The sequence below is a fragment of the Callithrix jacchus genome, chromosome 1 (assembly GCF_049354715.1).
Source record: "Callithrix jacchus isolate 240 chromosome 1, calJac240_pri, whole genome shotgun sequence".
Taxonomy (NCBI): Eukaryota; Metazoa; Chordata; class Mammalia; order Primates; family Cebidae; genus Callithrix; species Callithrix jacchus.
The window spans coordinates 214,353,537-214,463,673 of NC_133502.1; the positions used below are offsets into that span (position 1 = coordinate 214,353,537).

The window sequence follows — 110,137 nt, forward strand, 5'->3', positions numbered from 1 at the left end:
ACCACGCCGGGCACTTCTGCCACCGTATCCGTCTCCGAGGCTCAGCAGCTCGCCCCAGCACGCGGCTTGTCAGTAGCAGGAGGGGACTCCAGTTCAGGCCATTCTGGCTCCACGGTCCGAGTTCTTCCCACCACTCTGCTCTGGCCAGAAATGTGCATCACTATTGCTAGAGCCATTTGCCAGGGAAACGGTGTCTCTGCCCTGCGTCAGGCTGGCCACGGTCACCTCCCACTCAGAAAGCAGCTCACAGACCCACCGAATCACGCACCAGCCAACAGGTGGGCCTGGCCTCTGTCCACCTCTGTCCACGACTGTGTAGTTTTTGGCTCTGAGGGCCCCTGAGTCCAGGGAAAACTATAGTCAGTCCCCAGGGGGTCCTGGCTAGATGACCTCCTACTGTGCCCCGTCTGTCACCAGCCACAGTTACACAGCAGCTGCCCTTTCTGCCTCCCACCTTCCCGGAGAAGGAGTGCTTCCTTTTTCTTTCCTCCATGCCCCCGTATTCAAATGGCAGCTCCCTCCACCGTGGTTGACAAGCGTAATTGTGGCTGATGATATAATACGAGTAATGATGGGGAAGCGGCATGAATCTCCAGAGGCCAAAGAGAAAACAAAACGGCGATGACAGTGGCTGCTGCGTTTACGGTATTTCTTTCCTGCGAGGCCTGCGGGCTACCCGCTGCTGGGGCGGGGGCTGAGGATCACGAGGAGTTGCTGGCAATAGGCCACATCCTGCCGTGGCACGAATGATCTCAGCTCCTGCCCTGGGATGGGGGTCTGCTTGCTCACCAAACTCAGCGGGCCAGTGCCGGCTGGGGCTGCTAGCCAGGCAGCCCTTGCACTCTGGGCGCCTCCTGGGAGAAGCCTGGAGCGCAATTCACTTCAATAGGAGGGGACAGATGAAAACCTGGACGCTGTGACAGGAGCCCCCCTACTGAGAAGAAGAAATTGCAGAAGTCGGCCTAAAAAAAATTAGCTGAGTGTGGCGGTGCCTGCCTTTAGTCCCAGCTACTCCAGGGGCTAAGGTGGGAGGATCGCTTGAGCCTGAGGGGTCGGAGGTTCCAGTGAGCTGAGATCATGCCACTCTGGGCAACAGAGCAAGATCCTGTCTCAAAAAAAAAGAAAAAGAAAGAAAAACAGTCCAGGTGTGGTGGCTCACGCCTATAATCCCAGAATTTGGGAGGCCAAGGCAAGGGCATCACCTGAGGTCAGGAGTTCAAGACCAGCCTGACCAGCATGGCAAAACTTCGTCTCTACTAAAAATACAAAAACTAGCTGGGCGCAGTGGCAGGCAGCTGTAATCCCAGCTACTCAGGAGGCTGAGGCAGGAGAATCACTTGAGCCCGGGAGGTGGAGCTTGCAGTGAGCCGAGATCATGCCACTGCACTCCAGCCTGGGCGACAGAGTGCGACTACATCTCAAAAAAAAAAAAAAAAGGAAGTCAAATAGGATATATTCACTTGGGTATTAAATTTAGATATGATGGTTAAAAAAAAGAAACAAAAAATAAATAAATTTAGACTTGAGCTTCCCAGCAGCCAAAGTAAAAAGGGATGCTTTGATTGTTAGGATTCTAAAAGCACAGGTTGGTTTTATTAAAGTTAGTCAAGTTAAATTGGATTCTGCTTTTAGAATTTGTTTCTCTTATGAAACCGATGCGAGTATTGTCTTTTTTTTTTTTTTTTTTTCTTGAGACAGAGTTTCGCTCTTGTTACCCAGGCTGGAGTGCAATGGCGCAATCTCGGCTCACCGCAACCTCCGCCTCCTGGGTTCAGGCAATTCTCCTGACTCAGCCTCCCGAGTAGCTGGGATTACAGGCACGCGCCATCGTGCCCAGCTAATTTTGTGTATTTTGAGTAGAGACGGGGTTTCACCATGTTGACCAGGATGGTCTCGATCTCTCAACCTCGTGATCCACTGGCCTCGGCCTCCCAAAGTGGTGGGATTACAGGCGTGAGCCACTGCGCCCGGTCGTGAGTATTGTCTTAAACACTGTGGTGCATTGAGAGAAAACCTAAGAAAACACAAACAATGAACATGAAACTCAGTTCAGCAAATGTGTAATAGACAAGGAAAGAAACTCACTTTTACTGGGGCCTGAAAGACCCCGAGCCATTCTTCACATGACCCTGCGGGTAGGTCTCGTAAGGGCTGCCCCTGTGTCTCATTCCTCATGGAATCGCTGGGCCTAGCTCTGCACCTGGGTGACAGGAGACATGCCAAAACTCTTTCATTTTTTAGAAGAAGGAGAGTGAGGTGACATTTACTGAGAACTCAGCCCCTTGGCTCACTGCAACCCCTGCCTTCCGGGGTCAAGCGATTCTCCTGCCTCAGCCTTCTGAGTAGCTGGGATTACAGACATGTGCCACCGTGCCTGGCTAATATTTGTATTTAGTAGGGAGTTCTCATTCTTTTGCAGTAAATGTCACCTCACCCTCTTTTCACCAGCCCCAGACACCACCACCAAGTTGAGACCATTATTACCATTTTGCAGAGGACAAATGTGAGCCTCAGAAACTCAGGGACTCCCGCAGAGTAGGACACAGCCAAGCTGTTTCTTACCCTCCAGCCTCCTACTCTTTCCACTACAAGCCTACCTTTGGTTTAAGGTGTCTGGGAAAGGAAGAGAAGAACTGGGACAGATATTTTCTGAGCTCCTCTTCCGGGCCAGGCACTGTGCCCACGTTTTAGACTCACCATCTTGCTTCATACTCCCAAAACTCCTGCAAGGTAGTAATTATTAGACCCATTTTTCAGATGAGAAAACTGATACAGATAAAAACAGCTCTTTGGGAGGATCTTGAAAGAGTTGGTGAAAAGTCCCACCGGGCATTGGGTTTGGTCCCACCGGGAGCAGGCAGGGAAACGGTGCCTTTTCCCAGGGAGTTAACACCAGAGCTGCTCTGCCCGGAACACTGGGAACGGCCTCCCCGGCGAAGCTGATTTAGTGTGTTCATGCCAAGCCCTTCCTAGGTCTTGTGTCTATGCCTGGTGGCTTGGCTATTGTGCTGTTGTTTTTATTTTATGCATATGGTTTTTTAAAAATTTATTTCATGCATCTAGGGATTTGCACATAATAAATTTTCAATAGAGATTCACCAGGTTGAACTGAATTCACCAAGTTTGCAAGGAGGAAAAATGGGTTCCACAGTCAAAGTGTATCCAGGTCTTAAGCCAAAGCTATCCTCTTCTTTCTGCTTATAGGTGAAAGAGCATAGGAGGCCGGAGGGTAACAAACAGCTTGGCCGTGTCCTACTCTGGGGGAGTCCCTCAGTTTCTGAGGCTCTCTTTTGTCCCCTGCCAAATGGTAGTAATGGTCTCGACCTGGCGGTGTTGTCTGGGGCTGGAGAAGGCCAGGTCGCTGCTATTTCTCTAATGGAGGTCACCCTCATCCAGTGGGAAGTGGCCTTTCTTTTCTTTCTTTCTTTTTTTTTGAGATGGAGTCTTGCTCTGTCACCCAGGCTGGAGTGCAGTGGCGCCATCTCTGCTCACTGCAACCTCTGTCTCCCGGGTTCAAGAGATTCTCCTGTCTCAGCCTCCCGAGTAACTGGCATTACAGGCATGTGCCACCGTGCTCGGCTAATTTTTGTATTTTTAGTAGAGACGAGGTTTCGCCATGTTGGCCAGGCTGGTCTCAAACTCAGAAACTCCGGTGGTCCATCCACCTTGGCCTCTCAAAGTGCTGGGATTACAGGCATGAGCCATAGCACCTGGCCAGAAATGTCCTTTCTTTCTCATGTATATTAGAAACAGACTGAGCTTCTACCCCTGAGCTCTGCGTCCTGTCTCCTTTCTCCCCTACCGCCCTCCCCGCAATGCCTCTCACTGAACACCCAAGATGTGGGCCTCACATCCAGCTGCAAAGATCACCCAAAGCTCTCAGGGCCCTGCTGAGCTGGCACTGGTCTCACTGTCGTATGACAAACAGGTAAGCTGGCAGGAAAGCCATAGGTGGACCTGGTCAGCTTTCTCGCGTTACCCTAAGTTAGTCATTGCTGCCAAGCGTTTGTGGCACAGAAAGAAAAAAATAAGCCCCGTCTGAACCCCGTGGAACTGAAGAAGACTGGAACGCGGAGAATGCCCAGTCCTAAATCCCGACCGCAATAATTATGATGGAATAGATTTCTTCTAGTTCATGCAAAACACTAACGCCGTCAACAGTAAGCCACCGTCAGCCCAGGCCAGAGCGGATTCCCCTCCACCTCAATGCCATTAGCATTCGGTCCCGGGATGCCAAAGGCTTCCTCTGCTGGGATCTGGGCTTGGGGGTTGAGGTGCTCAAGTTTGCAGGGTGATGCTTCTGGAAGGGTTTTATCAGTTTCTAATAGCAAAGGCTCAGAGGAAACCATTTCGGCTGGGGGAATCTCTGATCTGGAGAGAGAGTGGAGAAATAGCTTCTTGTACGCAAAGCCACTCTTCACACTGGGGCGGGCTCTGCTCCCTAGAGCAAGAATGAAGCACCTACTGTGTACACACAGGAAAGACGATTCAAGAGAGTGCTCTCTGAGGAATTCTTCCCGGGTCTGTCTGACTCAGCGTGGAAGAAATGCAGAAAAGGTGATTGCCTCTTAGGAATTGATCTGGAGCACTGTCTATGCTACAGACTAACTTGGATAATTCACCCCTAAATGGGCGGGAACTGGGACAAGGTGGCCAGGGGGTGGGACCCCAGGAGCTACAGTCTCATGTGACAATGAAATGTCAGGTTTAAAGTGGTTGGCTCATGTTGCTGTCACACTTGGCTCTGCTAACTGCATAGATTTCCCATGTAGGACGTTAGAACTTCACTGCTGCCCCACCAAGGACTTTAGGAGGGGCTTTCAATGGCCATTTCTGCTGTGACATTTCAGTAGCTTCTGGGTCCCACCCTCCAGGCAACCCCTTCTTCCTCAGCCTAGTTCTGTGACCTTGTGCCCCTGCCACTCCCCCATTCTCAGCTCCAAAAGGGGCACCACCTCTTCCCCCTCCTAGGGCCCCCTCCCCACCTCCCACTCCTATCTGTCCCACTTCTTAACATTCTTCCCAAAGCCAGCCGGGGGCCAGGGCTGACTTAGGCCCATGTAGGGCTGTGTGGGGGATGGAGGGAGGCTCCACACTTCCCTGTAGCTTTGGCTCCTGCACCGCGTGCTAAGGTGATCCCAGGATTACAGGCAAAGGCTTGTGAGCTGTCCATCAGCAGAGACCATGTGTTCATCCTCAAAATTTTCTGCAGAGAGCGAGAAGTAAGAGGGAGGGAGATGGAGGGTAACAGGTTGCGGGCATGAGTAGCTGTTTCACACACCCAGCCAACAACCCTGGGCCAGCCACTGCCCTCCATCCCTCAAGCACCCACGGATGTGCCTGCCCAGACCGTGGACAGCAGAGGGGGAAGGGGCCTTGGGAACCCTCCCTGGTGGAGGAGGCGGCAGTGGTCAAGAATGGTGGTGGGGTGTGTGTATGTGTGTTGGGAGTGGGGGGAACTTAAAAAGTCACGTCTGGCTTTGGGGACGATTCTCCTGGAACCCAGCACTCTGTCCAGCAGTGCCAGGGCCCAAGACAGCCCTTTGAGTGATGGCCTGGCTCCCTGACGGCCATGTACCCCCCAGGGTTGGGGCTGTGGTAGTTCCCAGCATCGTGACCAAGCCCAAGGCTCAGGGAACCAGCCAGACCACAGCACTTTGGACCCCTGAACCAGTGCACGGCTTTATGGTCCAAGGAGGGAGGTGTAGGGAAAAGGGAAGGGACACTTGCTTTCCAGGAATGTCATAGGAAACCAACAGGGGGAACGGCTGAAACCCCAGACAAAAGCCCTGACTCTTTCCAGCCTAGAGGCTAGGATCCATCCTCACTTCAGTCACCCTGGCAGAGCCTCAGCTCCAAGGAACAGCCTCCAACTTGACCCAGCAGAGCAAACAAGCAGCAAGGACCACCAGGCTCTGGGTATGGAGCTGCACCTGCAGGCGGATGTGCACCCAAAGTCCCGGTGTGTGCCGCTGGGCTCCGCCGCGCTGGGATCCGGCACAGGGGTGAGCCTGGTGCCCTTCCAGGAGAGTGGGAGTTGGATGCCTCCTCCACCAGCACCTTCTCTGGGTGAATTACCTGTGTGTGCACAATTAATTATGCAATTATCCAGTTTGGGTTGAGAAGAGCAACGATCAAACTGTGAAGATAGGCTGCGGGATAAGAGCATTTCCACAATGCAGAGTAGAAAACATTCCCTTCTCATTTCTTTTTTTCTTTTGTTTTTTTTGAGACAGTCTCGCCCTGTCACCCAGGCTGGAGTGCAGTGGTGTGGTCTTGGCTCATCGCAACCTCCACCTTCTGGGTTCAAGCAATTCTTCTGCCTCAGCTTCCTGAGTAGCTGGGACTACAGACATGCACCACCACGCCTGGTAATTTTTGTATTTTTAGTAGAGATGGGGTTTCACCATCTTGGCCAGGATGGTCTCCATCCTGCAAGACTGTCCCCACTTCAGATGCCAGTTGCATGGATCAGGTGCTCAGGTCACCCACACTTCCGTCTGACTCGGCTACACACCAGAGGTCCCCAGAACCCCCTCCTCAGGTTTGGTAATTGGCTAAAATGGCTCACAGAACTCGGGGAAACACTTCAGTTATGTGTATAGGTTTGTTGTAAAGGACATTATGGATGATACAGATGAACAGGCAGATGAAGAGGCACACAGGGCGAGCTCTGGGAGGGCCCCGGGCGCAGGAGCTTCTGTCCCCACGGAGCTGGGGAGCGCCAATGTCCCAGCATGCGATGTGTCCACCAGCCCAGAAGCTCTCTGTGTCCTGTAGTGGAAGGATTTGTACGGAGGCTTCATCACAGAGGTGTGCTGGATTATTAGCTCAATCTCCAGCCCCACCCTCCCTTTCCTGGAGGGTAGGGGTGGAGCGGAAAGCTCCAAGCTCCCAGTTGTGTCTGGGTGTTTCTGGTGCTCAGCCCCCAACCCCACTCGAGAGCTAGAGAGTCACCTCATTAGAACAAAAGACATCCCTATCACCCAGGAAATTCCAAGGGATTAGGAGCTCTGTGTCAGGAACTGGGAAAGAGACTAAATAGAAGCGTGTATTTTTTTTATTATGTCACGTAGCCACACTGTGAGGTTGGTGCGGGAGCCCTTGAAGGCAGCCCTTGAAGGATTTTACACCAAGAGGGTCTCCATCCCATCAGAGTTTTGGAAAAGTCATCTGGCAGCCTGCGGGAACACTGGATAGAGAAGGGAACTGATTCTCCAGAGGGAGGGCGTGAAGTGAGTGAATGAATGAGTGAATAAATGAACGAACAAGATGGGACAGAAGGAATGAGACAAGATGGTTTCAGATCGTATCGGGGGTATAACTAGATCAAGAAGGTAGGATCAACGGTGTTTTCCTCTAAAGAAGCAAATTTCCGGCTGGGCATGGTGGCTCACACCTATAATCCCAGCACTTTGGGAGGCCGAAGCGAGTGGATCATCTGAGGTCAGGAGTTCGAGACCAGCCTGACCAACATGGTGGTGCAGAAAAGGAGCGGAAAACAAGCTGGAGTTACAGCTATCTGCAGAGAGACTACATCCGGGAGGTCTGATGACTCAAAGTCATCGCTGCAGTCTGACTTCTACCACTGACACCCTTCCCATGCATAATTTAAAGGTGTAATTATACCATTGCTTAGTTAATGGACACCGATTGGTGCAGGAGCTGCCACAAACGGTTAGAAACGGATCACTTATCAGTGCGTGCCCAAGCCTCCTAATGCCTCATGATGTTTAATGATTAAATGGTGACACCTTGAACTTGCAGCAGACACCATGAATCACAGTGGAATTCTCCAAATGGAAATCAGCCACACCTCAGCTTCTGTGCTGCGTGCTGCCACTAAGGACACTCGATGCCACTGAAAAAGTCTCATAGAGGTGCCCTGCACCTCCCTTCTGGCAAGTCCCCGGGGAGCAGTGGCCACAGATGAGCTGCTGCTCTCTTAAAGACTGAGATCAGGCCAGGTACGTTGGCTCACACCTGGGAGGTGTGAGGTGGGTGGATCCTCTAAGGTCAGGAATTCGAGACCAACCTGGCCAACATGGCAAAACCCCGTCTCTACTAAAAAAATTAGCGGGGCGTGGTGGTACCCACCTGCAACCCCAGCTACTTGGGAGACTGAGCACTTTGGGAGGCCGAGGTGGGTGGATCCTCTAAGGTCAGGAATTCGAGACCAACCTGGCCAACATGGCAAAACCCCGTCTCTACTAAAAAAATTAGCGGGGCGTGGTGGTACCCACCGGCAACCCCAGCTACTTGGGAGACTGAGGCACGAGAACCTCTTGAACCCAGGAGGCAGAGGTTGCAGTGAGCTGAAATCGAGTCACTGCACTCCAGCCTGGATGGAAGAGCAAGACTCCAGAGCAAAATAAAACAAAACACAGATCAGGTGACTGGGCATGGCGGCTCACACATGTGAGGCTGAGGCGGGAGGATCACTGGAAGCCAGGAGTTTAGGACCAGCCTGGGAAACATAGCAAGACCCTGTCTCTACACAAAATATAGATAGATAGATGACAGATAGATAGATGATAGATAGATAGATGATAGATAGATGATAGATAGATAGATGATAGATAGATAGATGATAGATAGATGATAGATAAATAGATGATAGATAGATGATAGATAGATGACAGACAGATAGATGATAGATTATAGACAGGTAGATGATAGATGACAGATAGATGACAGATAAATAGATGATAGATAGATGACAGACAGATAGATGATAGATTATAGACAGATAGATGATAGATAGATGATAGATAGATGATAGATAAATGATAGATAGATGATAGATGATAGATAGGTAGATGATAGATAGATGATAGATACATGATAGACAGATGATAGATGATAGATAGATTATAGATAGATGACAGATAGATAAATAGATGATAGATAGATGATAGATGATTAGATAGATGATAGATGACAGACAGATAGATGATAGATTATAGACAGATAGATGATAGATAGATGATAGATGATTAGATAGATGATAGATTACAGACAGATAGATGATAGATGATAGATAGATAGATGATAGATGATAGATAGATGATAGTAGATAGATGATAGATAGATGATAGTAGATAGATGATAGATAGATGACAGATAGACAGATGATAGATAGAAAGATGATAGATAGATGATAGTAGATAGATGATAGATAGATAGATGATAGATAGAGGATAGTAGATAGATGATAGATAGATAGATGATAGATAGATGACAGATAGATGATAGTAGATAGATGATAGATAGATGATAGACAGATAGATGATAGTAGATAGATGATAGATAGATGATAGATAGATGATAGTAGATAGATGATAGATAGAGGATAGTAGATAGATGATAGATAGATGATAGATAGATGACAGATAGATGATAGTAGATAGATGATAGATAGATGATAGACAGATAGATGATAGTAGATAGATGATAGATAGATGATAGATAGATGATAGACAGATAGATGATAGTAGATAGATGATAGATGATAGATAGATGATAGATAGATGATAGTAGATAGATGATAGATAGATAGATGATAGATAGATAGATGATAGATAGATAGATAGATAGATGATAGTAGATAGATGATAGATAGATGATAGTAGATAGATGATAGATAGATGACAGATAGACAGATGATAGATAGATGATAGATAGATAGATGATAGTAGATAGATGATAGATAGATGACAGATAGATGATAGTAGATAGATGATAGATAGATGATAGTAGATAGATGATAGATAGATGATAGTAGATAGATGATAGACAGATAGATGATAGTAGATAGATGATAGACAGATAGATGATAGTAGATAGATGATAGATAGACAGATGATAGATAGATGATAGATGATAGTAGATAGATGATAGATAGATGATAAATAGATAGATGATAGATGATAGATAGACAGATGATAGATAGATAGATGATAGATGATAGATAGATAGATGATAGATAGATAGATGATAGTAGATAGATGATAGATAGATAGATGATAGATAGATAGATGATAGTAGATAGATGATAGATAGATGATAGATGATAGATAGATAGATGATAGTAGATAGATGATAGATAGATGACAGATAGACAGATGATAGATAGATAGATAGATGATAGATAGATGATAGATGATAGATAGATGATAGATAGAGAGCAGGCTAAAGTAATAATCACAGATCCACTATCCTGAGGGAGGAAAGACATTCACACAGAGAACCAGAGCAGGTGGCAGCCTAAGTTCTGGAGTGATGGGAAGGCAGGGTCATTTCAGGAGATGAGGTCAGCATCCTCTTAGGAGAAGATGGCCCTGAGCTGGGCGTGGCAGAGGGGCTGAGGAGGAAGTGTGTGTGTGTGTGTGTGTGTGTGTGCATGTCAGTGTGTGTGAGAGAATGTGTGTGTGTGTTGGGGATGGTTACCGAAGCCTTCCTGGCACACAGTAGTTCTTTCTTTTTTTGTTTTGTTTTTTTTTGAGACAGAGTTTCGCTCTTGTTACCCAGGCTGGAGTTCAATGGCGCGATCTTGGCTCACTGCAACCTCCGCCTCCCGGGTTCAAGCAATTCTCCTGCCTCAGCCTCCTGAGTAGCTGGGATTACAGGCGCGCGCCACCATGCCCAGCTAATTTTTGTATTTTTAGTAGAGACGGGGTTTCACCTTGTTGACCAGGATGGTCTTGATCCACCTGCCTCGGCCTCCCAAAGTGCTGGGATTATAGGCGTGAGCCACCGCGCCCGGCATAGTAGGTCTTTCTCCCACAACAAGTAATGTGATTATTGGGAGTAATGGTGACTGTCACTGTGCTTCTCACAGGCCATATTTCAAAAGCGCTATGGTGGCTCTGTTTCTTCTCTGAGACTTCAAAAGTCCTTCAAGAGTGAGTTCCGTGTCCAGGATGAAGATGGATGGCCTTTTGGTGCCCATCTCTTTGGCATGAATGTGGGGGAAATGTGAATGGAAATGAGGAACTGTCGCTGGCACTCAGACATCGTCCAGGTGGACAGAGGACAGCTAGGGTGGGGACAGCTATGCAAACTGTCTTGAACATGGAGCTGAGCTGGCTTGGGGTGATGGCCCAGCTGAAGTCCAGGCAGTGGCCTCAGCCAAGAAGACAAGCAACCGTGTCCTCCGGAAGCTGGTGGCCCTGAACAAACCAGGGAAGGGCGGCGCTGCTGAAGCCACGTCACACAGAAGCGCCTCCGATTATTCTTTCATACACTCGTCTGAGGTTCCACTGCTTGTCCACACGAGACTCTGATAAAATGTGGCGTCTTGCGGAATAGACTCTCCTGTGGGTGTGTTGTAATGACAGTGCTATATATTTTTTTTTTGAGACGGAGTTTCGCTTGTTACCCAGGCTGGAGTGCAATGGCGCGATCTCGGCTCACCGCAACCTCCGCCTCCTGGGTTCAGGCAATTCTCCTGCCTCAGCCTCCTGAGTAGCTGGGATTACAGGCACGTGCAACCGTGCCCAGCTAATTTTTTGTATATTTAGTAGAGACGGGGTTTCACCATGTTGACCAGGGTGGTCTCGATCTCTTGACCTCCTGATCCACCCGCCTTGGCCTCCCAAAATGCTGGGATTACAGGCGTGAGCCACCGCACCCGGCCTGACAGTGCTGTTTATGGGGGCCTCCTAGGCAGCAGCTCCTGCACTGTTTATGTAATCACCCCCTTTCACCTTACACTCACTCCTGGGAGGTACCTGTCCTCATTTTCATTTTGTTGTAGAGAAAACCAGGCTCTGAGACATGAAACAATGTGCCCAAGCCACACAGCCAGTAAGTGGCTGGATTTGAACGCAAGCCTACAAAACACACATGATTTGTATTTATTGTCTTGTCATACTGTCATTTCTTCAAAATGCAGCTTGATCTCATAAAACACCAGTGGCAGAACTAGGTGGAAGGTGCCCTGGTACTCACTGTAAAATTCTTCCAACTCTGCTGTATATTTGAACATTTTCATACTAAAGTATTAGGGAAAAAAACCCAACTTGATTTCCAGGTGTTTTTTCACCTAGACAAACTTGAAACATTTGGAAAAGCTGGCTTACCTCCTTGAGGTCTAGTTGGCTGGGTGGGCCCTGGCACCCCCCCCACACTCAATGCCCACCTACAGGTTAAAGCGGGTCCTGCTAGGACCCTGGGTGGCCCAGGCGCTTCTGGCACACGCCAGAGACTTCCTCTGCACACTAGAATAGATTTCCTTTAGGAATAAAAAACCAGGCAGCTTTCTGGTCGAATACCACCCTACGAGACCTTCTGGAACCTTCCCTCCAAGTTTCTTCCACCAGGTCAGCAAGGATTCAGCTTGGCGTCTGTGTGTGTTTGCTGTCTCCTGCTGCTAAGAAGGAATCACTGTGTGGGACAACTCAGAGGCACCTCCAGCTCCCATTAGCTGGGTCCCTTAGTGCTGCCGATGCCAGGCTCTGACAGTAATTACTTTGCAAGTATAATGAGATACTTCAGGTGCCCAACCCATAGTGTGATATGAAATATGAAGAGCTGGACTGGCGGGTGATTTACACAATTGTCTACCAAGTCTCTCCAGGATGATTAGGAAAAAGAAATGCTGGATTGAAGAGATGCCGAGCTTCCAGAGCGCATTCATGTGGCTGGATGGCCAGTGGTGACCATTGTCATCGTCACCGTCATCACTGCTTTTAACGGTTAATGAAAATAAGACCTCACACACGAAGGCAGCACTTTGCAATGCACAAAGCCCTCTTGCATTCATGCTCTCCGGCGCTCCCAAATGCCACCTGGGACTCGAAGCTCGGAGGATGGCAGTGACTCACCCTGCTAGTCCTGTAGAGTTCAAGCAGTTCTCTGCCTCAGCCTCACGAGGAGCTGGGATTACAGGCGCCCGTCAACACGCCAGGCTAACTTTTCTATTTTTAGTAGAGACGGGGTTTCACCATCCTGGCCAGGCTGGTCTTGAACTCCTGACCTCATGATCCACCTGCCATGGCCTCCCAAAGTGCTGGAATTACAGGTGTGAGCCACCGCACCCAGCCTGCCCTAAATTCTGTTAGGAGGATGGGAAACTCCTTTCCCAAAACAGCCTGCACCTCCGTCTTCCCACCCGACCCTAAGGAAGAAGGGTCCCAGAAACCTTTGCTGAGCCCAGAATGGCCTGGCTCTGGCAGATTTGCCCCCAAGACTGCAAGTGGGCAGCAGTGCCTCCCCCATGTGTCCCTTTCTGTTTCCTGCCCCTGGCCCTGAGGCTTCCTTCCATTCCTGCAGGCAGACCCTAGCCCTGCTTCCCTGCCAGGACCCTACTTCACTGATTCCCTGGCATGAAGAGCTGTGTGGATGTTCCCTGCACCTGTCTTGTCTCCGGATGTGGCTCCTTGGACCATCCGGCCCCATATCCGGCCTCTTCTTTCTCACCAGCTCCAGGGGCCAACGCTCCAGCAGACCTTGTACCTGGCTGGCCCAGACTTGGCTTTGATGGACCAGTGACCCAAATAAGTGACCTTGGAAAGGTCTTCCTAAGGTGGCAGAGACCGTGTTCTTGAGAGCTGGAGTGGTATTGGCTTGAGTGTGGGGCTGAGATCTCAGCCAGTGCTAGGGTCCAGGCTGCAGAATGAGGCATGGGATGAGAGAGCTTCTGAGCCACAAAGGGGGTCCATAGCTAAGAAGATGGCATCAACCTAGGGAAGGAGTTGGAGCAGAGGAACGTGTGGAAACAGAGCCTGGATGCTGAGTCCCTGGAGGCCCAAGTGGGCCCTGGGGCACCAGGAGCTCCTGGCCCCACCATTGATGCCAACCGGGGTAAATTCAGTCTGTCTACATCTATTGCTGACATAGAGTCTAGAGAGGGCTTAAATTCAGATAAACGGAATTTCAGTTCCCTCTTTGTCTCTCAAATGTGTGAATTGTGGGCTCTCTCTGAGCCCAGTTTGCCCATCTCAAGATTGTGTGTCATCATACCCACCTCACTGGGCCACCAGGAGGAATGAGTGAAGCACCACCTGTGACAGGCCTGGCCCAGGCCTGTGTCTAGCAGGGACTCATGGCTGCTAAGGGTCACTACCTCCCTCTAGGAATGTCTGCAGAGATTCACATGCCACAGGGGATGGTACTGGAAGCCAGAGACCTGCGGCGTGCCTAGCAGGACTAGACATGGCACATGCGACAAATCTGAGCCACGCTTCTCAGAGGGTGGGCATGGAATTGAAACCAATGCGTGTAGGAAGCTGTTTCAATACACAAGCTGGGCCCCACCCCAGAACCTGGAGGGGCAGGAGGAGCCTTGAGACATCCTTGGGCGGGGTGAGGCAGGGGGAAGCGGGGAAGGTTTCCCGTCCCTTAGGTGGAACTCCTGAGCTGGCAGAGAGCCCTCTTCTTGAATGACTCTCATGCTCAGACCATCAGGAGGATCACAAAGTAGTTTATTTTCCCACCTCTAAGAAAAGTTGGATGATGCAGAGTGTGGAGAAACCCAGCCATTCCCCTGGTGAACACACTGGAGCCCCACCAGGCCCTAACAGGCTGTGTCTTTACCAAGGGCTTTTCCTCTGTTTCAACAGAACTGCAATTTCCCTTCCAAGTGCTCCCCCAGGCACTCTGTCATGCCGCTTCTCGGGAGAATTTATCATCCAGCTCTGTGCATTCTACATCGGCCGTGTCCTTACATCATTGAAAATCTGACTGGCAAAAAAAAAAAAAAAAAAAGTACTAAAATGTCAAATTTCATACAATCAGGGCTGGCTGCCCCTTAAAAAATGTTTTTCTTTCCTTGGCCCTTAGCTAGGCCCAGACTAGAGGCAGAGAAAGGGAGTGACACTTAGCCTTTGCAATGGAAAATCAGTAAGGTTTTCAACCAAAGAGGGGTTGTTTAAAAACCTCATTTTTTCAACACCAAAAATACATCAGATGGACTTACTCATCTGGCTCAGCTTAATACATGTTGGCCTAATGCTACAAACAAATATATAATGTTAAGAAAGTCTGAAGGTATAAACAAGTACATAGGACAGTCGTTGGCAGCAATGATTTGGCCTGCAGGTGCACCCATGGCTGCGCTGCAGACCGGTCCTCAGAACCAGTATTCAGAGATGAAGATGTGGACGTTGACAACATTTCGGTGGGAGACCACGCCCCCGACCACGTAGTTCATCTCCAGCTTCAGGACTGCATGAAATGGGCCTATGATGGGCCTCACCTGGCGCACAACACCTGGGGAGAGAGCAGAGGTGTGCCGGAGGTTAGAAGGGACCGCAGCAGCGTAGAGATCAGGAAATGATTTCCCCGAAGGGTTTCGGAGCTAGAAAGGGCCTTAGACCTCATTGAGTCCCATCCTAAGCCAGATGCTGGAGTTCCCTGAATAACATCCCCTTCCAAGTGTTCCCCTCAGGCTCTGCTCCCACCTCCAGGGACTGGTGAAAGTAAACGTACGACTTGCTGTGACAGCCTTTCCATCACACACTGCTCAACCAGGAGGAAAGCTGTGGGTGTGGGCTTTGAAACTGGATGGCCCTGGGGTCAGTGCCAGCTTCTGAGCCCAGGTTTTCTGCTCCGCCGCCATCTATCTACCTGACAGGTTTTAAGGGAGCCTAGAAAAGGGGGTGGCATGGAGTGGATGCCTGATAGACATCTGTCTCCCTCCTTCCATCCCACTGCCCCCTGAGAAGAAATGAAGCAGGTGTATCCTCTTCTCCAGGACCTGTGAGGATTGCAGTGGGCCCTGGATCCTTCTCCAAGCAGAGCAGTCCCAGCTCCCCATAGGACATGCCCCTGGACCCCCTGCTGTGGATGCCTCTGTGGAGGGTGACACCTAAGCTCACTGTTCAGTGTTTGTGATAACAGGGAAGCAAGAGGTGGCCGCAGTGACAGGAGCAGAGCAGCACTGGGGGGCCCAGCACAGTCAACAGGAGCAGAGCAGCAGTGGAGGGCCCAGCACAGTCAAAAGGGGGATGGATGGTGGAGGGAGACTGACGTCCATTCTGGAAAACAGCAGAGGCTTGCAGGGAGCTCTGCCTATACCAGGGTAGGGACCAGGCAAAGACCGTGGTCAGAGGACAGGGCACAGACAAAGCTCAGGCACGCCAGGGTGGAAGAGGAGCATCCGGGCATTCTGCAGATTCCAAGGCAGCAGGGTTGGGGTAACGGAGTGGGTACCACAACTCTTCCCCACCCTGGGCCTGCCATCTCGATGTCTCCTGGCCAGGCCTGGCTGGCACTGCCTTCCCTCTGCAGGGCACCCAGAGGCTCAAAGAAACTCTTCCTGACTCTGGAGAGGGTGAGTATGGGACAGTCCTCACTGCACCGTGAAGAGACTGAGTCCCTTTCGAGACCTAAATTGCCCAGCAAGCAAGCAAGCGGCGCCATGCCCCTGCCTGTGCTCCTGCACCTGGTGAGCAAACGGTGCCACGTCTCCCTGTGCTCCTGTGCTACAAGATCCATTTGCCCAGCACAACATCTGCCAAGGCATTAGCTCCAGCTGTGCAGGACGGCCTTTCCACCAGAGCAGAGCGCTCAGCAGATCCCCTTCGCATGCACACACGTGCTCCTCAGCAGGTGCTGGGATGGTTCCCGGCTTACAGACATAACCAGCAGGATCCTGGTTTTAAAGGTGGTGGAAGGTCTAGGATGAAAGGGAGGCACCAGGCTCTGGTGAAGGGTGTGCATCGTCCAGCAGGGGCAGGAATGGAGGTGAGCAGGGCTGGGGAGTAGAACGGGTTTCTTGCAGGAGGCACCCCTCCTGCAGAGGAAGCTACACAAGCCAGGGCTGCTTCCCAGAGTCTGCGGCTGAACAGGCACAGGACTCCGGGTGCTGACATCGGTGAATGAACCGCCCAGGTCCCTTCTCCGTTCCACGCATTCTGAGAGTAGGATTCGCCTAAAGTGGCATGGAGGGTAGGGCTCGGGGTAACTACCTAACAGCTGGGTTCTCTGATCATACCACAGGTCAATTTCAGGTACCCTGTGGCATCACTGAAAGTGGACTTGTCAAGAGATGTGTACAGGCAGCTCCCTAGAGCTGGTGTGAGCCGGTGTGAGCTGGCTCTGAGACACCTGCTCGGATGCACTGTGAAGAGCAAACATGGAGCCGGCAGCTTCACAGCCACACATTGAGAAATGGCTACCGACTGCTACAAACAGCTGATTCCAGGCTGGATTCTGCAAACAGTTCCTCAGCATGCTTAGGAGACGTGCATGGGGACAGTCTATCTCCAGCTCTTGGTGTCCAGGACAGAGCAGAGGCTCAGTGGACAACGGAAGGGTCAGGAAGGCCTTCTGTGCGAGTGGCTGGTTCCTGGTCAGGAACACCAAGTCCATGCCTGGAAGGAGAATCTTGGCACAACGTCCCCCCTTTCGCTCCCTGGGCTTATGTTTCAAAAGTGAAAGGCCCAGCAGCTGGGGAGGAATTTCAGGCTGTTCCCTAAGCAAACATGGGCCTTAGCTCTGATGGAGAGATAAGCACAGGCTTCTGCAGGCTGTCAGCTACCTGGTGATGACATGGCAGCTTTGTCCTGTTTGAAAGCCCATGAACTTCTTCAGCTCCCAGCAAAAGACGTAGGCTTGTCACCACCCTGGGCTTGCCAGCAGGCCCTGATGACCGGGTCTCTCCTGCCCATCCCTCCCTGGGCTGGGTCTGCCCACCAGGGTCAGTGTGGGCTCACAGAGCTGAACCCAAACACACCCCCGTGAGCCCCTGTATGTCATATTTTTCTCTCCCAAGGCCTGAGGCCAACAATGGTGCTCCCCCTCCCCCCCGGCCATGGTGACCTGCCAACTTTACTGGTACTAGGCGCAGAGATGGTTCTTACCACCCTTCCTGGCATTCAGAGGTTTGGGGCTTGAAGGAGAAGGGCGAGAGGCTGGCTGAGCCTGTGAATCGCTGCAGGGAGGGATGGCAGGCACCTCCACAAGCTACAGTCAGGTCTGTTTTTCTTTCAGCCAGGCACAGCGGCTCAGGCTTGCAATCCCAGCACTTTTTAGGCAGGCAGATCATGAGCCCATGAGTTCGAAACCAGCCTGGGCAATGTAGCAAAACCCCGTCTCTACAAAAAATTAGCCAGGCATGGTGGTATCTGCTTGTAGTCTCAGCTACTCAGGAGGCTGAGGTGGGGGGACTGTTTGAGCCTGGGAAGGTCAAGGTTGCAGGGAGCCAAGATTGTACCACTGCACTCCAGACTGGGCAACAGAGCAAGACCCCGTCTCAGAGATCTATTTCTGTTATTATTATATTTCTGTATATTATATAGTTTCATATATGATATCTAACCATTACACATATAAAATATATATTATAAAACATACTAGTATATCATTTAAAATATATCTTATAGATAGTATATGTTACATTTATATATTTTAAATATTTTATATAAAGTGCATTTTATAAATTTACATATAATTTATATAATCCTTTATATAATTATATTTACATATGTATATATAATTATCTATATTTATATAAAATATGTTTATATTTCTAAAATTTATAAAATATAAACATAAAATATATACTAATCATATTATGTTGATATGTGCATATATTTATCTTAAATTTACTTACTTATTTTTTTGAGATGGAGTTTTGCTCTTGTTGCCCAGGCTGGAGTGCAATGGCGAGATCTCGGCTCACCGCAACCTCCGCCTCCTGGGTTCAGGCAATTCTCCTGCCTCAGCCTCCTGAGTAGCTGGGATTACAGGCACGCACCACCGTGCCCAGCTAATTTTTGTATTTTTAGTAGAGATGGGGTTTCACCATGTTGACCAGGATGGTTTCGATCTCTTGACCTCGTGATCCACCCGCCTCGGCCTCCCAAAGTGCTGGGATTACAGGCGTGAGCCACCGCGCCCGGCCTAGCATTCCAATATTTAAAGCCGTCTGACTTTCAGTCAAAGCGTGGCTGAATTCTTAGAAACAGACAGCAGGTGTTCAGTATTTCTCTTGAACTGATTAATGAGAAAGGAGCGCCCTGAATATATGGAGAATGTTTGTCCCTGAATACATGGCGTCAGGGCACCTCATGAAGTTTCATCTCTACAATGGCTGGGACTGGAGCTGCATGCTGTGGGCTGATGATTCTGATTGTGAACAGATGCACGGCCAGGCGATCAACAGGAAAGGAACCAAAGGACTGGGCTGGGGGCAGGGCGCTGCGAAGGGGCAGGGAGGCGCGAGGCTGAACCACCGATGGGGGTCAGGTTCAGGGCCTGGATTTTCTCAGGTTCTTTGCATTTAACAAGGTAGAAGCAAGAGGGACGCTGCGAGGGTCAAGCGGCAGGCTGCACGGCTGCACACAGCAGGCGCCGAGGAGTGTGCGCCCCGCCCGCCCTTCCAAAATCAGCTTCGCATCCCTCCCCTCTGACCTGAGGTCCACATGGCATCTTCCAGTCTGCACACAGCAGGTGCCGAGGAGTGTGCGCCCCGCCCGCCCTTCCAAAATCACCTTCGCATCCCTCCCCTCTGACCTGAGGTCCACATGGCATCTCCCAGTCTGCACACAGCAGGTGCCGAGGAGTGTGCGCCCCGCCCGCCCTTCCAAAATCAGCTTCTCATCCCTCCCCTCTGACCTGAGGTCCACATGGCATCTTCCAGTCTGCACACAGCAGGTGCCGAGGAGTGTGCACCCCGCCCGCTCTTCCAAAATCAGCTTCTCATCCCTCCCCTCTGACCTGAGGTCCACATGGCATCTTCCAGTCTGCACACAGCAGGCGCCTAGGAGTGTGCGCCCCGCCCACCCTTCCAAAATCAGCTTCTCATCCCTCCCCTCTGACCTGAGGTCCACATGGCATCTCCCAGTCTGCACACAACCCCCTCAACCCAGGACCCCTTTCCCAGGCCATGCCCTGTCGGCAGACCTGCCCACATGCCCCCAGCCTGGCCACATTTTCCTTGGCTCTGCTTTGGGGAACACGTTTCCTCCATCCCCAGGCTGGTTCAAGCATGACTTCCACCCCCTTGCCCTCACCTCGACTGAACCCAGGCCAGTGGCCAAGGAGGACTTCCTGAAAGAGGACCTAACAGTTCAGCTGGTCCTCAGTGCCTGGCACATAACAGGTGCCAAATAAATGCCTGCAGAACCGAGATTCTCATACCACTTTTCCTCGGAGCGTCCTACCCACCCATCAGCCCATCCATCTACTCACCCACCAGTCCATCCACTCACCCATCTGTGGATCCAACCATCCATCCATTCACCCACCCATCAACCCAACCATCCACTCACCCATCCATCTATCATCCATCCATCCACCCATCCACCCACCCACCCATGGATCCATCCATCCATCCATTAGAGGCTACCCACCCATGGATCCACCCATCCATTAGGGGCACTCTGCACAGGGGAGCTTTAAACAGGAAGCTTTAAATTGGATTTTGAGGAATACATAGGAGCCAAGGAAGCAGGAAGAGCATGTGCAAAGCCCCAAAATATGAAGATTCAGGCCAGTTTGGGGAACAGTGTCAATCTTGGGGAGACATGGGCAGATGAGGTTGAGTCATGCGCCAGCTGGTGGAGGACTGCCCCAGCACCTCACTTCGTCAGTCTCAGAGAACCAGGAAGCTGGGTCATCTCCTGGCATCCTCCCCACCGCCAATTCTACACCACTGTTCTTCCAACAACTTCCCTGTCACAGGGAAGGAGGAAGTAGCAGCAAGGAACACTCACTGCCCATATGCAGCATGGCAAACAGGACAGCCGCCACCAGGGGCCCAGTTCCATCCATCCATTTGATCCTATAGGCCCTGATTTGCCATCTCCCATGTGCCAGACACTGGGACCAGCTGGACTGGTTCACAGGCATCTTCACAGAAGTCTTCCCCGGGCCCCCTGTGTCACCTGGCACCTGGTCTCTTTCCACTGTGACACTGCATCTGCTCACTTCAGGAGACGCTCACAGTCGGGCTCCCTGTTCAGGGACCGCATCAGCTCAACTCTGCCCCACCGTCCCCAACCCAGGGCCTCACAGGCCCATGGCAGGCTTTCTGCCATGATGTAAGATGAAGACAGAAGGAGGAGGAAAGGGAGAGAAGGAAGGAGAATCAGTGCTTGAAGCCCCACAATCTAGGAACGAAGACAGCACATGCTCCTGAAGGAGAGGGGAGCCTCTGGAGGCTCGGAGTGAGAGCAGTCCATTCGGAAGGACCACCCCAGCCGCAAAAGGCAGGACCAAGAGGCACACTGCCATCACGCCTGGCTTGTCTGTCTTACCTGCTGGGGTGTTTACCTTCCCACCTTTCCAAAGCCCCCGAAAGAAAAAAAAGGCCACGGTGCTGCATTACTCTTCCAAATCCTCATCCTTGGCATTCAGCGTCAGGTCTCAGACGCTGCTGGTAACCCTCGGCATGCCTGTACCTCTTAGACATAATTAAGCACTTTTTTCCCCGTTGAAAAACGTAGGCTCCCTGGGGCGCTTCACATTCACGTCTCGGCTCTGCTTTGTAAGCTGCAGCTGATGTGCCAGGGACCCAGGATCCTGAACACAAAGCGCACGGTCCCGGGGGGAGACCTCGGCTGCCCCTTGGGCTCCGTGGGCCACATCCTCGGCCCTGTCTCGAAGCCATCTTTCAGCTCCTGCTATTTGACGTTGCGTGTGATGTCTCTCCATCGTTTGAAATGAGGACAGTCCGTGGCGGCGGGGGTCTCTCCGCCTGAGTCTCACGTCTCTGACTCTAGACAGTCTATAAAGAAACCTACAGTCACAGCCCTGAGTTCCTGTGTTGCTCTGCATTGACCAGCTGTGTGACCTCGCGCAAGTCGCCGTCCCTTCTGAAGGGCAGCCACCAACGCGAGGCTTGTGTTTCTAGCTGACAAAGTGTAACGGAGTGTACGGGGCTGTCAAAGAGCATTTTAGCAAACAAGATGATGAATCCAGAGACTGTACGATATCTCACACCCACGGAAATTGACCGTGTTTTAAAAGAGGGATCCGAAGGCCGGGCGCAGTGGCTCGCACCTGTAATCCCAGCAGTTTGGGAGGCTGAGGCAGGTGGATCCCTTGAGGTCAGGAGTTCGACACTATCCTGGCCAACATGGTGAAACCCCATCTCTACTAAAAAAATACAAAATCAGTCAGCTGTGGTGGCACACGCCTGTAGTCCCAGCTACTTGGGAGGCTGAGGCAGGAGAATCACTTGAACCCAGTAGGTGAAGGTTGCAGGGAGCTGAGATCACACCACTGCACTCCAGCCTAGGTGACACGAGTGAAACTCCATCTCAGAAAAAGAAACAAAACCCCAAAAACTCACAGCAATTTGAGTTAGAAAAAGCGCAGGTGGGACTTTGAAAGCAGCATGTCAACGTCATACACAGAATGAGAAGCTAAGAAGCTATCCCACTACCACGCAGGGCCAAGGCCAAGGCCCCTGTCTTTCTCGCCCACTCTTCTGTCCCTGGTCCTTGGAACATAGGAAGCCCTTGGTCCTACTCTGCCTGATGCATAGAAGGCACTCAGTAAATGCTTGTTGAATGAATAGATGAACTAGAGATGAAAGCATCAGGCACACTTTGTAAAGGCGAAATTCATCGCCCACAAATGAAAGTATTGGGAAAGAATGAACAAAGAGCCCAAGGTCAGGATTTCAGATGGCAACCGCCTGGAAGGGGCAGGGGCAACAAGTGACAGCCAGGTCTCCCTGCCTGGCCTTGGTGGCCACCACATTGGGGCCGGCCATGAGCAGCAAGGGAGGGAAGTGTGGGCCTGTGTGGACAAGGTGCCGGAATAGGGAGGCTGGGAGCTCAGAGGAGACCCAGGAAGCCTCGCCCGTCACATGCACTGCAGGCAGTTGAAAAGAAGCAAACGATCACCAGACCCCGGTAAATTCACCCCGAGAGGCGTCACGGTCCCTGCAGGCAAGGACAAGTGGCACAGACCGATGGCAAAGAGGGAACTTCTGGAACACGTGGGGCCAGGGGCAGTGGCTCATGCCTGTAATCCCAGCACTTTGGGAGGCTGAGGCCGGTGGGTCGCCTAAGGTCAGGAGTTTGAGACCAGCCTGGCCAACAGGATAAAACCCTGCCTCTACTAAAAATACAAAAATTAGCCGGGAATGGTGGTGGGCGCCTGTAATCCCAGCTATTTGGGAGGCTGAGGCAGGAGAATCACCTGAACCTGGGAGGCGGAGGTTGCAGTGAGCTGAGATGATGCCACTGCACCCAACCCGGGCGACCGAGGGAGACTCTGTCTGAAAAGAAATAAATAAATAACAGGCTGGGCGTGGTGGCTCACCTGTAATCCAAGCACTTTGGAGGCCAAGGCGGGTGGATCACCAGAGGTCGGGAGTTCAAGACCAGTCTGACCAACATGGTGAAACCCCGTCTCTACTAAAAATACAAAAATTAGCTGGGCATGGTGGCACATGCCTGTAGTCCCAGCTAGTCGGGAGGCTGAGGCAGGAGAATTGCCTGAACCCAGGAGGCGGAGGTTGTGGTGAGCCAAGATCGTGCCATTGCACTCCAGCCTGGGTAACAACAGCGAAACTGTCTCAAAAAAAGAAAAAGAAAAAAGAAAAAAATAACAAACACATGGAAGTGGTGTCAGAACTCACAAAGCCACCAACTCGCGTGTGCGTGGGCTAGAAACAGGCCATGCAGCAGCAGACATGGCTGGAGTCAGAGGGACCCCATGTACCCACTGCCGCCCATCAGTTCCCATCGCGGTTAGAGAGGAGGCATGGTCGCCCTCCTTTTCCTGGGGAGAAAAATGAGGCTCTGAGAGTAGCACCTTCCAGATCACGGAGCCAGCAGGGCCACAGGTTGTCGTCTGGCTGGGACTGATCTCAGAGCTCAGCTCGCCCCAGACTGTGTCATAAACACACAGCAACAGCAGCAGAGAGGAGTGACAGGGCAGTCACACCAGGAGCTAGTGGTGCAGGTGAAGGGACCGAGCGCCCAAAACCTGGTCTTCTCTGCTGGCCTGAGAAACGTCATACAAGCCGGGAAGCGAGGGGGACAGGTGTCTGAGCTACGTATTTAAAATGCCAAGTGTCAGTCCACATGTCAGCAGAACTCATCAGCTGTATTTCTTGATTGCTATAAATGTGCTCCTTCCGCAGCTCTCCCGTGAGCTAAATCAGACAGTTTGGAGGGGACAGCCGCAGGTAGCTGAACAAGAGTCCCAGAGTACACCTTTCCCCTTGGGGAGAAAAATGAAGGGAAGTGTCAGCTTTGGACTAAAGTTCTTCAGCCTTCACCGGTGATGTGGAGCTCGCGCACACGACGACCATCATCACAGAGCTCGTGCTCACGACCGTCTCTCCCCTCATTGCAGAAGCAGGCAGCGGGGCTCACGGAGGAGAGAATTCAGCTCTGTGTGGTTATGTGAGTTGCTGACAGTCACACAGCCAGCAAGCAACAAGCAGAACTGGACCCCACACCCTGGGCCACTGCCCCTTCCACCAAGCTCAGCAGCCTTGACAAAGGAAGACAAGGTCTGGGAGTGTTCCGGAAGGATCTGCTGTCTGATGCCCCTCCTTTCAGGAGAAATGAACAGGTGACTGCGATTGGACAGGTAAGAAATTAGGCTGGGTGTGGTGGCACACACCTGTAATCCCAGCACTCTGGGAGGCTGAGGTGGTTGGATCATGAGGGGAGGAGTTCAAGACCAGTCTGGCCAACATTGTGAAACCCGTCTCAACTAAAACTACAAAAAATTAGCCGGGTGTGGTGGTGGGCACCCGTAATCCCAGCTACTTGGGAGGTTGAGGCAGGAGAATCGCATGAACCTGGGAGGTAGAGGTTGCAGTGAGCCAAGATCGTGCCATTGCACTCTAGCCCAGGCGACAGTGCGAGACTCTGTCTCAAATAAATAAAAATAAATAAAAAGAAATCACTTCCCCTCCCTCTGTTCGTCTCCTGCACAGAGCTCAGCCTCCAGCCACCTACCTGCTGGGGTCCTCCTTGACCCCAAACCCAAGCTTGTCAGTCTACCCTAGTCTCTCCAGCCGCCCCTCCCAGAGGGGCAATTCAAATGCAAGCTCACCAAACACTGACCCACCGTCCTCCTCCTCCTCCTCTCTCTCTCTCTTTCTTTCTTAACGGAGTCTTGCTCTGTTACCAGGCTGGAGTGCAGTGGCACGACCTTGGCTCACTACTACCTCTGCCTCCCAAGTTCAAGCAATTCTCCTGCCTCAGCCTCCCGAGTAGCTGGGACTACAGGCGCACACCACCACGCCCAGCTAATTTTTGTATTTTTTTATCAGTGGAGGGAGGTTTCTCCATGTTGGTCAAGTTGGTCCCGAACTCCTGATCTCAGGTGATCCGCCCGCCTAGGCCTCCCAAAGTGCTGGAATTACAGGCGTGAACCGCTGTGCCTGGCCGATGTGTGCATTCTTAAGTCATGTCGCCCGAGCCTGGAATTTCCTGTGTGCCTCAGTTTCCTCATCTGGGAAATAGGAATGATGGTCTGCAGGGTTGCTATGAGGAAAAAGTAACATATATACATGCTCAGAAGAGTACCTGGCACAGCGCAAGGGCCACAGAGGGCTTGCTGTTCATTTCAGGACTGTGACAGCTGGGGTTCTAGCCTCGGCTACAGACAGGACGTTCCTAGCAGAGTCCTCCTGGAAACACCCGACACCCTCCCCTGTGCTGACCGGGTAATGGCAGGCGCGGAGGTTCCTTCACAGATTTAAGGACGGTCAGGAGAAGCCCCCGAAGATTCATATCATCATCATTCTGTTTTTCTCCCCTGATTTTGCACACTATGCCTCTACTGCTGTTTGGTTAAAACATTTAATTTTTTAAAACAAGCATAATTTATGAATGTGCCCGGTGATATTAAGAGCTTTGTAGAAGGTACAGCCCAGAGGCCTAAGAGGGTCACAAGTCATTCCTGAGGGAAGCTCTGGAGACTGAGGCTGTTCCCGGCTCCTTTTAACCCCTTGGTGACTCTGGAAATCAGCAGGTGTGTGGGATTCTGCAGCCAGTTAAGGGCACCTGCAGGGGCTGGGTTTGGGTGACCCCCTAATGGGTGCATCTGTTCTGTGTTCGTGTAAGAAACAAGGACAAACGGTGACAGTGGGTAGCCTTGCACGAATGGACCCCTGCAGGCTCTTCCGTCTAGCAAGTGTTTGGTGGAATTGAAAGTCAAGCAAAAAAAACTCCCAATACCACACTGCCGGTGCTTCCCTCTTTACGACACCCCTCCCGCTGGCACAAGCATTACTCTGCCCTTGTGCACAGCAGACTTTCTAGAAGGATTTCCCCAGGCATGGCCACTCCAGCGCTCTGCTATGCCCTCTGCCCGGAGCCTTCTTCCTCCAGATCTCTGTATATAGGTCACTTCCTCAGCTCCTGAGTCTTTGACACATCACCGACCACCAGATTTAAAGTTGTACTGCCATGCCGCGCCCCGCCTCCCCCTCCCCTCCCCGTTCTGCACAGCCCTCCCCCGCATCTCACTGTATATATGTTATGCTTGTTTCTCATCTGCTCCTACCTCTGGAATAAAAAGTGTATGAGGCAGGCATCCATGTCTGCCTTAGTCACTGCTGCATTCCTCAGAGCAGGGCCTGCCCCAGGGGAGGCACGCATTTCTCGCTGGGAGAATGAGTATGAGGAGAGTTGCAAACAGGGCTCGTGCTGGACCGCAGGAGCACAAAAGAAGGAGCTGCACACTCTGCATGTGGAATGAGTGGAGGGCATCCAAGAGGAGGTGACAGCTGACATGGGCTTTGAGGGATGAATAGGAGTTCACCAAGAGGAGGAGGAGGTGAAAGTCATGGCTACAGTCCAGGAGAGGAGAGAGGCCACGGAACGTTTGGGATCTGAGGCATGGGCTGGAGTGGCTGAAGCAAAGTGGAGGGAAGAGGAAGGAATGAGACGCAAGCAGCACAGCCCCGGAGGGCCAGTGAACAGATCCAGGCGCTTCCCTCCAGCCTGGAGCCCAGGCATCCCTGAGTGCTGGGCCCCCAAGGGCCAGCCCCACAACTGGCAGACAAGCACAAATTCCTGACCTCGTATACTTTTTATTCCAGAGGGTAGGAGCAGACGAGGCAGATGAGAAGCTCTGGGCTGAGGATGCCTCTATGGCCAGGAAGCAGGCATGGGTGTGAAAAACGGGGCACAGAACACAGCAGTCACAGCAACACAGGCTGTGGGCATGGGGAGCGGGTCCGTGCCTTCCGGCATCAGGAACCAGTGGCCAGGCACATTTCATCGTGACGCGCACGCGCACTGTTCCAGCTGGGCTCTGTGACATGCTCACGGACCTCACAGCCCAGTGACAACATCTGGGAGGCGGGGGATCCACAGGCCTGAGATGCAGTCCACATCCCTCACAGGAGTCCCCCGGAAGCTCATGAGAATGGCAGCACGTGAAGGTCCCAGAGTAGGGACCTCTGTCCCTGCACTGTCCCAAGGCCCTGTCCACATGGCCTGGCCCAGCCCTGCCTGCCGGCTCCCGGTGCTGTGGATGGCCTGATGTCTCCCACCAACGGGTATTGCTGGGACCCCACACTGCGTGGGCCCTCGAGCTGACCCCAGAGTGAAAGGGATACACTTGTTTCCCATGTGGCCCCATTCCAGGCCCTCCCCTACTCCTTCCAAAACACCTGCTTACCCCCACACCTTTCAACTGCTCAGCGTGCATCTGTGTCTTCTTGCCCCCTGTGATGCGTGGTCCCTGATGGCTCAGGCATGTGTCCACGGGCACCAGGCAGACACAGCAGGGTGGGAAGTTTCAGATGCCCGCCAGGTGCGAAGTCTTCCAGCCCAAACCCTGACGAGCACCACTGCCCGTGTGCAAGGCAGGCGTCTCAAGCCTGGCTTCCCTCCACCCTCCCTGAGGCCATGACAGTCTCATCCACGGTGACCCTGCAGATGTGGGGCTGTGTAATCTTCTGATCTCTTTTGGCTGAATCATCTCACCTGGGCTGCACCAAAAAGACCTGTAGAGAGGGGTGTAGCAGGCCCCCAGGGGTTCCGCGGGGCAACACGGCCCATCTCCCCACCACGCTGTCTGCTGCAGGGCAGCCACAGCAGGAGTGCTGGGCAGTCCGTATGCCACCGACCCTTCCGTGCCAGGTCCTGGGCTGGAAAACTGATCTGGGGTGTGGAGTGCGGCCCTCACGTGAACAGGGTGTCTCCTGGGGCTGAGGCCTTGAGCCCTGGATGAATGCTGCCCATGTCACTGCAGGTCCAGCCCTGGCTGTCTGGGGGCCACCCACAGCAGGGAGGTTTCCAGGACTGCTCCCCGGGGGCCCCCTATGTGTCCCATTCAGGGAGGCTCAAAAGCAGAGGCTGTACCCCATGAAATGCTATCAAGCCCTCTGAGGAATCTGGCCTGAGCCCAGGAGCTGCTGTAGGGAGAGCTACCAGCTTTGTGATGGGGGGTGGCTTCTGAGCATTTTGGTATCTGGGGAATCGGGGGTTGATAAGCTCAAGGCACTCCGGAGGGTAACAGCAGCTCTTGCAGAGGGGCTACGTGCAGTCACTCAGGGCACAGGGCCGGATGCCGCAGACCCAGCTCTGCCCCATGGGGTCACGACACAGGAAGCAGAAAAGGCGTATGTTCTCTTTCCATCTCCCAGTCTCTGAGAAACCGTCCCCTCCTGCCCTCCACCTCAAGGGACTCTTGATGACACCCCCAGCTCAAGATGGAGTCACGCCGCAGCTGATCCCAGCCCGGAGGAGGCAGGACCCAGCGCCCTGGGAAACAACTTGGCTGCCGGCCAGGGTGTGGCCCCAGGGGTGACAGGGCTGTGCCTCCCAGAGAAAAGAAAGAGCCTAATCCCTGGGATTTGCCGTGAAAGCCAGGACAGGGCAATCACTCATCGTCGGGCAGGGACGGCCGCGCTGTTGTTTTTAGGTGGAATTTCTGAATCTCATTTGTAATGTGTACTGATCATGGGCCAAACTCTCTACATGGGCTGCAGGACACGGTCAGCAGCGCACAGTTAACCCCTTAAGAGTAATAATTTTAACGAAGTGATCTGGGCCCTGTGGCTGGGACACTGCATGGTCTCAGGCCTTGACTGAGGCCTTGCCTGGCCATGGGGAGAGGTACAGCTGGGTAGATACCTTCATTCACAAGCCCCTGTACTGGCTGCGTACGGTTGAGCAGGTCGTGCACTGCAAATAGACCAAGCGGTGGGTGAATGGTGCTCCCTAGGTTTTGCAGTGCACAACACATTCAACTGTACATAGCAGCCCTGCCACAAACCACTCCTCTCTCCCTCTGAGACATGAACCACACCAACTCCTAAACCACAAGCACTTTCAGCTGTGCGAACTCTGGCAGGATGGGGAGCTTCTTAAAAGCAGGATGTGTAGTTTGGATGTAGATTTATTCTCCAGTACCCAGTGCAGGGCCTGGCAGTACCCCACGTGCCCTGGGGGGGCATCAGTATCCCAGGATGTTCTTGCTGAATGAATAAGATAACAAGGATGATAGGACATGGGAAGGCCAGCCTCCGCTGTGAGATCTGCCTGTCAAATAGGTCCCAGGTAGCTGGAGCCACTTTGGGCTGAACGGTCCTGGCCCTGTCCCATGATCCTTGCTCTGGCCCGTTGTTCCCTGAGGAGGCTCTGGGCTCCCACCAGCCCGCCAGTTCCAAGCTGCTTCCTCCCAGCGGTTCATGTGTCCTCCACACTAGACCGCTCTTACGTTAAAATAGGCACAAACCTCGTCCTGACAACCCTGCAGGGCAAATATTCCTGTGGCCATTTTGCTGAGAAGAAAGCTGAGGCTCAGACAGGTCATGCCACCTGACTAAAGTCACACAGCTGGAAACAGAGAACAAAGCCGTAAGCCCAGAGCGGTTTGCCGCGGCCACGAAGACTCCATCACGCTCCGCCTGAAAGGGGCCATTTTTCAAATGGGAAACTTGAAATTGGGTGATAATCCTTATACACCCACAGATGGAATTTAAAATGCGATTTCAAAACACAGACCGTGGTCGTTCCCTTTAAGAGGGGGTGTGAGGGCGGCAGGAGCGTGTTGACACACTGGCCAAGCTCGGAGGCTCCCACGACTTAGCACAGACAGTGTGGGAAAGCGGCTGTCGAGTTTCCTCTCACGGAAAAGCTTGGGTGTTGTGCAGCTTCTCGTCCTGTGCTGCCTCAGCATGCGTTCTGAGTCTACGCTCAACTCTCGCACCAGAGCAGGGCTCAGTCCCCCTTGCTGCAGGTTCCAGTTCCCCACCTGCTCCCAGTTCCTCAAGGTGGTTGACCCAGATGTCCGCCTTACACCACCCCCCCCGGGGGCCCCCGCCTCATGGGACAGCTGGATACAACACAAAGACCCCCACACCTATGGGGACGAGCAGGTCTAGGCAGCAATGACTCCCTTCAGTCGCCGCATGACCTCAGGGAACTTCTGCCTGCTCCAGGACCCCCAAATAGAATTCCTCAAGGGAAACCTGCCTGGACAATGCCCTGGGCCCCAGCAAAGGCTTTGGTTCCACAGGTCTTTCTCTTTCTCTTTCTCTCTCTCTCTCTCTCATTCTGCAGGTGCTTCCCCTTCCCATTGGCCCTGTGAGGGGTGCTGCCCACCTCTCTGGGGACCTGTGAATAACAAACGGCTTCTGTTACTTCCTATGTTTATTGCGCTGTCTTCTCTGTGTCTCACCTGACTGGTACATCAAAACCTAGCTTCTGACCTGGCGTGGTGGCTCGCACCTGTAATCCCAGCACTTTGGGGGGCCAAGGCGGGCGGATCACAAGGTCAGGAGTTTGAGATCGGCTTGACCAGCATGGTGAAACCCCGTCTCTACTAAAAATACAAAAATTAGCCAGGCATGATGGCAGGTGCCTGTAATCCCAGCTACTCAGGAGGCTGAGGCAGGAGAATTGCTTGAACCCAGGAGGCGGAGGCTGCAGGGAGCTGAGCTTGTGCCATTACACTCCAGCGTGGGTGACAGAGTCAGACTTTGTCTCAAAAAACAAAGAACAAAACAAAACCCCAAGCTTCCTTCCTGATCACAGCTGGAATGTACAGTCGCTCTCGAGAGAGAGAGCGAGGCCAAATGAGGAAGAACTGACATTTACAGAACACTGAGGTTTCCGGTAGCATTACATCCTGCGCACCCACTGTGTGCCAGCCATGCCGAGCTTTCACACACTTCGTTTCATCGAATTACAGGAATGAGACGCAGAGGCTGCCACGAGGGCATTTCCTTCCTAAATGTGGTCAAGGTGACCGTGTCGAAGGTGAGCGGCTGGTCGTCCACCTTCGTTCAGGTGGACCTCACCGCTGCCACGCGGCGTGGCCGGCCCTGCCCCTGCCAGGAGCTGAGGACCCGAACCCTTCAGCTTCTCTGAGGAACCCTGCAGCAGCTGAACCCACAGAGCTGCCTGGGGGGCTGAGGGGCTTGGGGGGCAACAGAGAGCTGACTGACTTCAGGACTGCCTGGGAAGTGCAGTTCCAAGTCGCCGGCTGTGGGGCCCTGGAGCAGCACTTCCTTTTCCTTCTTCCATAAACGGCGATACCAGCCCCAGGCGGCCGTCCCACCAGGCTGCTCACGGACCTAACGGCATATGGCGCTTGCGAAGGGCCTCTGGGCACAGGATAGGTGAACGTACAGGGGAGGCACCAGGTGATTCCAACACAAAACTGCCAGCAAAGCCTCCCAATACTGTCCCTGGGCCCAGGGCAGGCTTGGGCTGGGGACACACGGTCTTGATACTACAGGACTGTCCTTTTTCCAAGCCAGAGGGTATAAAACATCTCAGAGACCGGCTGGGCATAGCGATTCATGCTTGTAATCCCCGCACTTTGGGAGACTGAGGAGGGCTGACAACAAGGTCATGAGTTTGAGACCAGCCTGTCCAATAAGGTGAAACGCTATTTCTACTAAAAAATACAAAAATTAGCTGGGCGTGGTGGTGCACACCTGTAGTCCTACCTACTCAGAAGGCTGAGGCAGGAGAACCCAGGAGGCTGAGGTTGCAGTGAGCCAAGATCATGACACTGCACTCCAGCCTGGGTGAGGGAGCAAGACTCTGCCTCAAAAAAAAAATTAAAAAATTAAAACTCTCAGAGATCAAATTATGTGGCTATGTACTCACTGCTCACATGCACCTACACACACACACACACTGTACACCCAGCCACACACGCACTCAATCAGAGCAGAGGGCTTGCCCAGAAACAAGCTTGCAGAGTGGATGAGGTCTGGATATCTTCTAAGATGGGTGGGTTGTCATGAAAACCCACTCCCAGCCGTGAAGGTCCTGCCCCAGCCCAGAAACACCCTCCCTAAGCTGCAGCCAACCCCAGCGTCTATCTTCAGGGGATGCAGCTTTGGCTGGGAGGAACTCCTGGAAAGGAGGCAGGTCTGGAGGGTCCCAGGGAGCAGCCTGGTGTGTCACCTGTGTGAGCAAGGATGAGTGGGCACTCGGCAGGTAAAGAGCCGCAGAGACCCTCAGGAGCCCGCCATGCTGCAGCATGGTGACATGGTGACATGTGAACCTCACCTTTCGGTTGCCTGGGTATACAGGGGGGTCCTTCCTCATCAAGGGGTGACCCAGGACCCAAGACCCCATGGCCAGAAGCACTGTGACTGCTTTAAAGGAGGCGCTTCACAACTTATCCTCTATGGCTGGGACTCAGGCGCAGCCACTGCTGACGTGTAGATATCAGCTGGTGTAGACCAGAAAAAATAACCAGGGCCTAACTTAGCACAGGCCATGGGGACAGGGAGTCCTGGAGCGGGGCTGTTCAGGTCTAAGCCCCAACTTGAACACTTCCTGGTTGGGAGACCCTAGAGACTTAGCTCCTCCGGCCTCAGTCTTCTTACCTGCTGAATGGGTACAACCTCAACTGCAACCTCAAACTGCAGGAGGCCCCATGGGTTAAATAAAGCAGCAGGATCTGGAAACTCCATTGGGAGCACAAAGCTCCTAGGGGACAGCATAGACCTCCCATGGCTCCCATGGCCCCAGGACAGCATCCACCGAGGCCTGGCCCTGCAGCCTCCTCCAGCCTCCCTGCACCCTGGATGCTCCAGGAGCCCCAGACCACATGCGGTGTCCTCCTCACCCGGCTTCCTGCCTCTCATCGTGTCATGGGCCAGCCATAGATGTGGCTGCGAGTTTGAGTGTCAACCTCCCTTGACTGTCCCATGGTCATATCCGTGTGACAGAAGGGGCTGGCCTACAAAAAACCATGAGGACGACTCCGTAGCTCCCGGCAACCCGGCAGGCCCAAGGGTCAGGAGGTCCACAGGCTGAATTCGCCTGTAGGCCAAAGAATGACTTCACCTGCAGGCTCGCCAGCTCCTCTAGGCTTTGGCAGGGTTTTAACAGAAATGTGGCCACAACCAAGCCTCATGGCGATTTCCCTCCCTGGAGAAACGGGGAGGGCCTTCTTGTGGGCCAGCCCCTCCTATCACGCAGACATGGCCATGGACCAGTCAAGGGAGGCTTCTTGGAAGCGGTCGCACACATGCTGTGTCTTGAGGCTGGGTGGAGTGAGCCAGACAAACAGCCGTGGCTGGGCTTAGCGTTAAAAGAAAGTGGTGATCGGGAGGCTGGAGGGGAAGTCAGAGGGGAGGTCTGAGGCTCAGACAGCAGCTGCAGCCCAGCGGCCCGGGGAGCCGGGGCGGCCCAGGTTACCTTTCCGTCTCATCTGCATGCTGATGATACACAGCTCGCCCCTGCTGCAGCCAGGGCTCTTCCATTTGTCATCACTCAGGAGATACTACCTGAAAGATCTCTCCCCAGAGCACCCCGGTCACAGCCTATGCAGCCCGCAGAGCTGAGAATGAATCCAGAGTCGGAGAAGGAGAGCTTTGTCGTGGCCTGAGAATCCCTCAGGCATTAATGGAGCATTTTTGCACAGGATGAAAACGCATTCTTCATTTTTCCTTGACAGCCGGTTAAAGAGGAATGAATGCAAGGGGGCTTTACAAAGACAACGGCGGGGCCCCGCTGCAGGCTCCATGATCCCCCCTAAGAATGAGGCTTTAAAGACTACATTAGAGGAAGCCCTGGCTTCTGCAGGTTCTTAGTGGACTCAGAGTATTTCTCCCTCTTCCTCCGGCACTTTGGGAGGACCAAACACGGCGAGCCCGGGGGGCTTCTGCGCTGATTGCTTTTCTGGGACACCCAAACTCACAGCAACTTTGCTCAAGGCGGCACCAGTCAACCCTGGGGTCCGGCTGGGGTGCGGGGAGTATGGTGTTTGGGGAAGACTGGGCCCCAGCTCCCAGTGGCACTGGCAAGTCTCCTACCCTCTCTGGCCCTCGCTCTCTCCTTTGTTAGAGGAGCTAATCCCAGCATGTCACAGGGTCCTGGCGACGGTGAAACCCTGGCTCTGGTCATCACAAGTGCTAAGTGTCACTCCCTCACATGCAAGGAGGCTCAACTTGGGCCTCGTCTCCTCCAGGAAGCCCTCCTGATTAGGTGCCCAGTGTCCACACAGGACATGGCCTAGAGCAGGCAGGTGTTCAGGGAGCACTGGCGTGAGTAGGTGGTGTTCCCTGCCGCGCACCGCAGATAGCACAGAGCTGCTGGGGCTTCCCCGGAAGGTCAGGAGCCTCCCACGCCCCCGCCGGGAGCAGCAGCCGCGGAAACTGCTTTCTTCCTCCCCACCTGCTATCAAGGGTTTCTGTCTAAGTCTCTGCTTGAAACCAGAACTGCTCTGCAGAAAACAAGTCTGGAAACCCCCCGGGCTCTGCGGTTTTCCAGTTGCGCAGTCTCAGGTGGTCATTTAACATCGCCTCCTCCGCCTGAGGGAGACAGTCATGACCCGTCGCTGGCAGTGTCTGAGGACTGGAGAATGCGGGGGTGAAGGTGCCTGGCGACAGCAAGGAGCCGGTGAGCGTTCAACCCCACGTTTCCAGGGCTGCTTCAGGCCTGGGCTGGAGTCCAGCGGCAGAACCGTCCATTACCTGGTGCTGGGATGGCTGACCCTGGCGGGGCGGGAAGCTCCCAGGTGTATGGATGTTATTTTGGACAGAAGAGGAGAAAGAAGGAAGAGGGGATATGAAAGCCCAGGGAAGATATCCCAGACAGAGAAATAGGATCAGCTACGGTAGGTATAGAGACAGCAGCCAGCCGGCAGCACAGCCTAGGTCCCAACATGCGGGCCTTGCCCTGGTCTCAGTCCTCCATCTGAGATGAATGGGCACCACGTCAACTCCAGGAGCCCAGCTGGGTGAGGCGTCCTGCACACAGACCGAGGCACAGACAAGGTGGGGGCCTCCCTGGCACATGGGGCTACAGGCGAGACGATTCCAAGGGCCAGGCTGGGTCCCTCCCCCACAAAGTCCCAGCCCAGAATTCCAAACACCAGGGCACCCGTGACCAACTGTGCTGGGGGAAGCTGCTGGGTCCTTGTGGCCTCATCCACATTCTGTTCCCAGAAGCCCGCTGCCAGGATGGCACCTGTGATCCTCCCTCACACCCTGGGACCCCATTCCATTGCCCACAGTGTCCCTGAGTCACTGTGAGAAGACTGGGAAACCCCCTCGCCCCTCTGGGCCTCAGTTTCCCTTCCTGCAGAAGAAGGAGTTTAAAGAGATAGTCTCTAGGAGCCTTCAGGCTCTGACATGCCAGGATTTTCTGCCCCAGTGGATGGGAAGCTGAGAAACAGACACTCCCAGTTGGTTCTGTCTGGAGCAGGTGCAGCCAGAGAAAGGCGCTGGTGGGCACTGGTTCTAGGTCCAGCAGCTGCCCAACCTCTTGGCTTGGGTCACCCCAGGAAGGATTTAGGTGGAAACTAAAGACACAAAACCTGCCAGGAGAATCCCCCCGAGAGCCTCCACAGGCCATTGAGAGCTGTTTCCACGCACACCCATTTCAGCACGGTATTTTGATGATCTGGTTATGGGGTGGTATCTCCCCACTGCCGAGGTGCAAAGCCCTCGGGGACTATGTAGCATTTATCCATCTCTGCATCTGCAAGGCTCAGCCCAGGCTCAGGCACAGGTAGGGGCTCAGGAAGAGTTAAGAAGCAGAAAGAATGAGGACGTGAATTGGAAGGGTCTAGGATTCCAAACTCCTATCCTTCCAAGACCTGGGAATCACCTGAGGGCTACGTCCCAGCCACACCTGCAGGCACAGGACTGACCCCTGGGGGATGGGGGGCAGCTGTGGGCCGGTGTCAGGGTGCACACCCCTCCCACCCACAGTGAGGGAAACTGAGGCCCAGAGTGGGGAGTGACTCAAGGGCAAGCGGCAAGTTTCACAACAGTCAGACAATCAAACCATGTGCCTTCCCCTTGGAATCACCGGAGGGCTAAGTGCCATTAATTGTAATTAACTAATTATTCCTGCTGCCAGCTAGTGCAGGAGGAGGCTGGGGTGAGGAGCCCCACAGTGACTCAGTCGTGTTTACAACATGCAAACCCATTTAAAAGCTTGTAAAGTTGCTATAAATGGCTCTTGGGCAACAGGGAATAACGATTCCCCTTCCCCAGCTGCCAGTTTCACCGTCGGGTTTGGGCGGTGAGGACTCAGCTTCCAAGGTCCAACAGCGCCCCCTGGAGGCCGTGCACCAAAACGCTCTGGGCAGCCCGCACTGCACGGTCACCGGTTCTGATTAGGACCTCCCGGAATCTGGCGCCTAAGGGACTGTGAAGCCCACTCCTCCCATTCACAATGGAGAAACTGAGGCCCAGGGGAAGGCAGGGACTGTCTGTCCATCGGTTGCTCAGCTGCTATGAAAGTGTTCAGAGTATAAATCCAAGTCCAAAATGGAAGATGCCACCGTTTTCATTTCCCATGAATGTCAATCTTTTAAAATGTGACACTTCAGGAGACAGAAGCAAGTGTGCGGAGTAGAGTGGGCCACGGTGTCTTTTCAGACGAGCAGGCTGTCATTAAAACCCGTTCCGAGCCACGGCGGGCTCTGCCCCAGCCTGTAAACAACTTCTCCGGCCTGCACCCACCAACAGGACTTCCACAGTCCCCTCATGCCCAAGTGCCCCTTCATGCTCCCCAAACCCTGATCTCCAGGGAGAAAGCACAGCGAGCTCCCCATTCAGACGGGCTGAGCACGCCGAGCAGCCCCGGTCCACTCAACTGACGCGTGGGGAGGGGCCAACCACCACTCAAGGCCACAGGCGAGTCCAGCTAGTTCCGAGGCTGACCGGAGCTCAGGTCCTCTGAGTCCTCCTTTGCTATCCCTCCCGCTGCACCCCGAGAATAAAACTCTTATTAGCGCCCACTGACCGTGGGACTGTGCCAGTCCCGGGATAAGTGCTTTACTTGGGTGGTATCATTTGAAATTCATGGTGTGAGAGGCAGGGCTCTACGGAACCCACCCGTTTTATAGGAAGGGAGACCGAGACCCAGAGGGGTCACCCCGAGAGCGGGTGGCAGAGCTAGGGTTGGATCCCAGGCCAGGCTCCCCGACTCTGGCTGCTCCTCCGGTGGAGACTGATTGGGGGCTGTGGTGGCTTTGGCGCTGGGCCCTGAAGGTTGAATGGGCTTGGATTTGGGGAGGGGACTCAGATGGGAGCTGGGCTGGGCCAGAGAGGGTTTGGGGGTAGAGAAGGAAGGGTGCCTGGGTAAAGCTGAAGTTCCCGGCCACTCACCCACGGTCATGCCGTCCATGTACCGCTTGATGATGTCGAAGGAATCCCTCAGGTTCCCTTCCGTTATGTCGAAGATGATGTTAGCCTGGCTGGCAGGGTGTGGTGGCGTGATGGCGCGGAGGAAGATGATCTCTGCGGAGGCATGGCACAGAAGGCTCAGCGCAGCCTGGCCCCGGCCCCAGCCCCAGGAACTCACCCTCGGGGAATGAAGACCTAACCCGGGGCCCTTTCATGAGGCAATATCAATGAAGCCAGAGTTCCCCGTGTGGGGAGAGGGAGGGGTCTGGACCTTCCTATATCGTAGCCTATCCCTTTTTATCAGTGGGGAAACTGAAGTCAGGAGAGCTTTCGGATCTTCCTGGGGTCGCAGAGCTCCTCAGAGGCGGGGCTGGTGAGAAGTCCTGTCACTGTGACTATGCATGAAGGTGGGGACAGGAGGAGGGAGGTGAGTGAGGGGACAGAGGGAGACAGCAGGAAGGCCAGAGGACTGGGCTCCTCTCCCATCTACAGTGCCTCAGGTCAGGGGGCCCACCGCTGAGGGTGGCCTGGGTTGTCTGGGGGCTGGGGACTGTGTCCATCTCCCAGGTCAGACAGTGAAGCAGGGCAGCCCTGGCTCTGGGCTGTCTTGGGGGGAGTCCTGTCTCTAGGCCTGTTTCCTCATCTGTAAGGTGAGGAAAGCAGGTGCTGGGGACCCACTAAAGGTCCTTTCAGCACTCAAGGTCAGGATCTGGATTTCCTGGGCCCGAGCTGCTAGCAGGTGTCCCGGCGGCACTCAGCTCCCTGAGATAACCACCACTCAGATCGGCACTGGCCGGAGAGGCCGCAAAACCAGCCCCCAGGGATTTGGGAAGGATTTCTATGTGGTTTGGTGAAACCCCATCATTTTGCAAAAGGCAAATACCAGTTAGTTATTTTCTCTGACCCAAGTCTGTGCTGCCCTGTGACAATTCAGCGTGGTTCTTTTTCAGGAGGAGCAAGCTTCGGGGGGCTGGGACTGGGGACCACTCCTTGGGCAACCACGTGCTGGAGGAGCCTCTCCTTCCCCCCACCCCTTCTGCATGTCTGTGTCATGGTGTACACACTGGTGTCCTCGCGGGTGGCTCAGTTGTACGCCTCCCCTGAGAGGGTGGGAGGACTCCTTCTCATCACCATGTCCCCAGAGCCTGACGCAGAGGGGCTCTGTCCACAGCTGCTGAATGAACTCATCATGGCAAGCTTCTCTGCAGGCGGGGGATGGAGACTCCCCAGAGGGCAGGGGTGGCTGGGGACCAGGCATGCGGGCAGCACAGGCCGAAAGCAAGGTGAACAGCACCATGCTGCATCCACAGCTCTCTGCCAGGCTTGGGAGCGCACAGCCCCGGCCCTGCTCCAGAGAAAGGGTGTAGTGATGGCAGGCTATACATGTCTATACTGCATGCCGGGAGCTTCCTAGAGAGCCGGCTGGGGTGCGGGAGCACTGAGTAGGTGACACCTGCGCCTCATGCTTCCATCCCAGCCCCTCCAGTTCACCTGGCCCTGGGTCCACGAAAGCCCGTTCCTAGCCATGGAGGGCTCCCAGGATGATGTTTCTAGACACAAAGCTTGTCCATTGCAACCTTCCGGTGGTCTCCCCAGAGCCTGGAGGTTGAAGCCCCAACTCCGATTCTAACCTCCTCTTATCCTTCCAGCCCACCTCTTGCCAAGCCTCTACCACTGCAACAGAAAACATCGGCCCAGTTCCTGAAATGCCCGCACTGCCCCACTACCTCCAGACCCTCTGGCCCTGTCCTGCTCCACTGGGCACCCTCCTCTCCCCTTCTCCCCTTTCACTTGAATACCTCACCCCTCAGGCCCCAGCCTGGCCATCACTTCCTCACAGAGGCCCTCCCTGATTCTCCGGCGCTGGTCACAGAATCAGCGCTTAATGGCTCTCTGCAGAATGACAGTTTCCCATAAGAAAAGATACCCTGAACGGAGAGCCGAGAATGGGCCACAGGCTGCTGTGCAGGGTGGGAGTGGGGGGGCACAGAGGCAAAGAACGCCCTGCATTTCACATCTTACAAGGAATGGCTCCTGCAAGCCAAGCCCTCAGCTGAAGCCGAAGGCCCCAGGAGACCCCGGGACCCCCACGCCCTTACACTCACCTTCGGGTCGGCTGAACTCGCGGAAGGTGGGCAGCGAGACGACCGTGTGGGAGATGGTGTGCACCGGGTCAAACATGCACGTGACATCGTTGGGACGGCAGGACTTGATGCAGCGGACCGTGTCTGTCTTCTCTTGGCGGAGCCTGTGGGGAACCACAGCATGCGAGGCTGACGGGGAGGCAGGGACAGCAGCTCCCACAGGGCCCGAGGTACAGGGAGGAGGAGCAGGTGGCCAGGCCAGGGGCCTCTGTCCCAGAGACGGCTCCGTCAGAGAACGACAGCGGTCTCTGCAGCCTGGCTGCTCTGTGGGGAGGCTTCATGGCCCTTCCTGCAAACTGAACTGGGACCTAAACGCCACAGACACCCTCCAGCTTCCACCTGCTCTGGCTGTGGGTAAGCACAGGTTGGAAATGTATCAGCGGCACGAACTGAGCATCAATATCTACAACTGTAAAACAGAGTCACAGGTTTGCTTGCCCAACAAATATGTTTTGAGTGCCAGCTGCTGGGGACACCAAAGTGAAGCAGGGACACATGGCCGCACCTTCTCAGAGCCCACAGTGAGGCTGGGCAGCAGGATAGTAAAGAAAGGAGCGGATAGTGCCAAGCTCGGTGCCCAGCACAGGGAAGTCGATTCCACATCACCACGCAACAGGGAGGCGGGAGAAGAGACTGTCCATCAGAGGTCTGGGTTCCAGCTGCTGTGCTAGACAGACTTTTTATTTTTTTACGATGGAGTCTCGCTCTGCCGCCCAGGCTGGAGTGCTGTGGGGCAGTGCTCACTGCAACCTCTGCCTCCCAGGTTCAAGTGATTCTCCTGCCTCAGCCTCTTGAGTAGCTGGAATTACAGGCATGCGCCATGACACCCGGCTAATTTTTGTATTTTTAGTAGACACGGGGTTTCACCATGTTGGCCAGGCTGGTCTCGAACTCCTGACCTCATGATCTGCCTGCCTTGGCCTCCCAAAGCACTGGGGTTACAGACATGAGCTACCGTGCCTGGTCACTAGACAGATTTTTAAATTTTAATTTACATTTTTCTTGGTGCTGTGACTTAGATTTTTAAAGCCTCTTGATCATAAAACACAGATACAAAACTACACAAAATGAAAGTATAGTTTAACGAGTTATTATAAGGCAAACGCCTTTATAATCACCACCCAGGTCAAGAAAGAGAACGTGGCCAGCTACCAGAGGCCCTGCATCTCCCAGGCAGACGTCAACCCTTCCATCCCAAAAGTAACCCTCAGCCTGAGTCCAACTGCAATCCTCTGCCTGGGTCTCTTTATAGTTTTTTTTTTGAGACGGAGTTTCGCTCTTGTTACCCAGGCTGGAGTGCAATGGCGCCATCTCGGCTCACCGCAACCTCCACCTCCTGGGTTCAGGCAATTCTCCTGCCTCAGCCTCCTGAGTAGCTGGAATTACAGGCACGCGCCACAATGCCCAGCTAATTTTTTGTATTTCTAGTAGAGACGGGGTTTCACCATGTTGACCAGGATGGTCTCGATCTCTTGACCTCGTGATCCACCTGCCTCGGCCTCCGAAAGTGCAGGGATTACAGGCTTGAGCCACCGCGCCGGCCGGGGGTCTCTTTATAATTTTGCCACATAAGTGTGCATCTCTAGACACGATCATTTAGACTCGTCCATGAACAAGTTTTTGCTCTGCCTTTTAAGCCCATTTTAAGCTACAGATTTCTTCTCCATTCCTTTCTTTCCTTTTTCTTTCTTTTCTTTTTTTTTTTTTTTTGAGACGGAGTTTCTCTCTTATTGCCCAGGCTGGAGGGCAATTGTGCAATCTTGGCTCACCACAACCTCTACCTCCTGGGTTCAAGCAGTTCTCCTGCCTCAGCCTCCCGAGTATCTGGAATTACAGGCACGTGCCACCGTGCCTAGATGATTTTTTGTATTTAGTAGAGACGGGGTTTCACCACGTTGGTTGGGCTGTTCTTGAACTCCTGACCTCAGGTGACCCACCCGCCTCGGCCTCCCGAAGTGCTGAGATTACAGGGGTGAGCCACCGTGCCCAGCCTCCTTTATTTTCCATATCTTTATCTATTAAAGAACCTGAAGCATTTGAGCTGCCGCGTTTCCTACAGTCTGGGCTTTGCTGATTCCATCCTCACGGTGCGGTTCAGTGTGTTCCTGTGTCCACTGGATTTCCTGACCATTGGCAGCTGGATGCAGAGGCCTGACCCCACGCAGGCCCAGCCCCTTTGGCAAGATGGTAGGTGGTAATGTGTCTTCAGTTAGGGGCACACAGTGACCGGCTGCCTCTCTGTGACGACAGCATCTATTGATGCTCAAGACCTAGCCCCACAGATTCCTCAAGGCTTGCAAAACGCTGATAGTCTGGTTCTACCATTCCATTTCCATATATTAGCTGGAATACTTCTGTAAAGAGATGCTTCCTTTCGTGTGCTATTGTTATTTAATCGCCAGAAAAGAGCAGGTCAATACTTAATTCTTTCCTTGACCTTTCTAGGAAAATAAACCAACTAGTTTCAGGATGGTAAACTAACTAGTGCTCTATCATTCTCCAAAGGATATTTTTGGGGAAAAGAAATTGATGTAAACTCATGATTGAAGCCAATCTCGTGAGGTTTGATCCGCTGCAATTACTATCCTTGGTTGAAACTCAAATGTTCCCATCTTTTGCCAGAGGGAAAATGAAGCTGGCTCTTGGGTCCTTTTGGCTCAGCCCCTCTAGTCTTTGAAGTCTTTCACAGCTTTTTATTTTTATTTTTTTTGAGACAGAGTCTTGCTCTGTTGCCCAGGCTAGAGTGCTGTGGTGCAAATTTGGCTCACTGCAACCTCCACCTCCTGGGTTCAAGCGATTCTCCTGCCTCAGCCTCCCAAGTAGCTGGGATTACAAGCGCCTGCCACCACGCCCAGCTAATTTTTGTATTTTCAGTAGAGACGGGATTTCATGTGTTGGCTCGGCTGGTCTTGAACTCCTGACCTCGTGATCTGCCCTCCTCGGCCTCCCAAAGTGCTGGGATTACAAGCGTGAGCCACTGCATCCAGCCGTCTTTCACAGCTTTCTTGCTATCTGATGTGACAAGATGATCCAGCCTCGTTTTCCACTTTTACTGCAATCAGCCATTACTCCAAGAAGTTCTGGATTTGTATTTCTGTGTTTGTTTTTTAGTGAGAAACGACTTATCAAGACAACAGTCTGGATACTAGGGAGGCTCAGTGCTACTGGGTTGGTCACTGTTTCTAGGCATCTTCAGTGGACATGCAAAAAATAATATACACCAAGAGTTCCTACTCATACCCAATTCAAAACAAGGACCACAGGGTTTTTAATTAATCTCTTCCGTATTACAAAGGAATATTCTTTCTTCCACATCAGAATCCTGGTCCTCAAGGACATAGAGTATTCCATCATTATCCCACATTACCTACACAGTAGTCCCAGGATAAGGATTCTAAAGTTACCGTGACTAACATAATTATCTAAAATAATTGATATGCTCTGCTCGTGATTTAAAAATGTGCTATGTCAACACTGTCTGAGCTATATGGTAATTCATACTGTACTCTTTTTCTTATAAGAGTCATTTAATTGTAGCTCAATAAGTGACTGTATGTTGTTTAATGCTTGCAGAGTTTGTGCTCTTGGTACATGAAAGTCAGTTTTGCTAGGTATAAAATTCTGGGCTTACCTTTCCTTGAGTGTCCTTAATTATTTTCTTTTAGCATAAAGTATTGCTGTCGAAGAGTCTGACGGAACATAGTTTTTTCTTTTACAAGTCACTTACTGTTTTTGTCTAAATGTTCATAGTTTATTTTTTCCTCCTTTTCTACCACCCAGGCTGGAGTGCCAAGCATGATCTCAGCTCACTGAAACCTCTGCCTCCCATGTTCAAGCAATTCTCCTGCCTCGGCCTCTTGAGTAGATGGGATTACAGACACACACCACCATGCCCAACTAATTTTTGTAGTTTTAGTAGAGATAGGGTTTCACCATGTTGGCCAAGCTGGTCTCGAACTCCTGACTTTGTGATCTGCCCACTTTGGCCTCCCAAAGTGCTGGGATTACACGTGTGAGCCACCATGCCCAGTCTTCCTCCTTTTCTTTAAAGTACAATAATTTCACAAAAAATGTGTCTTGGTGTCAGTTGTTCTTGTTGATATTCTCAGGTATGCTGTGTATTTTTTCAATGTGGAATTTCAAATCTCTTAATTTATGGGAAGTTCTCCTGAGACAATTTATAGTACTTGCCCCCTTGTTTTCCGCATCTTCTGCAAGGAGTCCTGTCACCTAAATGTCAAGTCGTCTCATAAATTTTGAATATTTGTCATTTTTTTCTTCAAGCCTTTCATCTTCCTTTCTTGATTTTTAGAACTTTTTGTTCTTTTCAACTTCTGTTTCTCTGTTTACAGTTTTGTGTTCCTTCTAGTTTAGTCTTTATGTCTGAAATTTTTAACTTTTTGTTTCTTTGGTCTATTACCTCATTTCTCAGTTTTTTCTAATTCTGATCTCCATTTTTCTTTTCTTTCTTTCTTTTTTTTTTGAGACAGAGTCTTGCTCTGTTACCCAGGCTGGAGGGCAGTGGTGCAATCTTGGCTCACTACAACCTCTGCCTCCGGGGTTCAAGCAATTCTCCTGCCTCAGCCTCCCAAGTAGCTGGGATTACAGGTGCCTGCCAACATACCCTGCTAATTTTTGTATTCTTAGTAGAGACAAGGTTTCACCATATTGGCCAGGTTGGGCTTGAACTCCTGATTTCAGGTGATCCACCTGCCACAGCCTCCCAAAGTGCTGGGATTCCAGGCATGAGCCACCGTGCCTGGCCCCATTTTTCTTCTATGTTTTGCTCATTTTCTTAACACTTTTGGTTTCTTTCAAGATAGAATATTAGAATTTTCATTTATTCTGGGCATGTCTTTCTGGTGTGCTTTCATTATGCAGAGGGATATCATTCTCTCTTTTTCTCTTTTTTGCTTATAATAACTGTGCATTTGTTTGCTAGTGCTGCTGTAATAAAATACCACAGACTGGGTGGCTTAACCAACGGGAATGGATTGTCTTATGGTTCTGGGTGCTGAAAGTCCAAGATCAAGGTGTTGGCAGTTTGGTTCCTTCTGAGCCCTCTCTCCTTGGCTTGTAAAAGTCTGACTTCTCACTGTGTCAGCACATGCTCTTCCCTCTGTGCATGTTCATGTCCTATGTCCTATCATCTGTTTTTGGAGACAGAGTCATGCTCTGTCACCCAGGCTGGAGTCCAGTGGTGGAATCTCAGGTCACTGCAACCTCCAATTCCCAGGGTCAAGTGATTCTCCTGCCTCAGCCTCCCAAGTAGCTGGGATTACAGACACATGCCCAGCTACTTTTTGTATTCTTAGTAGAGATGGGGTTTCACCACGTTGGCCAAGCTGGTCTTGAACTCTTGACCTCCTGATCTGCCTGCCTTGGCCTCTAAAATTACTGGGATTACAGGCATGAGCCACCACACCGGGCACCAATCTCTTCTTATAATGATTCCGGTTGAACTGGATTAGGGCCCATTCATATGCTCTCACTTTTACCTTAATTACCTCTTTAAAGCCCCCGTATGCAAATACAGCCATGCTCAGAGGTACTGGGCATGAGAAATTCAACATGTTAATTTGGGAGGGACAAAATTCAGGCCCTAACACTTTGTACAGGCTTCCCGGCTTGCTTTATGTCCTTCCAAGAAAGATGCGAAAGTTCCATCCACAGTACCTCAGAATGCGACCTTACCAGGAACCATGGTCGTTGCAGATAAAATTAGTTAAGATGAGGTCACACTGGAGTGGGGTAGGCCCATGACCCAAGATGACAAATATCCTTACAGGAGGGCTATGTGAGAACTAAGACACACAAGGTCATGTGGAGCAGAGACTGCAGTGATGTAGCTACAAGCCAATGACCCCCAACCACCAGGAGCTAGAACAAGTCATTCCCCTACGGAGGAGACGCTCCCTACGGAAGAGACGCTCCCTACAGGAGAGAGATGCTCCCTACGGAAGAGATGCTCCCTACAGGACAGAGACGCTCCCTACAGGACAGAGACGCTCCCTACGGAAGAGACGCTCCCTACGGAAGAGACGCTCCCTACAGGAGAGAGACGCTCCCTACAGGAGAGAGACTCTCACCACGGAAGAGACGCTCCCTATTGAAGAGACACTCCCTATGGAAGAGACACTCCCGTACGGAAGAGATGCTCCCTACGGAAGAGACGCTCACTACAGGAGAGAGACGCTCCCTATGGAAGAGACACTCCCTACAGAAGACACTCACCTGCAGAAGGAGCACTCCCTACAGGAGCGTCCCCTGCAGAAGGAGCATCCCCGGCACAAGGAGCACTCCCTGAAGGAGCATCCCCTGCAGAAGGAGCATCCCCTGTAGAAGGAGCATCCCCTGCAGAAGGAGCATCCCCTGTGGAAGGAGCATCCCCTGCAGAAGGAGCATCCCCTGTAGAAGGAGCACTCCCTGCAGAAGGAGCGTCCCCTGTAGAAGGAGCACTCCCTGCAGAAGGAGCGTCCCCTGTAGAAGGAGCACTCCCTGTAGAAGGAGCACTCCCTGCAGAAGGAGCATCCCCTGCAGAAGGAGCATCCCCTGCAGAAGGAGCATCCCCTGCAGAAGGAGCACTCCCTGCAGAAGGAGCATCCCCTGCAGAAGGAGCACTCCCTGCAGAAGGAGCATCCCCTGCAGAAGGAGCACTCCCTGCAGAAGGAGCATCCCCTGTAGTAGGAGCACTCCCTGCAGAAGGAGCATCCCCTGCAGAAGGAGCACTCCCTGCAGAAGGAGCATCCCCTGCAGAAGGAGCATCCCCTGTAGTAGGAGCACTCCCTGCAGAAGGAGCACTCTCTGCAGAAGGAGCACTCCCTGCAGGAGCATCCCCTGCAGAAGGAGCACTCCCTGCAGAAGGAGCATTCTCTGCAGAAGGAGCACTCTCTGAAGAAGGACCACTCCCTGCAGGAGCATCCCCCGCAGAAGGAGCACTCCCTGCAGAAGGAGCATCCCCTGTAGTAGGAGCACTCCCTGCAGAAGGAGCACTCTCTGCAGAAGGAGCACTCCCTGCAGGAGCATCCCCTGCAGAAAGAGCACTCCCTGCAGAAGGAGCATTCTCTGCAGAAGGAGCACTCTCTGAAGAAGGACCACTCCCTGCAGGAGCATCCCCTGCAGAAGGAGCACTCCCTGCAGAAGGAGCATCCCCTGCAGAAGGAGCATCCCCTGTAGTAGGAGCACTCCCTGCAGAAGGAGCACTCTCTGCAGAAGGAGCACTCCCTGCAGGAGCATCCCCCGCAGAAGGAGCACTCCCTGCAGAAGGAGCATCCCCTGTAGTAGGAGCACTCCCTGCAGAAGGAGCATCCCCTGCAGAAGGAGCACTCCCTGCAGAAGGAGCATCCCCTGCAGAAGGAGCATCCCCTGTAGTAGGAGCACTCCCTGCAGAAGGAGCACTCTCTGCAGAAGGAGCACTCCCTGCAGGAGCATCCCCCGCAGAAGGAGCACTCCCTGCAGAAGGAGCATCCCCTGTAGTAGAAGCACTCCCTGCAGAAGGAGCACTCTCTGCAGAAGGAGCACTCCCTGCAGAAGCATCCCCTGCAGAAGGAGCACTCCCTGCAGAAGGAGCATCCCCAGGAGGTTTCAGAGGAAGCACAGGGCCACTGACACCTTTATTTTGGACTTCTGGCCTCCAGAACCATGTAATGATACATTTCTATTCCTTTACACCACCCGGTCTATGGTACTTTGTTACAGAAACTAAGTCGTGCAATTTGACCTGGATGCTTTTGGGTACATTATCCTTAGAGAAAATAGCTTTCCTGCAATTTGAGAGTCTATTTCACGGTTGTCTCCTTGACTTTGCAGAGCTCACGTCCTGACTTTCTTCCACATGTACCTGGACCTCTTCTTCTGGTCTCTATGGTCTCTTTCCTACACAATCTTCTATTTCATTTCCAGCAGTCTCTCCCTTGTGTGAGACCCTGACCTCAGCGGGAGCTGTGGCGGCTCAGTTTCAAAGCTCCCAAGACCAAGCCTGCTCTGGCCCCTGCACCTCCCATGTGCTCTGTGCACACCTGGCCCCTGGAGAGAGCAAAATGCCTCCCAGCTTCAGGTGCTGTTCACCAAAGCGCCCACTGCACTTTCTGGGTATACCTGTTGATTATTTTGCAGTTCTGCCCCTGTTTCCCACTGCTTTTCCCAGCACAGATGCCAAAGTCACACAGGTGGGTCTAAACTGCACACAACCATCCCTTGTTTAGCTGTAAATGTTTTCCATGGAGTTCTATTTTCCTATCTAGTTGTCTGGGTGTTTTTTGGTTGAGATCCAGAGGGCTTCAGAAATGATGCATCTGAATCTTCCCAGAGTCTCTATGCTACACCTTTTGCATATCTTTTTTTCTTTTTGAGATGGAGTCTTGTTCTATCGCTCAGTCTGGAGTTCAGTGATGCAATCTTGACTCACTGCAACCTTCGTCTGCCAGGTTCAAGCGATTCTCCTGCTCAGCCTCCTGAGTAGCTGAGATTACAAGTGCGTGCCACCACGCCTAGCTTATTTTTGTATATTTAGTAAAGATGGGGTTTCCTCATGTTGGCCAGGCTGGCCTTGCACTCCCAACCTTCAGTGATCTGCCTGCCTTGGCTTCTCAAAGTGCTGGGGTTAGAGGCATGAGCCACCACACCTAGCCCATTCTGCATATCTGATTTCATTCCAGCCTCACAGCCCTTTCGCCCTGAGCTCACTGCCTCCTCCTTTAGCTACCAAGAGATCCTCTTCTGGGTTTGGGAATTGCAGCGTGGGCCCTGTGAGATGGGGCTGGAGCAAAATCTCACTCATCCAGCGATGCTGCCTGTCCCCAGCATTTGCTGCAGGGCAGGACGGGGATCCAGCACAGATCCCAGCCCGGGCTGCCTGCATTTGAGTCCCAGCCCCAGTGGAAACCACCGTGGAACTCTGGGCAAGTTCCTTCACCTCTCTCTCTCCTTTTTTTTTTTTTTCAAGATGGAGTTTCACTCTTGTTGCCCAGGCTGGAGTTGAATGGTGTGATCTCAGCTCACCACAACCTCCGCCCCCCAGGTTCAAGCAATTCTCCTGCCTCAGCCTCCTGAGTAGCTGGGATTACAAGCATGCGCCACCATGTGTGGCTAATTTTGTATTTCTAGTGGAGACGGGGTTTCTCCATGTTGGTCAGGCCGGTCTGAAACTCCTGACCTCAGGTGATCCACCTGCCTCAGTCTTCCAAAGTGCTGGGATTACAGGGGTGAGCCACCACGCCTGGCATTTCTTCACCTCTGTGCCTCCCTGTCCTCATTGTGGAATGGGGATATTAACAGAGCTTGCCTCACTAGGCTGCAGTGAGGGGTCAGCGAGTTACATGCCTGCAGCAGCACGTGTCTTAGGGTCAGCACTCGACATGTTACCTGATCGAGTTGTTCTTATTACAACAAAAATCACCCTTATTGCTGTCTGTTCTCCTTGGAAGCTTGAGTTACGAGTGACACAGCCAGGAAAGCACAGGTCTAGCACTCAAGAGTGGTGTCAGCTCCACATATGACCTTGGAGCCATCCAAAGTCTGAATCTTCATTCCCATTTCAATGAAGAACCACACAAACACCAAGTTACCTTCCAGTGAATGAAGAAACCAACACTCACACATACGGGTGCCTACTCTGTATCAGGGGCTGCCTGGGGCATTATTTCATGCCCTCTTCAATATCAATCATGAGGTGAGCCTTGAGGCTCTGAGAGGGTCACAGAACTAGTAAACGGCAAGAAGGAAATTCAGCCTCCTGCTCTTGTTTTGCTTTTTCTGCACAGTCTACTCTCAGCAGCAGGATCTGGGAACACGGCTAAGGAGACCCGCGGAGCTGCGGGGTGGGGTGAGCATTCAGGTACGCACACACAAAAACCGCAGTGCGGTCCCAAAATGCAGCGGGGCCCCTGGGGAGGCAGGGATTACCACAAACAAGGGAGAGTTCCTTGGTACAGATGCTGCAGAGGACCTTCTGGCAAGCTGTGGAAGGTCACTAGGCAGCCTCACGAGCCCGAGAGGTTCCCCCACCTCTTCACTGTCCTATGCACATGGAGGCAAAGGTGTTCCTTCTGCCCGAGTCCTCTGGCCCATGAAAAACAGATGCCTGGATAGGACCGGAATCCCTGCTGTGGCTTCACAGAAGAGACATTATTTGTTTATTTATTTAGAGACAGATTCTCACTCTTGTTGCCCAGGCTGGAGTGCAATGGCGTGATCTCAGCTCACTGCAACCTCTGCCTCCCGGGTTCCAGCAATTCTTCTCCTCCACCTCACGAGTAACTGAGATTACAGGCACCCGCCACCACACCCAGCTAATTTTTGTATTTTTAGTAGAGACCGGGTTTCTCCATGTTGGCCAAGCTGATCTCAAACTGCTGACCTCAGGTGATCTGCCCGCCTTGGTCTCCCAAAGTGCTGGGATTACAGGTGTGAGCCACCAAGCCTGGCTGAGGAGATGATATTTGAACTAAGCCTTAAAAATGCTAGCCATCCATCTATCCATCTATCTGTCCATCCATCCATCCATCCGTCCATCCATTCGTCCGTCCGTTCGTCCCTCCATCCATCCATCTGTCCGTCCATCCATCCGTCCATCCGTCCGTCCGTCCATCCATCCATCCGTCCGTCCATCCATCCGTCCTTCCATCCGTCCGTCCATCCATCCGTCCATCCGTCTGCCCATCCATCCATCCGTCTGTCCGTCCGTCCATCCATCCATCTGTCCATCCATCCGTCCTTCCATCCGTCCATCCATCCATCCATCCGTCTGTCCATCCATCCGTCCATCCATCCGTCTGTCCATCCATCCGTCCTTCCATCCATCCATCCGTCCGTCCGTCCGTCCATCCATCCATCCATCCGTCCGTCCATCCATCCGTCCTTCCATCCGTCCATCCATCCATCCGTCCGTCCGTCCATCCATCCATCCATCCATCCGTCCGTCCATCCATCCGTCCGTCCGTCCGTCCATCCATCCGTCTGTCCGTCCGTCTGTTCATCCATCCATCCATCCGTCTGTTCATCCATCCGTCCTTCCATCCGTCCATCCATCATCCGTCCATCCGTCCATCCATCCATCCATCCGTCCATCCGTCCATCCGTCCATCCATCCATCCGTCCATCATCCGTCCATCCGTCCGTCCATCCGTCCGTCCATCCGTCCATCCATCCGTCCATCCGTCCGTCCGTCCATCCGTCCATCCGTCCGTCCATCCATCATCCGTCCGTCCATCCGTCCGTCCGTCCGTCCGTCCATCCGTCTGTGCATCCATCATCCGTCCATCCATCATCCGTCCGTCCATCATCCGTCCGTCCATCCGTCCATCCATCCGTCCTTCCATCCGTCCATCCATCCGTCCATCCATCCGTCCATCCATCTGTCCATCCATCCATCATCCGTCCATCCATCCATCCTTCCATCCATCATCCATCCATCCATCCGTCCATCCATCCATTCATCATCCGTCCATCCATCCGTCCTTCCATCCATCATCCATCCATCCCTCCATCCATCCGTCCATCCATCCATCGTCTGTCCATCCATCATCCATCCATCCATCCATCCCTCCGTCCATCATCCGTCCATCCGTCCATCCCTCCATCCATCTGTCCCTCCATCCCTCCATCCGTCATCTGTCCATCCGTCCATCCGTCCCTCCATCATCCATCCATCCATCCCTCCGTCCGTCCATCCGTCGTCCGTCCATCCGCCCATCCGTCCGTCCATCCCTCCATCCATCGTCTGTCCATCCGCCCATCCGTCCGTCCATCCCTCCATCCGTCGTCTGTCCATCCGCCCATCCGTCCGTCCATCCCTCCATCCGTCGTCTGTCCATCCGCCCATCCGTCCATCCCTCCATCCGTTGTCTGTCCATCCGTCCATCCATCCGTCCATCCCTCCATCCATCCGTCCATCCATCCATCGTCTGTCCATCCATCATCCATCCATCCACCCATCCCTCCGTCCATCATCCGTCCATCCGTCCATCCCTCCATCCATCCGTCCCTCCATCCCTCCATCCGTCATCTGTCCATCCGTCCATCCGTCCCTCCATCATCCATCCATCCATCCCTCCGTCCGTCCATCCGTCGTCTGTCCATCCGCCCATCCGTCCGTCCATCCGTCCATCCCTCCATCCGTCGTCTGTCCATCCGCCCATCTGTCCGTCCATCCGTCCATCCCTCCATCCGTTGTCTGTCCATCCGCCCATCCGTCCGTCCATCCGTCCATCCCTCCATCCGTCGTCTGTCCATCCGCCCACCCGTCCATCCCTCCATCCGTCGTCTGTCCATCCGTCCATCCATCCGTCCATCCCTCCATCCGTCGTCTGTCCATCCGTCCATCCGTCCCTCCATCATCCATCCATCCATCCATCCATCCGTCCCTCCATCATCCATCCATCCATCCATCCATCCATCCGTCCGTCCGTCCCTCCATCCGTCGTCTGTCCATCCGCCCACACATTAATTCAGATGTTTACTCAGCAACTTCTTCAGGCCAAACCCTGCAAAGTTGCAACGAATACAGAAATTAACCAGACTTGATCCCTGCCTTCAAAGAGCCCATCCAGTGGAGGCAAAAAGCAGCCACAACACAGTGGGGTAAGTGCTCTGACGGAGGAGCCCAGGGCCAGGGAAGCTCAGACTAACTGCCCTGAGGAGGTGGCTTCTGAGCCAAGTCTGCAAGGAGAATGGCAGTTTGCAGGGGGACAGCATGGCACATGCCAAGGCCACAAGAAGGCAGGTTCAGGGAAGAGCAAGCCACCCCCTGGGGCCAGAGCACAAGCACAGGGAGGAGCTGGAGCAGGGCAGGTGCAGCTCAGAGGGTGGGAGAGGCTAGATCAGGCCAGATCCCCAGTGCCAGTCCAAGGAGGCTCTGCTTCATCTGCTAGGGAAAGACAACCATGGAAGGTTCTAAGGAAAATGAGACCATCGTAACCAGACTGGTCCTTCAGAGAGGCTCGTGGGCTACAGTCTGGAGAAGCCACTAGAATATGGGAGACCTGAGGCCGGTGCAGACCAGCCATGATCAGAGAGAGGGCCAGGAGACAAAGTGGAGAGGGCCAAGGGGAAAAGGGCTTGTGCTCCCCTGGCACACTCACGGCTGTCTCAGCACGAGGTGTGGGGCTGATTGGACGTCCAGGTCCATCCTCTCCGCTAGGCATCAAGGTGGGCGTCCCCCAAACCCTGCTTACATGGAGTGCAGAGAGAACCTCAGGCCCTTGCAATCATCTCTACTTGACCCCACTGGGGTGTTCTGCCTTCCCGGCTTGGATTTCTGCCTGGAGACCATGTCACCACAGTGTCACAGCCACAGAGATGCTAGTGACAGAAGCCAGGACTGGCAAAGTCATCTGTTCCCTGAACAGACATTGACAGAACACCTTCTGCATGCAAGATGTCTTGCCAGGAGCTGGAAATACTGCACTGAATCAGACTGACCTGGTCCCTGCCTTCACAGAGCCTTCTGGAAGTGGGGCAGGGGAGACAAACGTGAAACACAAGTCAACAGGAACCACAGGGTCATGAGAAAGACAGAGAGAAAACAGAAGCCGGGGATGGCAGGCAAGGCCTCTCTGAGGCAGGCACGGGAGCTGGAGTGTAAGCAGCATTCTGGCCAAGGGTGCAAAGCCCGTGGCAGGGGCCTGAGGCAGCACAGCTTGCAACCGGCTCAAGGGAAGTGGGCAAGGGCAGGACAAGTGAGGCCAGGCTGGAGATTGCATGCAAGGTCTAAGTTATGAATGGCCTTCGAACATCTTGACATCTGGAGGCCTTAACCTTCCTTCCATCAAATGCAAAGGAAGCCAGGAAAGGTTTAAGGCAGAGGCTGCAAGATCGTTCCAGCTGCTAAGCAAAGAATGAGCAGTAGGGGAGGTGAAAGGATGCTGGGAGCAGCAGAGGGGAGAGCTGACTGGCTCGGCTGCAGGAGCTGGAGGGAGGCAGGTGGTCAAGGCCTTTTGTGGAGGTATTGTGGCAGAATGCAACAGCCAGAGCTGTGGAGTCAGTAAACCAGGGCTTCGATACCAGCTGTGTGATCTTGGGCAAATTACTTGTCCTCTCTGAGTCTTCATGAGGATGACCACCTGCCTGGCGGGACTGGTATAAGGCCTGTGTGGGGTCCTGCGAGCACCACATGTATTGTGCGGTCCTCTGCCTCTCCCTGGCACAAGGCCAGCAGCCTTAGAGGGGGCCAACGACTTCACTGAGGCCAGAGCTGCATCCTAGGAGCCACAACCACATACCCGCTTCTGCATCCCAGATTTGGGCTTCTCATCCGGGGAAACAGAGCCCAGCCTTCGATCTTAGGACACAGCCTTCTCATCTCAGCGAAACGCTCACCTCCGGGGACACAGCAAAGAACCAGGCAGGGGTCAGCAGACCTGCTTCCTCGACCTGGCGTGGCCACAACAGGCCATGCAACCTTGGCCAACCCTTCCCCTTCTCTCTGGGCCTCGGTTTCCGCACTGGTAAAACGACAGGGCCGTCCGCCAGCACCTTTATTCTTTGGGCTCAACTCAACGTGAAGACGAGTTAACACCTCTGAAATGGTGTGAACAATGGCCCCCCCGAGCATACACACCGCTAATGGGGAGAGCTCCTCAGTCAGCCCTCAGGGATACCAGGCGGTGGCGCCAGTGCCCGGCTCACCCCCAGGGAACAAGTGGCACAGACTCCCAACCATGCCAAATAAAACCAAGGCACGCGAGGCTCACGGTGCGGGACGCTTGCTAAGACTTTATTATTGCCTCGGAGGGCAGGGTTAGGAAAGCGACAGGAAGGAGGCCCCGCGAAGCGACTGCTCAGAGCTCTGCAAACACAAAGATGAAAACCTTGGCCACAAAGGAGCTGACGGTGCCGTGGCGATACAGATCCATCTTGACGGTCAGGAACAAGTCCCTGGGCTCGGGGATGGGCTTGGTGAGGGCCACCAGCCCGCTGTGGGGGCTCACCTTCTGGGTGGTGAAAAAGCCCTCCTCATTGCCGCCGGTGATGGCCAGCTGCATGCTGTCCCCGGGGACAGCACTGGAGGGGCCCATGCGGAAAACTGCCGCGGGCACTTGGATGTTGGTGGGGAAAGAGAGGTGGTAGTAGGTTATTCTCAGAGGCAGCTTGGAGCACTCCTGATTCTCATGGCAAGGCAAGCGCTCACAGCGGCTGCAAGAAAAGTGGGCAGAGAGACAAGAAGAGGATTAGGGCCGGTCCAGCAAGCGGAGAAACGGCAGAGCGCAGGGATGCGGGGCTGGCAGGCAGGGCCTCCCGCCGCCCCTCTGGCCGATTCAGCCAACACGCAAGACGCCCCTCACTCACCTGCGGGAGGCGGTGCGGACCTCCGGGCTGCTGACTCAGGCACTAGCCTCTTCCAACACCCTCTGGGGTGCTGGGTAGCCAACGGCTGTGCCTGGAGTGAGGTATGTCCCCTCCTCACTGGCAGAGTCCCACCCCAGGGGCACTCCATAGGCACACCCTGCCCTTCCCAGACCCTCGCCCAGACGGTGGCCAGGGCTACACAGGGCTCTCGGGTGGGTCTCGGAGATGACCCGTGACTGTCTCTGCCACTAGCAATCAGGGCTGTTTACCAAGTGCCCAACTACTCCTCATCATGCACTTGCTGGTGTCATCACTGCCACCACACCATGACAGTGGCTTCATGCCATTTTTCTCATGCGGACCCTGAGGCTCACAGAGAATGTGGCCTTCCTACTTCCCAAGATCCCAGAGTGAGTGAGGGAGCCACATCTCTGCTCAGGCGGTGGGGTGGGCTCCCCATTCCGTCACTAAGCCTTATGTTCCGGGCCCAGGACCCCACCTGTTCCACAGAGCCAGTTCAGGGCTTGGAAGGGGACAGATCCCAACTTCCTGTGATAGAAACAGAAACGGGTCCTAACTTCCTGGGTGGACACAGGGACGGGTCCTAACTTCCTGGGTGGACACAGGGACGGGTCCTAACTTCCTGGGTGGACACAGGGACAGGTCCTGTGATGGTTAATACCGAGTGTCAACTTGATTGGACTGAAGGATACAAAGTATTGATCCTGGGTGTGTCTGTGAGGGCGCTGCCAAAAGAGAGCCACATTTGAGTCCGTGGCTGGGAAACGCAGACCCACCCTTCATCTGGGTGGGCACCACGAATCGGCTGCCAGCACAGCCAGAGTATAAGCAGGCAGAAAAAATGTGAAGAGAGAGACTGGCCTCGCCTCCCAGCCTCCACCTTTCTCCCATGCTGGATGCTTCCTGTCCTTGAACAGTGGACTCCACGTTCTTCAGTCTTGGTACTTGGACTGGCTGTCCTTGCTCCTCAGCCTGCAGATGGCCTATGGTGGGACCTTGTGATCATGTAAGTCAATACTTAATAAACTCCCGTTTATACATACCATGGAATATATACATATTCCATTAGTTCTGTCCCTCTGGAGAACCCTGACTAATACAGGTCCGAACCTCCTGTGGTGGAGGTAGAGACGGGTCCCAACCTCCTGCAGTGGAGACGGGAACAGGTCCCAATCTCCTGCGGTGGAGATGGGGACGGATCCTAACTTCCTGCAGTGAAGACAGGGATGGTTCCTAACTTCCTGTATAGGATGAGCACAGATTCCAACTTCCGGTTACAGATTCCAACTTCCTGTCACAGATTCTAACTTCCTGTCACAGATTCCAAGTTCCTGTTACAGATTCCAACTTCCTGTCACAGATTCTAACTTCCTGTGACAGGAAGGAGATAGACATTATCTTCCTGCTACAGGATAGTAACAAGTTCTAACGTCTTGTCACAAGATGGGACAGGCGTCATCTCCTGTGTCCTGAACTCCTGGCCCATCACACTCTGAAGGCGGCTGCCTTAGGAAGCAGGGCCCAGGCGCGGAGCCCCAGAGGACCTGGCCCAGACGCTGTTTACACGGACTTCCTTGACATTTGACATTTATCGTGAGCAGGGTCTCCTTTTGCCCCCTCTTTCCAGGTTTGTCCGACTGACAGGAGGCCTTGCATTTACTTGGCTAGCGACCATGCCAAACGGTTAGAAAGGACTGGCCTGGGGGTCGGGGCACTGAAAGGGGGTGTCCTGCCTGGGAGGGGCCCAAAGTAGAGGCAGGAAAGAAGGTAGGCACGGGTGCTGCTACGAGATGCCCAGTGCTCCAGGTGATCTGAGAGCTCTCCCCCAGGAGGGCCTCTGAGGAGCAGCGACCGAGGCGGCAGTGAACGGGGGAGTGCAGGGGACCCATGAACTGCGCTTCCGGGAGCAGGGAGCAGGCCGTGCACCGCAGGCTTTCCTTCCGCTGCCTCCCACCACTCTCCCGTCGTCCTCCCGCTCTACAGGCAGGAAGACAGATGCCAGTGAGGACACAGAACTTGTTCATGGCTCCATGGTGTGTAGTAAGCGGCAGGCATGGCTTTCACAGTCAGCCTGTCTTATGTCAAAGCTTTCTCTCTCACACACACACACACACACACACACACACACACACGCGCGCGCACACACACATCAGCAGCTTCAGGACCGGCCAGGAGGGGGCTGGTCAGCAGGTGGCGCTAGAGTCGCCCCGGTGGGATTTCCGCTTCCCTGCTTCCCCCAGCGTGGCCAGTACTGACTAGGGCCGGAGTTTTGTTTTGCCAGAGGGGAAGTGTTCCCCCAGTACGAGCGAAGGAAAACAGCCTGAGGTGCGCGTGATGTTCTGGTGCGGCTCTCCTGGTCATCACACAGCGAGCCCGACACTCCGCCTGGAGGCTCCGCATCCGACCCCACAGTCATTCCTCGGGGCACCCCAAAACCTTCTCTGCACCAGGAGTTTCTGGGCTGGCTCCTTCTCAACGAAGGGCACGGCCTGGGGCTCTCTGGCCCCAGCACAGGGCTCGACACAGCTCTGTGCTTAGCAAATGACTAATGCACAAATAAACACATCCTTGATCTTCCTGAAGTCCTGGCTTCAATTATCCCACTTTGCTCTATTCAAACTTATTAAAATACCAGAAATCGTTAACTACTCTATCTGGCAAACTGCCTGCCAGACTGGGGATGGCATAAGAATCCCTTTCAGCCAGTGTGTGTAGGTCAGGGACAGGTTGTCATCACTGCATCTATTACAGAGCAGGGCACAGATGAGCCTGCCTCGTCCCTGCCTGGCATGCAGGGCCTGGCTCCTGGGACCGCAGGCACCTGGTTCCCACACATGTCCCCTCCCCTCATCAGGCCGTGCAGCCCAGGCCATGTCACACCTTAGAGGACAATGTGCTCCAACTTGCGAGTTCAACACATGTGACCCTGACACCCCAAGCTCTATGAAAACAATCCTAAGCCACCACGCACCAGAGAAAAACGGCCCTCAAGACCCATGTCCTCCTCCAGGGAGTCACTGCCATCCCGGCCACCCCAGGTGCTTGTGGACAGCCCTGTTGGCAATTTCCTGACTGTCACACACTCATCATCCTGGAGACAAGCCCCAGGAACCGGCCAAGAGAGGGGAACCCTCAACAGCTCCGTCTCCACCACCATCCACCGTGTTACACCCTCAGACCCACAGCTGTGTGATCGTGTCCCATCCCCGGGAAGCAGCCACCAAGGCCACCTTCCCAGACCACAGGTCATCAGGGGCCAGCCCCACTGAGGGGATAAAGAGGGTGTGTCTGGTCCCAGCAAAGGCTGTGGGACAACTTTGCACGCTTCCTCCAGCGGGTAGGACTGTGGCTGACTGGTCCTGTCCACAAGGCCGAGCCCTGTGGTTTGCGGCCCAGTTTCCCGGGTCATGCTCCAGTTACCAGCCCTCGACCGCCGGGACGCTCCCCAGACAGAAGCGGAGTGAGTGGAGAGAGAGAGAGAGAAAGTCACAGAAGCCGACTCTGCCATCCTGGCCGTCAAGGGTCCCAAGCGAGCCGTTCTTGCTGAGCTGTTAACCACAGGAGCCCTAACCACGGGTCCCTCCTAAATGCGGCTCTTTTAGATTTTAAAAATTGCTTTCTGAAGATTAGATGAAAAAAAACCCTTTAAGAAGCTTGGATTTTGGTGAGCAGGAAAAGGGGCTGTAAAATACAAAACTCCAGTCTGAGGGGTTAGCGGTGCTGAGAGGGGTGGCCCCTCCTTGCTATCAGCCTCAGGAGTTCAAGGGCTGGGACAAGCCAGGTGCCCAGCAGGTCAGTCTCTCACTGCATGTAGGGCCCAGGTTTCAGGCTGGACACCCCATTTCACTGCATACGTGTGCATATTCCCGCCCCCTCTGCCTAACTCACTCCTTCTACCTTCACGAAGGCGTGGTCGACTCCAGGCAGCCCCCTGCCCACCCTCATGCCCAGCCAGCTGGAGGGCCCTCCTCCCTCTTAGCACACGCTCCAAAGGCCAAGCCAGTACAGGGACAAAGGCTCACTGTCTACCCAGGTGCCTGCACACAGTAGGTCCAAGAAGAAATGACCTTCTCCAGCACTGAGGGTGGCAGAGGCTTCCACAGCCAACATGAGGGGTGGAGCCGGGCTCTGCCGATCTCAGCCATGACCTCAGCACACGTGGCCAACCCGCCCACGAAAGGTGGTTTCCTGACTGTGTGCAAGTTAGAAATTGAGGGCACAGCCCGAGCCAGCGTCCCGGAACCCTCACGCCCAGGCGCTGACAAAGGCTGGGCAGACGGTGAACTCACAAGGGCCGACAGCTGCACAGCCTCAAGCCGAGGCCATGGAACTTTCTGAACAGCTCCGAGAAGCACTGTCACTGCCCGCCAAGCTGCTGCATAACCATGAGCTCTTCGGGAGGCTACGGACTTGCAAACCCAGCTTCAGGGCAGCTTCTTCCTAACCCAAGCTCAAGAAGGAAGCAAGATGTTGGGTTTCCAAGCAGAAGGAAACCCGTGCAGGGAAACAGCAGATCAGGGAAGCGGCCGGGCGAGCCTACGAGCAGCCCCAATGCCAGAAAATACGGAGGGCCAATGGGGCTGCTCAGTGACCCAGAAGCCTTGCCATGCCATGAGCGGCTGCCCCTCGCGCCAATCAGTGGGCACTACCACTGACCCTCAGGTGGCGGGGTAGCTAGCCAAAAGCCCAAGGCCTGGGAAAGAGCTGGCTGCCTGCATTGAGCACTCAGAGTCCTGGGGGAGGTCACAAGTCCACAGTCCCGAGATCCGTCCCAGTGTAGAGCTTCTCCTGAAGCAACTGACAGTGGCATTAAATGAGACTTTCTGAGGGACGGGGAAGGGCGGTAGGAAGCGGGAACCATGGTCTCACATGGACGCTGTGATGGCCTAGGAGTGGGTGAGCTTACAAAGACGTAGGGCCACATAACCCCAGGTTTAGGATCTGGCATCTTTGATGCTGTTCTCATGCCGTCACCCGGCTTTCAGGTGGGCACCGAGTAACAATGTCCAGCAAGTCACATCGACTCCCTGGCTTTGGGCTGACATGGAGACACTGCCACCTAGGCATCTGAGTCAGAGCATGCTCTGACATCTGTATGTTACAGATGAGGAAACTGAGGCCCAGAGAGCTTGCCCAAGGCTCCACCCTAGGGAAAAACAGGGCTGTGGTTTCCGCCTGGCTCTGTGCACAGCCCTGGCTGAGAGCATGACTAGAGATCCCAGCCTCATGTGCCGTTACTCCCTTGACTTTCTGAGACCAGAGTTGCTAGTATTTAGGGGCCTGAAGGCCAGGGAGCCGGTGATCTGAGTGCCCTGAGTCCCTCATGGGAGGACATTGAGGTCACAGCCCCACAACCACCCACCCAGGAGCTGGGCCACCAGGAAGTCCAACAGAGACAGACGATGGCATGGCCCAAGGGACTTACGTGTCTGCAGAGCGGCGGTAGTTCTCAGGGCACTCGAAGGACAGGCAGCGGAAGCCGCCCTGGATGTTGAAGCAGGTCTCGTTGATGGAGCAGTTGTGGGTGCCGGTCACACACTCATCAACGTCTGCAAGAGACCCCACAGAAGCACAGTGAAGGCAGAGGCTGCAGGAGCCATCCCCATCTGGAGACGGAGGAGTCCAGGCCTCCCATCAACCGGGGTTAGGGGAGGGGGTCGGGCCAACCCTGCCCTCCACTGGCTGGTCTTCAGAGCAGCGTCCTGTGGCGATTCTTACATTTATAGGATATTTACATTTATAGAGTGTTAACTTATTCACCATGCCCGGAGGGAGTGTGACGATGGTAAAAGTGAACGTTACATGATGGGTCCTGGAGTGCCTCACAAGGTTAAGTCAGGAATCCTCCCAAGAACGCAATGAGGCAGACAACACTGTTATGATCCTCATTTTATGAGGAGCTCACAGAGCTTACGAGGCCTGTCTGAGGTCACACATTTTATAAGTGTCAGAGCCAAGCTTTGAACCCAGGCAGGCTGGAATCAGAGTCCATGTGCTAACCAGGCAGAGCCTCTCTGCGGCTCCCAAGGTAAGGCACCCTTACCCTACGCGTGACTCAACCTCTTAGGAGAGAAGCGGCAGGAGCTGCTAGCCCCACATAACAATGAGAAAAACAGGCTTCAAGGGATCATACGCCTTGCCCTGTGTCTTAGGGTTGGTGGCTGTTCATGGTGGACCGGAACCACCAGGCCTGGGGCTCCTGAGATGGGGCGTGGGGCGCCACACTGAGAGGGCCCTGGAGATGGAGGAGCAGCCAACCAGTGGGGCTCGGGGGCTGTCCCCAAGCCTGGGAGACATCCATTAAGAGGTGGAAAATGCCCAAGCGTCGGTGGCAGAAACAACAGTCCCCAGCCTCGAAGGCCGGCTCAGGAATGTGTTTATGCTGAGTCTGGGCGGGACCCCAGGCTGCGGTGAGGGAGCCTGGCCAGGAGAAAAGTCATTTGCTCCCTCAGAAATGTAGACACAAATGCCCTTCCATCCAGAGCCCGGGACCAGCAGAGGGGGCCTCCTAGGAAACGCCACAGCTCCTGCCTGCCTTTCAGCAAAGTCACCTCCCTCATGACTGGAAGCTACATCTGTAGGACCCAAGGAGCTTCCGGAGCCCCAGGATCCACAGGACTCCCAAGGACCTGGCTGGACAGCCCCACCTCCATGACTCCGCCTCTGGACCAGTGTGTACACTGAGGCTCACACTCACAAGTATCCACTTAGCACCCGCTGTCAGGCATTGAATGGATGTTACCGGATGGCTCTAGGGGACACACTGCCCCAGTGCGTTCTTAGAAACGGGGGCTGAATGCAAAACAAGTGCCCCTAGCCCCCATTACCTAGGCCACTCTGGAGCGGACCCACAGCCGTGAGCGCCCTGGGCCACCCCACACCAGGCCACACCACCCCCTGGCCTGGACAGCTTCCTCCCTGGTGGCCATCTTCCCAAAGGCCTCTCTGTTCCTACCTTTTCGGGGCTGCTGGGGGAGGGCAGGAGGGGTCAAGTGCTCCTGCTGGATGTAGCCTTCACGGGGTCAGACAATCCAGAGGACCCCGGGACACCCCTTGGACGGCAGGGGCTGCTTTCCCTGAATGCATCCCATCTGTGCTGTGGCCCTTGGGTTGGGGAAGCACAGCCCCGGAGCCTGGCCTCAGCCCCACAACACTGCAGAGCCCCCAGCACAGCACGAGGGACCCCGAGGCCTTCCACCTGCTCACCTCGGCAGTTGCGGCCGTTGGGAGCCAGCTTGTAGCCAGACGCGGGGCAGCTGCACTGGAAGCTTCCAGGGACGTTGATGCAGCGGTAGGAGCAGATGTGGCCCCCGGTGGGCAGGGCGCACTCGTCGATGTCTGCAACAGCAAAGCCTACCTCAGCTTCTGTGTCCTGGCACCTGCTGGCCACGCTATATCACCCTGGGGGCTACACTGGGGCCTGGGAGGGCAGCAGCACGGGAGAAGCTGGACACAGGAAGCCTCAGAGACCATCATGCTCAGAGATGTGATGAGATTAGCCTAGGGTCACACAGCAAGTTCATGGTGTGAAGTATGTGTGTGAGCCAGGTGCGGTGGCTCAAGTCTGTAAGGTGGGTGGATCACCTGAGGTCAGGAGTTCGAGACAAGCCTGACCAATATGGTGAAACCCCATCTTTAAAAAAAAAAAAAAAAAGAAGTATGTGTGTGGCAGGCAAGGGGAAATATGGACAACACTTGAATAAGAAACAAACACACCTCAGCTGGGTGCACTGGCTCATGCCTGGAATCCCAGCATTTTGGGAGGCTGAGGCAGGAGGACTGCTTGAGCCCAGGAGTTCGAGACCAGACTCTGCAACAAAGTGAGACCCTGTCTCCACGAAAAATCAAAAATATTAGCCAGGCATACTGGTGCATGCCTGCACTCAAGAGGCAGAGGTGGGAGGATTGCTCGATCCCAGGAGATAGATGGTGACAGAGTGAGACTGTCTCAAAACCAAAAACCAAAGAAGCAAGCAAACAAAAACAGAATTGCCCTAATTGCCCATAATTGCTGTCAGCTGGTTTAATCCTCTAACGATCTGGTGAGGCTGGGGTTAATCCCCATGTGACAGAGGAACAGTCAGAGCTCCGAGTCAGGGATATAGGTGATCCCTGAGCCCTCTCCTTGCCTCCCAGCCATGCACCACCCCCAAGCCCCGAGATGTGCGGCCCAGGGTCCCAGTGCGCGGAGCAGTCACCACCGTGCGTATCTATTAAAGAACAAGTCAGGAGTGGTTTGCTCCCTTCCCACCCCCATGCTAAGAATGGGAAAAGCAGCCGGGCACGGTGGCTCACGCCCGTAATCCCAGCACTTTGGGAGGCCGAAGAGGGTGGGTCACAAGGTCAGGAGTTCAAGACCAGCCTGACCAACATGGTGAAACCCCATCTCTACTAAAAATACAAAAAATTAGCCAGGTGTGGTGGCGCGTGCCTGTAATCCCAGCTACTCAGGAGGCTGAGGCAGGAGACTTGCTTGTGTCTGGGAGGCGGAGGTTGCAGTGAGCCGAGATTGCTTTACTGCACTCCAGCCTGGGTGACAGAGTAAGACTCCGTCCCCCTCCCTCCCCCACAAAAAAAAAAGAATGGGAAAAGTATATGAGAAATTCACTTGGAGGCTGGGCACAGTGGCTCATGCCTGTAATCCCAGCAATTTAGGAGGCTGAAGCAGGAGGATCACTGGAGCCCAGGAGTTCAAGACCAGCCTGGGCAACATAGCAAGACCCTGTCTCAAATTTTTTACAAATAAAGAATTAGCCAGGCATGGTGGTGTGTGCTGACGGTCCCAGCTACTTGGGAGGCTGAGGTGGGAGGACCACTTGAGCCCAGGGAGCTGAGGCTGCAGCGAGCAGTGACAGCACCACGTCACTCCAGCCTGGGCAACAGAGCGAGACCCTGTCTCAAAAAAAAAATCTCAGTTGGAGGGAAAGCAGAAACCACCTGCTAGCCTCCAAGGGCAGACATGGAAGGTCTGCCAGGTGAGGAAATGCCGGCAGGTTCTTCCCTGTGGAATCTGAAAGTCAGAAGCTGTGCCGCTGCGTCACGGCGAGGCCGGGGGGCACTTCCCCCTCAGCAAGCAGGGGCGTCCGCACCTTCGCAGGTGACTCCGTCCACGTCGCTGAGCTGGTAGCCCCGCCGGCAGTAGCACTGGTAGGAGCCGTAGACGTTGGCACACTCCTGGCTACAGGGGCTGCTGCTGCACTCATTGATGTCTGAAAGAGAAAGCGGGGTCACCACTCAGGGCGACATCACACGTCCCTGCCTCCACTGCAGCCCTCAGGGTCAGGGATCACACATCCCTGCCTCCACTGCAGCCCTCAGGGCCAGGGAACAGAACATCTCCTCTCCACCTCTCTCAGGTTAACATACTTGGAGGGGCAGAGGTCCCAGGGGCATGCCGAGGGAGAGGCATCATGGCTGGTGACTCTGAACCCTCCATCCCTGCCCCTGCCTGCTTTGCCCACAGCTTCTCGTGCCAGGACAGCAGCTCCAGCCTCCAGCCCCGACCTGGCCGCCAGAGTCCATTCCAGTTCTCAAATGGAAGTCTGATCCTGTGCTCCCCACTTCACCTCCAAGCTGGCATCCCACACAGATGACGGCACACAAGGAAGGCCTCAGCCACCCAGCCCATACGCCGGTCCTCCTCACACTCCAGGGCACAGAACTCGCTGGGCAGCTCTGGACTACCGCCCCCTTTACCTAGAGCAGAGGTCAGCAAACCACAGCCCATGGGCCAAATTTGGCCTGCCACTTGTTTTCATAAAGTTTTATTAGAACACAGCCAGGCCGGGCGCAGTGGCTCATGCCTGTAATCCCAGCACTTTGGGAGGAGGAGGCAGGTGGATCACCTCAGGTCAGGAGTTGACGACCAGTCTGGCCAACATGGTGAAACCCCATCTCAATCAAAAGTACAAAAATTAGCCAGGCATAGTGGTGCACGCCTGTAGTCCCATCTTCTCGGGAGGCCGAGGCAGGAGAATCACTTGAACACGGGAGGCGAAGGTTGCAGTGAGCCGAGATCGCACCACTGCACTCCAGCCTGGGCAAGAGTGAGACTCCGTCTCAAAATAATAATAAAGAACACACCCACACTCATTTTCTTTTGGGACATAGTTTCTCTGTCACCCAGGCTGGAGTGCAGCAGCTCAATCTCCGCTCACTGCAATCTCCACCTCCGAGAGGTTATTATCTACTAAAGTGGATAGAAATTCAAGCAACTCTCCTGCCTCAGCCTCCCGAGTAGCAGGGATAACAGGCATGCGCCAGCATGCCCAGCTAATTTTTTGTATTTTAGTAGAGATAGGGTTTTCCCATGTTGGCCAGGCTGGTTTCAAACTCCTGACCTCAAGTGATCCACCTGCCTCGGCCTCCCAAAGTGCTGGGATTACAGGTATTAGCCACTGCGCCCAGCCACACTCATTTTTTTACCGTGGTCCTCTGGCTACTTCGTGCTACCACAGCAGAGCTGAGCGGTTGCAACCAAGACTGTGGCTGGAAAAGCCTGCAATGTATACTAAGTGGCGTTGGCGAACATCCACTAGCCGTCCACCCCGTGTCTCGTCTCTGTGGCCCCCACACGCCTGGCCTGGTCTCCACCTGCCCAGCGTGGTCTCTCACTGCCCGGGGAGACACTCCCCAGGGCAGGACCGAGTTCTCCTACACACCCAGGGCAGATGCTTAACAAATGGTTAGTAAGGTCATGTGGCAAGGTGGCCAGGCCCTGCTTCTGTGTCCACGATACTGCCCACAAATGTGAATATGAAAGCCAACTTTGCAGTAATTTACGAGTGACCAGAGGAAGCACCACCAGGAATCCTACTTCTACAAATAATAATAATAATGCCAGCAGTCGGCCGGGCGCGGTGGCTCCCGCCTGTAATCCCGAGGCAGGCAGATCACAAGGTCAAGAGATCAAGACCACCCTGACCAATATGAGAAACCCCATCTCTACTAAAAATACAAATATTAGCCTGGCGTGGTGACACGTGCCTGTAGTCCCAGCTACTCAGGAGGCTGAGGCAGGAGAATCACTTGAACTGGGAGGCAGAGGTTGCAGTGAGTCAAGATGGCGCCACTGCACTCCAGCCTGGCGACAAAGCTCGACTCTGTCTCAGGAAAAAAGAAAAAAAAAACACCAGCAGTCTCCACACTGCCAGCTTGTCAACTGGCGCCCAGCCCTGTGATAAACTCTTCACCTGCGCAATCTCGTTTTACCCTCACAGTCCCCTGTGGGGTTGGTCCTACTCTGCCCATTTTACAGATGAGGACACCAAGGCCCAGAGAGACTGAGTTACTTCTTCAAGGCCCTGAAAATGGCAGAAGTGGGGTTTGAACACAAGCCCCAGAGACTCAACGCGTGAATCTTGTTCCTCACCCACAGGCGTTCTTGTGAACTAACCCCAGGACCCCTCATACCGTCCATCCTCTGATTTGAGAATTATGTACACTACAGCTCACCCTGGAGTATCTAACCCGTGACCATCTTATCAGGAAGGAAAATTCTCGTGGCAGATTGGAAGACCTGCCATATTTGAGTTAGGCTGCAGAAGCTGTTCTCTGGCCACTGCAATGCACCCACCAACCAGGGTGTCACGGGCAATATGGATGATTGTCAAGGGTCACCCAAAGCTCTCAGTGTCTGCCCAGTTCAGAACCTAATCCCAATAGAAGGGGTGACATCTGCCAAGCACTGAGTATGTGCCAGGCCCTGGGCTGGCACGCTGTTCATGTGACCATCCCATCAGCCCAGGAGGCTGGTGTTATGTGAGAAGCACAAGACCCTTGGCAGGAACAACTGTGTCCAACCCCCACATGCCAAGAGACTTAACCCGACATGAGTGTGGCTGCCATTGGCCAGGGACCTTGTACCCAGGATACAGGCCCAGCCCCCTTAGGATGCCTGACTGAGAAAGTCTAATGCTGCCAAAAGAATTTTCTCTTGGTTCCAGCCCAAACATGACTATGGGCACTGACCTTTCTCCTTTGAAGCATGTACTTTAGAAAAACTTGCAAATGTAAATGCTTTCTCTGTCCCTTTGAGATATGCAACCCAGGAGTGTCTTTCTCAAGGACTAGGGCCATGCCTGGGGAATGTCATCATCAGGAAGGCCAGGGTGCTTCTCTCTGTCTCTGGGAGGGGAAAACCTAACTGTCGAGGTGGGTGGATGACCTGAGGTCAGGAGTTCAACACCAGCCTGGCCAACACGACGTGAAACCGCGTCTCTACTAAAAATACAAACATTAGCTGGGCCTGATGGTGGGCACCTGTAATCCCAGCTACTCGGGATGCTGAGGTAGGAGAACTGCTTAAACCCAGGAGACGGAGGTTGCAGTGAGCCGAGATCGTTCCACTGCGCTCCAGCCTGGGCGACAGAGTGAGACTCTGTTTCAAAACAAAAAAAACAAGTTCAAAGCAGGTGCCCTAATCAATCACACTGACCCACGCCCTAAGAACCTCCGTATTCCTCTCTCGGCTCCGTCATTTACAAAGCCTCCCTCCAATCGTCTGGGTAACTTGAGATCAGTGGACCCAGAGCCTGTCTCCCATAAGCAGCATCTGATTAAAACCCACACACCGTCTTTGTGCAGAACAAGCATCCAGCTTTGCTGCTCTTTCACACACCCGCCCCTCTCCCCGGCGAGGACACGGAGGCAGGCAGAGGTCAGGCATGACCAAGACCCCATGACTGGTGGGTCTCACGCTCCAAGGCCCGTAACCCTAGCCACATCCCACACGGCCTCTGCCGCAGCCTATGAACCCCCACACAGCCTCAGAGGGTGGATGCCAGCAGGAGAGGTCCGGCGGGCAGTCGGGCAGGCCTTCTGATGAATAGCATTTTACGGGTGCTCTCCTGCTAACATTTAAATGTGCTGGGGAAATCAACAGATCTGCTCCAAACAGGTCTGCAGGAGGACGGTGGCTTCCCCAGGAGGAAGGGGGCCTTGGGGAAGCGAGTGGACGGGGCCCCGGCCTCACCTTCACACGACCTGCCATCCACCGAGAGCCGGAAGCCCACGGAACAGCTGCAGAGATAGGAGCCCAGCGTGTTCTCGCACTTGTGGCCACACAGGCGCCCAGGATAGCGCTGACACTCGTTGACATCTGAAAGAGGGGTTGGCCGGCTCAGGGCATGTCCAGCCACAGTGGCGGCACACTCCACCCTCCTAGCGAGGCCTGCTCATGTCCTTTGTCCTCCACCTCCTCCAGCCTCATTCTTTTTTTCTTTGAGATGGAGTCTCGCTTGGTCTCCAGGCTGGGGAATAGTGGCTCGATCTTGGCTCACTGCAACCTCCGTCTCCAGGTTCAAGTGATTCTCATGCCTCAGCCTCGCAAGCAACTGGGATTACAGGCACACGCCACCACGCCCAGCTAATTTTTGTATTTTTTGTAAAGACAGGGTTCCGCCATGTTGGCCAGGCTGGTCTCAAACTCCTGACCTCAAGTGATCCGCCCGCCTTGGCCTCCCAAAGTGGTGGGATTGCAGGTGTGAGCCACTGCACCCTGCCTCCAGCCTCATTTCTCAGACAAGGAATGCACAGTGACTTTTCCCTAGCATGCAGGATGTCAGTGGGACAGCTGGGACTGCTGCAGTGTGCCTGCCTGCTGGGCAAGCCTTGTGCTCCTTCCGTGGAAGCACATTTGAACCTGTTCCCTCCTGCCAGTCCTCCTCCCCAGGACCCACAAGAAGGGTCTGCCAGGATCTAGCAAAGTGCCCGCTTGGCGGGAGTGAAGTGGCAGCTACCAGGCTCCTCTGAGCACCTACGTTTGGTGACAGCAGGCACTAACTGGACAGGACCTGACCCCACTCCTGGTCAAAACTTTTGCCCTCACCACTCTGAGCTAAAGGTACATCTGGAGCCCCTGCGGCTCTGTAGCTCAGCAGTGACTCTCCAGGAAATCACTAATACTGCCCACGTTTGTAGACCTGGCTTATCAACACTTGGAGGTCCTGGGCCGAGCAGAACCCCTTTCTACAGGTGGGGAGCAGGCTCACACCCGGTGTGGGGGGGGCGTGCCAGTGGCCGCCTGGCTGGGCAGCAGCAGAGCTGGAACTAGAATGGGGTGGTCCTGACTCAGGGTCTTCTCTCAAAGTCTGCCAGCACTTGGAATTTTCTGAGATGAGGATCAGACCACATCACGCTAGGTGCCACAGAATGTGTCCCTGGTGCCATGTGGCTGGGTTCTCCCACAGACTGCAGGGGCCCCCACGCACCCACGCACATCCTGCTGATGCCGTCGAAATAGTAACCCGTCTTGCACTCGCAGCGAAAGCTGCCAGGAGAATTCACACAGCGATGCCCCTTCCCACAGGGCTCGGCAGGGGGTGCGCACTCATCCACATCTTCAAAGGAGAGAGAAAGCCGCGATGAGAACCTTTAGTTTGGGTTTCTTCCCCCCAGGATGATCAGCAAAAAAAAACAAGAAAGGAGCAAATGGAAAGCACCTACTGTGTGCAGGGCCCCGGGGCAAATGGAAACGTGCATTTCATTTCAACACGACTTCACAGAGCACCTACTGTGTGCGGGGCCCTGGGCTGGGGAGACAGGTGACCCAGAGGCAGCCCTCCCTGGCAGGCCAGCAAGGACTCTCATTAAGGAAGGAAGTGCCCAGGCAGTGCTCCAAGCCCCATGATCCTAGCCATGTCCCATGCAGCCTCGGCCACAGCCTATGAACCCCCACGCGGCCTCAGAGGACAGGTATCAGGAGACATAGAAAGACACTGAAGAAGTGTCCTAGGGGTTATAGCGACCAAGGCTCCCTCCTTGCAGGAGCCAGGCAGGCTGGGTGCCCCGGATCCAAAAGAACGTAGGAGCAGGTGGGCAGAGGGAACGATGTCTGATCAAACACCCACACAGAGAGGGAAGAACAGCGCCTGTGTGCAGAGTGGCAAGACCCACATCACCTGAATTACAGGGTTTGTGGAGTTGGACCAGCGCTGGGGGACTGGACTATAAGCAGAGGCATCTGTCCTTGTCACCAATGGGGAGCTGATGGAACTGTAAACAGGGTGGGGTAAGAAAGCTTTGGGCTCAGGACAAGCTAGACAGACGGAAGTAGACAAGGCTGGGGCATAGACGGGTTGGTGTGCTACTACAGCAGTCCAGGCAGGACAATGAAGGCCCGTGCTTGGGAGCTGGCCACGGGATGGATGGGCTGGCAGAAATGGCTTTGCTTTGGGCGTCCCCTTTCCGCTTCCAGAGAAGGGAAGGTGTGTGCTGGAAACAGACGGGAAAGTGAATTTCAGATTTGTTTTCTTTTTTAATACCAACCAACACAGCGAGTCCCCTCCTCGTTGAGATGGTATCCACGGCCACAGTTGGGCACGTTCTTCTGGCACGTGTAGGAGCCCTCCGTATTGATACATGTATGCCCGACAGGGCACGGGGCATTGACACTTAAACACTCATTGATGTCTACAGCGGGAAGAGACAGAGATAACACAGTTAACAGAACCCAACGACTGGATCTCCAGAGAAACTCCCCTCCCACCTCTCCGCAAAACCACAAACAGAGGGGCTCAACCCCTTCATCCTGAACCACAGAGCCGCCTCCCAGCTGGCTCCCAAATGTCATCACTGCCTCAAATACCTCTGGCCCTTCTCCCTGCCCCTACAACTCCGGCACCTCCACTGTTCACTGCACCAAATCAGGACCTGCCTGCCCGGCTTCTGCTGCATTCACCTCCTCGCACTGGGCACAGTGGCAGGAGACATAGGTCCTGTGACAGTGACAGGAGACAGGACTCCAGTGACAAGGAGACAGGTGACCGTCTACTTGGTGCCAGCAACTCTGGCTCCCAGCAAGACTCTAGGTCCCTCCGATGACGGGGCTTCATAGGGCCTATGCGGCTGACGCAGGCCCACCCGAGGGGCCGTGGCTCCCTGAGCTCACGGCACAGCAGTCTCCTTCCTTGAATGGACACACCTCTGGCATGGCGACCATGGGGCATCACCTTTGATGACATACAGTGAGCAAGTGCGAACCAGTGACTGACCCAGGAGGACCACGCTACCCATGGATTCCCTTCTTCTGCTCAAATTTGGAGGAAGGATACACAGATTTCACTTCCCAATGACATCGAAAAGGACCTAAGTGTCTAAATATCACCTTGGAAAATCACCTTCCTCAGACACTTACAAAGCATCGAGGGGCGGGAGGACGAAGAGAGAGAGTAATGGTGGAAGACCCCTGAGCATATGTCAGAAAGGAAAACAGCCAGCTGTACCCCTCTCCCTGCCAGCCAGGTCCACCCTCCTCAGTCAAACGAGTCAGCCTTTGCGCCGACCATGCAGCACCGAACAGTTCACAGAAGCGTGAACATCCAGGCCTGCTTCTGAGCACCATAACCAGCCTGAGAACGAGGCGAGGCCGGTATCACCATCACCACTGCTCCCACTTTATAAAGAGGAAACCGAGGTCCAGGGACTGAATGATCCTGGCCTAACGGCTGGAGTCAGGGGCCCACCAGGGCCTGGGTTAGAACCAGGCTTCCCAGCTCCCTTCTGGGTTAGAACCAGGCTTCCCAGCTCCCTTCTGGGTTAGAACCAGGCTTCCCAGCTCCCTTCTGGGTTAGAACCAGGCTTCCCAGCTCCCTTAAATCGGCGGTCAGCAAATGATGGCCCTTGGTTCAAATGCAGCCTACACCTGTCTTTGTAAATAAAGTTTTAGTAACATGCAGCCAGGCCCACTCTTACGCACTGCTCAGGGCTGCTTTTACACGGCAACGTGCAGAGTGGAGTGGCCGCCACAGAGACTGAAGTTATTTACCATCTAGCCCTTTAGAGAAACAGCTAGGTGGCCCCTGCCCCGTATTAAGAATAAAGGCAGCGTTTAGCAGAGTGGCGGCTGCCTCCCCCCAGGCGCTCCCCAAACTCTGCTCCATGGAACGAGAGCGTCCCTCAGAACATCCTGTGCTCCACAGGGTTAAGACCTCGCTAACAGTGAATAAATGAATGAGTGAATGGGAGTGAATAAACAGACAGCAAATCAATGTAGTGTCGGCTGAGTTAGGGAAGATGGTGCACAGTCTCCCTCCGAGGGATTCACCCAGCTGCCGAGGTCCCTGTTCTCTTTGCTTCACCCAGTGCTTCCTAGACTCAATGGAACCCCGTCCTGCCCCATGACCTGCGGGCATCCCCAGGCACAGGTCGGCCAGGGCATGTGGGAAGCCCTGGCCCATTCCCTCCTCCCCACTCAAGAAGAAATAAAGAGGCCGTGTGGTGTCTCACGCCTGTAATCCCAGCACTTTGGGAAGCCAAGGAGGGTGAATCACCTGAGGTCAGGAGTTCGAGATCAACCGGGCCAACATGGCAAAACCCGTCCCTACTAAAAATACAAAAATTAGCTGGGCGTGGTGGTGGGCACCTGTAATCCCAACTACTTGGGAGGCTGAGGCAGGAGAATCATTTGAACCTGGGAGGTGGAAGATGCAGTGAGCTGAGATTGTACCACTGCACTCCAGCCTGGGCGACAGAGCAAGACTGTCTCAAAAAAAAAAAAAAAGAAGAAAAAGAAAGGAAGACAGCAAGCAGCAGGAGGAGGGGATTCGAAGAAACAGAGCAAAAAAAACCCAGGAAAGCCAAGCTCACCTCAAAACCCTTGGTGACCCCACCTTAAGGTCCTAGGAAATTCTCCATCTGTGACAGAGGCAAAGACCTCTGCTTTCGGGGACCCTGACTCATCCCTTGTGCTAGCCCTGCAGGAAGAACTCTTCTGCTACAGGCAGGAGGCTCGGATGTGCTCTCGGGGCCCCAGGCCAGTTCTAGGGCTCCAGGAAGATGGATTCTGGCTACACAAGGGAGCAGTGCTTCCCACCATGGACCATGCTGTTCCCGGGTGAGGGAGCAGGTACCATGGGCACAGGTGTGGGAGGAGAAGACCCAGGATGGTGCTGGGGGACCTGGAGCTGACGTAGAGCCTTTCCAGCCTCTCCCGGATGGCCTGAAACTATCTTCTGTCCTGGTAGGTTTTCCCCTTAGAATTATTTCTGCTGATGCAGTCATTTTTAAAAAGGTCACATAAAGGTGCTGACATGAAACGCTTTCTAAATACCCTGTCAAGTGGAGTGGGGGGGAAGCACGTGGCAGAACAGTCCGGTCCCATTTTCATAAAAAAACAAAAAGTTTCAGGGAGCAGAGCCCAGAAGGTTTCACCGACCTGCCAAGAGGCAGGAAGGACCGGGCGGGGGAGGAGTGCCTACTTCCCACGCTGAGGTTTTGTTTGCTTTTTGTAAGTAAAGACATACATAGTTGTTGAAATAAATAGACATCTTTTAAAACCATGAATCCTGAGCTCGACTGCAAGGATTGAGAGCACATGAAAAGGGGAATCCCACCCCCATCCAAAGTGGGGACCCTGTGGGAGCCGAGCGTTTGGCTTTCGATCCTGTCACTGAAGAACCAGGGAGACGGCATGGAACAACTCAGTGCCGCCAGGCTGGGCTTCAGCCCACAGCCTGCTTGCCAGTCCTGGAAGGACAGTGAGGGGACAGCTCCCAAACCTCAGCTCCTACACAGTGCTGTGCCCTCTAGAGAGGAAAGTCGGAGCTAGGTTGAGACTTGCAAACGCTGCCTCTTGGTGGAAATCGGGGCTGATTTTGCCATGAGTCAGGCTTTCCGTCCTCAACAGACGCCAACCTCCTCCGGAGCCCCCTCTGAGCAGGCTGCAAGTCCGAGCAGGACTGTTCTCCCCACTGGCCCTGGAGAGCCCATGGCTTCCCTGCTCACCACCCCCTCCCTGCTGGCAGGGGACTGGTGAGGGGCCAACTGGCAGCTAAGCCACAGCCCCCAGCTCAGGAGTCTCCCCAGGGGGTGACAGGGAAGCTGTAACATAGGAAGGCTGGGCGGGGTTCAGATGAGGCCCCTGTCCTAAGAGTTCACTGTTCCACTTGGCCTTTTTTTTCTGAGACAGTCTTGCTCTGTCATGCAGGCTAGAGTGTAGTGGCTCCATCTCGGCTCACTGCAACCTCCACCTCCGGTGTAGCTAAGATTACACGCACCCACCACCACGCCTGGCTGATGTGTGTATTTTTAGTAGAGACGGGGTTTCACCATGTTGGTCAGGCTGGTCTCGAACTCCTGACCTCAGGTGAGCCACCACACCTGGCCACATCCACTTGTCTTTAAATATCTCGGTGGTTAAAAAATTGCAGTGGGGGAAGAGCTGTCTGTCCAAACCACTATTTCAAATAAATGATCAACACAGATTTCTCTAAGAAAAAGTTGAAATAGAAGTAAGAGGGAAATTTACAGTTCCCTGCTCAGAGCAGCACCAGCCTTTGAAGAGGAGAGGTGATGCGGGCACTCCAGGTAGGGAGGTTCTGACTAGTGTGATCTGTAGCTGGGGTTCCTCGTCTTTTCTCCTAAAAAGTAGCTCTGACCTCAACAGCGGACCCAGGAGCATCTGCTGAGTAGAGGCCAAGGGAAAGCCAAGCGGATCAGGGCTCAGGCGCTGACGGCAGTGGCCTAAGCCAGGTGGTTAGCCTGACAAAGCCAGGGGAAAACAGGACTCACCTCCTGTCTTTCCAGAACTGGTACCCCAGGCTGGCCAGCTCCCCAGCTGTACCCCACACTGCTCCTCTACAGTGAGCTGTCTTACCTAGATCTCCTAAATTCATACCAAGTTCACATGGGATTCTCTCTTTTCATATTAGTATCAGAAGAGATTATTTATTTATTTTTTTTGAGGAGTAGTTTTGCTCTTGTTACCCAGGCTGGAGTGCAATGGCGCGATCTCGGCTCACCGCAACCTCCGCCTCCTGGGTTCAAGCGATTCTGCTGCCTCAGCCTCCCGAGTCACTGGGATTACAAGCGCCCACCACTCCACCCAGCTAATTTTTGTATTTCAGTACAGACGGGGTTTCACTATGTTATCAGGCTGGTCTCGAACTCCTGACCTCAGGTGATACACCCACCTCAGCCTCCCAAGGTGCTCAAATTACAAGCGTGAGCCACTGCACCTGGCCAGAGTTTCTTTTCTTACCGTGGTGAACTACACGAGTATGTGACATAAAATTTGCCATCGTAACCGTTTCAAGTAGACGGGTTCTGGGGCATTAGCACAGTCACACCGCTGTGCAACCAACACCCCCATCCATCTCCAGAACTGCTTCATCTTCTTAAACTGAAACTCTACACCCATGAAACACTCACTCCCTGTTCCCCACCCTGCCCAGAGCCTGGCACCGCTGTCTTTTCTACGTTCTGTCTCTTTGAATTCAAATACTACCACAGAGTATTTTTTACTTTTATATTTTGTTTTCTTTTCCAGACGGGGTCTTGCTCTGTTGCCCAGACTGGAGTGCAGTGGCACGATCACTGCTCACGGCAGCCTCGACTTCCCTGCTCAAGGGATCCTCCCACCTCAGCCTCCCAAGTAGCTGGGACTATAGGTATGCGCCACCACACCCGGCTAATTGTTTGTAGAGATGGGGGTCTCACTATATTGCCCAAGCTTGGCCTCAAACGCCTGAGCTCAGCAATCCTCCTGCCTCAGCCTCACAAAGTGCTAGGATTACCTAGCGTGACCTGCTGCGCCCAGCTAAGCACTTTTTAAAACAATTTTTTGATAGGCTAAATACCTGTGGCAGGAGTCGCCACTCACTGCGTGCTTCCTGTGTACCTTCGAAAGTACTTGTCTAATCCCGGCCTCAAGTCTCTAAGCCAGATGTTATCATCACGCCCATTTTATAGAGGAAAAAATGTAAGCTCAGAAGAAGTCATGTTCTCAGGTCACTCGGTTTAAAGGAAGATGTCTCTAACTCCAGAACCCAGGTTCTTTCATCTAAACCCAGGTCGGGAAACTGTGGCCCCTGGGCCAAACCCAGCCTGCTGCCTATTTTTGTGAATAAAGTTTTATTGGAACACAGCCATTTGTTTACAGATAGCCCCTGGCTGCTTTTGACTACTGCAGCAGAGCCGAGTATCGCGACAGAGACCGTACAGCCCACAGTGGCTGAAGTGTCTGCTGTATTCGCTGTCCAGCCCCTTACAAAAAAGGTGCCGACCCCTGTTCTGTGCACCAGGCGGCCCGGCAGAGTCCAGATGCCTGGCCCGAGGCTCGACCGCCGGCCCTTCCTGAAACACCCCGCTAATCTGGCAGCAGCGTCTTACCAATACAGTTGCCTAGAGCATCTTGTATAAAGCCACTCTTGCACTGTAGCTTGGGTCTGCAGCGGAAGGATCCCAGAGTATTCTGACAGATAAAATCGGGGAGGCAGTTATGAATACCAGTCTCACACTCGTCAATATCTGGTACATCATAAAAAAAGGAAATGGTTAGCAAGAGTCCTGCCAAACAGCATCTTACAACACTTCAAAATCACAAGAAAGTTTTTTACTAATGTTCGTCACTCAGGCTATCACCCACAACATTCCAACAGAGAAATCATACACAAACAAGGACTTCGCTGAGCCAAATCCTGCTCCAGTTGCTAAAGACCTCAAAAGTGGACTTTTTTCCCAAGGCTCTAATGAGGCAAACTGTCTATTATAATAAATCACCCTGACATTTTCCTGGCAGGTAGAGATATATGTTAGCATTCATCCCGGCTAAGTGTATGTTTAGTTTAGATCACAGAGCAATTATCTCAGTGGCAACAAACACGGTCTCTATAAACAGATTCGTTCTGAACCCTTTACCATATTCCAAATATTAACAAGAGTTATGGTCACGATAGGATGTGATGGGCCGCCCTTCCCTTGAAGTTCACGACTGTCAAATGGTCAAATGTGTATACACAGCTGGCTTGGCCGCTGGGCTCTTGGGGTCCAAACCACCCAGCCGGTGTGTGTGGGTGCGGAGGAGAGAACTTGCTCTGTGGGCCTCAGAGGTCAGAAGGGTGTGCCTCGCTTTCAAGTCCCCCTCATGACACAGTGAGCAAGCGACATTTTTACACAAGTGGTTTTGTCCTTTGGAAAGGCTTGAAACGCTCTGCAAAAACGGTGTTCTAAAAGAGCCTCATCAGAGCCTCGCCCTCTGCCAAATCACACCTATGGCTTGGCAGGAAAAGGCTGGCAGCCAGAAATGTCATGCTCTTATGCAGTGGCAGAAGATAATGCTTTGAACTTCAAGGAAGCCTAGAGTCGGATGGAAGGCAGCTGTTGTGCAAACAGCTGTGGGCTTTTCTGTTTTCTTTTGTTTTGTTTTTTTTGTAGAAAGTACATGTGAGCACCTGAAATTCATCCCAGGTCTTGATTTTAAATCACCATGCACCGAGCCTTTTTAGAAATCCACATCTGCCGTCATTTCCTCTCACCATCAGAACGTCAATGTTTCCTAACGGCTGGACTAGCTGGTACCGGTGCCCTACTGTCAACTTTTTAAATGTTCTAAACATTCCTGGCAAACACTTTCCCTTTCCATCTCACCCGCCCAGACACCATGGATATTGGTCTGGTGGGTATAACCACCTCCCTCCTGCAGATGAGCAGGCAGTCGCCCGGGCGCAGGACTGCAAGAGCCCAGACCCCAGAGCTGCCCTCCCACCGCGCCGTAGCTACGCCTGGGAGATCAGGTCTGCCGTACCTCTGCAGCTGTTGTCCTCCGTGAGCTCATAGCCAGTCCCGCAGCTGCTGTCCCGTTGGCAGCGGAAAGAGCCCACGGTGTTGATGCAGGATTCTCCAAGCCGGCAGCTGTGGCTGCCCGTGATGCATTCATTGATGTCTAGAAGAGACCGGGGCGGTGAGGGAGTGACCGGCAAGAACAACCCATCCTAATACATCCTCAGAAGGAAACGTGCCAAAGCCACCGTGGAAATGGTTCCCTGCATGCACGCAAACTGAGCTGAGGCCCACCGTGTGTGCATGTGCAGGCTGAGGACAGCATGAAGTCGACGGCAGTGATTTCTCTCCCCTGCTAACCTTCATATCCACTGCTTTTTCTGGGACTGGGGTGATATGGTCCTCAAGAAGCCCATGGCGGGGGCATCTTTTCTATCTCCCCCATCTCACAGACGAGGGGGCCAGGACAGGCTGCGGGATGTGCCCAAGGCCACTCAGCACATCCTGGAGCCGTCCCCTTTCCCAACCCCGATGCTTATATTCTCTTGGAGGGAAGTCTTGGCAGGGGCCGCTGTGCTGCAAACTCCAGGGAGCAGCGAGTCCTGGGCTGCTCTCCACCCGACTGGGGTCTGGTTGTATACGGCAGGCCCTGCTCAGACGTCCAGCACAGGCTTCCAAGCACAGTGACCTGCCAGTCTTGTTGGCGCCTGGGATAGAGACAATTACCTTCACAGGAGACACCGTCGGAGAGCAGCTGATAGCCCACGAAGCAGGAGCAGACCACCTCGTCCCCCGTGTCCCGACACTGCTGCTTACAGGGCCCGCCTCCTGGAAGCACAGTGTGTGTGAGCCGGGGCTGGACTCACCCGACACCCGGAGGTTTCTAGCTCTGTTCCGGCTGGGCAGATGAACCCAGGAAGGCAGGCTGACCTGGCTGGAGCCCACCAGCAGCCCTCATGGGAGACCCCCACACCCTGGCTCTGGACACCCCCGAAGGGCTGCTGCTTCAGGTCCCAGCCTCCCTGCCTGGAAAATCAGGTGGTGTACAGGGGGCCCTTTGTAGGCTGGGGTGGGCCCAGAAGGGGTGAGGCAGAGAGGAGCTCACCACCAGCCACGGACATGAGGGTGTGGGCTGCACATGGAAGGCCAGGCCCCAAGTGTGCCTCAGGCACCTGCCCCCACTGAACTCTAGATATGTCCCGCTGCTCCAAGCCCACTACCATGGCCTCAGCTCCCAGGGCTGCCCACCTAGCTGTGGTCACAGCCTCCCTCTGCCTGGTCTTCCTGAGAAGCCCAGTAACACCCCACAACCTACACTTACTACAGGGCAGCCAGAGGGGTGCTCAAACTGCAACCCTCATCAGGATATGCCTGGACCAGGGAAAGATTCTACGAGAGATACTCCTAACTGCTGCCAGCCTGCCTGTTTCTTGGGCCCCTCCCTCTGACCCTCTAACCCCACCTCCTTCCCCGGCCCACTGCCTTCCAGCACCCAGCTACTGTGGGTCAGTGCCCTTCTCACGACTTCAGGGCTCCCTGAGGACGCTTTCAGGGTTATTTTCCCAGCTAATCCTGCCTCCTTGCAGACCAGCTCCCCTCCCCAGAAAGCCCCTCCCAGATCCCCGAGGCTTTCTGGGGCTCTGGGTCCCTCCCTTCCCCCTTCCACCAGGCCTCTGGGCTGATGGTCACTGTACACTGACTGCACTATTTGAGGATTACACTGGTTCCTGATTAACACCCCAGCCACAGGGCAAACCACTGAAAGAGCTTTGGGGCAGATCTGCAGGTCCAGACATGCCAGAATGTTCCATGAAAGAAAAACAGCTTTATCCTATGAAAAACAAACCGGCAAGGCCCTTACTTAACTTTGCAAACAACTCCTCGTGAGGCCAATGGGGACAGGGCTGTGGCTGGGGCTCCAGGGGCACAAAGGCAAGGAACACTTAGCCCTCTCCTCCTCCATGAGGGCTCCTAGCCTGGGGGAGGCCTGTGTCAGTCACCTTCGCGAGGCCTGGGAGCTCGGTCTTGTGCAGGCTTTCCACACCAGCTCTCACCAGGCCCCTCCTCAGGAAGTCCACCCTTGCCCTCCCAGCCAGCCCCAGATCGGGAAGTGGGAAGGAAAGGGAAGAAGGAGGTGGGAAGGAAAGGGAAGAAGGAGGTGAGAAGGAAAGGGAAGGAGTCCAGGACTCCACAGGGTGGAAGTGGCTCCCCGCCAAAGGACACTTTCCAGGGGAATCCAGAGCAAAACCCGGGTTCTGACTTCCATCGAGATCAGCATTCAGTTTCCCTGGTTTTGTTCCGCTTTGTTTTTTAGACAGGATCCAGCTCTGTGGCCCAGGCTGGAGTGCAGAGGGACAGTCATAGCTCACTGTAGCCTCAACCTCCTGGGCTCAAGGGATTCTCCTGCCTTGGCTTCCCAAAGTACTAGGATTACAGGCCTGAGCCACCCTGCTGGCCCCTTGGGGTTTAACTACCAACAAACGGCTCATGGGAGACACCCCCGTCTCACCTCGGCAGCGGTCATTCAGGTACGGGTCCTCTTGCTCCTCCTCCACCTCAATAATCTTATCTAAGGGTGAAAAAGACAAAGTCAGATGTTGATCCAGACACATGGTCCCATCTTATCTTAGAAGAAACTGCCCACATTCTTCCTTTTTGTCACTATCAGACAGTAATGCTCATTTGAACATCTTATATAAATAGCTAAGTATTAACTGTATCCTTTTTAAGATACAATTACACTTGTAGACGTGTAATTCATCTAATCAATTATAGGCCGGGCATGTGGCTCATGCCTAGAATCCCAGCACTTTGGGAGGCTAAGGTGGGCAATCACCTGAGGTCAGGAGGTTGAGACCATCCTGGCCAACATGGTGAAACCCTGTCCTACTAAAAACACAAAAATTAGCTGGGTGTGGTGACGTGTGCCTGTAATCTCAGGTACTTGGAAAGCCGAGGCAGGAGAATCACTTGAACCCGGGAGGTGGAGGTTGCAGTAAGCCACGATTATGCCATTGCACTCCATCCTGGGTGATAACTGTGAGACTCCATTTCAAAAAAAAAAAAAAAAAAGGGATCGGGCCGGGTGCAGTGGCTCAAGCCTGTAATCCCAGCACTTTGGGAGGCCGAGGCGGGCGGATCACGAGGTCAAGAGATCGAGACCATCCTGGTCAACATGGTGAAACCCCATCTTTACTAAAAATACAAAAAATTAGCTGGGCACGGTGGCGCGTGCCTGTAATCCCAGCTACTCGGGAGGCTGAGGCAGGAGAATTGCCTGAACCCAGGAGGCGGAGGTTGCGGTGAGCCGAGATCGCGCCATTGCACTCCAGCCTGGGTAACAAGAGCGAAACTCCGTCTCAAAAAAAAAGATCAATTATAACTGAAAGAGCACAGACACAAAGGCCTGTCATCACTGACTTCAGGCTAGTGCTGCCCCACAGTCCAAACTGCTCGACCACCTCAGCGAATGCAGTCACAGCCTTGCGAATGACCAAGACACGCCCTCCGAGTCCAAACCGATGCACACTAAAAACTTGTGTCTCCTGACTGATTCCGTGAAACGCTCTTGTGTGTCTGTAAAGGTCACTCTCCGTTTCTGTACTTATTTGTGGCAGGCCAGCACTGGTCTGGGGTCCTTCTGCATGGCCCCCAGGAAGCACACAGTGGGTCATGGCACAGGCAGCAGTGGGAGGAAAAGTGCAGCTGTGAAGACGGGAAGCCCTCCCAGAGGAGGCGGCATGCGAGGGAAAGTCTGCAGCAAGGATAGAAGCAGATAGCAGACAGCAGAGATGAAACAGCTGGAGAGATAAAACAAACATCTGGAGCTGCAGAAAAGCCCAGAGATGGCTCACACTGCAGACATAAATCAGTGAAAATCCTCCCTGAGACACAGGAGAAATCCTCCACCAGCACGAATAGTTTGGGTTTGTTTAAAGTGAAAATGTCATCTCTGATTTCAAAAGCCAAGGAAGGTGGCAGAATGTGGCCCTGACCTCTCCTGAAGACTGTGACATGTGAAATCATCTCAGTGGCATCCATGGGGCCCTGGACTTGAAAAACTAAGAACAGGAAGTAAAAGATGGGTCCCGGGTGACCGGGTCCCCTGTGTGACCTGGGACCCTACAGCCATCAGCTTAACTTAGGGAGTACAGGTCTGTGAGTTCTTCCCTTTCGCCCCTTCTGGCACCTCCCACCTCTATTTTATTTTATTTATTTTTGAGATGGAGTCTCACTCTGTTGCCCAGGCTGGAGTGCAATGGCACAATCTCGGCCCACTGCAACCTCCACCACAAGAAACCATGGCATACGTGTAAGAGACTACTGACCCTGTAACTGAACCACACCCCAAACCTTTGGAGAAAAGCAGGGTGAGGATGCAGAACTGGGAGGCTCGCAGCTGAGAGCGCTCTTGAAGCAGCTGTTGGGGTCACACACCCCTTTGCTGAGTAAGTATGTATGATTTGACAGAACCAGCTATCGATGAGCAGTGGCCCCTAGCCACTCCCGACACGTCACATACGTCATCGGCTCCAGATGGAGAGGGCACTGGCCAGGAGGTGGAAGGCCAGAGTCTCCCTCCTCCACGTGTCAGCCATGTGATCTCGAGCATCAGACCTGCACTCACGACGTGAGAGCAAAGCCAATTACCTACACTGCCCCAGGTGGCTGAAGGGACAAGGGGAGACGGTGAGGGCAGATGCTTACGGGGTCAGGTGCTGCACCCAACACTTGACACCCAATGTCCCCCTCCATCCTCCCAGCAACCTGATGAAATAGGACTGCAACTATCCCCACTTCACCAAGGTACACGTTAGGACCGGGACGGAGCACAGATTTGCCTGATCCCAAACTCCAAGCACTCAGCATCACTCCAGGACAGTGGCTCAGATGAGGTCACAAGCACAAATGGCTCCCACAACCAGAGTCAGCCCGTGCTGAGTTAAGGCAATGGCGACGAGGATGCTCACGTTACCTGTAATGCTTTAAGTGTTGATCCCCCCAATACTTAGTCAAACACTAGCCTGAATGTTGCTGTGAAGCTATTTTTTATTTTATTTTATTTTTTTGAGACGGAGTTTCGCTCTTGTTACCCAGGCTGGAGTGCAATGGCGCGATCTCGGCTCGCCGCAACCTCCGCCTCCTGGGTTCAAGCAATTCTCCTGCCTCAGCCTCCTGAGTAGCTGGGATTACAGGCACGCGCCACCATGCCCAGCTAATTTTTGTATTTTTAGAAGAGACGGGGTTTCACCATGTTGACCAGGATGGTCTTGATCTCTTGACCTCGTGATCCGCCCGCCTCGGCCTCCCAAAGTGCTGGGATTACAGGCTTGAGCCACCGCGCCCGGCCGGAAGCTATTTTTTAGAGATAAATATTGGCCAGGCTGGGTGGCTCATGCCTGTAATCCAGCACTTTGGAGGGCTGAGGTGGGTTGATCGCCTGAGGTCACGAGTTCGAGACCAGCCTGGCCAACATTTTTAGTAGAGTAGAAACCCCATCTCTACTAAAAATACAAAAATTAGCTGGGCATGGTGGTGCACACCTGTAATCCCAGCTACTCAGGAGGCTGAGGCACAAGAATCGCTTGAACCCGGGAGGCGGAGGTTGCAGTGAGCTGAGATCACACCACTGCACTGTTCTCCAGCCTGGGTGCCAGAGCGAGACTCTGTCTCAAAAAAACAAAAAAAGAAGAGATTAGTATGTAAGTCTGTTGACACCGAGAAAAGCAGATCACTTTCCATAACGTGGGTGGGCCTCACCCAATCAGCTGAAGGCCTTAAGAGAAAAAAGACTGCCCTCCCCCGGGGAAGGCGGCATTCTGCCAGCACACGGCCTTTAAACTCCAGCTACAATGCCCCTCCTTCCCCGGGCTCCAGCCTGCCGGCCTGCCCTGCAGATTTTAGACCTGTCAGCTCCCCCGACCATGTGAGCCAAGTCCTTAAAATCTCTGTCTCTCCACTCTCGTTCTATATACACATCCTGGAGAACCTTAATATACTGCCCACAAGGGAAGGAAGGGAAAAAATTACCCATTTCTTGGAGGTCACTGACATCCAAGTCTGTGGACTCCTGGCTCTTGACGCAGCACGCCCGGAAGACCTGTCCACACTGGTAGCCGACCATGAGGCTGTACTCGCAGCTCTGGCCCTGGGCCTGGGCCGCCCTCCCCAGCAGACAGCAATGGCAGCACCTCTGCAAACACAGGTGGGGACTCCAGATGGAGGAGCTGGGCAGACAGCCCAACGGGGCCCAAGAGGCCTCAGGGGATTGCCTCTCAGCCCCTGGTCCACACAACCCGGAGAGTGGTGACTCACGTCTGGCTCAGATACCACTTCTAAACAGCGGCAGCAAATAGCAAAGCAAGCCCATCCCCCGCCCTAAACCATCTAGGTCCCAGGTTTTTTTTTTTTGTTTTTTTTTTTTTTTGAGACGGAGTTTTGCTCGTTACCCAGGCTGGAGTGCAATGGCGCGATCTCGGCTCACCACAACCTCCGCCTCCTGGGTTCAGGCAATTCTCCTGCCTCAGCCTCCTGAGTAGCTGGGATTACAGGCACGCACCACGTGCCCAGCTAATTTTTCGTATTTTTAGTAGAGACGGGGTTTCACCATGTTGACCAGGATGGTCTCGATCTCTTGACCTTGTGATCCACCCGCCTCGGCCTCCCAAAGTGCTGGGATTACAGGCTTGAGCCACCGCGCCCGGCCCTAGGTCCCAGTTTTTAAAGGAAACTTAAAGGGCCTGGCCTCCACCTCCCCTCCCTACCCCAACATGGGATTGCCCGCCTCAACATCCCTGCCCTGCCCAGTGACCACCTGGCTCTGCTCACACACCTCCAGGAAGAGGGAGCTTCCCATAACATGCACAAGCTCCAAAGGTCTGTTCCTTCTGCGTGGTCTGAGATTGCCCTACCGTGCCCGGAAGAACGACATGTTGAGCCTTGCCTCTCCCTTTTTGAGTTAGGGGGTTCCAGCAGCAGGAATTGCACCGTGCATTTGAAAGCACAGGGTCTTCAAGACAAGTCATCAAGCAAGGTCAAAGGACCGGGTCGCTGTCTGTCACCTGGACCCACGTCCCAACAGTTACCTCCAAGTCCCTGCGGCCTCACACCTGAGCCTCCGAGGCAACATCTGCCCTGACACATGAAAAGCCCCTTTAGTCTTTATTAAGAGGGGCACAGAACTTTCTAAACAGTCCCCAGCAGGAGCCGGGAGGTGTGGCTTTGCCTCGGTTCTGTGGAGCTGATGGGTCCTCCAGACTGCTTATTCTATGCCCTCTGCTGCCAGAAGGTGTAGGGAGCGTCAGTGACCTTGTCCATCTTTTAGGGTGTGAGTAATCCTTCCCGGAAACACAAATTGCTCATCTGCCAAAGCGATCTGTTCCCACTCCTGCTAGAATGTTCTCTGCTTTTTCCACACCTCTCAAGCCTAGGGACAGGGGCATAGCTGTGTGCCAGCCAGACGGCATCTGCAAGGCCCAGCCTTGCATGGGGCGGGGGGGCAGTCATTAGATGTCCAAGGTCCTGGTTCCCAGGCACCCCTTGAGCAGGCCACCCCACCCTCACCCCACCCAGCTCCCTCCTGGGCCAGAGTCCTCCCCCACCCCCATGAAAGCTTACCCAGGCCAAGGTGGGCAGGGGGCTCGGGAACCTTAATTCCTCCACATGGCATCCCTCCACACCCCTATCTATGTGGAGAATCCCCACGAAGGAGCCCTCACACCCCGTCCTGGAATCCAGACTTCATTCAGATTCTTGCTTCTTAAAATGATTCCATCACCTTCCTAACTGGGAACGGGAGGCTTCTTCCAGGGAATGCATGTTCGTCACCTCCAGCAGAAAACCCAGCTTCCCAACCCGAGCTCCTGCAGGCCCGAGCTCCTCCCGGCCGGGCTTGCTTTCCGCCCTGGGCGGTGGTAAGGGAGGGATGGCCTGGACACCTTGGGTCTGCTGGCAGTATTCAGACCAGGAACGCTACCAGGCACCTTTCCACCTCTTGCAAAGACACAGCCCTTCCACGGCCATAAAGGTCCTGAGTGACCTGCCAGCACACAGGGCCCCCCCAGGAGCACTCAAGGGAAAGGACCATCCCATTTATTCATAGCTTACCTTCAGGGCAGGACCCCCTCTGGGTCCGACAGGACTTTAAAGAGGCCGTTTTGGAGGGTGGGCCTCTCTGAAGCTCAGTTTCCTCTTCTAGAGTGGTTATAGCGGTCATATCTTAGAGGGCTTAGTGAGGGCCCATGCTTAGCTCTGGACCCTGACTGGTCCGTGGGTAGGGAGGAGCCTCCTGGGTAGGGTGAGGGTGCCTACCCTGAACTGAGAGGATTCTGAAGGCCCAAGATGAGCCCGGCTTTGACTTCCATGTCTGCCTAAAGCCTGGAGATAGGCAATCCTCAGGGCAAGGCCAGCTCACCTCACCCCCACTCCCCATGGGAGGCTCGGCCCCAGATGTCCTCTGGGGTTTACAACTACATGGGAGGAGGAAAAATACTGGGGTTTTCCACCTTCCTCCTGGCCTAGGAACCCCCACTGTTCACAAGGGCCTGGGGTGGGGAGTGCTGACGGACAGTGCCACTCAGCTGGGAGGGCCCGGGTCTGCTGACTAGTGGGGACAGGCAGCCCACCCCACATGGTCTTTGGCTCTCACCTTCACAAACATGGCCTCCAGGCTGGTGTTGTCACCGTGGGATGTGGCACAGTGGTCCTGCTCGTTGGCCAGGCTGATACCCGTGGCACAGTGCAGCTCCTCCAGCTGGCTGTGGCAGCACTGCTCCTGCACCATCCTGTGGGTGAGGGGCAGGCTGGGCCAAGGCTCTGTGGGCAGGGGGCCCAGGGCACGAGGTCCTTGGGGATGGGGCGCTCTCACCTTTGAGCCTCCCCTTCCCTGCTCCCACAGACACAGAGAGAAACGCATAGTACACGGCATACAGAGGGTCTCAATTAGCGTTTTGGAAAAGCTTGGCCGGGCGAAGTGGGTCACGCCTGTAATGCCAGCATGTTGGAAGGACGAGGCGGGAAGACCACTTGACTCAGGGGTTTGAGACCAGCCTGGGCAGCAAACGTGCTGAGACCCTGTTTCTTTCTTTCCTTCTTTGTTGAGATGAAGCCTCTGTGGCCCAGGCTGGAGTGCAGTGGTGTGATCTCAGCTCACTGCAACCTCCACCTCCTGAGTTGAGGCAATTCTCCTGCCTCGGCCTCCCGAGTAGCTGGGACTACAGGTGCGCACCACCATACCCGGCTAATTTTTGTATTTTTGTAGAGATGTGGTTTCACCATGTTGGCCAGCCTGGTCTCAAACTCCTGACCTCAGATCATCCACCCACTTTGGCCTCCCAAAGTGTTAGAATTACAGGCTTGAGCCACCACACCTGGCCTGTTTTTTTTTTTTTTTTTGAGATGAGTTTCGCTCGTTACCCAGACTGGAGTGCAATGGCACGATCTCAGCTCACCGCAACCTCCGCCTTCTGGGTTCAAGCAATTCTCCTGCCTCAGTCTCCCAAGTAGCTGGGACTACAGGCGTGTGCCACCATGCCCAGCTAATTTTTTGTATTTTTAGTAGAGATGGGGTTTCACCATGTTGACCAGGATGGTCTCGATCTCTTGACCTCGTGATCCACCCGCCTCGGCCTCCCAAAGTGCTGGGATTATAGGTGTGAGCCACTGCGCCCGGCTTTTTTTTTTTTTTTTTAAAAAAAAGAAAGACTGAATGCAGAGTGGCGTCTGGAGCCAGAGTCAGAAGCCCCAGTTTTGCCACCAGAGCGGGTATCACTCCTCTGAGTACTGGGCCTCACCCGCCCAATGTTCCTGTGGACGTGAAAAACAAAAGGCGGCGGGGGCTCCCTCTGGGCCCGACCTTTCACCCCTTTATCAGGCCGAGCTCTTCTCAGCACTCATCCCGGCTTCGGGCTCAGAGCAAACAGCTTCTGAGAGTCCCGTGGTTGCTGTGATGGCATCTAGCGGCACCACCCATGCCTCCCAGCCCTGCCGGGGCTCTGGGGAGAGGTCCTCAAAAACCCGGAGCTTGTGTAGCAGGGGGACCTCGACCTGCCAAAATCAGCTCCTCCGACACAACCATGAGGCTGTGACAGCTAGAGGCTGGCGTGGGCGGGCTCCGAAGGTGATGAGCAGGAGAGGAGTGTGTCACAGGTGGCCCCCAACCAGTCCCAAAATCACCCCAGCTGCAGCCAAAGCCAACAAAGGCAGGAAGAGCCACCCAACCCATGCCTCCAGGAGAGAGGGTGGGGGCCTCCCCAGCCTCCTGGCACTGACAGCCAGGCCACCTCTGCATAGAAACGGCAGCCGCCCGCGGACCTTCCCCCAACCTTCCCCGGGGGGCTGGACGTCCGCACCCAGCAGCCTGTTTGTCTCCAGAACTGCCTTCAGGCTCCGGGACGGAATTACCGAGCTGAGCTAGCACACATTTCACTCATGCTTTTGGTGGACTTGCAAATAACAGGCATTTCACGAAACTGCCAGAGACAACCACCAGACATGTGTGCATCCATTCAAAAAACACTGGCTGGCCCGAAAATCGCAAGTGCTAGTGAGGATGTGGAGAAGCTGAACCCCGCGTGCAGTGCCGGTGGGAATGGAAAAGGTGCAGCTGCCTCGAAGCAGCTCACAAAATGAAACACGGAAAAACCACAGGACCCAGCAATCCCACTTCTGGGTACAGCCGAAGAACGGAAAGCAGGGACTCAGATACTTGCACACCCATGTTCACAGCAGTTTTGTGTGTGTGTGTGTGTGTGTGTGTGTTTTTTTTTTTTGAGACGGAGTCTTGCTCGGTCACCCAGGCTGGAATGCAGTGGTGCGATCTCGGCTCACTACAACCTCCGATTCCTGGGTTCAAGAGATTCTCCTGCCTCAGCCTCACGAGTGGCTGGGGTTACAGGTGCCCGCCACCATGCCCAGCTAATTTTTTGCATTTTTAGCAGAGACAGGGTTTCGCCATGTTGGCCAGGATGGTCTCAAACTCCTGACCTCAAGTGAGCCGCCTGGGATTATAGGTGTGAGCCACCTCGCCCTGCCTCAGAGCAGTATTATTTACAACACCCTAAAAGTGGAAGCAAGCTAGCAACCCAGTCACTGCTGGGTGTCCAGCTGCCTCAGGCTCAACCCCACCCCCTCAGCCTCTATGGGGACTGGCCCTCGCTCACCCCAGTCCAGCCACCCAGCGCCTGCACACCCTCTCCTCTGGGCTCTCACACTGGCTGTTCCCTCGGCCTAGGATGTTCTTCCCACTTCCAATACTGCCCACTCCCTTGTCCCCTTCAGGTCCTGGCATAGTGGGGCCATCCCCACAGTTCTGTCTAAAATTGTAAACCCATCATGAGCAGAAGCCCCATCCCTCCCTGTTTCCCCCACGGCTCATCCTGTCTTCCTACAAACCATCAGACTGACTTTACATTCTGCGTCCCCTGTAGAATGCCACCTCCGCGAGGCCAGGGGACTTCACGTATTCCGTTCATCGATGTATCCCCACTCGCCAGAGAGGAGCCTGGCACCTCAGTGAGATTTGCAAAATAAAGAAGGGGTCAGAGAGGTGCTGGGCTGGAAAATGTCAGCTAGGGACCTGCTTTAAGGTTCACTGCGTGTGTCCAAATTCCTCCAAAAGACGCTGAAGGGCACGTGGGTTTAATCTAATCCAAGGTTTTAGGTGGATTTAGATCTGGATCCCAAGGAATGTCAGGCCTCGGTGGAGACCTGGAGTCAAGATGCTCTATGATGGGAAAATATCAAAGCTGCCATCTCCTGACCTCCCCGAAAGTGTCCTTGAAGCTGCAGGCTGCTTAACCCCTGCCTGGCTAGAGCCCATGGCTGCAGAGAGGTCGGACTCTCCCAACAGTCCTCTCTGAGCCTCTCATCCACTGGGGGAGCTCACGCCCCCTCCTTTGGGCCCTGAGGGGCCCTTAGGGCCTCACGCCCTCAACTTCTGCACAGGACGCTTGGCCTGGGCTTGCCTGCCCATGGCTTTCATCCTGCCTCTTCCTGAGCATCAAGAACTAATAAAGATTTCTTGAATGAACAAAAACTGATTTTACTTCAGCTGGTGAGCCTCACAGAATGCCACTTCAAAAGAATAGAACTCAGCGGGGCAAAGTGGCTCACGTCTATAATACTAGGACTTTGGGAGGCCAAAGTGTCAGATCACTTGAGGCCAGGGGTTCGAGACCAGCCTGCCCAACTTGGTGAAACTCCATCTCTACCAAGGCATGGTGGGGTTCGCCTGTAATCCCAGCTAATCGGGAGGCTGAGGCAAGAGAATCGCTTGAACTCGGGAGGTGGAGGTTGCAGCAAGCTGAGATCACGCCACTGCACTCCAGCCTGGGGGACAGAGCGAGACTCAGTCTCAAAAAAAGAAAAGAAAGAAAAAATAACTGGCTAACAGAACAGACACACCAGGTGGTCAGTGATCCTTGTTTCCTTGCATCTTTTAAATATCACTATTAAGAGGATTCTTGTAAATCAGATTTGATTTCTCTGATTAGTCCCTTCATCAGCATCACGGTGCTGCTGGCCACACCCGCCACCTGCAGTCCTTGCCTCACCCAGACAGGAGCTCTGACCTCTACAGACCGGGAAGGCTGGGGCGGGGTCCTGCTCAGACAGGACCCCCCACAGCCTGCCTGCTGAACGCTTACAGGGGCTCCATCTCACTGTGAGCTGGAGCCCAGGCTCAGCCTCTGATTGGCACAGACTGCATGGCCAACGAGAACAGGATAAAGGGGAAGCCCACAGGAATGGTTGGAGGGCAGCAGACAGCACCTGGGACCACAGGACAGTGACAGTGACAGAGGCAGAGTCGGGCGGCTCAGTGACTCACTTGAGAGGCACATAGGACAGGTATGTGGCCTCTGGCCTGTGTGTCCACTGGGATGAGTCAATGGGCCTCTTGGGGACTAAGTGACACAACTGGCCAGTCATTCCCATGCGGGGACCCTTGAGTGGTGTCCCGGGCATTGAGCCACATGTTCCAGGAATACTGTCATATGGAAACTCACGATATCCAGCCAGAATTTCCCAAGGCCCCCCCGTGATGAAGCAAGCACCACCAGAAACAAGTCGAGAGCCACAGGGGAGTCTGGATGTGCACCCACACTTCCCATAAAGAGAAGGAACCCCGTCTCCGGATGGGTTTCAGAGGGCAGTGTGTTCCTTCTGCGGCCCCACTCCTGAGCCTGCAGATGCCCTCTTCTCCCTGTGTCCCCAGTCAGCCTTCCCTGTGTGTCTGTGTCCTTGCCTCCTCCTCGAAGGACAGCAGGCCTGTTGGATTAGAGTCCGCCCGAATGACCTCATTCAACCGTATCACCTTTCAAAGTCCCTGTCTCCAAATAGAGTCACATTCTGAGATGCTGGGGGTTAGGACTTCACCAGATGGATTTTGGGAAGACACAATTTAGCCCATAACAGGGAGCCACCATTATTAATACCTACTGAAATAAAAAAAAGTGAGGCATCAGCCAGTGTAACCCCTCCATGTGCAGACAGAGAAACCGAGGCCACAGATTCGGCAGCTCTCTGGGCCTTGCTTGTGAATAAGGATTTTAGTCACCACTGACTTCTCACCAATGTCTCTGACAAATCTTGGAGTTATCTTTTTTCTTTTTTTTGTTTTCTTTTTTGTTTTTTTTTTGAAACAGAGACTTGCTCTGTTGCCCAGACTAGAGTGCAGTATCTCAGCTCACTGCAACCTCTGCCTCCCAGGTTCAAGTGATTCCCCTGCCTCAGCCTCCCCAGTAGCTGGGACTACAAGCACCAGCCCCCACACCTGGCTAATTTTTGTATTTTTAGTAGAGACGGGGTTTCACCATGTTGGCCAGGCTGGTCTCGAACTCCTGGCCTCAGGTGATCTATGCACTTTGGTCTCCCGAAGTGCTGCAATTAGAACTTGCCCAGCCAATCTCTGATCATTATAACAACCCCGAAAACGAGGTATCATGGTGCCTTTGAGCTGGCTCAGGTCATCCAGCCAGAAACCCAACCAGGTTGGTCCACCTCCCCAGCCCTTGTCCTTCCTGGGGCCAGGCTGGCTGCTGTCCTCGCAGACGGTACACCAAATGCTTGGCGCTGATCACCCGCAGCCTCACTGCAGAACTGTCGGCGGCCCCTCGGACACTTCCAGCATTTCCTGTATCCGCCGCAAGCCAGGATCAGGGCTCCCACTCATCAGATGCCCCAGAAATTCCTGCCTGCATGTTCTCCCAGTCAATTCAAACCGTGCAAGCTTCCTGTTTTCCTTTGTTTGGTCTAGAATGCTTTTGACTTTTCAAGAATTTCCTCCACCCGGATCTATGTCCTTCATCACTGCTGGAAGGCAGCAAGCCGTGCGCACCCAGCACAAATGCAAATCTCCGGGAGGAGGTGGGTGAGCCAGGTGAGCTGTCCCTGCGCATTCTTTCCGTGACAGCTCTCCACCCCACGCCCCAGGCTCCACGCACCACAGCCGCTTGAGGCAGAGAAAACAAATGCTGGATGCTTCCACACCCTCGTCTCCCAGACATGTGCTCACCTCACTGCTTACCAGCTGGACAACCAGGAAAAGCCCGGTCTCTATCGAATGGGACTCATGACAAGGTTCAATGAGATAATGTATATCAAAGTCTCCCCGTAAAGTAGGCGCTCCACACGGGCTTGCTGCGGTTTTCACTATTATTGGCGGATGGGGTCTCACTCCGTCGCCCCGGCTGGAGTGCAGAGGTGCGACCTCAGCTCACTGCAATCTCCATCTCCCGCGTTTAAGCGATTCTCTGCCTCAGCCTCCTGAGTAGCTTGGATTACAGGCACTTGTCACCACACCTGGCTAATTTTTGTGATTTTAGTAGAGACAGGGTTTCACCATCTTGGCCAGGCTGGTCTTGAACACCTGATCTTGTGATCCATCCGCCTCGCCCTCCCAAAGTGCTGGGATCACAGGTGTGAGCCACCGTGCCCGGCCTTCACTATTATTTTTACAATGATGATTAGCAAGACCTAATCTCATCATTTATTCTTTTTTTTTCTTTTTTAGAGACAGAATTTCGCTCTTATTACCCAGGCTCAAGTACAATGGTGCAATCTCGGCTCACTGCAACCTCCACCTCCCAGGTTCGAGCAACTCTCCTGCCTCAGCCTCCCAGGTAGCTGGGATTACAGGTGTGCGCCACCATGCATGGCTAACTTTTTTGGTATTTTTAGTAGAGATGGGGTTTCACCATGTGGACCAGGCTGGTCTTGAACTCCTGACCTCAGGTGATACACTTGCCTCGGCCTCTCAAAGTGCTGGGATTACAGGCATGAGCCACCACACCCAGCCTCTCATCATTTATTCTAAGCTTATATGGTCTCAGAATTTTCAGAGAGCTTGAGTCAATGTAGAGAGAGAAGAATAAAAGCAGAAGCTCCAGGTGCGGGCTTCCGTGGAAGGTGAAAACCGCCTGGTGGAGCGCTCCACTCTGTGCCCGGCTCATGGGCATTTCTGAGGTCTACAGGTGGTCCGTGTTTCCATTCGCAAGGCACTTTAGTCACATGATCTCCTCTGCTCCCCAACAACTGTTCCCCCCCTTATTATTTTTGAGATGGAGTCTTGCCCTGTCGCCCAGGCTGGAGTGTAATGGCACGATCTCGGCTCACTGCAACCTCCACCTCCTGGGTTCAAGCAATTCTCCTGCCTCAGCTTCCCTAGTAGCTGGGACTACAGGCGTGAGCCACCATGCCTGGCTAATTTTTGGTATCTTTTTAGTTTCACCATGTTGGTCAGGCTGGTCTCAAACTCTTGACTTCCTGATGTGGCCACCTCTGCTTCCCAAAGTGCTGGGATTACAGGTGTGAGTCACCACACCCAGGCCCCCCTTTTTTAAAAGAGGAAAACTGACTTGTCCACAGCTGCCCAGCTGTGGCAGAGCAGCCACAAGCCCACATCTTCTTGCTCCTAGTGAAGGAGACAGATACTCTGACAATCACAGAGTGGCACAGGAAGGGTAGGCCAAGGCCCTGTGCCACAAGGGAGGCAGGGGTCACCCACTGCAGCAGCCGCAGCCTGGATGGATCCAGGCCTGGGTGTCTAGCCTCTCCCGAGAGGTCTGGCACACACTGTCCCTTCCTCCCCCACTTCCCTCTAAAGGAACACTGTTCCACTGAAGCAGTGGCCACTGGCAAATGTACCTGCATTCTTTGGATTCCGAGGCATACGGCAGCGAGCAGTCCTTCTGATGAGTGGCCATCCGGTTTCCGTCCGCACAGCAAGCCTCCATGAGGACATCCGCGTCCACTGTGCAGGGAAGAGAACAAGCTGAGAGGGAGCTCGCCACTCCAGGAGCGCAGGGCCCCTCCCAGGCGCACGTCCTCTACCTTCACTACAGCATCAGGCTGGTCTGAAAGGGCAGGGGACACATCTTTTAGTCACTCTGCAAACCAGGACTGAAAACCTCACCAGGTCCCAGCTGGGAGCCTGGGAGCCCACACCCAACTCCTTCCTAGAAAGGCCTAAATCCTTCCCCGGCTGAATCCCTTTCTGAATCCAACTTGGATGGGTTGCAGCTCAGCCCCCGAGATGCTGATGCAGTCCCTGTCCAGATGGGGCCCCTGCCTTCACAGGCCGGTGGGCAAGGAAGACAGGCCCCGCTGACAGAGGCACGGCCACGCCGCCGGCCAGTCCTGCCAGCAGGCAAGGCAGGGCCAGGAACAACCGACCTGACTCTTTCCAGAGGAGAGTCTGCAGACAGGGAGGGGTTCGAAATGCAATGAGCTGAGTCAAATAAGAAGGAAAAAATACCAACTTTTTTTTTTTTCTTTTTGAGACAGTCTCTCTCTGTCACCCAGGCTGGAGTGCAGTGGTGTGATCTCGGCTCAATGCAACCTCCACCTCCCAGATTCAAGTGATTCTCCTGCCTCAGCCTCCCAATTAGCTGGGATTACAGGCACCCACCACCAAGCCTGGGTAATTTTTTTTCATTTTTAGTAGAAATGGGGTTTCATCATATTGGCCAGGCCAGTTTCAAACTCCTGACCTTCGGTGATCCGCCCGCTTTGGCCTCCCAAAGTACTAGGATTACAGGCATGAGCCACCGCACCTGGCCTAAAATCCAATATTTCTAGACCAGCTTCTGTAACCCACAACCGTTTTCTCCTTCCATCTTAGGAGAAAGGGAGCAGGAACACGGGCCTCAAGCTACAAATGAGAAAACCGAGGCTGGTGATGGTTTCTGCCCTTGACTTGCTACAAGACCCCCTCTTCTACGCAGACGGGGACCTGTGAGAAGACTGGTGAGGACAGACCTGGGAGGGCAGAGAGCACTGGTTCGGGAGTAACAGCAGCCTGGCCATGTTCTGTCACTCACAAAAAGGGCAGATGAAAGGGTCAGGCGCCAAGCAGCCGGCCCACACCCTCACATCCAGGCCACGGCCCAAATGAGCTGGGCACACAGGCCCTTGTGCCCCATGCCCCAGCCCAGGCTACAGCCCCAATGGGCACCACCACCCCCCCCCACCAGCTCCACAGCTCACAGAGGGAGACGACCCCATTGTGCCTGAAGGAAGGAGCAGCCGGGTGCCAGGTGCCCACATACTTGGCTCTCAGTCTAAGGGAGTCACATGCCAGAAAGCATTAGCACCGACAGCCTCGGCCTCCGAGCAGAGGTTCACCTCTCGGCAGGACATTACAAAACTGGGCTTCAAGCAGCCCCATGTTTCCTTCCTAATGGCTTTCCAGCCCCTTGAGGGTAAATCCCATGGGGCTTGGCAGCGTTTCCCCACACACAACTGTGGGTGCTCTGCCTGAATGCATTCTTCTTCCGGGTTGGGCCCTCGGGGTGGCCCAGAGCGAGGTTACTGTCTGCTGGGTGAAGCAGCGCCTCTCTAAACCACCCTACTGGTCATCAGCCACTGTAAGCATGTCTAGAATATGCCACATTCAGATGCCCCATCCCGTTCTCAGCAAGGGAGGAGGAGAAACTTCCAGAAACATTCCAGAATGGGTAGGGTCAGTGCACGAATGAGCTGAGGCTCAGCCAGGCCATTCCACATGGCCAGGAGGAGGGGTCTCACCTAGAACTGTGTCCCCCAGTGTCAACTCTGGGGCTTTCCCTTTTCCCTGGGGCTTCCAGGAAGCTCAGAGCTGCTTTCTGCAGTGCAAGGTAGACCCACCCTTCTTACTCTCACCCGGGTCCCCCAGGCTGGCAGGAGTCCTGCAGTGGCGTGGGTAATGGTGAAGGTCTGTCCCACACAAAGCCCACCAGTTTCCAGGAGCCTGACCACTCAGCCCATCCGCCACCTCAGCTGTCCCCTCTCCACGTTCCCCAGCGATGCTGTTGGGTGAACGTGAGATTCACCAGGAGCCGGAGTTCAGGTCAGATTGTGTGGAGTTGCAAGCCTCCCGGCACCAAAGTAGAAGTCATCAGAAGTGACAGCCATGTTATCGCAGGGATAACCTTGAATGTTCCCATTCATTCATTCATTCATTCATTCTTGCTCGAATTCATTAAGAAAAGCATTCACCCATGGAAGGACCTTATCTGCTACAGATGAGACACGGCTGTGGCTCACTCCTGGATGAACACGATGTGACCCGGCCATGTGGCCTGACAGCGACACTGCTGTCTCTGTGCAGCCAAGACCGGTGCCCATCTCTGTCCCCACGCCCCCTCCACCCCTTCTCCAGCCAGGCCCACCCAGCCCCCCATCTGCGGTTTCACCCTCACGTCTTCGGCAGCCCGTCTCCTGTCCTAGCCCACCTCCTGTGCCTGCCCCCGTCACCCTCTTCTGGCCGAATGCCTGCCCATTCCACACGGCCCGGGCGCCCCTATGCTCCCACATCACCGCCCATGCCTGGAGGGTGGTGCTGGACGGAACATCGTGAAATGCAACGTGAATCAGTTTGCTTGATGCTGTTGGGATTACTGCATGAAAACAGCCTTGATCGGAGAAGGCAAGTTAGTCTGTGGGCGAACCTCCGATTGCTCTCCTAAGGCAGGATGTGACAGGCGCATGTCTCCCCATCCTCCGACACCCTGCCCGCCTGCCTTACCCTGATAGCCACAAACGTTGGGAGGGCAGGGTCTGTCTCCTGTCCTTGTATCCACCCAGCCGGTGGCAGCTACAGAGCTGAGTAGAAAGAGTGTCAGCGTTGGAGCCAAACGGCCGTGGGTTCCAGTCCCAGCTCCAGCAGTTTTTTGCTCTGTGACCCTGGGCAGGCGGCATCGCCTCTCTGAACCACAGCTTCCCCCGTGGGAAAATGGGGCCTGCACTATCTTCCCGGGGTTGCTGAGAAGAGGGATGCAGTTTATCAAGTTCCAAGCACACAGAAAGCTCTCCGTCAACAGTGGCTGGAGGATTAAACAATCGAAGGGGATTAACTCATTGTTGCTCAGAAGAAAGGAGGGGCCCGGCGCAGCGGCTCACCCCTGTAATCCCAGCACTTCAGGGGCCAAGGCGGGTGGATCACAAGGTCAGGAGATCAAGACCATCCTGGCCAACACAGTGAAACCCTGTCTCTACTAAAACTACAGAAAATTAGCTGGGCGTGGTGGCGCTAGCCTGTAGTCCCAGTTACTCAGGAGGCTGAGGCAGGAAAATTGCTTGAACCCGGGAGGCAGAGGTTGCACTGAGTCAAGATCACACCATTGCACTCCAGCCTGTGCAAGAGTGAGGCTCCATCGCAAAAAAAAAAGGCAATGGTTAAAATGGCAAATCCTATGTGATGCATATTTCACCACAATTAAAAGTACCTCTTTATTTATTTATTTATTTAGAGACGGAGTTTCGCTCTTGTTACCCAGGCTGGAGTGCAATGGCGTGATCTCGGCTCATTGCAACCTCCGCCTCCTGGGTTCAGGCAATTCTCCTGCCTCAGCCTCCTGAGTAGCTGGGGTTACAGGCACGCGCCACCATGCCCGGCTAATTTTTTGTATTTTTAGTAGAGACGGGGTTTCACCATGTTGACCAGGATGGTCTCGATCTCTTGACCTCGAGATCTACCCGCCTCGGCCTCCCGAAGTGCTGGGATTACAGGCTTGAGCCACCACACCCGGCCAAAAGTACCTCTTTAAAGCAAAATAATTTAGTGTTTGGTGGCCATCCTGTCGCATCCTGCCTTAGGAGAGCAATCGGAGGTTCGCCCACAGACTAACTTGCCTTCTCCGATCAAGGCTGTTTTCATGCAGTAATCCCAACAGTCAAGCAAACTGATTCACGCTGCATTTCACAGTGCTCCGTCCACGTGGTTTACACGGCAAGCTGAGGCTTCAAGGGTTCAGCAGAAAGTGGATTGCAACATTGTAACCAAAATACACATGAATGAACAACTTCAAAAGAACAGCAAAAAAAGAGGCCAGGCATGGCACCCCAAGCCTATGATCCCAGCATTTTGGAAGGCAGAAGTGGGAGGATCGCTTGAGCCCAGGGGTTCAAGGTTGCAGCGGGCCATGACTGCACCACCGTGCGCCAGCCTAGCGGACAAGGGGAGACCCTGTCTCAAAACAAACCAAAAAGCTAAAAACAAAAAGACACCCCGAGGCTCAGAGCTCCCTGTGCGTCCTGTGAGGGAGGGAAGATGGGGGTGCGGAAGGGCTGGGGTCCAGCTCCACCGGCACCCCTGTAGGCTCTTCCAGTTGCTCATTTACCTGGGCATGGGGTCACCTGTAGATATCCAAACACAGGGCATCCTGAGCTTCACTGCCCATCACACAGGCAGGGGACCATCTGAGGCCCACAGAGGCACCTCCCACCTCACTCTCCTACACACCTGCTCAAGTCCTACCCAACATGGGGCCTTCTTGGTGCCTGCCCAGGACCCTCCGCCAGGCTGGAGCGAGGGCAAACAGGAGACTCGGGCTAAGAGATCCCCCATGCCAACTCCACGCCTCATGAGTACCAAGAGTTCTGCAGGGGTCAACCGCATCCAACCAACTGCCTAATCAGTCAGACCCACCATGACACCTTGAGAAGGGCATAAAATCAAGGCCATTTGTACAGAACCCCTAGGACATCCGGGCAGGCCTGTGAGTCAGGAAGGTAACGTGGACCAACTGAAGCCACGACTGCTTCTTCCATCCCCGACCACCAACAGCTGTGCGATGCTCTGAGATCCAAAAGTTACCCACACTGGACACCCACCCAAGCCAAACGGGCACTCGCTGGTAACTCGACACCCCATCACTGGCCTCCGGGAACCTGGAATCTTCTCTCTCAGACCGTTTCCCCATTTCCCGTTGTTTCTGAGAAAGAGCCTCAATCAACCAGCGTCCGTCTGACTCCTGCACCTGACCCTGTGAGTTAGATCCTAAGTATAATACTAGATATAAAACAAGAGAAACTCTCTCCCAAAATCTTGCAAACCTGGCCGGGCATGGTGGCTCAAGCCTGTAATCCCAGCTCTTTGGGAGGCTGAGGCGGGTGGATCACTAGGTCAAGAGATCGAGACCATCCAGGTCAACATGGTGAAACCGCATCTCTACTAAAAATACAAAAAATTAGCTGGGCATGGTGGCGCGTGCCTGTAATCCCAGCTTCTGGGGAGGCTGAGGCAGGAGAATTGCCTAAACCCAGGAGGCGGAGGTTGCGGTGAGCCGAGATGGCGCCATTTGCACTCCAGCCTGGGTAACAAGAGCGAAACTCCTCCTCAAAAAAAAAATCTTGCAAACCTTCAACTCGGACGTTCCCAGCGAAGGCAACACTGTGGGTTAAAACTGCTCAGCCTTGAATCTGGTTCCTTCTCTTACTAAGCCTCAGGAAGCCTCATTTCCTTCATCTGTAAAAATGGGGTAAGAGGCTGGGCGTTGTGGCTCACGCCTATAATCCCAGCACTGTGGAAGGCCAAGGGAGGCAGATCACTTCAGGCCAGGAGTTCAAGACCAGCCTGGCCAACATGGTGAAACCCCATCTCTACCTAAAATACAAAAATTAGCCAAGCATGGTGTTGGGTGCCTGAAATTCTAGCTACTCAGGAGGCTGGGGTGAGAGAATTGCTTGAACCCAGGAGGGAGAGGTTGCACTGAGCCAAAATCACACCACTGCACTCCAGCCTGGTGACAGACCAAAACTGTCTCAAAAAAAAACTCAAAAAACAAAAAACCACGGGGGAGGATTGACGAGATAATCCAGGAGAAGAGCTTACGTCAGCACCCTGACCACAGGAGAAAACACGATCTTCAAAATTAAACAAAAGGAAAAGTTACTGTACCAGGCAGGCTTGGGAGAACATTCTTTTTCAAAGGAACCACACCCTCCTCCAGAATGACAGGGCGCCCCATGGCCACCATGCCACCACCTCTTCAGGAGAGAGGCATGCCTGCGGAGTAATTGGTGCAGACAGATGGCTCAGTTCACAGGCCTCAGGTACCATTTGTTGCCTGGGACAGCTGCTAAAACTAAATTTTTCCAGATGCGTTAAACATCCATACAGAGGCCGGGCATGGTGGCTCACGCCTATAATCCCAGCACTTTGGGAGGCCGAGGCGGGTGGGTCACAAGGTCAAGAGATCAAGACCATCCCGGTCAACAAGGTGAAACCCCGTCTCTACTAAAAATACAAAAATTAGCTGGGCATGGTGGCGCGTGCCTGTAATCCCAGCTACTCGGGAGGCTGAGGCAGAATTGCTTGAACCCGGGAGGTGGAGGTTGCAGTGAGCCGAGATCATGCCATTGCACTCCAGCCTGGGTAACAACAGCGAAACTCCATCTCAAAAAAAAAAACCTCTATACAGATTATGGTGTAGAGCAGCAGCATGCCCCATGTTCCAAGGTACACAGAGAAACTCAGCTCACATGGCCCCTGGGGACCAAGCCCTGGGACACCTGGGAAGGATATGGCCCTGTGCTCTAAAACTACAGATGCTCGGAGAGATTCTGTGCCACTCCTTGGGTGGAAGCTTCTAGAATGTCAGCCAGCTAGCTGTGAACATCGCAGAGCTTTGGGCAAGGCCTGATCTCATTCCCGGCAGCCTGTGAGCCACTAGCATCTTAATACCCAGATTGATGTTGTGCAGACTGCCACAGTGGGGAGACAGGGGTGCTGGGGAGACCAGGGGTGCTGGGGAGACAGGGGTGCTGGGGAGACCAGGGGTGCTGGGGAGACCAGGGGTGCTGGGGAGACCAGGGGTGCTGGGGAGACCAGGGGTGCTGGGGAGACAGGGGTGCTGGGGAGACCAGGGGTGCTGGGGAGACCAGGGGTGCTGGGGAGACAGGGGTGCTGGGGAGACAGGGGTGCTGGGGAGACCAGGGACCGGGGAACCCGGAGGCCTGGAGTCTGCTGCTGATCTCACAGGTGAGAGTTTTCCCACCTGGACCAAGTCCGGGCCTCTTTCTTCATCTATAAACTGAACGGAGGATTTGGCCTGCAGTTAAAAGCAGGCTTCCCAAATCCCACCCTGTGTACGGGCACTGCTCTGACACAATTTCCACCGGGTTGCAACAAAACAGGGTGAAAGTAAAGCAGGACCCAGGGACCTCCACAGAGCCAGCCCGATTCCACCTACAATGCTGTCTTTTATTAGGAGACTGCGTCCTTCCAAGATTTGGTGCATTAAAATGTCCCCTACCTCTAGGAAGCGGTGATGATATGAGATGGTGATTGATTGGGTTTCTGCGTTTTTTATTTTAATATCCTCATCCGGCAAATGAGGATATTTGAAAAGTTGGCAAAGCTCCGTGAATAGCTGGGGGTGAAGAGAAGGCATGTGATCAGAAGCCAGCCTTAATTTCCTCGGTTTCCTCTGCTCAAGGTCAAAAACTCAGAGGCAGCTGAGGGCGTCAGATTTGAAAGTGAACAGGAGCTTGATGCTCTGTCCTGTGTGCCTCCCGGGCTCACCACCCAAAAGGTTCATGCCCCTGCTCCACCCAACTGCCCCACAGCATTGCCTAAAGCCTACAGCAAAGACTTGGAGTGGCCCCACTGGTATTCAGAACTGAGAAACCGAAAAGCCTGAAATGCAACGAGAGGTCAACCACAGAGACCGTGACAGAAAGTTCCAACCAAACAGGACTGGGCAAGACTCCTCCCAACTCTGCGCGTGCGCCCTGCCCCTCCAAGCCTGGGAAGCCGGTAGGGATCCAGCCAGGTTGGCCTATGTCCCTGCATCCCTTACAGGACCAGGATGAGACAGACTTGTGCCCCTCTTCAAGGTCAATTGGCCTCTACAGGAGGAAGCAGGGCAAACTGGAGCCTGCTCTTAGGGCTCCGGGCCTGTCACCAGCACAACAGCTGCCTCTGTCCACTACTGAGCCTGTTCCCAGCATCTGTCATGGCGATGACGGGGGTCTTGGGTGGAGAACCAGCCGGGAGGAGGCAGCAAGAGAGAAGGAGCAGAAGGCACCTCTCTGGGAAGGCAAGAAGCATTCTCCCCACAGTTCCCTCCAGGCAGCTCTGGCCCAGGCAGCAACTTCCTGCATCAGCCCAGTGCACAAAGGGCCATCCTCATCCTTCTGCAACACCCCATCCTGCTTCAAGGGCCTCCTGGCCTTCCAGGACCCATCTCCCCTGGTGCTCCTCTCCCCACTCCAGTCACCTGTCATGCACCCTCTGCACCTGGCATTTGGAATCTGGAGTTTCACAGGCTAGATGGTCCCAGGACCCTTGTTCTCCTCAGGCCAGCTTGTTCATGCCACACCAGCTCAAAGGTCCCTCCTCCGGGAAGTCCTCCCTAACTACCGCCAATGCACACACACATGCACATGGGACAAATATGTTTATTTTTTGCGGTCTCTTTGTACCCTGAGCTTCCCAGCACTTAGCACCAACAATCAACTCTGTACTTAGTGCCACGAGGCTGAGCCAGGCACTGTCTCATTCTGCATCCTGCTCCCATGCCTGCCCTGAGGCAGGACATTTCATTCAGTAAATGTCCGTGAATAGGGCCGAGGGCGCTGGCTCAAGCCTGTAATCCCAGCACTTTGGGAGGCCGAGGAGGGTGGATCACGAGGTCAAGACATCGAGACCATCCTGGTCAACAAGGTGAAACCCCGTCTCTACTAAAAATACGAAAATTAGCTGGGCATGGTGGCGCATGCCTGTAATCCCAGCTACTCGGGAGGCTGAGGCAGGAAAATTGCCTGAACCCAGGAGGCGGAGGTTGCGGTGAGCCGAGATCGCGCCATTGCACTCCAGCCTGGGTGACAAGAGCAAAACTCCGTGTCAAAAAAAAAAAAGGCTGTGAATGAATGAATGCACAAATGATCTCATGTGATCCTAGCTATTCTACGAAACGGGGGCAAAGAGAGAGTCACCAAGTTGCCCGAGGCCATGCAGCCAATGCAGAGGCTTCAGATCCATCTCTGACTCTAAAGCTCACTCACGTCCCACCATCAATCTCCAAAGGAAACATGCTTCCCACCAAACCAGACTTAAAGATGCAAGTCTTCTAAAGATATGTGAGGCCAGACGGGCGCGGTGGCTCACACCTGTAATCCCAGCACTTTGGGAGGCCAAGGTGGGCAGATCACGAGGTCAGGAGTTTGAGACCAGCCTGGCCAACACAGTGAAACCCCATCTCTACTAAAATACAAAAAAGTTAGGCAGGTGTGGTGGCAGGTGCCTGTAATCCCAGCTACTTTGGAGGCTGAGGCAGGAGAATCTCTTGAACCTGGGAAGCAGAGAGACTGCAGTAGGCCAAGATCAAGCCACTGCACTCCAGCCTGGGTGACAGTGGGAGACTCCATCTCAAAAAAAAAAAAAAAAAAAAAAAAAAAGATACGTGAGACTGTCCAGTGTGCTGGTGAGGGGTATGATGTCAGGGCCAAGCTGTCCAGGCTCAAATCCTGGTGCTGCCACTTCGCAGCTGTGCACCTGCAGGCTCGCTACCTGACCTCTCTGGGTCTGTGTCATCCCGTGGATGAGGGGGGACAATGACAGCACCTCCTGGGCAGGGCTAGGGTGAGGGCATGGCAAGGTAAAACAGGTGAACTGAGGCAGGGGAGGGGCAGGTAGGGTGCTCGAGTGCCTGTGCTGTGAAGAGAACATGCGGGGCACACAGGGGTCGGGTGTCCATCCTCAACCCACCACACCCATCAGTGACTCTCAGGAATGGCGCTATGTGGGTCCACAGAGGAGTTCTAGGCCCAAACAGGAAGCCAGGCTTCACACATAGGGAGCAAAACTTACAGGACATTTTCACTCCAGTGAGTGATGACATCCAAAAGGAAAAATAGGGCTGGGTGCGGTGGCTCACGCCTGTAATCCCAGCACTTTGGGAGGCCGAGGCAGATAGATCACTTGAAGTCAGGAGTTCAAGACCAGTCTGGCCAACATGGTGAAACTCCATTTCTACTACAAATACAAAAATTAGCCAGGTGTGGTGGTGCAGGCCTGTAGTCTCAGCTACTCAAGAGGCTGAGGCAGGAGAATGGTTTGAATCCAGCAGGTGGAGGCTGCAGTGAGCCGAGATGGTGCCACTGCCCTCCAGTCTGGGCAGCAGAATGAGATTCCATCTCAAAAAGAAGAATAAAATAAAACAGGTCAAAACAACACTGGATCACCTATTTTGCTGGGCTGCTGAGATGACATTCATTACTGAATGTAAAGCATTTCACCTGCACTACCCGGAAGACACGAGCATCTCATAGCGAAGGAAAGAAAAGCAGAGAGGTTGTGGGTGTCATCCAGATCCCTCTAGACACTTTCAGAACTGGGACCAGCACACAGCTTCCTAACTCCCTTCTAATGTTCGCTCCACACAGTGTAGTACCCCACAAATAACCTGTAAGCAGCCAGGGCAACAGGCACCCCGATCCCACCCACCCCAGCCTCTAGTTAAGACCTTCGGGGGTTAAGGGAGATGGAGCCCAGCCTCCCTCCCCACGGCCTGGCCCACTCCTCGCTCCTCACTGGGTGACTTACAGCAGATGACTTAGCCAGCCCTGAGCTCCCCTCCAGCCTGAGGGGGTCTCTGATCCCAGAGAAGGTGACACAGTGGTTCCCCCTTGCACCCTGTTTAGTTATGGGTCCACATGTGAGATCACTACAAGGAAACTGGAACCATCTGGGGCCTACAAAAGGATTCATTCATCAAATTGTTATGATTTGCTATTCTGCAAAACGAAAACCTTGTTGTATAAAATATGCTGGCAAAACATGTGCCTCTTAGAACTGTTTTAATAAACTTCACCTGGAAAGCTGCCCTGCCCAGGTGCCCAGTGCTCAGAGCCCGGCCTTAAAGTCTCACCAGGTCAGCGAAGCTGCTGAAGTCTCACTAAGCAGTGCAGTCTCCCCAAGTGGAGAGGAGCGGGCAGAACTGGAGGTTTCCCTGGGAAGTCTCGTGTTTTCTCTTCCTTCCAGGCCTTTCGCCCTGCCATTTCCCCTGCCAGGAACACCCTTTTCCCCATCCCCCCAGCTCCATCCACAGACTTAGCAACTGCCTTCTCCTCCTTCAGGTCCCAGTTTGCATACCGCTTCCTCCAGGAAGTCTTCCCTGACTCTGCCAATAGGGCTCGGTTCATTTTTCTGGATCTCCTAGGGAACATGAATTGCATGGGGAGATAAACTGGGTCTCTCTCCTTTCCTGCCACATCCACAAGACATAGAGCAGCACCTGGCACTTAGCTATCCCTGAGTGAACGAATGACTGAATGGCTCAGAACGCCACCTTTCCCAACACGGGTTTGGCAATGACAACTGCCAGTCCTATGGCCCTGGGGCCTCTTTCCCAGTGCCTGGCTGGGAAACTCAGCATAGAAGAAAGTCCACAGGCGTCTTGGGGAAAACTATTTTGGGGTGTTGGCAGAATCGCACTCTTTCTGCGCTCCCCTCACATCAAGCCCCATCTCCTCCAAGGAGCCTCCAGGGAGCCCCCAAAGTGCTGCGAAGGCCCCCAAGGCCAACACTTCCTAGGGAAGGGGACAACGGGAATAATAGTTAATATTAATATTATAGCTGTCGGCCGGTCGAGGTGGCTCACGCCGGTAATCCCAGCACTTTGGGAGGCCAAGGCAGACGGATCACTTGAGGTCAGGAGTTTGAGACCAGCCTGGCCAACATGGTGAAAACACGTCTCTACAAAAATACAAAAATTAGCTGTACAGTAATTGTACACACCTGTAATCCCAGCTACTTGGAGGCTAAGGCAGGAGAACTGCTTGAACCCGGGAGGCAGAGGCTGCAGTGAGCTGAGATCACGCCATTGCGTTTCAGCCTGGATGACAAGAGCGAAACTCTGTCTCAGTAATAATAATAAACTACTCCAGCTGCCATGGTAGACACCATCCTCTGTTCTTTCTCTTAATCCTCAAGGCAACTGAAGAAGTAGGTTTTGTTCTCTTCATTTTACTAATGAGAAAACCACCAAAGCATCCCGTGGCTTTCTCTGCTGCAAACTGGTTTCTAGTCTCCCAGTAGCCAACGAGCCCTGCAGGGCCTGAAGATGAGTCAGCCGCCTGGCCCCTACTCCTGCCCCACACACCTCACAGGGTGGCAAATGCAGCCCTGATTTGGGGGGCCCTCGGTGAGGCCCGGGAACGGGGCGTGAGCCAGAGCCGTAGGTGCTGCAGGAGCCGCCCCAGCGCTGCCCGCCATGGCATGGAGCCTCATCTTCATGCATCGGTGCTCTGGCCCCCACCTCCCAACTGGGAAACTTCCAGAACACACGTTTTCAAGCCAAGTCCTCCCTGGCCTTTGTTCTCCCTCCCAACTTTCTTTTAATCAGTCGGAAACGCTGCCTGGCTGCAGTCAGAGGCCAAGAAAGCCTTGGAGAAAACACAGACGTCTTTCCCAACACCTCCTCCTCTCTACTCCCTCCCACCCAGCTCTCAGTAAAGCCCAACGGGACCGACAGACACAGGACAGACGGGCGGCTCCTCTCGGCCCCTTGGCAAGGAAGATCAGCGGCGCCCTTCTCCATGAAAGCAGCCGGCGCCAAAGGAGTTTCTGCAGATCAGCTCACAGGCTCGCCATCTGCGGCCCCACAGCTCTCCCAGAGCGGGGGCGGTGCCACTCGTGGTCTTACACACAGAGTTTTAGGGCCCTCTCAGCTGTAGACAGGAGCCAGGCAGTCTTCCAAAACCCCTTCCCAAACTGTACCAAATTAAACCTGTTGAAACTCAGAGACTTCTCCCAAAAGAAACAGAAGGCCCACGGGACACCCCGCTGTGTGCAATTAGGAGGTTTTTTTAAACCCCTCCAGTTAGAAACTGCTCTGTGGGGAAGGATCGCCAGCAGCGCTGAACCCCTCCCTCCGGGCCTGCAGGTCCTGGGGTGCTCATTCAGTCAACGAACAGGGAGAAACTGTTCCCTAACAGAGAGAAAAGAACAGTGAAAGGGAAGGCAGGGACTCCCGGGCCGGAGTTGACCATGACTTCTCTCAGGCCCTCAGCGTCCTCATCCATACAGTCAGGGTCTCTGAGGCTCCCTCCATTTTTAACAGGAGTCTCGGATGTCCCACGCACCCACCACAGGGCCCCTCGGGGTTTTCCCTCCAGCTGGCAGCCACCCAGCCGCCTGAGGCTTGCTGGATGCCCTCTTCCTGCGCTGCCTCGAATCAGGCCCCATCTCCTCTAAGGAGGCTCCAGGGGCTGTGAAGGCTCCTGGTGCCAACACTAAGCCCTGCGCCTCCCCACCAGGTCTCCAACCCCAGGAGGTGCCCAGGCCATGCCCAGCACCGCCTCAACAACCGAGGCTCTGCTGCCGTGAGCCAGTGAAGAAAGCTCTGCAGAGCTCAGCCAGCCGCCTCCCCTCCCCCTCCAGCCCCCTTCAACCCCCCTCCTGGAATCCCCCAGTGAGCAGTAGTTGGGACAAGTGACCTTTTAACTAACAAAGGCGGTCACCAAAGGTTAAAAGGAACTCAAACCAGGGATTAAGACCCGGATTCGGATTCCAAGGGTGGTCTAGGGCAGTGCCCTGGACCTGGGCCACTGCAGAAACAAAGACACCAGGAGTACCAGCCTAGCTAGTGGCCCTGAGAGGTCACAGGTCCTGGCTCTGCGGCCCAGCAGCTGCTCTGATCAGAGGACCTCGTGGTGGTCCCCCCAGGGACCAGGCCTAGAGGGTTAGTGGGGAGAAAAGCGCAGGCTGGGTGGGCACCGTCCGGGACCTGTCAGTCCCAGGGTTGGGGGCCTGGGGTCTGGGCCATCAATCAGACCTGCTATTGGAAACTCCATCCCCCTCGCCACTGGGTGTAAGTGACCAGTCCCCAGTCCACGCTGAGCACTGAGCCTGGCAGAACCACTGCCTTGGGCCCTGTGTCCCAGGAGGGAGTCAGGGAGGAGGTGGCCAGGTCCACATCCCCTCCACCGTCCCAGCTATGACCCCCAAACCCCCGGGACGCTCCCTGACCTAATTTATTCCCATCCGTCCCCTATTCCAGGACTGCTAGTGCCTCCTGGGGAAATGACTGCTCCCCATCCTGCAGGCTCAGTTTTCTCATCCACAAGCTGGGTACAACGGTCCCTACTGGGGGTGGAGGCGGGAAGCAGAGAGGAAAGAGACCTATGGACGCCTCCGGCGCCAAGTGCCAGGCGCCCTGGCCTCGGTCACCCCCAACCAGCGCCCCCCCAACCCCCAGCGCCCGGAGTGGGGCCTCCGGAGACTGCTGGATTTGCTAGGACTGGGGTGGAAGGGTGTGTTTGAGAGGTGGGCGAATCCGGTTTGGAAACAAGTCCTCGGGCCGGGGAGGAGCTGGGGATCGGAGCGGACCGTTGGGGGAGGGGGCGCCGCGCAGGGCAGCGCACGGGCCCCGGGTCCCATGGTTCCAAAACTCGCAGGGAGCGCGAGGGCGAGGAGGGTGGGACCCTAACCGGGGGCGGCGGGCCCGGGGCGCCCCTACCTCCGGCCGCCAGCAGCGCGAGGCCGCCGAGCAGCAGCAGCGGCAGCGGGACCCGGCGCGACGGGGCGGCGCGCTCCATGGGCGGCGGGCGGGCGGGCTGGCGGCTGGCGGCTGGCGGCGGCGGACAAAGGCGCGGGCTCCACGCTCCGGCCGAGCCTCGGCAGCCAACGCTGAGCCCGGGCCGCGCCGTTCAATTATCCCGCCCGGGAGGAGGGCGCGGCGGAGGCGGGGCCGCGGGTCTTCCTGGCCCTCCCTCCCCGCAACCCCCGCCACGGCCCTCCCTCCCCGCGCCCCCCGCCACGGCCCTCCCTCCCCGCACCCAGGCCGCCAGGGGCGCGCGCCCACGGCTGGGGGCGGGGGCCTGGACTCCAGAGGTCCCGGGAGGGGGCACAGAGGGGGCGCCTTCGGGCCGGATGCCCCCAGCCCTATCCCCCCCACTTCCCGTGAAACTCGATCCCCTCCTCCCCCCACCCCCTCTCGAGGGGCGGGCTCAGGATCAAAGGTCAGCCCCGCCCGACTCGACGCGGAGCAGCTGGGACCCCGGCCTGGAGTTGGAGGCCCGGCTGTGGGAGGTGGGGGGAACGGGGACCGGCCCACAGCCAAGCCGGCACCCTTGGCCTGGAGGCTGCAGGTCGGCAGCTGACTCCAGGCGTGTCCCGGGCTGGGACCCGACTCTGCCCTCAGAGACAGGGACAGCTGGGCCAGGCCAGCAGGCATCCAACATCTCAACGGGTGCTGGGCTCACTCGGGACACCAGAGCCCGAGGGAGAGACGCAGGAAGTCACCGAGGTTGCAGGGGAGGCAGCCTTGGCGCTGCGCCCGCGGGGACCAGTTCCTGTACAGGAATTCATGGCTTCCGGGGTTACTGAGGATGAATTAGTCTTTGGAACCACAAGTAGATTTATTTTCCAAAGCAGAAAGACAGCATAGTGCCGGGGACGATGCGGAGGAACGGGGTGACACTCACTGGACACCACCGAGCTAGAAGTGGCGTTCCTGTGAGTTCACTATGGACCCCCTGAGCCACCAACGCCCCTCCCAGCCTTACACCCAACAGAAACGCATACACGTGTGTCCAAAAGACAGAAAGATATGTAGCAGAACGCCCATAGTCATGATTCTTCCACCTGGGAAAACCAGCCTCGTCAAGGCAGATGAATAGCGTGGAGTACTCGGGTTTAGGAGTGAATGACCCGCACCTCGCATAACGGGAACATCTCACAGACTTAAATAGGAGTAAGAGTCAGCCACAAAGGAACACTCGCTGTGTGATTCTATTTACGTAAAAGGCAAGAACAGGTTGGTGGCGGTGGTTCACACCTGTAATCCCAGCATTTTGGGAGGACGAAGTGGGCGGATTGCCTAAGATTAGGAGTTCAAAACCAGCCTGGCCAATATGGTGAAATCCTGTCTCTACGGAAAAAAAATAAAATAGCCAGGATTAGTGGTGCACACCTGTAGTCCCAGCTACTCAGGAGGCTGAGGCAGGAGACTTGCTTGAACCCACAAGGTGGAAGTTGCAGTGAGCCAAGATCACACCACTGTACTCCAGCCTGGGTGACAGAGTAAGAATCCATCTCAAAAAACAAAGTGATTCTGGCTGGGACCTGCCAGTGTGGCCCAGTGCTCAGAGAAGCCAGGACTGAGAAATCTCAATGCAGTTGGAGCAGGCGGCCACTGGTGATGTAACCAGGGTCTTTTCTGGGGATGGGAAGGGAGTGGCTGTGTTGTGGGTAGCTGAGAAGGAAGTGGGAGGGAGGAAACAGGGACAGCAGGAGGAGGTGACCCTCCTTCATTCAGCTGGGCACCGACGCTGCTCTAGGCAGGCAGAGGGACTGCTGGGAGGAGGACTGAGCCGAGCTGGAGGCAGCTGGGGAAATAAGCCGAAGCCAGGAGAGAGGGCAGCAGAAACCTGGCCTTCCCCAGCCTTTCCTGAAACTTCAAGAGCTTCCTCCCATTCTGAGGCGCCCCCT

General features: G+C 54.2%; 1 protein-coding gene across 2 annotated transcripts; it reads right to left on the reverse strand.

Annotated features, from left to right (window-relative positions):
- Nucleotides 1-14,408: 14,408 nt before the first annotated feature.
- FBLN1 (fibulin 1) lies at nt 14,409-108,333 on the reverse strand. 2 transcript variants are annotated; one of them, XM_035273355.3, is made up of 17 exons: nt 108,165-108,333; nt 93,586-93,691; nt 86,090-86,225; nt 83,473-83,635; nt 79,952-80,011; nt 78,169-78,270; nt 77,468-77,605; nt 76,054-76,191; nt 70,213-70,356; nt 69,156-69,284; nt 67,919-68,044; nt 64,035-64,154; nt 62,152-62,283; nt 60,371-60,494; nt 39,601-39,743; nt 37,478-37,609; nt 14,409-15,213 (listed from the first exon to the last, which is right to left on the reverse strand). In XM_035273355.3, exons 1-17 carry the CDS (start codon nt 108,241-108,243, stop codon nt 15,074-15,076), a joined length of 2,112 nt encoding a protein of 703 aa, XP_035129246.2. In that variant the 5' UTR covers nt 108,244-108,333; the 3' UTR covers nt 14,409-15,073. The 2 variants fall into 2 exon arrangements, with proteins under 2 accessions (XP_035129246.2, XP_035129253.3); XM_035273362.3 differs by lacking the exons at nt 14,409-15,213; nt 37,478-37,609; nt 39,601-39,743 and adding an exon at nt 54,326-54,771.
- Between the last annotated feature and the right edge of the window lie 1,804 nt (nt 108,334-110,137).

Excerpts from the sequence above, each read along its gene's own strand:
- FBLN1 (XM_035273355.3), bottom strand. The coding sequence starts at position 108,243 with ATGGAGCGCGCCGCCCCGTCGCGCCGGGTCCCGCTGCCGCTGCTGCTG. Across the intron at positions 76,192-77,467 it reads GGAGGACAACAGCTGCAGAG|ATATTGACGAGTGTGAGACT; the intron begins GTACGGCAGACC and ends ATGATGTACCAG. Across the intron at positions 37,610-39,600 it reads CGAGTTCAGCCGACCCGAAG|AGATCATCTTCCTCCGCGCC; the intron begins GTGAGTGTAAGG and ends ATGCCTCCGCAG.